The sequence below is a fragment of the Emys orbicularis genome, chromosome 16 (assembly GCF_028017835.1).
Source record: "Emys orbicularis isolate rEmyOrb1 chromosome 16, rEmyOrb1.hap1, whole genome shotgun sequence".
Taxonomy (NCBI): Eukaryota; Metazoa; Chordata; order Testudines; family Emydidae; genus Emys; species Emys orbicularis.
The window spans coordinates 29,842,700-29,980,549 of record NC_088698.1 but is presented as its reverse complement, the minus strand read 5'-3'; the positions used below and the strand labels follow the sequence as shown (position 1 = coordinate 29,980,549).

The 137,850-nt window shown below is 45.0% G+C and overlaps 4 protein-coding genes across 5 annotated transcripts; 2 read left to right on the top strand and 2 right to left on the bottom strand.

The window, feature by feature from the left end:
- The first annotated feature begins 1,048 nt into the window (after positions 1-1,048).
- Positions 1,049-7,680, top strand: MMAB (metabolism of cobalamin associated B). Its single transcript, XM_065417988.1, has 9 exons — positions 1,049-1,057; positions 1,192-1,270; positions 2,036-2,129; positions 2,904-2,961; positions 3,693-3,765; positions 4,030-4,127; positions 4,515-4,579; positions 5,436-5,495; positions 5,838-7,680. Exons 1-9 carry the CDS (start codon positions 1,049-1,051, stop codon positions 5,923-5,925), a joined length of 624 nt encoding a protein of 207 aa, XP_065274060.1. The 3' UTR covers positions 5,926-7,680.
- An 8,982-nt stretch (positions 7,681-16,662) lies between these two features.
- UBE3B (ubiquitin protein ligase E3B) lies at positions 16,663-52,089 on the bottom strand. Its single transcript, XM_065417638.1, has 28 exons — positions 51,999-52,089; positions 51,810-51,905; positions 50,626-50,795; positions 50,396-50,516; positions 49,205-49,264; positions 48,733-48,837; positions 48,544-48,640; positions 48,213-48,298; positions 41,261-41,343; positions 40,122-40,227; positions 38,304-38,424; positions 36,600-36,777; positions 36,180-36,349; positions 34,875-35,042; positions 33,057-33,228; positions 31,918-32,036; positions 31,156-31,270; positions 30,416-30,515; positions 28,790-28,909; positions 26,313-26,489; positions 26,083-26,193; positions 24,192-24,329; positions 23,315-23,380; positions 20,789-20,847; positions 18,850-19,032; positions 18,278-18,389; positions 17,456-17,548; positions 16,663-16,854 (listed from the first exon to the last, which is right to left on the bottom strand). The coding sequence occupies exons 2-28, from the start codon at positions 51,846-51,848 to the stop codon at positions 16,663-16,665; spliced, it is 3,261 nt and encodes a 1,086-aa protein (XP_065273710.1). The 5' UTR covers positions 51,849-51,905; positions 51,999-52,089.
- Positions 52,090-54,045: 1,956 nt separating this feature from the next.
- On the top strand, positions 54,046-68,056 carry KCTD10 (potassium channel tetramerization domain containing 10). Of its 2 annotated transcripts, none has more exons than XM_065417715.1 (7): positions 54,046-54,107; positions 56,730-56,943; positions 62,758-62,927; positions 64,112-64,198; positions 65,824-65,876; positions 66,629-66,824; positions 67,629-68,056. In XM_065417715.1, the coding sequence occupies exons 1-7, from the start codon at positions 54,105-54,107 to the stop codon at positions 67,845-67,847; spliced, it is 942 nt and encodes a 313-aa protein (XP_065273787.1). In that variant the 5' UTR covers positions 54,046-54,104; the 3' UTR covers positions 67,848-68,056. The 2 variants fall into 2 exon arrangements, with proteins under 2 accessions (XP_065273787.1, XP_065273786.1); XM_065417714.1 differs by having other exon boundaries at positions 64,109-64,198.
- A 5,954-nt stretch (positions 68,057-74,010) lies between these two features.
- MYO1H (myosin IH) lies at positions 74,011-110,456 on the bottom strand. Its single transcript, XM_065417633.1, has 31 exons — positions 110,328-110,456; positions 108,515-108,630; positions 106,730-106,928; positions 105,582-105,662; positions 104,875-105,054; positions 103,348-103,446; positions 102,518-102,631; positions 100,910-100,981; positions 99,633-99,752; positions 98,332-98,399; positions 97,213-97,318; positions 95,932-96,012; positions 93,776-93,867; positions 92,248-92,342; positions 89,823-89,869; positions 89,530-89,610; positions 88,909-89,014; positions 85,739-85,856; positions 85,185-85,298; positions 84,991-85,067; positions 83,527-83,595; positions 82,632-82,716; positions 81,726-81,885; positions 80,556-80,639; positions 79,908-80,001; positions 79,176-79,231; positions 78,141-78,276; positions 76,785-76,852; positions 76,350-76,447; positions 75,076-75,175; positions 74,011-74,034 (listed from the first exon to the last, which is right to left on the bottom strand). The coding sequence occupies exons 1-31, from the start codon at positions 110,451-110,453 to the stop codon at positions 74,011-74,013; spliced, it is 3,066 nt and encodes a 1,021-aa protein (XP_065273705.1). The 5' UTR covers positions 110,454-110,456.
- Positions 110,457-137,850: the final 27,394 nt, after the last annotated feature.

The window sequence follows — 137,850 nt, the reverse complement described above, 5'->3', positions numbered from 1 at the left end:
CCCGAGCCTGGGCCGCCCCCTGGGCCTGCGCCGAGCTCCCCCCCCCCCCAGCCTGGGCCGCCCCCTGGGGCTGCGCCGAGCTCCCCCCCCCCCCAGCCTGGGCCGCCCCTCCCGGGGCTGCGCCGAGCTTCTCCCCCCCCCCCCCCCCCCCGAGCCTGGGCCTCCCCCCGGTGCTGCGCCGAGCTTCTCCCCCACCCAGCCTGGGCCTCCCCCTGGGGCTGCGCCGAGCTCCCCCCCCCCCCGAGCCTGGACCTCCCCCTGGGGCTGCGCCGAGCTCCCCCCCCCACCCAGCCTGGGCCGCCCCCTGGGGCTGCGCCGAGCTCCCCCCCACCCAGCCTGGGCCTCCCCCCGGGGCTGCGCCGAGCTTCTCCCCCCACCCAGCCTGGGCCGCCCCTCCCGGGGCTGCGCCGAGCTTCTTCCCCCCCCCCCCGAGCCTGGGCCGCCCCCCGGGGCTGCGCCGAGCTCCCCCCCCCCCGAGCCTGGGCCGCCCCCTGGGGCTGCGCCGAGCTCCCCCCCCCCCCGAGCCTGGGCCTCCCCCCGGGGCTGCGCCGAGCTCCCCCCCCCCCACCCAGCCTGGGCCTCCCCCCGGGGCTGCGCTGAGCTCCCCCCCCCCGAGCCTGGACCTCCCCCTGGGGCTGCGCCGAGCTCCCCCTCTCCCCCCCCCCCCGAGCCTGGGCCTCCCCCTGGGGCTGCGCCGAGCTCCCCCTCTCCCCCCCCCCCGAGCCTGGGCCTCCCCCTGGGGCTGCGCCGAGCTCCCCCTCTCCCCCCCCCCGAGCCTGGGCCTCCCCCCGGGGCTGCGCCGAGCTCCCCCCCCCAAGCCTGGGTCTCCCCCCCGGGGCTGCGCCGAGCTCCCCCCACCCCAGATGTAAAGTCGCTCCTGTGTCTGACACAATATTTCATCTGAAAGGAAAATGCGACACTTCTTAGGATCGCCCCGAACCGGCCCGTGGCAGCGTGAACCGGGCTGTGCCCACGAGCAGGCCAGAGCAAAACTCGCCCTTTGGCCCCAGTTGCCTTCTCAAGCTCTCTGCTAAGAGGAAAGGGGGAGATGGGGGCAGTAACCAGGGCACTGCTTGGAGAGTCTGGCGTTAACAGCAGTGACCAGCGGTGTCCGGCCATCTCTATAAATCAGAGTCATCAGCTTGCCAACAACTGCATGTTAAAGTGTCATTTCTGCTGAACTCATAACAGTTTCATTTTGTGTCTAGCCTGGAAATCAAACCCAAGACAACCCACGTTCCAAAGATTTACACAAAAACAGGAGACAAAGGTAGTGTCTGGGCTGCACTTAAAACCTAGAGGCTACAATATCCTCATAGCCGGGTAAAAATATAATAAACCACAAAGGCCCTTATATGGCATTTTATAGTCCCAAAACATAGTTCTGAATTAATTTTAATGTATTGCCAATTTAATTCATGGCAGGTTCTAATGAATGCTTATCTAATACAGCAGATAAGCCAAGGGGTGCTCTGACATGCTATTTATTGTATTTAGAATTGTCAGGTGACTTTCTAGCAATCACCAAGGGGAAAGCTTCTTGGACTGTAGTCCCTACAGAAATTAAATGGTTGTTTTCCTGTTCCATGTGCCCTCTTAGTGCCTAACACTATTTGTGTTTAAAAAATCTTGACTCTACAGCTTCAGTGAATCGTTGACTGTCCTGTGCATGCTGGGCTGTTCCTACATTTGGAAGGAAAGGGGGGAGGTTACGGTGTCTTACTTAAAGTAACACATAGGCCCATGGGTTAGTTGGAAAAAGTCTTTGGCATGTTGCTTTGTTGGTCTGTGACACCATCGCCCAGACAGGAAGAAACTGATGTTGGGTGGGGGTCCATCACTTGTGTCACAGAAGCAATCAGCTGACACCTGTTCAGTGGTGGAGGCCCTTGAGATTTAGGGTCTTATAAATCTAAAGCTGCTGCTACCTGGGTGTCAACCTAGCATAGACTGCAGTGAGTTTTCATATTTTAAAATTTGCACCTTTGTCTGTTCCAATCCCTCTTCCTCTTGTTGCTACTGCTTGTTTTTAAAGGGTTTTCCAGCACATACACTGGGGAGAGGCGATCTAAAGATGATCAGGTCTTTGAAGCTTTGGGAACAACAGATGAACTGAGTTCTGCTATTGGGTAACAAAACTTGTGAATTCTTTCATCTTTGATTTTTGTTTACTGTGGTATTGCTAAAGCTCTTATATGAAGACACAGTGCCAAAAAGCTTGTCGTCTTTATTTACCTTGATAAGCTGATACGTGACAGTCATGAGCACTGCAGACATAGAACAAGGCCTACAAGCCCATCTAGTGATGTAAAGATGCAGCAAAGCTTGAGAAGTATGTTCTGATGGGAGTGTGCACGCTGTTTATTCTTGGTGTTATTTGGAGTTGTTTTCTTTTCAAAGAAAGGGTGAAGGTGGAAATATTGTCAGCCTGTGGGGGGAGTTGTAAATACATCCTGAGCTACATTGGCAACTGAACTAGCCAAGAGCATTTAATGTCCATTTAATTGTTTTGTAAGAAAAAAAAGTGTGCCCAACCATAATATTCATTGTTTGATCTCTCTCTTTGAAGAAGAGAATTTGCTTCTTGATCAATAAAAACTTGCTAGTGGATCAGCTGTGTCCGCCCTCTGCCGTTCCTGAATACAGGAAGAAATGTACTGCATTTGTACCTCTGATTTATATGGACACAATTCAGAAAGCAGCGGATGGTCTTGCAGATATGCCTTTGAATTGGTGTTTTCTTTTTAGGTGTTGGGAGTCCTACTTTGTTCCATGTTGCAAGGCAATGCTCCTTGTGAACCTGTGCATGTAATACTGAGTGTACAATGAGCCATAAATATAAGATATGTGCCAAACAAGTCTCCTCTGTCCTAGCGCTAACTCTCTGCTTCATCTTAATCTAGGGTTGCTAGTGAATTAAGCCAGGAAAGTGGCCACACATTTGTCGAACAACTTCACAAAGTGAGTAGTAACTACATGCTCTATGTCTAACATGACCATTACATCTGTATTATTAGAATGCTGAGATCTTAAACTCTTGGTTTAAAATTTTAAAGCCACCTAGGAGATTTAGGCTTGTCGGTCCCATTGCAGTCAGTGGGAATTCTGCATAAATCCTTTAGGCAGACTTGAAAATCTCTTGGTTACCTGAAGAAACAAGATGCTTCTTTCTCTCTATACTGAAAAGGAAATCAGTTGAATGTGTGTGTGCGTGTCATTGAGATGGTTCATATTCATTATTATGCACAATCTTGGGCACAGACTAAGCCTTGTTATGCATTCTCAAATTGAAACCAAGAGAACATAAATACTAAGCCAAGCTGCCTGAGGTAAACAGGACTGTGTATCACAGTGGAAAACAGCTCACACTGAGGGTACATTTGGCATTTACTAATTAGCTTCACACTGCAGAAGTGGTCAATATCACCTGATTAAAGGCTCTGAGAATAGGGTGACCAGCTGTCCTGATTTTTTGGGTCTTTTTCTTATATAGACTTCTACTCCCCCCCCCCCCCCCCCCATCCCGATTTTTCACACTTGCTGTCTGGTCACCGTATCTGAGAATCCCTACCACACTGCCTCTAGAATGTCTTATTGGTGTGTCAGATGTCATCTTTGCAAGTGTAATTTCATTGTCTATGCTTTGAGTGTAATGCATACTTTCATTTTTCTCTACCTTTTACTGCCCCTAGGTCCAGTGTATGCTGCAGGACATGGGCTCCAACATTGCAACTCCTCTCTCCTCAGCCAGGGAGGCTCACTTAAGTAATCCTCAAATCATTTTACCTAAGATAATAGCTCTGTGTTTTTTTAAAATGCCCTCGTTGTAGGTCAGGTTGTTTATTTAGCGATACTACTTGTGTACTTCTGTTAGCGTTTGCTGTAGAAGATGGAATCTGTGGGAGACAAGTGTAAATTTTTTACACTTCTCTAAGGAGTACTTAGTATGACAAATGTCAAATGCAAGATCCATCTGGTGGATTGATTTATTTTTGTATTATTTTAGTTGTTTCCTCTTTCCCTCTATAGAACGGACATCATTTAGTGAAAAGCCAGTGCTGGAGCTGGAGCAGTGGATTGATAAATATTCAGACCAACTTCCACCTCTCACTGCTTTCATTTTGCCTGTAGGTATCGGCTCATACTTTTTACTGAACCTCTTTGCTAGGTATTTGATTGAAGACTTAATCAGAAACCCACTCTCAGTTAATTGATATTAAACATTGAGTAGTTCTTGAGGTTGGTCCACCACCTGCTGTTCTCTTCTAGTGTTTGTACAAATACAGGAAGGCTGTAGAGGTGGAAGAGATTGAGCTAACCCTCTTCTGTCTCCATCTGCAATTGTATTTAAATATCCAGTAGAAATGTGGCATTCAGATGGATATTATAGCTTCTGTAAGTGTCTAATAGGGCTTTATTTTGTGTAAAATGTCATACGTTTAAGTTCTATGCAGCTGGGTGGCTGTATGTGGCTTCTGGTACAAGGCACTTACGCATTTTTAATGTTGTTTCAGTCTGGAGGTAAAAGTAGTGCTGCTCTTCATTTCTCCAGAGCGGTCTGCCGAAGAGCAGAGAGGTGGTAAGTATAAGAATAAGGCTAAGGGAAAAGGCTATCTGAGCCCAGGTAGTTGCTGCAGCTTCCAAGCCATTTAAAACTGTATCTGATGCAATTGATCTTAAGGCAAATGCTGTTAGAATTGCAGCAAAACTTGAGATAAAGATCTGTTTAATTAAAGAGCTCTCCTGTAGCTTTTTTGATGCAATCACAGCAAAAAAGCTGGCTTCAGCCTTCGGAATCAGCTGTACTGAATCCTGTGGGAGCAACAGGCAAGGTTGTGCCAAGGAGTAAAAGTGCATCCTTGTAGTTGCTTAACTTTAGAATTTATTTTGTAAACTAGCATATACAAACTTTTATAACTGAACGGCATTATCTCGGCAGCAAAAATACAAATATCTTATGGCCTCTTGTTAAAAAGCAATTAGTATAAAACATGCATATCAACATAAGAGCTGTAGAAAGCCAAAAGAGTGAGTCCAGTACTGTAGGGGATAATGAGCTTAGTGGTGTATAGTCACTGGTAATAATTATTCTTATAAGCCGCTGCCATCAATACTGATGCTTTTTCACATAACAGGTTCTCTCTCTCTCTCTCTCTCTTCTACATTCTATACAGAAGCAGAATCTGTGCTTAAGCACTGTTTTTCATTGATTGGTTAAAGCATGTAGCAATCCCTGGATTTTATGGTCAGAGTTAATTTTTAAACTATAATCCCTTCTGTACTGGAATTAAACTGGAAATTAATACTGAGGCTGTACTGTGACCACTCAAGGTTTTGAGCATCTGCAAACCTCAAAGACACATCTATTATTAAGGTGTGTATTCAGAGTAATAGATTAAACATAACATGAAATTGTTTTTCACTCTCCTTTTTAGTGTTGTTCCTTTAGTACAAGGAGGAGAGGCAGATGCAAACGTGGCCAAATACTTGAACAGGTAAAACAGATTCTATCATTCTTGGTTGCCATAAAGGCTTCAGCGACTGTACATTGTGATTTCCTTTAGTATTCAAGGGGAGAACAGCAGGGGTACCCAAGAGAAGCTCTCACTTCAGGTTCAGATTTTAGCTTGTCTACGTTTTAACTGGGCTCCTGCAGGACCAATGCCATTTTGGGGAGCATTTCTGTTTTCTCTGTCTCCTGTTGCTTTGTTTTACTTGCAGCTCCCAGCGCTGTAATTCAGTACACTCTGGTTTTTATAGATATATGTAGCACTCGATACAAACATAGCTGATGATAAATGTACATTTCTTAACTACTTTCTCTCCTTGCTTTCCAGACTTAGTGATTTTCTCTTCATTTTGGCACGTTATGCTGCAATGAAGGAAGGGAAGGAAGAGAAAATATATACAAAATGTGAACCATAAATTGGAGATGGGACTATACTTTCTAGATCATGAAAAGCTAAATCCAGCCCAGTTTTCGTTCTGCAGGCAAGGTGGAGAGGAGAGAATGAGCATGAATTCAAAATGTGAATTGCCACCAATTCCCCACAATAAAATCATTCAGGAACTTGTTTATAACACTGTAGAAAACATGCAGCCCTTCTGTAAAACTCACCACCTTTGAGCTAGTGTCCAGATCAAAGTGTCAGATTCTGAATTGTTTTCAAAACTGCTTCACATTGTGTTTGACTCAGGCTGGGGTGTGAGCTAGGAGGCTTCAAAAGCTTCAGAAAAACAATACCATCTTTACAAACACAGTTTAATGCTCAGAGCGGTGGCAGCTGTGATTGAAAGCGCTCTGATGAAAGGAAGAGAGAAAAAGCATTTAGCTGCTTGTAAAGGTTTAGAGTACTTAACACAACCAGGAAGTGTGCACAGATTAAGGAGCCCAATCCCGAAGCTCTGAAAAATAAATTTGATTTATTTACACCAAAGGGCTTTAAACTGTCTCACTTTACTACCAAACCCTGCCTGCTTTTCCCTTTTAAGTTGCCTTCAATCCATCAGTTCTGGCTGGAGCTGGAGGAAGCACTTTGTAGATTTACAGGAAAGTGCTAAGAACTGTCTGGGCACTCTTTGCCTGCCCTAATACATCTGTGACGAATCACTTGCTTCTGACAACTCCAGTACATCCACAATCATGAATGGGTTTGGGCAAAGAAAAGGGATTAAACAGAACTAAGTTTGAAGACTAGCTTTGTAGTCAGGCTGAGTCTTACCTTACCAAAGATGGCAGGATGACATCCAACAACAGACAGCTTATTCCCAACTAAGGCCCCACTCCCACAAACATATGTGCACATACTTAACTTCCTACCATGAGCAGCCCCACTGATTCCAGTGGGGCTGTTCACAGTAGTAAAGTTAAGCACATGCTAAGTATTTTCAGGACGGAGACCTAAAAGCTTTGGTAGTGTGAACTAAAGAGCACACTGCTTACACATAAAGGCAGTAGTTCCTTGGAAAAGGAGCCTGCTCAGGGTATTTAAATAGATTTTTTTTACCTCTCATCTGAAAGACGTATCCTAGTCTGCTATGGCATTTTTAACTGACCATTCCTTTACCTGGAAACATTCTCAAAGACTGTCGCATAATTTCCCTTTTACCTGAGTTTGGTGAGATGTTTAAAAATGAAATGAGAAAAGGAATCACCTAAGCCCCTGATAAAAAAGCCTGAAGCATCTTCGGGTGAACTAAAGAAGCTGGCTAACTGAAATGCCAGGTTCTCAGAATAGCTGTGTCAGAAATCTTTTCCAGCTGGGATGGTGCCTTGAAGATTAGGAAAACAGCCTGTTGACCGAACACAGCACAATACAGCTAATTAATGGGTAAACACCTTGATAAACATGTTTTATGAAACTGGGTGTCCATTCAGGGTTATACATGCAATTCCAACCCTCCTACTGCATGGATATGATTTGGAAGAGCATTTCTTGAAAGGCGCAAACATCCAAGGTTGATACCAAGTTACAAACAAACAAAAGACTTCAAAACTCTACATCCATAAAGAAAACATCTACTCTCTGTAGGATGATTGTGCTATACAAAAAGCTCAAGGAACTGAATAGTTATAATTGCCCCAGCTCTGTGGGAGGGGATTTGTCCTTAAGTCAGACCACTTTTACAGTTCAGTATTTAATTGGAAACAACCTTAAACTGTTTAAAAAAAAAAAAAAACCTGTCTTGCTTTTGTGTTAACTTTTTAATCAGAGCAGGGTCAAGATGAAGAATACCCATCAACTAACGTAGTGCTGGGTCATTATTCAACTTTTTCTTCTTCAACTGATATTTCATAGCTATTGTTAATGCACATTTTTCACAGAGTAATTTTCTAAACCTTAGCCTGTAACACATCCTGATGACAAACGCTCTTGCCTTAGACCGTACGTTCAGCTGCAATGTCACATCAGGCATTTTCTCAATGCCTACTTCAGGCAGGCCATTGAGTTTTATGATAGCTCTGTCTCAGTTATCACTGGTGAACCTTTAAGAATCCAGAGGCTTTTCAAGTTTAATTGAATAAAATTCTTTGAATCATAAATTCTTCATGAATGCTACATAAATCAGCTCCAGGGTGGATTTATGGCATTTCCCCCCGCAGCTGAGGGAAGAGTCTTTCTCCAACATTTCTAGACCAAAGCTAGCATTTTGATTGCAGAGAGAAATGACTATAGCTTTTACAGTGTAACAAGAGGTGCAGAGTACTTGTATTAGTGCCAAGTCAAGTAACTTCTACATGTTTTCACCTCTTAACATATTCCGCATGAGTTGTTTTTATATAGGTGGAGCAGAGGGACCCTTCTGTCTGGGCCAAGCCCTATTATTTAAATATAAGTGCCCCTGATTAGCCTATACCTGAATTTAGTGCTGAATGCACAAGTCAGACTCCTTGGGGAAGGACCAGCTGAGAGACACACTAGCTTCCAAATCTTTACAGCAGCTGAGTGAAGGCCACAGTCAGTCCCTTGTAGCATACGTGGGAAGGTGTATTATTCCCCCAACCCCCAAAGGCATTTGGCTGATTAAGGGCTCTGGTCAGTGCCCCATGGCTGAAGTAGTAATTATAATTGCTGGAAGCCACTGCTATTTATCTAAAAGATCCAACAGCCCAAGGACCTGATCCAGTGCCCACTGAAAGCAGTGGAAGGATTGATGGGCTTTTGATCAAGCCCTCTGAATGGATTTAGCCATGCACAATGCTCCCCCTGCCCCGCCCCCACTGCAGGGCTGGACCCACTCTGCCATGCATGTTATCATCAGTAGGGGTGAGCCGAGATCATTAACTGCCAGCAGTGTGAGTTGATAGGAGGGTCTTTGCACTTATCTCAGGCAGGGACAATCTCCAGCTTGGGTGAGTTGGCATCTGCTAAGCAGTCATGGAGGAGCTGACACTAAAAGAATGGAGGCTAAACAAGGGCTAGTTCTGTGGATTTAGCTCATTAAAAAGGAAATGGAAGGGTTTTTAAGCCACTACTCCATGACTTAGGTTAAGACTGTTTTCAAAGCCCTCTGTCCCCACCCAGCCCATACCCAGATAGGAGGCAGGCTCATTCCTACACCTCATTAGCGTGATAGGAGTAAGGGGGAGGATAGCAGATGCTTGGCCCACACTGACCGTCTGCAGAGCCCAGATACACTTTTGCCTAGCAGGGTTTCTTTATTTATGATTACCTTGGAACAGTCAGCGTAGACATATGTTGCTAAGAATCGTTTATTCTTGTTTGTAAAATTTACGGCTTCTTTGCACTGCCATACTGACAAAACTGGAAGGCTTGCCCCCAAAATCTCTTGCTGCATGATTGGATCAGACGCTTGTACATCTGTTAACACTGTAGGAGCTGTACAATTAAATAAGTTTAACTATAACTCAACTGCTTCTATTACCTCCACAGGGTGTAAGCAGCAAAGCCGACTGCTGCTCTTGCAGAAATAACACAAAACATTCATTTTGCCAAGTCAGATGTAAGTTTATCCAAGTCACTGTTCCCTCGGAGACGTGCAGAGCAGGAAGAGAAGTGTGCTACCACAGATCTGAGCCCCACTTGCATCCAAAACAAGCCTCTCAAGTCTCACCGTAACAGGGTGTGCTCTGGACAAGCAGCGTGAGTTACTTACCTGGAATCGGCCTTTGCTACTGGGATCCCGTGTACATCCCTGCTCCAGGGGCATGAGTCTTGGCCGGTGCCTGGCACCAACAGTGCTCCAAAGACGGGGTAGTCTTGCCATTGGGAGCAACACCCCACTCAGCCAAATGAAAGTAAAACTAAATGCACCTTCATCCCAACATGCTTCCAGCAAAGGAACACACACTACCAGCAGGTCATCCACCTATATGCATAGCACCTCACATGGCCTGGCTTAGCATAGGCTCCCAGAGCAGCAGCTAGAGTTGCAAGACTAGCACTGAGGCCAGTGAGCAAGGGCTCAGGCCACCCACCTACGCAATGTTTTATTGTTCAGGCAAAGAAAAGCCACAACCTAGCATGGAAGGACACACAACCCCGTTTGGAGTCTTTGTTCCTCGACCTTGGGAGCAGGAAGCCATGAAATGCCTGGAACAGAGCAGTAGCAGCTGGGGATTTTAGCTTAAGCATATGACAGCTGTTGTAAAGGTTCTCTGCTGGACGGAATAATTGTCGTGATGACCAGAAGGAAGAGCGAACATCCTTTGCTGCTTGGCTTCTCCTGCACTAGCACAGTCAACCAGGAAGGAAACCAGTGTTCTGACCTCTCTTCCTGGACCTCATCATTTGAGGTGATGGCCCAGACCAAATCATTCATGCAAAACTAGCTCAAAGCGAACACACCTTGTGTCCGTCCGTAACAGGCATCTGGCAGCTGCTGCAGGCAATAGCTGAATGTGCGCAGACATTCAATGGTAGCGGAGCTAACCTAAGTACAAATCGCTCATAGCTTTATAAATCCCCTGCAGTAAAAACTTGACCTTAGCAATAAGATTTTTTACAGCCAATTTGAGGTGCCACTTACCCAAGCAGGGCCATATATCATTATGAACCAAGCGCCTTATAAATCTGACTAATTAATTACTCCGTGCAAGCTGCTAATGTAATTCAAAAGTCATAATTACATTCCTGGACAAAGTGAGCAAAGCTAAAATTAAGTTGCAGGGGATTACATGGCTAGGCTTCAACTCTTCAATGCAGCAAGGAACTGGCCGCAAAGAGCCATGGGGAAGCTGAGAGACACATAACGGGGCCACATAGGACGGAATAACCAAGCTCCAGGCTGGATACTACAGAGTCACCTTAACTTTAAATGCCTCCTAACCAACTTCATATTTTGAGTGCACGTTTGGTTGTCATTAGTGCCACAGGCTGAGCACTATAGGCAACAAGGAAAATACATTGCAGGTGAAACGCAACAGAGTAAGTCAATCCCATGAGATCCACCAGCATACAGAAAAACTAGGCTAAGCAAAATGGCATGGGGATTACTGATCTATGGGCTAAGCAGGAGCAGCAGACTAGTCCACAGGAGGTTCAGGTCAGAAGAGACAAGCAATGTATGGGGAGAGGAAAGCGGCATCACCCTGGATCCACTTTCACTTGACATTGCACAGGTGCTAATCTGGATAGCTCTTTGCAATTTACCTTCCCTCCCTGCCCCCACGGCAGGAACGCCCTAATGCGGCAACTGGAACTACAGCTGGTTGAATATTTTCCAGCTGAACGGTATGCTGATTCCATAAAATGGAAATATTTCATGGCAATATATAGCTTGTCCCTTTTGTCGACAAAATACCATTGAAACATTCCTTTAGACTAGGTCCAAGCACTGTGTTTTGATTTGATAAGGCAGATAATATACAGATAAAAGTCGAAACAATAAAACAAAGCACTGCAACAAGGTCCTTTCGATATTTCCAAAACTCAACTTCTGTTGAAATTTAGTTTCATGGGAAATTTCAAAGTTCTGATTTTTTGTCCCAGTGTGGGACGAAATAACGTTACAAAGTGTTGGAATTTCACAGCATGGAAATTGTGCTTTTTGACCCACGCTAGCTGGAATACAGTCATGGCAGCAACTCATACACCCAGGGCTACCAGCTCCGGGAGCAGCTCGCTGGGACAAGCCTCGGGCATCTGCTTCCCCAGCAAAGCTCAGCTCCGAGAGCACATCCCTGAGCCAACAATTGGTGCCCCAATGCCGAGCAGCAGGGAGCCTGCCAGGGAGTGGGGGAAGCAACAGGAAGGGAACAGAAAGCAAAAATGGGGGGAAAGAATGGAGATGAAAAACAAGAAAGAGAGGGAAAGGTAGTCACAGCATGAGGGCCCCCGGACACTGGCCAAAGTCCAAGCCCCCCTGCTCCGCGCTCCCCCCAAGAAAAGGTTGGGACTCACAGGAATAGATCGATGGAGGCCACATCATGGGGTCTTTTCGTCACTGCACCCCCCCACTTGTACAGCGATGGAGGATGTGCCCATTTCAGCTTGGATGTGTTTGGGTGCTAGAATAGGGATGTGTGGCTTCTACCCTTTTGAGTGACAGGGACCATTTTACAAAACGGTCTGTCCATAGATTTTTAAGGCCAGAAGGGACCACTGTGATCGAGTCCGACTTCCTGCATAATTCAGGGAAGTCCTCCGGCCTCCCTGCTTGAAGTCCAATAGCTGGGATTGAACTAGAGCGTATCGTCTAGGAAAAACATCCAATCTTAATTTATAAATATCCAGTGATGGAAATTCCACCACAGCCCTCGAGAAGTTGTTCCAGTGGTTAGCCTGGTTTCCCGTCCAAATTTGTCTAAACGACCAGGCACGGTGGAGGCTGTGCTGCTGATTTTTCCTTTACCAGTTGTGATCATTAAAAATCCAATGGTCTTATTTGTAACAGTCCAGGCATTAACCCCACTGTCTTGGCCAGTATCCAAGGTGGATATTCATTTCATTGACAGCTGTCCCGCTGGATGTTTCAATTAGTTACAGGATTCCTCATTGCCTGTACTAACCTGTGCTGAAGTGCTGCTGGGCAGTGTTAGCCAGTTGCTGTTTCAGTGGAGGGTCGTGAGTTTATAAAGCGGTTGGGGATCTTTTAAAGAGAGGAAGGATGGTTGTACACATTGGAGTCAGGGCACTGGGGTCAGTTCAGTTCCTGGCACTGCCAGAGACTCACTGTGTAACCATAGGCAAGTCACTTCGCCGCGCCTCTGTTTCCCGGTTACATGGGGTTCAATTGTGAAGTGCCCAGCTATTGGAGTGATGAGGGCCAGAGCAGAGTCAAAGGTAAGTGAGTCAAATAAGGGACACTATCAACACGTGGTATTGTGGCCGACGAGGCATGAAACGCAACATGGGTTGGTGCTGGTGCTCGCAGGCCTGCAGATCTCTGGCCTGCGCGGCAATGACAGACGAGCAATAGTTTTGCTCCAGGCATGGCTGTTTCTTGCCAGCTCTCTGCCTTTGAAGCTACTGGAGCATCTGCTGTGGGTGTCCTTTTTGCAATTTCTTACTGTGCCATATGCCATAATGTCAAAACAATACCATTTGCACACAGACTCAGCCCTCTTTCCAATTTCTGCCCTGCCTCACCCCCAAACGGAGCAAGTGTTCCCGGGCGCCAGGTTAGCTCAGTGCTTAGGACTGACTGCAGTGCAGTTAGCAATAGCCAAGGGGTTTGTTTGTGGTGTATCATACTATGGCAGTGAAGAGCAAAGGAAAAGGAGCCTTAGAACAGCTCTTGGGGACTCTTGGTAAGGCACATAAATGAAAAGCTGTGTAGCTTTCACACACTGCCACCTAGTGGGCCAAAAATTATACATCAAACTACTAATATTTTTAAATATATGGTATGAAACGCGGAGCAGCTGTTCTCTCTCTCGAACCAAGGCTGTTCAGAGCCAGGCAAGAGGAATTAGGCAGTGTAAAATAGGGTGACCAGACAACAAGTGTGAAAAATCAGGACGGGGTGGGGGGGGGGGGGGTAATAGGAGACTATATAAGAAAAAGACCCAAAAATCAGGACTGTCCCTATAAAATCGGGACATCTGGTCACCCTAGCGTAAAAGCAATTGGTACCTTTCAAGTATTCCCTGTTGTTCACTGCACCGTGAAGCCTCTTGAAGGCTGTAGGCAACTCCCCATGATCACTAGTCTGTTGGGGGAACAATTATATACCTTGAAGCCCTCTGAAAACACTCTGGTTCCATTTGTTTTTAACAGCACATGATCTGACTGGGTCACCTGCCCCAGCAACCACAGACTCCCTGTGTGAACATGGGCATTCATCTGCCTCTGACCCAGTCTTAAAAATGGAATCAGTGCCTTGATTCTGCTTTCTCTCTCTTGCCCCCACAACCTCCACCAGCATCAGATCTCATGGCAAGTGTGCCCGTGTCTATAAAACATCTGCCTTTGCCCCAAGCAGAGAAGGATATTTGCTGGAGCACTGCTCTGACATAAGAGAGGTCTGCCCCCAAAGAAAGAAAAGTCCCCAACGGTCTTATTCAGCACGTCAGGTTTATTTAATATCTTTCTGCATTTTTGACACATAGGATGTGCCAGGATCTCAGGACCATCAAATCTTATCTATAGAAAAAATAAACTCATTAATCTCCTATAGCAAAAAACTTTCCCCTCCCCACACAGAACATACATGCAAAGTACAGACATCCAGGGCAGGACTTGTCACATATTCATAGCCTTCTACTCAATACAAATATAACAGAGCCTCTCAAAGTCATACAGAAATCAGTTACTTATGAGAAATGCTGTTATCCATATAGCCATCAGGGTGTGTGTAGTTTATCACACAATCACAATTGATACACTAGCTACAAAATTATAGATTTAGTGTCTCGTATAGTGCAATATTTCCAAACTTTTAAAGGAAACTTAAAGGGGAGCAGAAATTTGTTGTTTAATAAACAATTTCAGGCTTGTGATCTAACTGGACGCTGCGTTTATCTAAGAAAAAAGATATTATGTCATATCTTAAGCTACAATAAACTGTTACAGGTCAGTGTCATGGCCTTTCAGTCTATACGATGGTTAACAAGTGTTAAGTGATCACTTACACAAAATCAAAAACGGTGTTTACTGCTCTCTATAAATTCTCCCTATTCACTCAACTTAGCAGACACTTCTTCCTTCATTAATAGATCAGTTCATTCCTACAGAATAGAGTTCACACAGAAAAGGTCCCTAACATAGGAGAATTTGAGATGCATTTTCCAGCAACAGTTCTCAAGTAGAGAAGGCTTATTTCCTTGAAATTCCGTCGATTAAAATGAGAGAACAGAAAACATGACGGGCATTCGGATGCTCTTGTTTGAGTGGTTCCGGCTGAGAGCATTTTCTGGTCTGCTTTCTACTTCCTGTCTCTCACCAAGGATTCAGAAGGCCTGCCCAACACCCTGGGGACCATTCCGGTGCTGAGACTTGTGCTATGCAAAACACGCCTGGGTTTGGAATCCCTACCATTCATACCTATTGAAAAGATCCTGAAGATGAGGTAGCCTTGCATTGTAGCATCTGCTGCTGGGTGACTCGCACAGCGATGCTTTCGTTGGATCCGCCTAGGTATTGCAGAGAGTAGGATCTGTTAAAACCACAAACACACACCCCCCTCAAATGCTAAGAGGAGGAAAGGAAGGCGAGGGGGGCAGCCTCGGCACGAGCTCCTTTTATTAGCTGGGTCGCAATAGGCAGAGTGAAGAAGTTAAATAAAAATCATGATGTTCCTGAACATTAGAGCATACTGTGCTTTCCAGAACTCCACGCAGCACAAGGGAACACCTGAGAGAAAGCAGTGTCCTTTCTCGATGGAACATGGAGAACTGCTGGGCTGAGACAGGATCCACTCTGGCTGTAAAATGTCAGAGGTGCAAAGCAGCAGGCCTAAAAGAGGTTTGACAGGACAGTCCCTACATTTCGTCATTAGAAAAGAAGTAGAAATGGCCAGCATGTGGGAATCTCTCTCTCTCTCTCACACACACACACACACACACACACACTTCCCCCCCCCCCCCCCCGAAAAAGACTCTTCATAACCACCAGCTAAAATGCTGAATGCAGCAGGTGAGCATAAGCTAATAAAATAAGGCCAAAAATATTACAAATAAATAGTTTGGCAAGCAAACATCACAGGGCTTTGGAGAGGCCAAGTCTGGGTTGCAAATGGGCTAAAGCAGAGACCTCCATAAAGGAGAGAGAAGGTAAACTTAAATATGAAATTTACATCTCTGAGCAAGAGGCGAACTTCCCAGCTGAGGCGTTTTAAAACAGGCTGTTGGCAGCTTGATGCATTCAAAGCATTAAAGATGACTATAGAAGATGCATTTAATGACACTGACAGAGTCGAACGCTATATAAGTGCCACTGTGCTTCCCCGTCACTTGTAAGATGAAAGTAAAATAAAGTTAAACCTTGTTCTAATTTGCTTAAAAGCAGAAAGTGGTCCCTCTCCTCCAACATGCAGAACTGGCAAGGAGCCAGCAGAGGTGCGACTGACTCTGCATTCCAGCCTCTGTGTCGGTTCTTTGAGCTCCTATTCTACAGCACTTTGAAAGCGGAGGGTTGATTTTTCTGCCAGTGTTGGCTGTTGCTCCTACACTCGGGCAAGCTGTTTGTTTTCACGGGAGATGAGCACGCCGGCCTTGCCTGGTGCACGGGACCCCAGAACGTCATCACTGCAAAGCTTTACCAGAGCCAAGGGACTAAGGAAACACGCACAGTCAATGCAGCTGACTGCCGGCTAGCCTCCTAGTACTTCAGTAACATTTCCACCATCGCCTTACTTCGAATGGCCTCCACCCAAAGAAAGAGCTGGGCCATCTCCTAGGAAAGGAAAAAAACCCTCCCGCACGACAGCAGCTAACTTGGATTCCACATCATGGCCCAGGCCCGCTGGCTGCCGGATCCAGACTGGAGTTTTCAATGCTACTTTAATGCTCTCCCCGGGTTTGATTTTAAATAACAGTTTACATGACGACAAGTGTATTGGATCCGACTCAGCACTTCCCTAGTGCTGCAGGAGAGCTTAGGCAGATCCCACAGCTGCCTAACCCAGGAGCTCTCCCTGTGAACCTCTAATACCATTTGCATATATTTGTCTTGGAGCTGACCCACCCGCTTTGCACGAAGGGCCGTGTGTCCAGCACCAGCCAGTGGCCCTTGGAGCCGACCCCAGGTGCCAAAGCAGCTACGAGAGCTCAAAGCCTGTGTTCATGCTGATGGCATAGCGCAGCTTCTCTCGCAAGATGCTCTTCTTGCTGTAGTTGGGAAGCTTGAGCAGGTTAAAACAAGTAGAAGAGGTGGGGAGCCGGCCGCCTGGCTCTTTCTTGCGTATGGTGAAGAAGCCCCTTAGCACGCTGCCCAGTGTATCGCCAGTGTCCTGGGAACAGAGGGAGAGGCACGTTACCTCGCACTGCTCTAGCGCACTCTGGCAGAGCACCGTGCAGCAAGTCACAGCATTAAGGAGGGAGGCATTGTCCTGACACCAAGGCAGGGAGACTAATACACAGTAAGCCCGTGGCGGAAGCAGGGGGAATCAGAACCCAGTAGTCCTGTCTCTCAGGGCCCCATCTAGCACTAAGGGGTAACTTCTCCTTGGTGAAAATTCAACCATGTTTGACCCTGCAGAGGACACAAAACCCAACAGTAGCAAAGACTCAGGAGGTGAGCACCAAAGTCAAGCGACCCAGAGCGGCTGCAGACCACAAGGGGAGGTACTAACCTGCAGGCAGGCAACAGGGGCACAGGCACGAAAGGGCATGGGGGGAGCTGAGTGCACCACATTAAAGTGAGTATGTTTTCATCTTGTCTCCTGAACGCTGTCTGAAGGACACTTTCTATGCACTAGAGCTTTCTAGTTGCTGCAGGGAAGGGGTGGAAGCTGGGCAGGGATGGGAGGAGCTCTGTAAAAGGCCTCAGGAGGGGATCTCAAATGCATAAAGGTTGGAGAAGCGCTGTTCAGATCCATTCTGGCTGCGTACCTGATCGTCTGAGACTTCTACGCAGCGGATGGAGAAAGGAGGCTTGAGGTAGGCAAAGCCCAGAAGCGGAGGCCGGGAGCAGCTGGTAACAAACTAAAACAGACATGGTTAAAGACTGACAATCGTTGATCGTTAGAGCAACACGGCTTGGAAACTAAAACCAAACGTGTCTTCTAAAGGAACTGTTCGCTCATTGCCCTGCACCATTCGACTGACTGTTCTAATGATAAATCGCATTGAAGCTACTCTGGGAGTTGATGTCTGCAGCACTCATTCCCCACCACAGGTTACAGCGGCTCCTCATCAGTCGTTCCTCCCGAGACAAGTGGCGATACCTAAGCAGGAATATTCTCCGCAATACAAAATCATTTAAAGGATCCCTCCTTCCATTGTGTGTGTGTGTGTGGGGTGGGGTGGGGGAAGAGGAGGGTGTCAGAACTCCAGGGCTCAGGCCTTTCATTGTTCTCTCTGTCACTCAGGCCACGTCTACACTTACCGGTAGATGGCCTGCAATCGATGCAGCGGGAGTCGATAGAGCAGGTCTAATGAAGACCTGCTCTATCGACGGCAGAGCGCTCTCCGGCTGACTCCGATACTCCACCCGAACGAGAAGAGTAAGGGAGCGTCTCTATTCACGTAACTGGAGTAGCGTAACTTGAGTCAACTTACCGCAGTAGTGTAGACAAGGCCTCAGGGAAGGGGTTTATGAGCACAAAGAGCAGTTTTGCTTGTCTGGATGATAATGGAAAGATGACCAGCGCCCCCCCTCCAAGGCGACAGGTCGGGTGCACTCTATCAGGAGTGGAGCTAGGAGACATTTACCTTTAGAAACATCGCTCTCTCCTCAGGGCTGAAGTCATTGGCTAGGATGTCCCAGAGCCAGATAATGACCCTGTGACTCCCATGGAAGCCGCCATAGTACACGGTGTGTTTCCTGAGGAAGGACAGAATGCAATATGCTTACGCTTCACTGCGCCAAACAAATCACAGCTTCCTGCTTAATGAATGGCTGCATCTCGCTCTAGACAGAGCTTAAATCCACAGCTTAATCACAAAGGGGGCTTGAATTGCTAGTGTTCCCTGAAGCCTACATCCACCATTTACTGCAAACTTCTTCAAAAGCATTGGAGAGGGTAAAATGAAAGTCCCTCTTTAATCCTACAGTCCTGTACTGGCTCCTGGGAAAGACTCTTCCCTTGCTCTATTTGCTAGTACTTCCTCCAGCCTTGTTTGAAATGACATCCAGTTTGTCCCTTGCCTTTTAATTTGAAGAAGTTAATAAAAGGCTGGACTGGAGTTAATTTCCATGCACCAAACCGCAGAATAACATTGTTATCTAACAGCATAAGTGGCCTGTTGGATAGCAGAACCAGGTGACTGAATCGCTCACTTACTTTAAGTCCTCTAGGTCAATTTCAGCATTGTCACCGGATATGAGCCGCTGTAACTCAGGTGCGGAAAACATCCGAATCCATTCGGGCTTTATTATCGACCTGAAGCCACTAATGAGCGCTGCCGTCTGACTTTTTATCTGCGTGTGCATCCGAAAATGAGCCATGAGATGGATGTAGCTGATTCTGTCCAAGGTAAGGAGGGGAAATCAGAGGCACCAAGCAGCTGAGAACACCCAGCACACTAGCACTGGCCTGGCACTTTTCTATTTTACAATGCGCTGCTTAAAAGGAACGCGGGACCTGATCCGGGGCTCACTGAAGTCGATGGAAAGACTCACGACCATTGACTTCAATGGGTGGTCGGTCAGGTTCCTAGAGCACATTTCACTCCTACGGGTGAGCAGGCACGCAAAGACGGAGACGTCTTCCAACTCAGCTTTTGTACAGAACTCTCCACAATTCTTTCAGCCAAACGACTGACACCCAAAATCGTTTCATCCGGGTGTCTGTGCAAACCCTGCAGAAGCAGGGTATTTGTAAGGTCTGACAGCAGCTGTTTTCCCCATCCTGTCGGGGTCTGACAGCCCTTCTCAACACTGACACAGGGCTTCCAATAATGCTGAGTGCTTACAATATGCATGCTGTTAAATAGCTCCTTAGAACTACTAGGTTTATTTTTCATAAAAATAATTTTCCTACAAGCATTGTAGATTCCACAAGAGACTCATAGGACAAATATAGCCTGCTTTGGAGAGCCCTCATCTGGAATCCAAGGGATCCGGATTTAGCAATATCTTGAAACAGGAGTTTTCCGAGATGCAGTAGTTAGTGAAAGGGGGGGGGTCTGTCAGAACCCCGAGAAATACAATCTCTGCAGATATCCATCCATCCATCCAGCTATTTTACTTACATTCCCTCACCCGCCCACATTAGACACCAACCCTCCTAACCTGGCTACGTTTCTAACCCAAGCTAACTCGAAGTCTATAACAAGAACAGTTCTGGATTGCCTCCATTATTGCCTTTTTTTTTTTTTTCCTCAGTTTTCTTTCCTCAGCTGCCTCAGTGTGTTTGTTCAAAATTACGTGTGTAGTGAGCAGAGTGACACATGGGACTTTCGACTTTCTTCCTGACCAGCCTTCTGACAAGCAAAAAGATATTCCTTTCAAATGGAACCTCACTGATTTGATCTCAAAGGAAGACAAAGATTGGGGACACGCAATTGTAAAGTGCAGCCGAGGCAGATGAGTCTTCAGGTTGGACACAGCCCTGACTTGCTGTTAAAGAGAGCACGCTGCAGATTAAGAGTTTAGACACGCATCTGCATAATAGAGATCTAATCGGTGAAGGGGGATGGGGATTGGGGAACAAAAGAGGTGGGGGGGCTTAGTTTTTAGGCTTTCACAGCTGACATTTATGACAACTATCTAAAGCTGGTTATCTGTGAAAATAGCTCCAGGGCTCAGCATCTCCTCTGATTTCCTGTGTCTAAGCACCACTGTCTACTGCATTTGAATTCATCACCGTGTCTTCTGAAGAACAGCGTTTTATACAACTGCCACATGCTATCATTCTGAGAGAATCGGTCTGCTCCAAGGTGTCTTTGAACAGCTGTGCCCTCTGTGCTCAAGATCGTGTGCCTGAATTGCTTTGAATCCATCTGTCTGTATCTATAACCATCATTAAATCCCTACGAATATCACGGACTGTGTGTCTTTGACCTCAGAAGTGCTGTTTCAAAAAGTAAATTGTCAATTCTTATTTTGCAAATCAAATTGAATACAATTTCTGCCGATGAAGTGTAACCAGTAAATTCTATTAAGATATTTATGGGCTCTTTCTACTCCAATCCATCTCAATCTATTCCAGATGCAAGCCCAAGGAACCAGAATGAAGTATTTTACAGTGGTGACCTTACAAATCTAATTGCCATACTTACTTATTTTCATTGGTAACAGGAATGGTCTTCCCTCCAGGAATAAGTTCATGGCAAACAAGCTGAGGGAAGAAATCATTATGTTGCTAATTACTGCCTGAAAACTTCACTGGATGGAGAAGCCTTTCAGAAGCTGGGACTTACCATCAAATAATTACTTACTTTTACAATAAAACATTAGGATTTAAATGTTAAACAATAATCCCGTTTCTACTCCCAATCAGTGTTTCCGTTCAATACGAGCACAGCAACTGAACAGTAGGGAATTGGCCGATGGAGCCGGCTTGTCACCTTTCCTCCATTACCATCTACCATGCGCATTCCATACAAAACACATTCAAAGAACCTTAAGGTGAAAAGCGAAGCCATCAAAAGCCAGGAAATGGGCCACCTTAATTCTGGCTCCTCCCAGTCCAGTCTGTAATTATGATCACAAATTCTTCTGCAGGTCCCTCCTCTCATTCAGGCCCTGATCCAAAACCCAGGGAAGTTAATAAAAAGACTCCTATTGAGTTTGATGGGCTTTAGATTGGGCCCTCAAGGCACAGGATGGAAAGGGTTCCATGAACAAGGCTGCCGATCAGCATTTTTTACCTTCCATAGTCACTGCATGGTCCTATGCCTGGTTTACTGCACACCGGGCAGAGGACAAAAGAGGGACATTCCTCTCTCTTTACGCTCATCACCGTAGCATCTGGGCGCTTCACATACACTAAAGAATTTATCCTGGTCACACCCCTGGGAGGTAGGGAAATATTATTCCCATATTACAGATGGGGAATGGAGGCAGAGAGTGAATAAGAGACTTGCCCAATGTCACACTGGGAGTGTGGCAAAAGGAAAGAACCAGATCCTCCTGGCTCCCAGTCCAGGGCTTTAACTTCAAGAACATCATCCCTCTTCCAGCAGACACCAGTCTCATTCACAACACATCACACAACGGCAGAGAATGAGGCAAAGATCTCAGGACCCCAGATGGATTCATGAAACACCCTGCCTTGTTCTCTGTCCAACGTGCAAAATGAATGAGGCCTGGGTCCGGTGGAAAAAAACATGGTAAAAGATCATGTAATAAAACTTTACTATAATGCATTCAAACAAGGGGGCTTTAGATTGGGCCTTAACTTTGTTGTTTCTGACTTCCAAATACTTTACTTTGCAACCTTAGGTTCATTTAATGTAGGGATTTTGTATGGCATTTCCTACTTTTTAAAATAAGAAAAAACAAATTAAAAAATTCAATCATGTTCAAACATTTGCTAGGCAGCAGCAGAGCACTCTGTACTATACAACAGGCACACCAGGCCTCCTGCCATGCACACCTTTCCATAGTAGGCTGAAGGAACAGCGCCCACCTCCTTCTGCATGCGCCCATCTACCTTCTCTCACAGCAAAGGAGCAAGCCTGCTTTGCAGTCCTGCTTCCTCTCCATTCCCCTTCACTAATCATAGGGAAAGGCAAAGTATTGTCAATGAATGTTACTAAGCTAAACATGGTGGGCAGCATCACTGCACCACTGGCAGTCCAGTAAGAAGCCGCATTACAAAATCCAGTGCACATGTTCAAAGTGATTAAAAAAAACCCAAAAACGTGTAACAACTGATATTATAACCAGTTTTCAACAAACCACCCAAAGGCATAGGTGCAACCTAGTGACCACCATCTCCCTGCCAAATTTCAACTTTCCACCAAAAACTTGCTAAATAAAAAGTAGACGAAGGAAAAAGTCTCTTTTTCCACTCGCTTGTTTCTTCAAACTGGGGGAATCCTTCTGGATCACACTTCCCAAAACAATTCACTTTCAGACCGGGAACAAGCCTGCCATATTTCAGCCATAAAAGTACAAGGCTAACAAATTTAGAAGCAACTGAACGCGACTCCTTTGGAGTATCTGCATTACAGATCTGAAACGGCCTGTAAGAATCCAAAGGAGAAGTATAACAGAATAAAGAGCACCTCATGTCATCAAGCAGCTATGCAAACAAAACTTGGAAAAAGTGGTTGATTCTAGACAATCACAAACACCTCTTGGGAAAACACTGAGAATGTTCCATGTAGAGTGTATTCTGCCAGCAGGTCAGCTTGTACGTGGGTTTCTTTCCTCTGTCTTGCACAAGACACTATAGGAAAATAAGAACATAATTCCTCAGGAGCCAGTCTGACCCACACTGAGGAATGCCTGAATTCATAATCCTCTATTTGGGGCACCAGAGGCTTTTCCACAGTAATGGACAGTGATGTGTTTGGATCACCAGATCTGGTTCCAATCGAAACCTCTCCCTGGAAACATCGGACAGGCAGGCAGAACACACCAGGTGAGCTGGAGTCACTCACTCAGGAGAGCTGCTAGAAATTTACAACAAAAGGCTTAAAATCTCCTATCCCGATCTCCAAGGAAACAGGCTGCCTGGGCACGGAAACCTGCTTGTAACTCTGAGCAGGTCTGAGGAAATTAATAGAAAGAAAGAGAGGAGCAGAAAGGAGGCTAAATATGAAGGGGAAACTAGCACAAAGACGTGCATGGCCTACCTGACCCATCACATCTTCGTCATAGGAGAGCGTTAAGCCCAAGTCGCTGATATCTCCGTCGTAGCGCTAATGGAATGACAGAGGAGATGAACGGGGGTCAATGCACAACCACTGAGAACACCAGCTTAGCACTTACAGACCACTCACCCTGTAAGGGATCCTCGCAGGTGTCTACACTGAGGCAGAGAGGATATGTGACTGTCTCAAGGTAACAGAGGGCGTCAGCGTATGAGCTGGGACTAGAAGGCAGGAATTCCTGGCTCCCAATCCTGTGTTTAGATCACTAGAGCACCTTCCCCTCCCTGCTTTACATGGAGCAAGAAATCCCAAACCCTCCACTGCCACCTACTTTTAGACTCAACGTTCACTCCTACAAGCGCAAGTATTTTCATAGCTAACATGAGCATTGGCTCACAGGAAGGGGGCTTTTACTAGACACAGCAAGCCTAATATTTCTAACAGCAGCCAGACAGAGAAATCCCTCTCCTCAATACAGGAGGAACCAAGTGTTTTAGTGTCTGGAGACATTATTAATACCCAGCTCCTATACAGATGCTCATTCACAGATCTCAATACGCTTTACAAAGGAAGTCACTCATTATCCCCAGTTTACTGACGGGGAAACTGAGGCACAGAGCAGGGCTGTGACTTGCCCAAGGTCACCCAGCAGGCTGTGGCAGAACCGGGAACAGAATGCAACTCTCCCAAATCCCAGTCCAGGGCTCTAGCCATTAGGACACACTACCTCATTTAAAAGGGCTTTTGGAATTAACCTGGCAGGCAAAAAGTTTTCATCCACCCTTGCTGGCATCATCATTTAGACCTCTGAGCAGCACGTTACAGTGAAGTGGGGACGTGGGAAACATATTGGTCAAACCTTAATCGAGGTGAGGTTTTTGTAGAACTCGGAGTCCAGAGAGGGAAGTTCATCCACAGAGCTGTAGAAGCTACTGTGACGGTGCCCAAGCAGCTGACTCAAGAAGAAGGAAGCAAAGGGAACATCCACAACTATCCCCTGCAATTAACAGGAGAGAGAACATGTGAGCACCCCACTTGCACTAGCTTTGTGCAACGTCTCTAGTCGCCAGTCCTACAGGACAAACTGCGAGCTTCTGGCTTGGACAGAGGCACAAAGTACAGCTTGGCCACCCAAACAGCTCCCATCCTCTTAAGAGACCCATCACTTTGCTGCCCCTTCTCTAAGGGGTATCTCTGGGATTTGGAAGCATCATCTCAGGGTGGGAAGGTCATGTTCTGCCTTTCTATAAGCTCCTGGCATGGGAAGTTCTCAAAGCACTTTACAAATATTAATGAACCCTCAACAACAACCCCTTGTGATAAGCAGCAGATACTGCCCTACTTTAAAGATCAGGAAGTGAGCGGGGAAGTAACATGCTGATGGTGACCCAGTGAGTCACTGGTGTAGAAGGGAAGGGAACCCAGGAATCCTGACTCCCACTGCCTTGCTCTGAACACTGGCCTGGATCTACTACTCCAAGCATGGATACAGATTCAGAGAGGATCTGCTCACACCAAAGCCGCTTCTCAAGCAGGTTATGGGGACTTCTCTATGAGCAGAGCGGATACAGACTACCAGCCCCCTGGGACGTACCTATTCCTATTCCTCCCCACACCCATGAGCTCCTGGAGAACGTGAATCCATCCTGTTCAAAGAGATGGCACTGTGGGTATGGAGATAACGGATGGCTACAATGAATGCGTTGGCATTAATGCAGCAGCTTGAGCACAGAAATGAAGAGCGTCAGAGCAGTGCGTGTGCAGAGGGGCGAGAGACAGGGACATGGCTAAGCGTTCTTCTAGAACTGCAGACATTAGAAGTGGCTTGCACCCGTCATCTAACCCTTCCCTCAGTGCCCAGCGATTACCTCCCATCTAGTCCCATGTCATTTAGGTGCTTCCACCACTTCTTTTGGGAGATGATTCATTCTCCTTATATTTAGCTCAAGTTGTCCCTTTAATTCCACCTCTTGGCTTTCACTTTAACTATGAAACACACTCGCTTTTGGAAGTTAGAAAGCAAAATTTGTTTCCCTCGTGGCTCCATCCTTTTCCAGCTGGCAAACTCCGTGGTCTGGCCTATCTTTGGAAAGCAGTGCCACATTCCTACTACTCAGCAGTGGATCCACCAGCAGCAGCAACGGTGGCAGCAGAGGGAGCCCACGTACTCTGACTCTAGCAATTTCTTTTATGTTTTGTAGCTACAAGTGAATTTTTCAGTTGGATATTTAGGCATATTTGACCTACTCACTCCCTTGCCATTGCAGGGGCCTCGGGCACTGGTGGCACCTGTCTCCCCTGATCTCTGCCTGTGGCACACAACAGTTCAGCGTCCCTTGAAGACTAAAATGCCTTGGTTTAACTAAAGTCATTGGGCTCAATCTAGGGGTACCTGGGTGAAATCCAATGGCCTGAGACATATGGGAGGTCAGATCTCCTGGTCTCCTCTGGCTCTAACCTGCACGAAGCAAGGCCATCAAAGCTGGCATTTTCAAAGGAGGTCAAGGGAGCTGAATGTCAGTAGGATTCCCTTTGAGAGTCCCAGCCCAACAGGTCTATTGCAAGACGGCATTACTCTTATACATCATTCCTCTAGGCCATTCTGCCCCCCTCACCCTGTTGGAGCACACCAACAGAATGCAATGCCCTCCTACAGTTTGCCTGCACATCCCCAGGGCTGTGACAAGGTGTGTGCAGGCAACGCTACCCCAAAGCGGGAGACGTCCACGTGCTGGCCTCCTTTGGCTTACCTCATACACAGCCTTCCCAAGCATTTTGCCCACAAACTCAAAGAGCTGGAGATAGTTCTCGTGGATGTAGGATGTCGGGGATGGATACAGCCTCTCGTCGCCACTGGTCGTCTACACAAACAAAATGATGAGACAAGACATCAGTATTGTGAACAACCACAGCCAGTTTTCACTGGTCATTTCAGACTGGGAGGTGGTCAGAGCCTATTTCTGCAGCTCAGCATCAGTACCTTAAAGAGGTTGAGTGCAGGGTCAAACACCTTCTTTATGATCTCCTCCAAGAACTCTTTGAAAACACCATCTTGATCAATACCAGCCTCATCGACACCCAGGTCATTCACAAACTTCACTCGGATAACTCCCTTCATGAGGTTGTGGGTCAGCAGCCTTAGTTGTTCGTATCCATCCTGCTCAGGTGAGAATTGCCACACATTAGCCATGCAGAAGGACACACACGTCTTCACAAACGTGCAACACTGACAGGTGTGTGCACTGGGATATAAATGGTATACCGGCATGGTATGTGGGAGTTCACATCCACAAAGACAGTGGCAAACTCTTTGTTCTGACCCCCAAATCCGTGGCATTAACACGATATAGCAACGTGCTAAGTTTCCTAAACATATTGTTTCATACAAAGACTGGAAGTCACCACATCCAGGATTCCTGGGAAGAAATCTGCCTCCTCTTTGAAGCAGCACTTCAGAGATGGGAAAACTCATTGTGCTGTTGTGTGGAAAGGGAAACCACCACAGCTAGTGTATTATGGTGTATATATGCACAATTACAGCTTTACACACCACACACTACAGTTACCTATAGAGCATTTACCTATAGAGGCAACAAGAGGGTCAAGGGACAAAGGAATAAAGCAGGAGACAGGAGAACTGAAATGATTATTCAGCAGCTATGCTAAAACTCTTGTTTGACAAATGCAGAGAGTTTTTTTAGTGTAGCACAGCATCAATTATACGTTATCTTATTGTCCATGTGCTCACTAACAGACAAATAAGAGACTTGTGCCTTAGAGAAGACAGCAAATCCTACAGTTAGTGAGATTCTAGCACAAATGTGAATTCAAGGGAGCATGAAGTAAAGAACCAAAGCAACCGAGTGGTCTGGGTCTGCACGCCCTAGGCCCGTCCCTCCAGGCCTCTGCTCCAGTACATGAGAACATGGCACATTTGAACAGACCCTGACTCAGGTGAGAGAAATGTGGGGACGCAGCTAAGTCAGTAATAAATATGTGAGAAAATCGCAACTGAAATTGGTAAAAAAAAATAATAATAATCTGTTGGCTGAGGAGATCCTGAGCGGAGTGCTCCGTCCGTTACTGCAGGTGAAGGCAAGAGATACCACCCGCCCCAGAATCGAGCAGGTTTCTGCTGACCCCCATGCTCCAAAGGGGGTATATTCTGCTGCATGACTACGCAGGCATGTTTTCTCTCTCATAGCGATCAGAGTTTGACATCTAGCTGCAAACCCGTCAATATGCACTGGATCACTCAGCAAAGGAGCAGTGCGTGTATAGAACACAGACGGATGTCAAGTCCCAGGGTCTGATCAAGGCATAAAAGGGAAACTTTCACAGTTTGTTACAGTTTAATGGAAAAAACGGGCAGCACTACCAGAGTCTCCACTAGGGAAGGAAGAGTTTTTGGTGCCTGAAGGAGCTTTCTAAATAAGATGCAGACATGACAGCAAAGAGAATGAGCCCTAATCTATTGAAAATGGAAATGAGCATAAACAATGCTGACTCCACCTTTCAATCCTTTCGGCTTCCGGGAGTTGTACAAAGCACGTGTCTGGGACGCAGCGCAGCCTGGGCCTGAGCTCACCATTTCACCCAGGGTTGGATCTTCTGAGGCACTTATTAGTTAACCTTCAGCCCGGTAAGGAACAGGACACCCCGCGCTAGCGTCCATCCTATCCAACACACACAGCACCATTTCCCAGCCAGCCCAGAGCCTAGCCTCATCAGCACCTAGACGAAGAGCAGCTGGCTAAGCGAACCCACGCAAGTCTGAGGTGCTGCGGAGAGGACAAAGGAAGCACTTTGAAGAACTTGCCTCCTCCCCCCAGCATCTGTTCTCAGATTGCTACGTCAGCCCGCGGCGCTGGGACTCCCCACTACTACTGGATGCCCAAACACCCAGGGTGGCAAAATATGTCCACTCCCATCGGCAACTGGCCAGAAAGTGGTGCTCTCCCAGGCCCAGACCCGGGCAAGGTGATCCACGCATTCAGGAATCTCCACACTCAGTTACTGCAGTTCTTCATATCTAGAGTGATCTCCACGCTCACGCCCTTCCCCGACCGTTACAGTAGGAGGCTCATGAGTGCACGAAACAGAACTTCCCAGGAGCGGGGCCTAGGCAGTGGAACTCACAGCCACAAGAATGATCAGGAACCTGGCTGCGTTCAGAACTGGACACCAACTCATTCCTTGGCCTTAGCCGTCCCTTCAAACGCAGGCAGACACAAAACAAACACACACTCAGAATGCTCCTGCGGGCTGGCAAAGAACCAAAAGAAAGACACTGTTGCTATTTCTATTGTTAAACATGCCCAGATACTATGGCAAGGGCCCCACAGAGGTACCTAGATCAAGACCCGGGCAAGCACTGAACCACTCATTCACAGCACAGTCACCAACAAAACCAGGTTCCTGGCTGGTAGATTTGCTTCCGAGGGCCGAGCCACTCACCTCCAGCATGCGTGAGCGGCGGATAGTTATGTGTGTGACGTGAGGTGATGCAGAGCTGGTTTCAACCAGCCCAAGCTTCTCCTTCTCCTTTGTCACCATGTTTCGGAAAAGAAGAACCCTCTAAAAAAGAAATCCAGGAGAGACCAACAGCATCAGGGTAATAAATCTCTGCACTGCACCTCGTGAAAGGTACACATGCTGCTCACCCACCTGGATGGATATCCAGTACTAGACATAGACAAATGGAGCAGATAAATACTGCTGCTTTCACAACCATCTGCAGTGTAAAGGGGAAAATTTAGCTAAAGAAAATTATACCCAGGCCTAAATCCTACTTGCTCTACTCACGTGAGCAGACCCATTGAAGTTATCAACACCTACCCACATAAGGCAAGTGGGATCTAGCCCATGATACCTTTTTTGACATTATGGCCCACATAATTAAGAGACAACCTTCTGCGTTTTATTCAGGAAGGTTCCCACTTAGTGTACATAATGGCTGCGCAGAGGAAAGGCCTCCCTTGAATGCCGGATCCAGCGTGATGCAGTCTAGAAAGGGACAGCTTGGTAGGTCTGCATATACCCTGCCCATTGGGCTGAGACCTGCCACCAAATGGGGCGTTGCTGCCCGCTTGAATCAGCAGGGATGAAGGACCTTCCTTCACAAACAAGACCTCTCTAATGGTAAAGAAGAGACGTTTAACACAATGGAGCTACAGTGGATGCTGGTTATTAGCGATCCTGATATTGACAAATTTTAGTTATTAGCAACATTTTGCTGAGAACTGATCCCATTCCACTGACTTTAATGTTAATGAGATTTGGATATTAGCAACTGTCAGGCCTCTTGCTGACACCTTCTTTTTTCTTGCCATGCAGCCTGGCGGGCCCCCTGCTCCCCCAGTCGCGGTGAAAAGCCCCAGCTGCAGGCATGTTTGCAGGGCTGCAACTAGGGAAAGCAGCACCTGGATATGCAGAGCTTGGCCCCTGAGCTGCAGCTGGGGCTTTGCTGGGGGCCCACACAGCACCTCTCCCTGTGCTCTCTGGGCTGCACCCTACCCTGGCACATCCGAGAGCCCCCACTCACATGGAGAGCCCCGTCCTTGGGCAGGCTTGTGTGGGTGCAGCCAGGGAAGGAAGCACTGGGATGTGCCAAGCCTGGGCTCCCGGTGCCAGGGCAGGGAGCAGCACAGAGAGTGCAGGGAGAAATACCGTACAGCCCTGTGGGCCCCCCGGCACCTTCACTCCCCGAGCAGAGCCCCAGCATCCAGGCTGCAGCCCTGCCCTCCCCGCAGCCTCCCCTCCCACTCTGCAGCACTGGCACTCCTGCATTACCTCCTGTCGGGCAGCCAGTCCCTGGCCACGGGCTGCCCCACACTGCTGTCTCAGGCATGGGCCTTTCGCCTATGGCCAACCTTTGGTTATTAGCAACTTTTTGCTGGGAAATGAGAGATTGCTAATAAGCTGCATCCCCTGTATTTTTAAATGGGCTTTTGGGGTGTGAATTCAGCACTGGAAAACCTTGGAGACTCAAGTCCCTTTCATTCACCCACAGGATGGGCAGTAGCAAGGCAGCCACTCTCCTGGCATACAGCACTCAAAGCCCTCCTGCCAGGTCTCACTCACGTTCTTATGGGGGATGACATGAGGGATGTACTGCAAGAGCAGCTGAGCTCGCTTCTTGTCTTTGTCCAGCTCTTGGAAGAGCACACTGGGTTTGAGGTCCCTGAAAAAGCAAGACACATATTCAGAGTTCCCTGAGAAACACACAGAGAAAACAGGGCTTGGCAAAATCAGTGAGGATAACATTTTTAAAAGCACCTAAGAGATTTCGGAGCTTAAATCTCTTCTGAAAATGGGACCTGGGTGCTTTTGAAATTTGTACCCTGTACAAGTGATACTGAGAATAATCGCTCTACAGAAGAGAGGGAAGCGCCATCACCAGGGACTTTAAATTAAACAAGGCAAATAGAGCGTAGGGAACAACCCTGGCCTGGGGCTGGCAGAGAACAACAATAAGGAAGTTCCATGTCTAACAAAGCGACAGCGTCCAAAATGGTCAAGACAAGAGCCGCTGTGCTGAGAAAGCCATACAATCGTACATGCACCTGTCTAGTAAATAGGAGATCCTGGGTTCAACTCCCCGTGTTGCCTTATAAGGGGGGAGGGATAGCTCAGTGGTTTGAGCATTGGCCTGCTAAACCCAGGGTTGTGAGTTCAATCCTTGAGAGGGCCACTTAAGGTTCTGGGGTAAAAATCTGTCTGGGGATTGGTTCTGCTTTGAGCAGGGAGTTGGACTAGATGACCTCCTGAGGTCCCTTCCAACCCTGATATTCTATGACCCAGCACGAGGATCCAGCACTCACTTTCGCAACCAGTGGTCCTCAGGAGCAAAGCGCCGGCGGCAGTCTCTTTCATACAAGATCATCAGCCAGCCATGAACAGAATGGAACAACTCCAGCGTCTCTCCTTTGGCATTCTCTACAAGACAAACACGGAAGTAGCATTCAGGGCCTCCTACACACCAGTGACTGACATGAAGCAGAGAGCCACTCCTTTCCCCAGCACAAACAAAGGGGGCTAAGTGTTCTCCACTTCCACTGGCTTTAGGGGAATTGAAGGATCTCAGCCTCTCTCACAAGAAGTGCCCAACATCTGCCAGGATCCAGGCTTGAATCCCTTGGCCTTGTTACTAGCTACTGCAACCAGCACCAGCAAAAGGTAAACACACTTAGATTGACACACTCCAGGTATGGGTATCCAACACTCTTCTGATTCGGCACAGATTTACCCCAAAGCTGGAGTATATTCTTCTCTGAAACCTCACAGAGCTGAAGTAGCAGGTTTTTGAAGAGATGCAAGGTTTTGAAAATGATGCCCCATAAATTCATACTTTAATAAAACACTGACTGGCTGGTTTTTATATGGTACCCCAACATGGCATAGGTATCTGAACAGCTGAATGGGGGATAGTTTCATTTCAAACATCCTAAGAATTTGTAACACTTTCTGTGCACAGCATTCAAGTTATACTAGCAAACTGGCTGAAGCCTCTGGATTAATCGATTCACGACTACTTTTTAAAATAATTATCATGATCCCCTCAATCAAGCTGCTGACACACTTACCCACAATTCCATCCCAGATCATCTTAAACACAAAGGAATTGAGGAAAGAGGAGATGGTAACTAGCTCTTCCACTTTGAATGAGATCTGTTCTTCATAGACTTCAATTTCGTCGAGAATTCTGGAGGAGGAAAACAAATGTTGGTTTATTTCCCTTTTGAGAGGGCTTGCAGAGAGTGCACTTTGTCTGGCACGTTTAGTGGGAGTTCTCATTTCCTGTGATGACTAAAACAGGAGCTAAACCCCTAAACCAATAGTATGTATTTACTGATTTTGATCAATATCTGAGTTTAACATAAGGCAGCACAAAAAGTCTGAGAAATAAACTACACCCAATACAATATCACATTTAGAACATAAGAACGGCCGTACTGGGTCAGAACAAAGGCCCATCCAGCCCAGTATCCTGTCTGCTGACAGTGATCAATGCCAGGTGCCCCAGTAGGGTGACCAGATGTCCCGATTTTATAGGGACAGTCCCAATTTTGGGGTCTTTTTCTTATATAGGCTCCTATTACCCCTCACCCCTGTCCCGATTTTTCACATTTGCTGTCTGGTCACCCTATGCCCCAGAGGGAGTGAACCTAACAGGTAATGATCAAGTGATCTCTCTCCTGCCATCCATCTCCTCCCTCTGACAATTTAGAGGGCTTTTTACTCGTAGATTGCAAAGCACTTGAACAAGGTGGGTAAGTAGAATTATCTTCATTTTACAGATGGGAAGACTTTCTACATAGGCAAGGAGGTGGCACAGGGTCACACAGCGAGTGGGCAGTGGAGCTGGGAATAGACCCAGGTACACAGGCTCCCAGTGGAGTGTCCTGCCAGTCAGACAATGCCTCTTCTTATAGCATGATGTGTGCCTTTGAAGAATTTGCCCTGTGTTAAGATGCAGCTGTTGCACACAAGCATTGAGAAAAAGTATTCCTAGGGCACCCAGTGCTGTAGTACCTAGTTACCTCTCCTGCCACACGCCCATCCCTTACACAACACACTCTTTGCAAAGCATGCAGTTTTGTTCTTGCATTTTAGTTATCTATATGTAATTACAGCAGCGTTTTGGCTCTCCACCCTGGCACTCAAAGAACATTTAATCTGTATATTCGAATTCCGTAGAAAGAGCCATCTGCTAGTAACCTACGTGATAAGGTGTCGAGAACAGTCACAAAACAGCATCAGCATAGCCAGCAGTCTCTTGGATTCCTCTGTGTCATTGTTCAGGCATTCCAAGAAGAGTTTTAATCCACCCTGGGGTCCCAGCTCACAGATAAATGCCCACAATTTGGGCAACAGGTCATCAAGATAAGTGAGGCCTACAGGAGGGAAAACGAAAGAAAGAAAGCCTTAACACAGCTCTTTTCCCTGCATGCAGGGGAAGATGAATATGACCTGTTGCAGATAACAGTTTATTTTGCAAAACTATCTACTGGTGAAGAGGAAAGTCACACAGTGGTCATGGGTGCGATTCACGTGAACAAGTATTCTACAATCACAATGAGACCAGAAGGAAGCCTCTTAACTAGCTAATAATACTTTGCACACCTACAGCACCTTTCAGTTAAAGATTTCACAGCACTGGACAAGCATCAGTTAACGAAGCCTCTTGTGACGCAGTCATTATGATCCCCATTGTACAGATCGGGAACCAAGGCACAAAGGGCAAGGTCATGCAAGTTGCTCAAGGTCGCACAGAGTCAAGGGCAGAGCCAGGAACAGAACCCAGGAGTCTGGACTCCCAGTTTCCTGTTCTAGCCACTAGACCAGTGATGGCTTACTAGAAAGGAGGGAGGAGGTGGTAAGAGAAATAATTTGTTCTTAATATAACCTAAGTTCCCTGTAAACTGCGTGGCTGGGTGGCCGCCCAGCAGGCTATCAAGTGCCACGCAGTTCAGCTGTCCCGCCTCCCACTGCTGTGTGCTGCCCCTGCCCTCTGCCTTAGAGCTGCTCCCAGGAGCCTCCTGCTTGCTGTGCAGAGCGGGGAGAGGGGGGAGGGGCGAAGAGAGGAGGAGGAGAGGGGTGTTGATGTCAAGGTGTTCCCCTCCCTCCACCCCATCTCCACAGAGCAGGGGGGACAACACACGACAGGGCTTAGGACACAGGGAGCTTGCTGGCAGCTGCTGCTGCGTCTGAACTTGCTGATCTACTTAAAAGGGCAACATACTTAAAGTGGGGTCAGGGTACTGAAAGGGACAACACGCGTCTGTCTCTATCATACACACACGGTGTGTCTCTCTGTCTCACACACACACACACACAAGTCTTTCACACTCACCTCCCAACACATACTTGTATTGTTGTTACTTCTTGATACTTCTTTCTAAGTGTGTTATTTTAGTTGTTTGACTGGTCTGTGCATTTCATAATTTTTATTTCTCTCTTACACTTAAATTTAATTCTTTGAGCAGTGAGTTCTAAAATGCCTAACCTGTCCTGCCTGGAGTAATGATCCCTATGGTAACTTTTTAAAAATATACATTATATCTCGGTTTTTGGTTTCTACTGGTGGTGCACATCCGCACATTACCTCGATATGATGCACAAAATTCATTCCACACATGGATGGAAAAAATTAGAGGGAACACTGAATATAACGGAAGCACTCAACGGGATCACCACATAAAGACTGGTATTACTGGGTATTATTCAAAGACATTGAGCCAGATTCAGTCAATAAGAAGTGAGCAGGTTTCAGTGGAGCAGAACTTGCTTTCATTTGTATTCTAGAGAGCGAACGTTTGATACAGCAGCGATGAATGCTGTTGATCACACATATGATCCAGGATAGAACAAGCTTTGCATCCAGCTAGTCAATAAACAGCCCTGTGTAATACAACTACCAGCAGAGTCAAAAGAATCAGTGAGAGGCACAAGTTTAGATCTTTAGAAGATCCCACCCCCCTCGATTTTAAAAGGTATTTTGAAGAAAAGACAAAAACCCACATCCCCGCACCCCACTGACCTGTGAGTATCTGCAGCCGGATCTGCGTCAGAGTCGTCAGCGTGGTTTGGTACAGCACACAGATGCTGCAAACCTTCTGCACCTCTGCTGAATCCACCCGCTTGCCTCCAACTGGCTTGAGGATGTTGCGGACAGAGGCGGACTTCTGGAAGGCTCGCTTGAAAAGATCTGGCGGGAGATAAGGGGAGACACATGCACTCGGGTCTTGGAGACGGAGACATTCATCACCAGGTGAAGTCTTATCCTGGGTCACCGTGCAGCCCCATAACAATGGGGGTTTTAGTAAGGACAGCAACAGAGGGTCCTGTGGCACCTTTAAGACTAACAGAAGTATTGGGAGCATAAGCTTTCGTTAGTCTTAAAGGTGCATCTGAAGAAGTGAGGTCCTTACCCACGAAAGCTTATGCTCCCAATACTTCTGTTAGTCTTAAAGGTGCCACAGGACCCTCTGTTGCTTTTTACAGATTCAGACTAACACGGCTACCCCTCTGATACTTAGTAAGGACAGTAACTGATTGAGTGGCTCATGCCACTCAAGGGAAAATGGGTGGGTCAGCTTTTGTGGCCTGCATCATGCGGGAGGTCAGACTAGATGACCATATTGGTCCCTTCTGACCTTAAAGTCTATGAGTCTATGCCACAGAACTGCAGATTTCTGTGAATTCCCCATGGCAGAATGCTTTATAGGAACATTCTCCATTCCATAAACACCAAGACGTTCTCTGGTGACACGGGGATCATTCACAAGTCATTCTCTAGTTTCAAACGTTACCCAAATGTAATAGGAATCACTAGTTGTTCTATAATATCTAGCACATATCTACAGTAGACTGAGTCAGCACAGTTATAGGGGGTTAGAGTAAGAGACTGTGACCTAGAAATTCCAGAGCTATAATCCAGGCTCTGCCAATGATTCTCTGTGAGATCATGGGAAAGTCACTTAACCTCGCGGTGCCACAGTTTCCACCTGTGAAGCTGGGATACTATCCAACCACTGTAAGGTACGGAGACCCCCCAGTAACAGTGGTAAGGATTACCTCGTGCTTTTCATCTTCAGACCACTTGAGAAACAATTCAAACCCTGCTTGGAAACAGGCAAGTGTCCCCAAGAAGATAAGTGACTTGCCAACGTCACAGTGTAATCAGAACAGGGATCAGACCCCAGGAAGAACTTGCCTCTAGCTAGGTAATAGCAGGTGCTGCAAAAAACTACTCAAAGCCTTTGACTAAAGGGAAGAAAGTCAAACTTCTGCCAGCAAGAGAGAGAAGACACAGAGCCCAGGCCCTGGCCCGTACTGAACTGACTTTTCATGGGAAGGCTGTTCTGTGGGGAAGCAGTTTGCCCTGACAGATAAGTCAGCTCCTGAGTCTCCACCAGCTTCTTGCTGAGAACATCACTGAAGAGGATGCGAATTAGGTGGACTCCCCAGAGATGCTGCAACTGCTTTGTGAGCAGAGGCATGGACTCATTTAACCTAGAAGAAAAGTCAGGGGCAAGGGAGAGAAAGAGATAAAGCCATTGTTACAACCTGTCTATCACATCTAACAAGCTGCATATGAATGCAGTGTTAAGGTTGCACAATTAAAATACAACTCAGGACATGCAAGGCATTACGGTGGCCACACTGTCCATCCTGACAGTGACAGAAGGTACTGCATATGTAACCTGGCCAAGTTATGAATTAAATCTCAGAGTTACTTGTCTCAGAGATCCTGCTCGCTTACCCATAATCCACAGTCTGGGAGAACCAGCCAAGGACAGGGTGCCAGTGCGTGAGGTTGGATTTCTTTTGCGACACATACTTCTGGCAGTAAGAGAGCATGTGGATAAGCACGCTCACAAAGTGAGCAGTCTCGTCCTCTAGCACTTGGTCATTCAAGGAGCCCAGATAAATGAGGTTACCTGAAAAAGAACCAGCCAGCAGCCCTTTGAAGAGGAGCGACATTTGTATGAGACCTTTACTGGAGACAGAAGGGGGTTGAGATCAGTCTCTCTCCACCACCTCTTCACTCCTCCCACTGCAGGGCCGTATCCCACCCGTCTGCTCCCAATGCTCCGGCCAGTCTGTTCATAATCCCCTCCTTGTTTATTTGTTAACGCAACACTGACCCAGGGCCTTCAGGAGTTACAGCAGGAAAGGGTAATTGTAAAAACCATCAGGATGGGCTGCATCCTGCTCCCACTGAATTCAGGGGCAAAATTCCCCATTGACTTTGATGTTAACTTTGGAGAATCACTGAGGTCCTATGTCTTAAAACGAATTGGGGGACTGAATGGGTTAGAGAAACCAGGCTAAATTCAGGTCTGGAATAAGCAGGTGCAAGTAACAGTGAGAGTAATTAACCATTGGAACAACTTTCCAAAGGTTGTGATGGATTCTCCATAACTGACCCTTTTTAAATCAAGACTGGATGGTTTTCTAAATGATCTGCTCTAGGAATTCTTTTGGGGAAGCTCTATGGCCGTACGTAAGAGATCCATCTAGACAACCACAATGGACCCTTCTGGCCTTGGAATCCATAAAAATCTACAAAGTCAATGACGCTCAGTGAATACAGTGTTTTCACTGACAATGCCCTCACTCACACAGGGTTTGGATTAAGCCTCAAGAACCATTCCTTAAAGAGATTCAGATCCAATTCAGTTGTCCAGTGACCAAAATTTGTCTCTTGTTCTCTGATGGTTGTTCATTGACTCTTTTCAGAGCAGTCCCTGGTTTCAGCCCAGTTTCCAGCACACACTTCCCACACCAAGGTGATGCTCTGTGCTAGCGCAGGATATCCTCCCATAGCCATCTCATTTGCTTCCCGCCAACACTTCATGTGCAGCATTATATGAAATAGAGAGCTCCTAACAGTAGCCAGGATAGAGAATCTAGAGGCCATTCATGAATTACAACAGCTCCTCTGACTATTTCCACAGAGCTGATGTGAACTCAGCAAGTTTCAGTAGTATATCAATGTAGGCAGGTCATTTCGTGTTTGCTGTATCAGTGTCTAAATGGAAAGCAAGCTGAGGTTATGATTTCCTGTTAGATCAAAATGACACATCTATAGGAAGGGGTCTCTTTCTGAACCGCCCTCTTCTGTTTCCTGGGTCTCTTAGCATGACCCTCTACGTTCACTTAGTCCTGCCTCAGCACAGGGGGCTGGACTGGTTGACCTCTTGATGTCCCTCCCAGCCCTACATTTCTATACCTTACATTAAACCTGAAGTTAAGCATCCTTCCAAACACACATGACGCAAGCTATTTTAGAAACCACCCAAATGGTTGTTTCAGAAAATGTTGGATTTTAAAATCCAGAGTCCTTGACCCCAAGAGAGGAATTCAGATTTCACTCCCACGGGGCCCTCTCCTCAAAGCAAAGAAAGACTCTTAAATTTCTCCTCTGATGTGGAACATGCTCAGACTCCGGACACATGCTTACCCAGTAAACAAAGAGTATGGCTTCCTTCTAAACACACGCAGACATCTCGGCACTGAGCCTCACGACTTAAAAATAAGATGAATTTGCGGAAAAGGTCATGGGATTCTAGCACTGCCAGACGCTGAAAAACAGAATTGTTTTTAAATGATTGAGAAGTTGCAAGTTAAATTAACAGAGTGTCACACAAAAGCCGCCAGACCTGACACCTCATCAGCGATTCAGGGTGTCCGTTCATTCCTGTGAGCAATCACTGCGTTCAGGGGCTGCACAGGCTTCATGCCAAAGAATCACGCTAAAGAAGAGATCTCACAAGAAGATCACAGGCATGTGCGGGAGCCTGCCTCAAGGGAGATCTGCAGGTGAACTGGGCATATTCTAACCAGTCACAAGGATAACCTTCACCTGTCCTGAGTCTATGGCAGTTAAAAACACCTGAATTCCCTGGAATTCACCGGCAATCGGCCCACGCTGTGAAAGGGAGCAGACAAACCACATGGTATTAGTGGGCAGTGTATCACTGCTCAGCGAAGATCCCGCTGTATGTGATAGATGATTTTGCATCTCTTTGTTCATTCGCTCCCCTGTCAGAAATCACCATGGGGATGGAAGGACAAGGACACAAAAAATAAAATGTCCAGCCTAAAAACAAAGAGAAGCAGAGTAGCCTCAGGTCACACACACACAGCTGAATACGTTAAGTAATAATTTACTCCCAAAACTGTGCCACTTGCAGTTTCTCTAAACCATAGAGATGTCCAGAGTTGAGCGGATAAATCTCCATAACAATGTCCTATTCATCTGCATGCCCAGCTGAGCTGGGAGGAGGCTCTGCATTTATCAGTTGTTGCCACAGTATCTTATCTGGTAAGAAATGTGCACAGCACTCTAAATACCAACACAAAGCAAACCACTCTAACGGCTACTAAAACAAAGACTCAAACCAGTTTTGAAAAACCAGTACAAATAACGTTCTGGCTTGCTGTTATTTAATATTTGTATTATGGGAGCACCTAGCAGTACCATGAGGCGTGGTGGCTGAGTGGCTAAGGTGCATAACTACAATCAGGAAGGTCGTGGGGTCAAGTCTTGTTCGATCTCACACCAAAAGGCCACCTCCAGTTTACCCAGCTGCAGAATGGGTACCTGATCCATCCGGTTAGGGCTGTCAAGGTGGTTGGATGTGATGCTGGCCATGTCACACCCTTGTGTACCACAGGCTATGAAACTGATGTGCCTTAAGAGCATCAGCCCAATTAGCCATTGGCATGGTGGGAAGATTGATGAGCGGCTCCAATAGAAATCAGGGCTTGGGTGTGCTAGGCACTCTGTAAGAGTCTCTGTCCCAAAGAGTACATGATATACACACAAAAAGACATTTTACAAAGGGGGAAACTGAGGCATGGAACAATTAAGTCATGCAAGGAGCCAGTGGCTGAGCCAGAAAAAGAGGCCAGATCTCCAGGGTCCTAATCCAAAGCATTAACTACAAGAGCCTCCTTCCTGTCTGTTCTAGGGCTCCCCACGCCACCACAGCTCAAGCTGTGCACAATTCTACAGAGCTCACTGAGGATCCCGTTGCACACAGAATACTCAAGAGAGCTAGATCAGCTTCCGCAGCATTCGAAGGCCAGGCTATGAAGGATGGGGGAGGAACATGTGTTTCCATTAGAAAAGAATTACATTTTACTGTCAACTTTTAAGAGGCTGATCCAACTCTTTACTCGCCATTATTTGTAACTGTAGAGTCGCGGATGACTAATTCCAGCATATTTGATATGCCAAAGGGCTCAGGATGCTGTGATGGAGCAGCCCACGTACCTCAGGTGTTAGTGTAGCAAGGTGAGTCACAATAGCAGGCACTGACATGATATGGATCAGGAATGATCTCAAGAGATTGTCAGAAAACTGAGCAGCAATCACAGGGCTGAAGAGAGAAAAAAAAAATGTGTCAAACCTCACACTTTGTGTTTCCTAAGAAATGCAGCCTTTCTATCAGAACTGGCTGCTGCTTCTGTTCTCATTACAGAGGACAGTTCGAAAAGAATCAGCCCCCTATGGCTTCTGCTATCATGGCGATTTAGCAACATCCATCAGGACCCCAGGGAATCAAAGAAAGCCAGAGGCAGGAGGCAACGTGGAGTCTTATTCCATAATACACAGCACCTCCCATGTCTCTAAAGAGCTCCATAAACGCTAACTAGATTAAACCTCACAACACTCCTGTGAAGTAGATAAATAAGTAGTTCCCATTTACTCAGGCAAAGCTTAAGTGACTGATTCAAGACCAGTTTGAGTCTGGGGCAGGGTGAGAAATCACTCTACTCTTACTGGAATGATCATCAGAAAATCAGACTTGAGCCTGTCCCATGATCCCAGAAATGACACTTATGGAAGGAAACCGGTTCAGAGTTAGCTTGTGAAAGTCTTTAGGGATGCTCCTTGGGCACCGTGGTCTGACACCAAGTGAACTTCCCGTGAAAACTTTATTTTGAAACGCAGGGGGGTGTTTCTAGCTAGTCCCTCTTTGGGGACACAATTTACACATGCAAATTGAACTACGAGCACAGATCTGATCATCTGCACCTCTACCTGACATGCACCCATAATTATGTAGTTAGAGGCGCACTGGCAGTTCATTGTGAAATGCGAATCACACTTGCAGAAAGAAGCCCCGTTCCTTCAGACTATTTACCCAACACACAGAAATACAGCATTCCAAGTTTAACGCCACAACTGATCTTTACAACTGATTTATAAACACTTGATTTTAGGGGTACAGAGTAGAAAAAAAAAATCAAGCTCTCCACCTAAATTAGCATCATGCACTAATACGACAAGCTCACAGACAGATACAAAGAGAGAAACACAATGAGAAACTGGCAGGGCAAGAGGTCTTCAGACAGACACTGAAAGCAGCTTTGGCTACATATCACCCCAAGCGGCTTTTGCTGCCTTACCGCAATGCAAGAGAAAAGATTGCAGTTAAAGTGCCTTTGGACAGGGATGGTCTGGATCTTGCCAAGCCATTCGTTAGCAAAATCTGAAAAGAAAATTGCAACTCTTGTTAGAGAAAGAATCCAACTGTGTTCTTGAAGGACATGGTCACTTTCAAAAGATATAAAAAGAAATTAGAGAGAGTGTTGCTTTAATGTGGTTGTTACAAGTCACTGGCCTGGATCAGAGTGTTTCTGTTCCAGGTACTGGCAGCACAGAGAAACTGCATTCAGAGAGGTATACTATGATCACACTTGCTATTTTTATAGGGCTTTTCTTCAGAGGGTCTCATGGCGCTTTATAATCCATAAACAAGCCTCGCAACAACCCTGTGAAAGATGGACACCCCCATTTTACAGATGGAAAAAAGTGAGGCACAGAACGGTGAAGAAACCTGCCTAAAAATCACACACAAATTCAATGGCAGGGCTGGGAACAGAATTCAAGACTCCTGACTCCTAATTCTGTATTTTAACCAGCTGCACTGCACTGCTGCCTTCCATCTCCTAATGAGATGATGAAATGGTAGTTAGATTAAATATTGCTCACGGAAAGGAGGGGAGGGTGAGTTTTTTGGTTTACCAACTGTGACGTTCTGTACCTCGGCGGAACACCCAGCACCCTCATGTTCATCCTTGTAAAATGATTGTGTGGCATCCAATGCAAAGTTTGTTGTGTCAGCTGTTTTCAGAAGGCTCATGATGCACTGAGCATTGTTGTTACAGTAAGGTTAGAGGTTATAATTTCATGTATGTAGTTATGAGGCTGAAAATGTATCCTCGTGGCTTAAAATAAGCCCAGGCAAAAACTTTGCAAGAGCAGAGGCAATTCACACCTCATCAGGGCAGGTATGGGACAAACCCAGCCCAGCCTCACAGGAACAAAGGACGCTGGCCTAGGCAGCAACAAAATAATCTGTTAGACTCTCAAGGGAGTTACCCCCCCTTCCTTTGGTCAGTTTGGAACTGCGATGAGGTACTGCTCACCTGACTCTGAGGGTGGGGGAAGGCAAAGCCACAAGGGAAGAAAGGACATGATAAAAGGGAGAGACATTTGCCATGCTCTTCCTCTCTCTTCCACCTACATCTACAGACACCACACCAAGCAACTTAAGCGCTGATCAAAGGGAGAGCCTGGCTGAAGAGCAACCAGCCAGCCTGTGGTGAGAAGCATCTAAGGCCTGGTCTACACTACGAGTTTAGGTCGACTTTAGCCGCGTTAAATCGAATTAAGCCTGGACACGTTCACACGACGAAGCCCTTTCTTTCGACTTAAAGGGCCCTTTAAACCGGTTTCTTTACTCCACCTCCGACGAGGGGATTAGCGATAAAATCGGCCTTAGGGGGTCGGAATTGGGGTAGTGTGGATGGAATTCGACGTTATTGGCCTCCGGGAGCTATCCCACAGTGCTTCATTGTGACCGCTCTGGACAGCACTCTCAACTCAGATGCACTGGCCAGGTAGACAGGAAAAGCCCCGCGAACGTTTGAATTTCATTTCCTGTTTGCTCAGCGTGGAGAGCACAGGTGACCACGCAGAGCTCATCAGCACAGGTAACCGTGATGGAGTCCCAGGATCGCAAAAGAGCTCCAGCATGGACAGAACGGGAGGTACGGGATCTGCTCGCCATATGGGGAGATGAATCAGTGCTGGCCGAACTCCGAAGCAGTAAATGGAATGGCAAAATATTAGAAAAGGTCTCCAAGGCCATGAAGGAAAGAGGCCATAACAGGAACGCACAGCAGTGCCGCGTGAAAATTAAGGAGCTAAGGCAAGCCTACCACAAAGCCAGAGAAGCAAACGGAAGGTCCGGGGCTGAGCCTCAAACATGCCGCTTCTACGCGGAGCTGCATGCCATTCTAGGGGGTGCAGCCACCACTACCCCAACCGTGTGCTATGACTCCCTCACTGGAGAAACACACAGGGAAGAGGGTTCGGAAGAGGAGGATGGAGAAAATGTAGATAGCTCACAGCCGCAAGGAAGCGGAGAAACCGGTTTCCCCAACAGCCAGGATATGTTTGTCACCCTGGACCTGGAACCAGTAACCCCCAAACTCACCAAAGACCCTGAGGGCACACAGGGGACCTCTGGTGAGTGTACCTTTGTGAATATTACACATGGTTTAAAAGCAAGCGTGTTTAATGATTAATTTGCCCTGGCAATCGCGGCCAGTACAGCTACTGGAAAAGTCTGTTAACGTGTATGGGGATGGAGCGGAAATCCTCCAGGGACATCTCCAGAAAGCTCTCCTTCATGTACTCCCAAAGCCTTTTCAAAAGGTTTCTGGGGAGGGCTGCCTTATCCCGTCCGCCATGGTAGGACACTTTACCACGCCAGGCCAGTAGCACGTAGTCTGGAATCATTGCATAACAAAGCATGGCAGCGTATGGTCCCGGTGTTTGCTGGCATGCAGACAACATCCATTCCTTATCGCTCTTTGTTATCCTCAGGAGAGTGATATCATTCACGGTCACCTGGTTGAAATGGGGCAATTTTATTAAGGGGAAGGGACTTTCAGAGGTGCCCGTTCCTGCTCTGCTGAACAGAAATATTCCCCGCTGTTAGCCACGCGGTGGGGGGGAGGGGTGAAGTGATCATCCCAGAGAATTGGGTGTGTGGGGGAGGGGAGTAAGTTGTGTTTGTGCTGCATGTTAACACTGAAACCGCAGCCCCTCCTTTTACATTGCAAACCCATTTTAAATGGCCAACCCAACGGGTGCTTGGTATGGGAAATGAGAGCACTACTGTTTGAAACCATTCCCACATGTTAAGAAGGTTAAAAAAGCCAAAAGACTGTGTCTTACCATGGCTGCCTGCAAGCTGAAATCTGTGGCCTGGCACTGTGTGAGTGATCTCTCACACCAAACCGGCAGGCCCTCAATATAAGAGGAAAAATGCGACCTTGTAACGAAAGCACATGTGCTGTGTAATGTGAACAGCAAAATTTAACGTGAAAGAGTGTACCCATTGTTCTCTAAAATGTGTCTTTTTTAACCACCTCTCCCTTCTCCTCCACCAGCTGCAAATGTTTCTCCTTCACAGAGGCTAGTGAAGATTAGAAAGAGAAAGCGTAGGACATGTTTACAGAACTACAGATGTCCTCCCACGCTGACAGAGCACAGCAGAATGCGTGGAGGCAGTCAATGACTGATTTCAGAAAAGCACAATATGAACGAGAGGAGAGGTGGCGTGCTGAATCGCGGGATGAACAGAGCAAGTTGCGGGCTGAAGATGATAGGTGGCGTCAGCTTGCACACAGAAGGCAAGAGTCGATGCTCCGGCTGCTGGAGCATCAAACTGATATGCTCCAGCGTATGGTTGAGCTGCAGGAAAGGCAGCAGGAGCAGAGACCGCCGCTACAGCCCCTGTGTAACCAACAGCCCTCCTCCCCAAGTTCCATAGCCTCCTCACCCAGACGCCCAAGAACACGGTGGGGGGGACTCCGGCCACCCAGTCACTCCACCCCAGATGACTGCCCTAGCATCAGAAGGCTGGCCTTCAATAAGAGTTAAAGTTTTAAACTGCAGTGTGTCCTTTTCCTTCCCTCCTCCCCCACCCATCCCGGGCTACTTTTGCAATTATCCCCCTAGTTGTGTGATGAATTAATAAAGAATGCATGAATGTGAAGTAACAATGACTTTATTGCCTCTGCAAGTGGTGCTCGAAGGGGGGAGGGGAGGGGAGGGTGGGGTGGTTGGTTTACAGGGAAGTAGAATTAACTGGGGGGGGGGGGTGGAGGGTTCATCAAGGAGAAACAAACAGAAGTTTCACACCGTAGCCTGGCCAGTCACAAAACTCGTTTTCAAAGCTTCTCTGATGCGCACCGCGCCCTGCTGTGCTCCTCTAACCGCCCTGGTGTCTGGCTGCGCGTAATCAGCGGCCAGGCGATTTGCCTCAACCTCCCACCCCGCCATAAATGTCTCCCCCTTACTCTCACAGATATTGTGGAGCGCACAGCAAGCAGCAATAACAATGGGGATATTCTTTTCGCTAAGGTCTGAGCGAGTCAGTAAGCTGCGCCAGCGCGCTTTTAAACATCCAAATGCACATTCCACCACCATTCGGCACTTGCTCAGCCTGTAGTTGAACAGGTCCTGACTCCTGTCCAGGCTGCCTGTGTAGGGCTTCATGAGCCATGGCATTAAGGGGTAGGCTGGGTCCCCAAGGATCACGATAGGCATTTCAACATCCCCAACGGTTATTTTCTGGTCCGGGAAGAAAGTCCCTTCCTCCAGCTTTCGAAACAGAGCAGAGTGCCTGAAGACGCGAGCATCATGTACCTTTCCCGGCCATCCCACGTTGATGTTGGTGAAACGTCCCTTGTGATCCACCAGGGCTTGCAGCAGCATTGAAAAGTACCCCTTGCGGTTTATGTACTCGGTGGCTTGGTGCTCCGGTGACAAGATAGGGATATGGGTTCCGTCTATCGCCCCACCAGTTTGGGAATCCCATTGCAGCAAAGCCATCCACTATGGCCTGCACGTTTCCTAGAGTCACTACCCTTGATATCACCAGGTCTTTCATTGCCCTGGCAACTTGGATCACAGCAGCCCCCACAGTAGATTTGCCCACTCCAAATTGATTCCCGACTGACCGGTAGCTGTCTGGCGTTGCAAGCTTCCACAGGGCTATCGCCACTCGCTTCTCAACTGTGAGGGCTGCTCTCATCCTGGTATTCTGGCGCTTCAGGGCAGGGGAAAGCAAGTCACAAAGTTCCATGAAAGTGCCCTTACGCATGCGAAAGTTTCGCAGCCACTGGGAATCGTCCCACACCTGCAGCACGATGCGGTCCCACCAGTCTGTGCTTGTTTCCCGGGCCCAGAATCGGCGTTCCACGGCATGAACCTGCCCCAGGAACACCATGATTTCCACATTGCTGGGGCCTATGCCTTGTGAGAGGTCTATGTCCATGTCAATTTCCTCATCACTCTCGTGGCCGTGCTGCAATCGCCTCCTCGGCTGGTCCTGGTTTTGCTTTGGCATGTCCTGGCTCTGCATATACTCCAGGACAATGCGCGTGGTGTTCATAGTGCTCATAATTGCCGCGGTGATCTGAGCGGGCTCCATGATCCCAGTGCTAGCTATGGCGTCTGGTCTGAAAAAAGGCGCGAAACTAGTATCTGACGGACCAGGGGAAGGAGGGAGGGAGGGAGGGGCGAGTGACGACATGGCGTACAGGTACAGGGAATTAAAATCAACAAAGGTGGCTGTGCATCAGGGAGAAACACAAACAACTGTCACACAGAATGGCCCCCCCCAAAAGATTGAACTCAAAAGCCTGGGTTTAGCAGGCCGTTGATTTGACGGAGGGAGGGGGAAGCAAATGAATACAGAACAAATCTATTTTTTACATCTTAAGACGATGGTGCAGCATGACTGATAGCCCTCGGCATCTTCTGGGTGCTTGGCAGCAAATACTGGGCGCTTGGCAGTTATAGCCACATTTTTCCTGTATGATGACGATGGCCTTCAGGCCTATTGCACGATCTGCTGCTCAGGGAAGACTCTGCTAACGTGCAATGATCCAACAGGGCGCTTGGCAGAAAATGGCATACTACGACTGATAGCCATCATCGTCATTGTGAAGGCAGCAGAATATGACTGGGGGGATGGGGGACTGGGGGACATACGGAGTTCCAGCCACTGCTGTACGACGATGACGGTTACCAGTCGTAATAAACCATCTACTGCCAAAAGGCAAAAGGCAAGGGCTGGTGCAATGCAGCCCTACGGCTGCCAGCCCCACGGCTGCCAGCACCCAGATCGCCGATGAAGGCTACCAGTCATGCTGCACCGTCTACCGCCAAAAGGCAGTTAGCTGCTGCTGCTGTGTAGCAATGCAGTCCCACGTCTGCCGGCACCCAGATGACATATGGTGATGGTGAGCTGAGCTGAGCGGGCTCCATGCTTGCCGTGGTATGTTGTCTGCACAGGTAACCCAGGTAAAAAGGCGCGAATCTATTGTCTGCCGTTGCTCTGACGGAGGGGGAGGGGCCTGACGACATGTACCCAGAACCCCCTGCGACACTGTTTTGCATCATTCGGGCATTGGGATCTCAACCCAGAATTCCAATGGGCGGCGGAGACTGCGGGAACTCTGGGATAGCTACCCATAGTGCAATGCTCCGGAAGTCGACGCTAGCCTCGGTACTGTGGACGCGGTCCGCCGACTAGAGCACTTAGAGCATTTTATGTGGGGACACACACAATCGGCTGTATACAACCGATTTCTATAAAACCGGCTTCTATTAATTCGACCTAATTTCGTAGTGTAGACATACCCTAAGTTTGTAAGGACATTGAAAGTGTTAAGATCAGCTTAGAATGCATCTTGCTTTTATTTCATTTGACCAAATCTGACTTTAAAAAATCGATCTTTATAGTTAATAAATCTGTTTGTTTATTCTACCTGAAGCAGTGCGTTTGGTTTGAAGCATGTCAGAGGCTCCCCTTTGGATAACAAGCCTGGTACATATCAATTTCTTTCTTAAATTGACTCAGACAAGCTTGCAGCATCCAGCGGGCATAACTGGACACTACAAGACGGAGGTTCCAAGGGTTGTGTCTGGGACCGGAGATATTGGCTAGTGTCATTTGGTTGCAAGTAGCTGGGAGCAGCTTATATGCCAGAGGCTGTGCGTGAACAGCCCAGGAGTGGGGGTTCTCACAGCAGAGCGGGGTAAGGCTAGCTCCCAGAGTCAAGTATTGGAGTGACCTAGCAGATCACCGGCCCAGATAACACCAGAGGGGAACGTCACACCGACCATAAGCAAAGTATTCTCAGAGAGAGTCACTGCCAATACATACCCAACCCAAACATGAAACAACACGTCTGGAGAAACTTAGAACTTAGTTAAGGCAGAAAACACTGCAGGGTTTGCAAAGCACATCAACTATTCTAATCACTAACAAACCTGCAGCACAGAATAAAATCCCTTCTGATTGAGATGTCCCATGATATTTGCACAGATGTGGTTCATGGCAGGTCGCAGGGTTTCTCCTACGAGGACAAAATAATGACATTTCTGAGAATTATTTGTGTGTCATATAATCTATATGAACTGCGGTCAGACATTGTAAATTATGACAAACTTCTATTATCATAATCATACAGCTTGGCAGTGCATACAAGAGAAGAAAAATATCCCCTTTCTGCAGCCCAAGCCGGAAGACTTTGAAACAAAGAGAGAGGAGAAAGGTCTGGATGGGTGGCTACAACAGGGTTTTGGAAAGAGCCACACAGACCTTTTCCCCGAAGTATTTTCCACTTGGACGTGTCTGTGAAGGTAACAAGCATCGTGAGGTGCAAATTGACCAGTTTAGAGTCTTGTAGGATGTCAGGCTGGAATAACAAGAACATCAACATTAATAAACCAAGTCTACACGTGTGAAACCACAAGACACACAGAGCTAAAACCAAGGAAAGGTTTTTACCTTAAGCTGTTTGAGAAACTCACAGCAAAACCACAAGATGTCCTTGATCTGTTTGATCCACAAGAGTGTAAGATCCTTAGAAAGTGCTAATGACACATACCACACCTACAGGTAAAGAACAGGAGAAATTTGTGGTAACTTTTTCTGCTCTGTTGCTTATCCAGCATACAAGCCCAGAAGCGGTGTAATAAAACTACTTCCACAGGCCATGCAGATCCCAGCACTGGACAAGAATTACCCCACCCCCGTAATAACTAGGTCAGTTGTAAATCGTACCAAGCGGGAAATGCCCTTTTGACCCTTATGGGTCCATGTAGCTATCCTGAGTTTTTCTATGGGGTTTATCAACATATCAAAACAATCCACCATGGAATATAAGTGACACCTGAGTGTCTCTCACTCTTGATATTTCAGATTAGTGAACTTTTAAAAAAATAAACCTAAATCCCCCTAACGAAGTTGACTTGCTAACCTTGGGCTCATTCTCAACATCCATACTATTCAGGATACAGTGACACAACTTTTCAAACCTCTGTAAAGAAAGAGACACACATTAGTGTACTTCCCCACAAGTACAGTCAGTTACTTGGGGAAAACTGTTAAAAACGGCAGATTACGGGAAGCAAAGGCCTTGCACACTAGAAGCAACTGAAGCTCCACTGAGACAAGCATCTTGTCTTTGGCAGTGGCTAATACCGGTGTCCTAAGAGGAAGGAAAAACCCATTGATATATATCATTGCTCCCTTTTAGATTACAGATTGATTTTGATTACATTTGCCTTGCTTGCAAGTTACACAGTGAGACTTCCAACCACTCTAGGCTCTATGACATCACTCCCAGGATTCTCAGGAAGCAGAATGGAAAAGAATCCAGATTACTCCTAGGGGTGACACTTCAATGAGGTAATTAGTTACTGTAACACAGGGGCCAACCAACATTGTGACACCAAGGACTGACAGGGGAGGAGAGAGAACATGGCTGGAGCTCAGGGAACTGTATGTCACACTAAGTATACATTTAAAATCAGATAGAAGTACTACAACAACATTTGATGTACTTGTATTTCTCCTGACATAACAGAAATTGCTTGGGAAAGAGGCAACTGGGAACAACAACATACAGCTGAACCGATTGAATACAACTTAATATGGCCACTCATCCTCAGATTGCTTTCTCCCCTGACTGCCCTTCACAACTCCCCTGGGAGGCATGTATTAATATTATCTCAATTTTACAGATAGAAAAACTGAGGCTGGGCTATTAGGGCTTTGTCTTCACTGCAAAGTTAACTCAGGTTCTTATTTGAGTGTTGCCCCTAACCAGAGACCCAGGAACACACAAAACCCTCTTGCTTGAGTGTGGTGGTGCTTTACACCGGAGCTACCTGGCCCAGTGGGTGTATTAGTAAATGGCTTGCTCAAATTAACTGAGTGTCAGAGCCAGGATTAGAACTCAGGAGTTCTCAGCAGTCCGTCCTGCTGCCTCCCCACTGTCCTCACCATGGCATTACAAGACAAAAGGAGCTGCAGGTCACTCTCTGAACCCTCCGTGTTGTAACAACCCATTTGACAAGCCAAGTAACAGCTCATACATATTAAACATATAGAATACATTACACATTTTTAATCTGAGGGGGGAAATGCGTCAGAGCAGCAGCTTTACCTCTTTGTCCTCTTTAATTCTGAAAATGAACAGCAGTTTCCTGGAAATTTTGAAGATGGAAAGTGCACTTCTTTTACTGGAAGCAGATTCATTTATTTCAAAGAAATCCTCCACTTCTCTCCTGGGAAGGAGGAGGAATCAAATGTTGAGCATTTTAAAAAGCCAGTAGTCTACAGAAAGAGCTCAGTTCGCAACAAGCAACAAAGCCCGTGGGGTGGAATTTCACACACCTGATCTCCCTCTGCAGCCAGCATCGACAAAGAAACCTCCTGATCAGGGCTTGGATCTGAATGGCGGCTCTCTCTCTCTCTTTCAGCTCTCTCCGCTCCTCACGGGCCTGACGTGCTTTATCGAGGAACTGGGCTTTGGATGACTGTGCTGTACCGAACATTTTTGCAACCTTCCACAAAGATGAGATCGGGGGAGGGAAAGGAAGGAGTTACCTGGATGTTAGACTACATGCAGCAAGTGAGTTTAGGGAGCCGGGAGTGATATGGACACAACATATAGCCCCAGGGCAGGTGTGCATGGAAGGGCAATTCCCTGCATCGCTCCAAGAGACCTGCTTTGGTTTGGACAGGCTGTGCCCACCTTCAGACAGAGGAAATGAGGTGTCCACAGAATACAGAGCATGAGATGGGCGCCAAAGTACAACGCACACAGGGACGCCAAAAGCGCAATGTGTCAGCAGCAGAGTTAAGGGGAAAACAAGAACAGGTCTGGTACCAGAACCCCCATCAGCCAGCACATTTGCCTCTCCTACTTCCAAACCTCCGCCTCACCCCCACCAGCTCATCATGTTCCCACATCAGCTTTAATTAGCGTCTATAGAGAGTTCTGAAGAGCAGAGGAACAAGGGTGGATAAAAACAGAACTGTCTGAAATAAAGGAGGTGATGGAAGGACCCAGTTTATCCAAGTGGAATCACCCCAGTTTAGACCATGAAACAGCTGTCATGCATGTTGGGAACCTCCCAGTGTCCCCTTTGGTAAATGGGGACTATATAGCATCTTTCTTTGTAGGAAACTTCCCCATTACCTCCCCACTTCATCTCCCTGTAGTTGGTTGACCTGTCCCTCTAGTGAGGGAAGGCTGGAGGCTAATCCTTCCAGAAAGCCACTTTTGGTGGGGATGAGGTCACCATGCTCCCAGCCAGGGAAGAAATAGGCTGAAACTAGTCTTGAACTCAGCTTCCCCAATATGATAGCACGTTGCTCTGCCCCTAAACCATCTAGACTGGCCCACTCTATTGCATCTGTAACAGGTGAACTGCTCGGTAAATATTTAGAGACGGTTTCAATATTTATGGAGCAACAATCACAGCCCCAGAGCCTTCAAAGCTCAGATGCATACATTTCTACAGTGTGAATATTAAAGGCAAAGAATTTTTATAAAAACTTTACACAAAACTCACCTGAGGATTTGCTTCTGCAGAAGAAATACTGATACTCATCCATACACAAACATGATCCACATCTGCTCTGACTTCAAATAGAGTCTCCCTTCGTCTCTGTAGAGATAAACCAATCAATTCTAGATGCTGGAGGGGGGGGGGTGTCTATTAATTTCATTTGTTGTTCTAGATGGCTTTGGCTGTACTCACCTACCCAAATCACCCAGCAGCCACACAGAGAGAAATGTTGGACAAACCTCAAAACACAGAAAGGTGCATCATGGTTTTGGTCCACCTGCTGCAAGTGGTATGTCTCAAACCTGCTTCGGGGAAGTAAAAAAAAAAGTTTATTTCTCATGTAAAACTCTTCTACCAGAATTTCCACGTCATTACATTTCATAGCAAAGCCTGACAAATAAGATAACAAGAACTAAACACCAGGATTAAGATTATTATGAATATTAACTAATTTCTTTCACTAAATCTCCCTGTATACATCTAATCCACCTGTCACCATATCTGGCTACCAGGCGACCTCAGAGTTTAACAAGCCCTTTAACAGAGTTTCCAGCTAAGAGAATGGGTCACACAGAATCAAGCACCCCTCCTCCCAAACATATCAGCTTTTGACCCCTCATGTTCTGCTCACCCCTTAGCATCAAGTACCCCCAGATTCTCTACTCACATATGCTCCAACAAACAAGGTACCTCCCTGTCCCCAAACATCGCTTCCACCCTAATGTTACAACTCTACCCCCGGACGCCTCCTTCGCCCAGCACCAGGTCACCCTGCCCCCCAGATCCCCCAGCACCAGGTCACCCAACAGAACTCCCCAGACCAGGTCAACCCTCCCTCCGCCCCACCATTCCCCGGCACACTCCCTTCCCTCCCAGGATCCTGCAGCACACACCCGTCCCAGCACTAGGTCACACCCCAGGATCGCCCAGCACACCGCCTCCCCCGCCCATCCCCAGGATCGCCCAGCAACCCCCCCCAACCCCTGGGATCCCCCAGCACACTGCCTCCACCCCCCCCCCCAGCACACCCCTTTCCCCCCCCCCAGGATCCTCCAGCACACACCACCTCCCCCCACCCCCAGGATCCCCCAGCACACCCCTTTCCACCACCGCCCCAGGATCGCCCAGCACACGCCGCCTCTGCCCCCCCCGCCCCCAGAATCTCCCAGAACAGCACACCCCTTTCCCCCCTCCCCGGGATCCCCCAGCACACACCGCCTCCCACCCCACTCCCCCAGGATCCCCCAGCCCACCCCTTCCCCCCCGCCCCCAGGATCCCCCAGCACAGCGCCCCCACCCACCATGCCCGGGATCCCCCAGCACACCGTCTTCCCCCCCCGGATCCCCCAGCACACACCCCCTCCGCCCCAGCACACCACCTCGCCCCCCGCCAGGATCCCCCAGCACACCCCTTTCCACCACCACCCCAGGATCCCCCAGCACACACCGCCTCCCCCCCCTGCCCCCGGGATCCCCCAGCACAGCACACCCCTTTCCCCCCGCCCCTGGGATCCCCCAGCATACCGTCTTCCCCCCCCCCCCCGCCCCCGGGATCCCCCAGCACACACCGCCTCCCCTCCCCCCCACCCCCGGGATCCCCCAGCACACCGCCTCCCACCCCCCTGAGATCCTCCAGCACACCCCTTTCCCCCGCCCGCGGGATCCCCCAGCGCAGCGCCTCCCACCCCCACCCCCCCGGGATCCCCCAGCGCATACCGCCTCCCCTCCCCTTCGGTCACCCCTCAGGATCCCACAGGACACCCCCCCCGCACTGTCCGACACCCGCTGCACCCTGGCCCAGGGCCCCCCAGACCCCTCCCCACCCCGGTGAGCAGCAGCCTCACATGCCCGCCCCTCAGCGCAGCCGGGGCCGCCTCCGCGAACGCCCGGGGGGGGCAGCACCACCCCTGCCGAGTCCCAGGCCGGGGCAGCAGTCGAACGCCGCCTGTGCGCCGCGCTTAGCCCCCCGCCCGGGAACGCAGGCCCGGCTCAGCCAGGGGCCCCGCTAACCGCTCCCGGGGGCGCCGGGACCCCGCCAGCCATTTGCACACGGGCACGCCGCCTCCCGTGCCCCAGCGGGAGGGCCGAGGGGAACGGGCGAGCCCGCGGGGCCCGCGCTTTGCGAGGGCCGAGGGGACATCGGACGGGTTTGGGTGGAGCGCTCTGCGGGGCGGAAGTGAGGTGATCCTGGGACGGAAAATAGGCCGTGAGCGAGGGGCGGAAGTTCCCCTGTCCCGCCCCGCCCAGGGTGCTTCCGGTTTCTCCGCGGAACTGCCTGGGGACTCGCTTGGGCTTTTCATGGTGAGCGCCGGGGCCCGGGGCCGTGGCGGGACGGGAGGGGTCTCCGCGTAGGGATCGGACACCGGTCAGCCCAGCACCTGGGGCGGGAGGGGGCTCCCAGGCGGGCTGCGACTTGCGCTGGGCTGTGGGCGGGGCTAAGGGGGGGTCGGGCTGAGGAGGGGTCTGGGGGGGCGAGGACAAGGGGGAAGGTCAGGGGCTGGGGAGGGCCGAAGCCCGGAGGCCGGGCCGGGCTGGGCTGGGCTGGGGGCGGGGGCCGGGCTGCTGTGGGAGGGGGGGAGGTCAGGGGCGATGCCCGGGGGCTGGGCTGGGGGGAAGGTCGGGCTGAGGGGGGCGAGGCCCGAGGGGAGGTCGGGGGTTGGGCTGGGGGGAGGTCGGGCTGAGGAGGGAGGTCGAGGCACGGGCTGCGGTGGGGGGCGGGCGAGGACAAGGGGGGAGGTAAGGGGCGAGGCCCGGGGGCGAGGGGGAGGTCAGGGCCTGGACTGGGGGCGGCCGAGGCCCCGGGGGCTGGGCGGGGAATAGGCGGGGGCTGGTGCTGCTGGGTAGTCTAGGGCCAGTCGCTATCTCAGCCCCGCAGGGTGGGGTGCTGCTCCTGCCCCCTGCAGGCCGGAGCGGACGGGGGCAGTGCAGTACAGGGGCTGGGTCTATTGTTACTGTCACTCTAGCGGGGGGGGGTGTCTCTGCCGGCCCTGCCTCTCTCCTCTGCTAACAGTAGCAAGGAGACACCTTGCTCTGAACAGTGGTCTCCTAGTGCCCTTCTGAACTGCCTGATAGCCTCTGTCCAGGCTCTGCCTACCAAATGCAGCCAGCTCATGTACCTGCATTGCCAGCTGCATTAAAGGTCTCTGAACGGCAGTGGAACATGGCTGATTTAAGAGGTGGCTTCTAGCCATATGTGCAGAAGACTGTTTGCCCCAAAGGCTGTAGGACCTCGATGGGTCTGAGGTGGCTGTCCTTTAGTCATCCCATCCTGGTGCATTGTAGGAGCCTGAGGCTAACCACAAAGTGGTGATTTGACAGAGGCCTGGTCATGAGTGAGTCAGAGAGCAAGATATCTATTATGTGGCTAACTTATCTCCCTTTCAGTCTTTTGATATACAAAAACGCAACTGTGTTCAGTTGCCTGGAGCAGCTGTCGTTTAGCGTGAGTCCTTCTGCTCTAGAGCTCACAGTCTGATTCTTATTAGATGACCGGTGGGGAATGAATTGGTGGGGAAGCTTTTTATCTTAGTTTTCACATGTCCACATTTTTAAATGATCTCACACTATTGCCTCTGCTCAGGAGGGTTCATGATACAGCCTGGATGCTACAGGTTAGGAGGGAGGTAGTTCAATGGAACAGTGTGTGGAAAATCTCAAGGCAAGAATAGTAGGAGATTACACTCTGTCCTAAATGCATTGAAAGCACTGTGAGTGTATGGAGATGGGAAGTCTACGGTCAGAAACGCGCGCACACACCCTCAATTTCAGGAGCACTAAATTCACTTACTGAAGAGTTTTTGCTTACTGAAATCACAGCCAGTGAGATTTGTAATAGTTTCATGGATCATCCAGTCTGACTCCCTATACGGGTGTGAATGTACTCAAATGCCAGATGATGCCAGAACTAAGCCACTTCCCAGAAGAATTTAAATCGTGAGAGTTTTGAGGTGGAGAGATGTATGCACTTTTTCATCCTTCTACTCAGTTTAGCCACAGTAGATAACTTACAGTTGTAAAATGCTGCCCAGAGTTCACAAAACTCTGCACTGGTTTAGTTTATTTACATTCTTTAGTTGGCTTGTCTAACCCTCAGGAGATTGTATGCAGGGTTTCTTTGTGACTTTAAGTAAATTATTTAAAGGTAGCAAAGAGGAACTGAGACTGAAATAACACCCACTATGGAAAGTTAAACAGTGGAACCCATGTATAGTGAATTCAGATCAGCTGAAATTGTCTATAGTGAAATAGCATGAAAGTCCAGAATCTTCCGTGCACAAGATTTTGTCTGTGGTGCTGTGAATTGAGAGTAGCTGTTTAGTGTGGAAAAAATGTTGGCTTTAAATGCTTCCATTGGGTACAAAGCCGTTGTAAACTTGAAGTTAGTTCAGAAAGGGGAAGTAACCTGCTACGTTTAAAACAAAAACCATTAAGCAGTCAGCATGAATGCTAATAGGCAGTGCTCTGGATTTCAGTTTAGCTTAACTTTGCTCTGTTTGCCATAGCTGCAGGAAACCGGTCAACATGGCATTAAACTACTTACAGGGCAGGTCTCTAGTAAAAAGGCCTGAAACCGTTCCCTAGAGTTTTCCATATTTTATTACAGAGACAGGCCTAGGAGAAGCAGTTTTCATTCAATGGGAGGGTGTAGGACAGGGGAGTGGGAGCCAGAACTCCTGGCTTTATTTCCAGCTCTGCCCCTCTCATGTTGTGAGCTTGGGCAAAACATTTCACCTAGGTTCCTCCAGCTTCAAAATGGAGATAAGCCTGACAGGATATCGTGAGGCACTGTGAGTTTCCCAGCTGGGGCTATAGAACAGCAGGGGATTAGTATTCCCTACATAAAATGTTACGAGGGAGCAAGCAGTAAATTGTGTGGTACGCAGTGCAAAAGCAGGCCTAATTGGCAACCTCCTTTGTTTTCAGGAAGAGATGTCAGGAGAAAGCGTGGTGAGCTCAGCAGTGCCGGCAGCTGCGACTCGCACCACCTCCTTCAAAGGGACCAGCCCGAGCTCCAAATATGTCAAACTGAATATTGGTGGCGCCCTCTACTACACCACAATGCAGACCCTGACCAAGCAGGACACCATGCTTAAGGCCATGTTCAGCGGCCGCATGGAGGTTCTCACCGACAGTGAAGGTAAAGAGACACTGTTCACATCACTTATTTTTTCCCTGCCATGAGTCTCTAACCCTTCAGTCAAGATTGATCAGCACATTAGAAAACGGACAATTGTAGTGAACAAGCTTATTCTAGCCCCAGGCTTCTCGAAGGCATTTGTTGTTGTTTTGTTACTATGGATAGCAAACTATACAGCTGAGAAAAGCCATGAAACCGGAAAGATTTGAATCTTATTTCTCTGAAGCCTTGACCCTCCTCTCGTTTAGATTACGGTAAAGTCAAAGGCTCTGATCAGACCCAGTTGAATAAACTTTTGCTTCCTTCTGAAACATTGAGATGAAAAGTACTTGTTAGAGGGATTGGGCGACATGAGTCAGGCCAGGCTTAGGAGTCAGAACCTGCTTTTTGACCTTGAGGCTGAAAGGTTAATTGACTGTTTGATTTCTCTGTCTGTAATATAGAGCAAAAACTTACCTTCTGAGGGTTGTGAGCCTTAGTGTATTAAGTGCTTTGGGGATCCTTGGATGAAAGGGGCTGTAACTTCATTTTTCATGTGAGGTTACAGATTGTTGAATTCTAGAAAACAAACCAGTTATGAAATGTAAAGAAGCCACCTGTACTGAGGTTACTGACACCTAATTATGAATTTCTTGCATCTGAATAATTGTGATGTTAGTAATTTACTAGGGCATATATGAGACAAGCAAAAAACTACAAATGGATCTCTTTAGTCAAGTCCATCTGCAAAGGAATAATTCAGAATGTGATGGGAGAATTTTTACATGTACTAATTGTGTTAAGATGCAAAAGAAGTTTCATCATCTGAGGGCTGTTCAAAACTTTTAGCCCAGTTTAATGTCAACTTTCCTGCAGTGTGGGAGTACCACTGACTTTAATTCCAGGCACAGCTTTCTATTTGTGTTTTGGCATTTTGCCCATTATCTGACCGCTCCCATGTTTGCAGATTTATACACACATTGTCTTTTACAATAGTTCATTAGTAGACTGATCTTAGAGGTTGAAAACTCTTTTCTGTTGATTAGCTTGTTGGTGTATTGAATGTTTGAACTTGTCTTGAGGATGGATTACGTATTGCTCCTCAACTGGAGCAACTGAACTTGGTTTTCAGTGCCATAGTACGTCTAGTATGTGTCTAGAGCTGGGGAGAAATAAGTTATGGTTTAAATAAGGCCCTCCTGACAGCTTTCTTGTGAGAGCAGGAAGTGGATTCGCAGCCAACCTGTGAGAAATACAGCACAATTCAATATTTAAGTATTACCATTTTAGCTAGAGTCCCATCTCTAAACAATTGGGGAAATATTCGAGTTTGTTTCAGTTTTTGTAGTGGCGTTTGCAAGTATCCAAGTACTATACAGAATTCTAAACTCTTAAGGGATTAGTCTCCTCACCACAAAAAAGTCAGGGATCTCTGCAGTCGGACATTACAGCTATTTAACACAGTGCACAACTACGCTACCTAACAGTTTAGGGTAGGAAGCAGAGTCCCTCTTGCATGGAAAATGCAGGGGGAATTGTAGGTAGGTAAGCAAGAATATAATTATCCAACGTGGCCATGATTACTTTTGAAAAATGTCTCATGGGATCATTACTAACCATAGGGCTGTTCTGTGACATTTCATCTAATACGCTGTACATCCAGCAGCACAGCCCATAATGCCAGTGGAACATTGGTTTAGTGCTGATCGAGAGGGAAACGAGCCAGCTACTCAATCATCATTTACTTCCCGTTTAATGAAGGCACTAGAATGCAACCTACTGAACGTAATTCATCACCCTAGTTCTTTTGCAGCGGTTTCAGAATTTCAGCCGTGGCACTGAATCAAAAGAATGCTTATAGTGTTAGACAATCATTATTCTTCCCACTAACCATAGGAGTAGGGAGAGCCCCTTAACTTCTCTGTGTTTCCTCATCTGTAACATAGGTGAGTTATTTATCCAAGGCCACACAGCAAGTGAGTTAGAACTGTGATTAAAACTATGCCCTTGCACTGTCCACTCACTACTAAACAAATGCTGTCTAATGCACGGTCTCAGAGCTTCACCCAGAATGCTCTGGATGGATACAGTACAAGTGCTATTACAATGTGTCCTTAAAATAGGAAATCCACTTTTCTATGTGTGGACAGATTCTCTCTCTGCAGGGAGGGGAAAGTTGAAGGTACCTACTGCTAAGGGTAAAGGTCATCTGGATCTGACCCTGTTAGAACACCATGTTTGCTTTGCTGTGACTGTCACAGTTCGTGGTGTAGGAATGCCTCATTTGCCGGTTTGTGCTGGTGTTTCAGGGGGATTTTAGCACTTCTTGCACATTGAAATGAGATCCTCCTGCTGCAGTAGCTAATGTTTTAGCTTCCACTGCCTGGTTTTAATTGGAAGTGTTAATGGAAACCGGGACAATAGCATCATGGTGTTTAAAGGAAACTACCCTTATCTGAAAGCCTTCAAATACTGTGTTCTTCAGTCACACCCAAAATCTGGCACAAAATAGGAAGTGTTTTTCAGGAAAAGCAACTAGATTCTTTGAGAAAATTACAGAGTAAAGTTTTTAAACTTGTGGAGCATTTCACACTGAGAATCCTGTTCTATCTAAATAAGTGATCATATGGCTCCTGTCGCCATAGTATGACACCCCCTCCCCCAATTTACAATAGAAATAATATACATCTTCTCATCCTGGAGGAGAAATGGCTAGTTATCTGGCTATGCATGTAGATTCTTTTCAGTTTACAGATTTAATCTGGAAGCTAAAGCAACCTGTACATTTCAAAATCTACATCTTACTGGAGTAGCAGGATAGAGGTTGGGGAAAGACACTAGTCTCCCACAAAGGCCGCCGGAATTCTCTGTGCAACATGAATTCCTAGTCTCCCCAGCTGTTCTAAAATATGCATTTTTAGATTTTAAAGAGAGACCAGATTTCATTAGTCTGCTTTAAACAAGAGCCTCATGAAGACCCCCAAGTAATCTAATGCCAAGATAGGATGTTATTTGTTAAGACTTGGCTAGAAGGTACTGCTTGCTTTAGTATCAGTGTTTGGGAGCCCTCACTTCAGTTCTTTGTGTAACAAAAGTTAAACTCCCATGTTTCCCATTGTGTCTATTTATGGCTCCTGGGGATATTTATTCCTGCCTGATTAGTGGATCCCAAAACATTTTGTAAAACCATGATTATTAAAATACAGCTTTATAAGACTGCAAACTACAGATGAAACCTGCTTTCTTAGCTCTTTAGCAGCCAGGCAGTGGGGTTCACTTTCCTGTTAAATCTCTCCTTTTTGCAGTACATTTCGGCTGACTAGTAAGAACAAAAGCACCTATGAAGGCACAGTGATGGAGTTGTTAAATGTGATGTTTAGCAACCCAGCACCATTTTGCACTTTAAAACATTTTCTCATCCTTGCTACAGCTGCCTGGGACATTAGGAAGTTAACATTCCTACAGGTTTATGGATAGGGAAACCAAAGCAGAAGTTAACTTTTCCAAGTCCAGAGAGGGAGTCACAGCTGGGATTAGAACTGAGGACTTATTGACTCTATTCTCCCTATACCATCCCCCCTACGCAACTCCAGTAAATCAATCACTGGCTCCATTTGGTCTGTGATAGCTCTCGGGTTTTGGGAGGATGGTGTTTTCTGTGCCCTCTCCCCCTTACAGTGGAGTGGCATTGTCTTGGGAACTTCTGAAGTGGCCAGTGGTCCTCATTTCTGCTGTGGCCCCTATATATGTTGTGCTATGCCCAGTAATTTGGGACAATCGGTAGTTTGATTCCTTTGTCAATTTGCAACAAGCATCTGTAAATCAGGCCTAGCTTCCTAGTACATTCCTCCACTCCCTCTGAAGCTGCAGTTGTAACCACACAGCACCCTAGTGTAAGGGGGAAAACATAGAAAAGTGCAGAGTAGAATGCTAGTGAATCTCTTGCTAATTAGGCCATCAGTAGGAAAGGCCTACATTCAACTCAGGGGCTGGAGAATTAACCAAGTAATCAGAGTTTTAGTAGTAATTTCATTAATTCAAGCCACGTGGTACATGCTTTACCCTACTTTTCCCTTATTTGTCTAAAATATGAGTCCTTCCCCACAAGCGTTTCCTGAGTACATTCTTGAGTCAAAGCCCATAAAAATGGCCGCCTGTTTATGGAAACTTGAGCTGGACATTGCATAATGCCTTTCTGGGCCTTTTGGTCTGCTTCAGGAGATGGACTGCTGTTGCGTGGAGATGAAATATGAACTTATTCAGATTAAGGGTGCCGTATATTCTATTCTAAGCTCTGCTGAAGCTTTGTTTCCCTTTCTCTCTGGTATCCCTACCCAGTACTGGTGAGTAATGTGCCTTTTAGCAGGTGGTTTCGTAAAGGAAATGCTACAGTGTGTAGGACGATCTCGCGTGTCACTTGTACTGCTCACATACTCGCGTTACATCTTCAAAGCACTTTAAAAACATCCATCTGCTAATCAATTTGCTGTTCCCGTTCCATGCCGGTTGGGAATAAGGAAGATGAAATGGGACTTGCAAGGATTCTGCAGAACTCCATAGTATCCATGTCTTACTCACCTCTTAGCTTCCTTCTCACCCTTCCTGCATGAATGCTGCTTGGGGACAGCAGGGTTATTTTCAACACAAATGTGCCATTGTTTTTAAAAAATAAAGCATCTGGAGCAGCAGGCACTCCCAAGGCCCCCTTTCATACCAGTGTGCGGGATGCGGGGGGGGAAAGCATTTCATCAGGGCCCTGCAGGGGATGGGAGAAAATAAATGTTCTTTAAAACAACAACAGTCTTTCCTGCATGCCGGGGAGGAGTGGTCTGTCCCAGAACAAACACTAAATACCGGCTGGATGGGGATTTTGCTTAGATTCACCAGTCTCTTGTTTGTGGACAGTAAGGGCTCTAAGGCATGTGAGAGCCAGCTGTAACAGGTAGGACTCCTGGGTTCGGTCCCTGGCTCTGCCCTTGACTGGTTGTAGGTCCCTCAGGGTACGTCTACATTGCAGTAAAACGCTCAGGGCTGGCCTGGGTCAGCTGACTTAGGCCGGGACTGTGGGGCTATAAAACTGCTTGTGTAGATGTTTGGGCTAAGGGATCCTCCCTGCAGGATCTCAGAGCCTGGGCCCCAGCCGAAACCCAAACATCTCCACTGCAATGTTAGAGCCTCACACTCTGAGCCCCACTGGCCCGACTCCGCTGACCTGGGCCAGCTGCCAGTGGCTTAGTGCAGTGGGAATCCTCGGATTTGCCCTATTTGTCTGTCTCTTAGCTGCAGTTCTAGAAAATCTGCCCCAGTGGTTGTGTGTGTGTTTGAGGGGCGGCGGGGGCAGTCAAGGGTTGAAGTATGCTAGCAAGTCCAAAAGAGCAGACAGGATTCCAGGAAAAGGGGGGGGGGGGGGAGAGAAAACAGAAGTTTAATTTGATGGTGGGAATTTTGTTTTGCTACCACTTCAGCTAACTGATGGTCAGTGGCTTGGGAGTTGAAAGATGCAGTGAGCTTCCTCCCTCCGCCTCCCACCACACGCCCTTGAAGAAATGTTGGGGGAGATACAGACACACAGAGAATTCCCTGTAGAAGTACAGCCTGCTGCTGTTCCACCTGCCAACTCAAGCAGCGAGATGGGGGATTTTGGAGCCTCTCGGCAGGATGTGCTCAGTGCACCAGCGTGAGGCAATGTTCTGGGGAGAGGCTCCTCTGCGCGGAGCTGCAGCGTGTTACACCACGTTCTGGCCAGCTGGGGTTGGGAAGAGGGAGGGTGGTGGACTCTTTGCCTAAGTCTTTCCCTTCCCGCTGTTCAGCTGTACCCTGCTTTCTCCCTCCCAGGCTGGATTCTGATCGACCGCTGTGGCAAACACTTCGGGACCATATTAAATTACCTGCGTGATGGGGCCGTGCCTCTTCCTGAGAGCCGGAGAGAGATTGAAGAGCTGCTGGCTGAGGCAAAGTATTACCTGGTTCAGGGTCTGGTGGATGAGTGCCAGGCAGCTCTACAGGTAGGTGTGCAGTCTTTAGCATGGAGCTAGTGAGACGCCTGGTCACCAGCCAGTGCCAGTGGCTTGAGCTTGTTCCATCAGCCAGCCTTTTCTTACGCCCCCCGAGTAGTTCCTCTGATTAATCCCACTTCCTGCCCTGTCCGCAGGAAGCAGTGAGAAAGGAGTCCCTGCCCCTTTGCTTGATGTGGATAGTTAAGGCTGTAAGGGGTTAGGAAAGATCAAGTATTTTTCTGGACAAGTAGTTCTTTTCTCTGTGTCTAATGAACTTTAAACATGGCATCATGGGGTTCCAGGTGTATGTACGTGTCAGAGATCAGATCTGCTTAGCTTACAAATAAAGATTGTTAAAACTGCCAGCACCACAACCACCCTTGGGATCCCACTGTCAAGCTGGGCTCTTTCTGGCTTGCACATCACCAGTATAAGATTCTACAGGCCTGTTCTGTGACCTTAACACCCTCGTGGAGTGCTGATGGCCGAGAAGTGTAGTCAAAGGCATAAGGTGCTTTTCTCCCCCAGGAGCAGGAGCAGCAGCAGCTGGGGGGACCCCAGCAGCCATTGCATGATTGTTTAGGCTCTTCTGCACTTATCTCTTCCTGCCCAAAGTCTTCGGCAGGGGTGGAGTAGGCCTGTCAAAGCAGTAGGTCTTGGAGTTAACCTGTTGAGATGCATGGGACAGTTAACTCCTCTGAGCCATTGTTTGTTTCAGGCTCTCTGCAGACTCAGGCAGGCTCATTACATCATTTATGCTCAGATCACATTTTTCCATAAATTAGTTTAAATGAAAAAGTTGGGCATCTAGAGTCACATAACCCCAGAAGGCAGGGCCTTAGGCACAGGTCTATGGTGCATTAATGCAGTCTTGGGGATGGAGCCCAGGCTCCCCAAAGCACCTCAGCAGCTGTTCTTGTACCTCTTCCCTCACTGGGGAGTAAGATGGGGAAGTATGTAATGCCCCTGTACACTAGCATGCCTACACAAAGGAACATAGCTGTCTCATGGGGTCAGCTCACTGCTCTATCAAGTCCTCTTGGTTCAGACAATGGTGTGTCACCACTCCATCTGCATCGCTGTAGCTAACCCCAGGCGTCAATATGAGAGATGGTCCCCTGCATTTTGTTCAAAGGCCCTACTGTAGATTTCCATTCACCTGCTGCATTTGACGGGCTGTTTTGTTTCAGCAGAACAAAGATGCATATGAGCCATTCTGCAAAGTACCAGTCATCACTTCTTCTAAGGAAGAGCAAAAACTTATAGCAACATCCAATAAGGTAAGAGGGAGCAGGCTGTGCTTGGTCCCTGGGGGAAGTTTGCACACACACCCTGATTACAGCTAGGCAGAGCTCACCACCCAGAGTGACAGAGATCTTGGAGTCATCGTGGATAGTTCTCTGAAGACGACCATGCAGTGTGCAGCGTCAGTCAAAAAAGCAAACAAGATGTTAGGAATCATTAAAAACGGGATAGAAAATAAGATGGAGAATATCTTATTGCCCTTATATAAATCCATGGTATGCCCACATCTTGAATACTGTGTACAGATGTGGTCTCCTCATCTCAAACAAGATATACTGGCATTGGAAAAGGTTCAGAGAAGGGCAACTAAAATGATTAGGGGGTTGGAATGGGTCCCATATGAGGAGAGATTAAAGAGGGTTGGACTTTTCAGCTTGGAAAAGGAGAGACTAAGGGGGATATGATAGTGGTATATAAAATCATGAGTGGTGTGGAGAAAGTTAATAAGGAAAAGTTATTTATTTGTTCCCATAATATAAGGACTAGGGGCCACCAAATGATATTAATGGGCAGCAGGCTTAAAACAAATAAGAGGAAGTTCTTCACACAGCGCACAGTCAACTTGTGGAACTCCTAGCCTGAGGAGGTTGTGAAGGCTAGGGCTATAACAAGGTTTAAAAGAGAACTAGATAAATTCATGGAGGTTAAGTCCGTTAATGGCTATTAGCCAGGATGGGTAAGGAATGGTGTCCCTAACCTCTGTTTGTCAGAGGGTGGAGATGGATGGCAAGGGAGAGATCACTTGATCATTACGTGTTAGGTTCACTCCCTCTGGGGCACCTGGCATTGGCCACTGTCAGAAGACAGGATACTGGGCTGGATGGACCTTTGGTCTGACCCAGTCTGGCCGTTCTTATGACAGCTGACTCTTTGGAATGTGGCCCACTAGTTTTCAGAATTGTGCATGCTCAGGAACCCATCTGTTAACTTGCGAGTCTGAAAACTGGTACTTGGTCTCTCTGCAGCCTAGTTATTCCATCTGAATTAGACGTTAAACAGCTTTTCAGCTAGGTCTTTAAATGGGTCTACATTAAAAAAAAAAAAAATGCATCTTACAGTGGGGGCCTTCTCTGCCTTACGTATTCAGATAAAGTCGGTAGGGAGGACAGGTTGACTTAGGGCATCAATAGTGGGCTATAGAGCCTTTCACCTGTCTTACCAGCCCAATAGTGACTGATATTTGCCTGCCATGAAATGTTAGTGGCTCCTGTTCCTATTAGACAGGTATGCACTCTCCTGCCTGCTATCCCTCCCCCCCACAAAATGCCACCACAGCAGGCATTAATTGGGGGTCTCATCCGAGGCATAAAGGACTGGAATGGCCATGGAGAGCCAACTATGATCTGGTCACCACAGCCCAGGGACATCAGGGTTAAGGCACGCTGTGGGGGAAGCTTGTGCTGTACCTGTCCTGGGGACACAGGGCTGCCACGCTAGCACCAGGCAGCAGCCTCAGCGTCATTTCCACAAACGGGGGGTGTACGCACAGTACTATCACTTCATATGACCCCTTCTCTGCTACCGGGGCGTGCCTGGAACTAAGGTTGCAGCTGTACTATAGCCAGTAAATTGTGCTTCCTGTATGTTTGTTTTCTTCCAGCCAGCAGTAAAGTTGCTGTATAACAGAAGTAATAACAAATATTCCTACACCAGGTAAAACAACTTCCGTTATCAGTTATTAAATGTACAGTTTCAACTGGAAATTAACAGTCTGAAACCAGATTCCAGGAGAATGGGCTTTTCCCTTTACTGAGGGTGTGTTGTTGACATACGCAGTAAGCACTTTTCCTGCAGTTTGTGGAGTCCCTGGGGGTTAGCTTTCCATGGGAGAAGTTTCCATTTCTAAGTGCACACTTGCAGCAATAAAGAGCTTTCTCTTTAATACCCGGCTGTGACCTGCAGGGGCTCCATGGCAAGATGATGCCCTGTCTTCTGCATGGCCTGCAGCGTTCTTACCTACAGAGTTGGCAGTTGGCCTGGAGCCCGAGGGCTGTGCCTATGTGGCGCTCAGTTGGGCAGGCGTGGTGGCTGGGCTCCTGTGCTCATATGTGACAGTATATAACTCATGACGGCACTGGCCCAATCCAGCTAATGCTAAACTTTAGTAGATGGACTAGGTTAGTTGAGGGATGGATCCTGAAGCGGTTACTCCCAGCACTGACTCTGCACCTTCTCCGCTGAAGGCCAGTCACACTTCAGCTGCAAGCTCTCTCCCCTAATGCAGTGAGTGATTCTTAGTGGGATGAAGCAGCCCTAGAGCTGAAGTCTAAACAGCCTTGAAGGCTAGTACAGTAAATAAAGGGAGGCAGGACATGTAGACCTCCAGCTGCCTGAATCTCCATAGTTCTTGACATTTCCTCTGCATGGCATTAACTCTGTTTGACTGATGCCCTGTTCTCTTGCAGTAATTCTGACGACAACATGCTGAAGAACATCGAGCTGTTTGATAAGCTGTCACTGCGGTTTAACGGGAGAGTCCTCTTTATTAAGGATGTGATAGGAGATGAGATTTGCTGCTGGTCTTTCTATGGACAGGGGCGTAAGATTGCTGAGGTCTGCTGCACCTCCATTGTCTATGCTACTGAGAAGAAACAGACAAAGGTAGGGATAAAACTCATTCATGCTACCTGGTAGCTGCTGTAAGAGTAATGTCCTGACTTCTGTTTTGAAACCTCCCTTTAATAGCTCTCCCCTAGAGCATCCACTATACCTTCTAAAGAGGAGAGGGCAGAGAACAATCAAACTAAACACCTCTACCCCAATATAACGGGACCCGATATAACACGAATTCAGATATAACGCGGTAAAGCAGCACTCCGGGGGGGAGGGGCTGCGCGCTCTGGCAGATCAAAGCAAGTTCGATAGAACGCGGTTTCACCTATAACGCGGTAAGATTTTTTGTCTCCCGAGGACAGCATTGTATTGGGGTAGGTGTATAAGTTCCGTGGGGCAGGGATAATCTTGTGCATTGCCTAGCACAATAGGGTACTAACTTCCAGATGCTATCACATACAAATAAATACAAGCTCTGATCTTTAAACCACTCATGCACTCACCCAGGTTCACATATTTAACTGTATAAAGATACTTCATGAAAACCAGTAGTATTCTGTTCACATACAATCTTACCTTGGCCAGAAAGAATCTGGCTGTTGGACAGCTGAGGCTGAAAGCCAGCAGGTGGAGCACAGAAACCTAGATCTTGAAGAGTTCCTCTTAATAGCTTGTAACTTGTTGGCAAGATTTCACACTTCCTGCAGAGTCCCACCACCCAAGAATAATGGAGAGGATTCCTTAAATACCAAAGGGTACATAAAAACCGGAGGGCTGGACTGAAGTTTAAGTCAGCCTGGAATGAGTAAGATTGATTTTGCTTCTCCTAAACTAGCTGTTTTGGGCCCCCAGGTGGAGTTCCCAGAAGCCCGAATTTATGAAGAGACACTGAACATTTTGCTCTACGAGGCTCAGGATGGACGAGGACCCGACAACGCGCTTCTGGAGGCTACAGGAGGGGCAGCGGGCCGCTCTCATCACCTGGATGAGGATGAGGAGCGGGAGCGCATTGAACGTGTGCGAAGGATTCATATTAAGCGTCCAGATGACAGGGCACATCTTCATCAGTGAGGAGTGACCGCTGCAGACTGCACAGCCCTCTTGGGAAAGCTGGGACCTGACCTGCTCCATTATTTACAGTTGATAACTAGTCAACTTATTTATGTTCAGTGAAGTCTATAAAATTATATTTTATACCAGACTAGAATATTTTGGGGTATTTAACATGAAGTAGAGGTATTAGAGGAATAAAGAAGGTATCAAGGGTCAGATCAATGCATTTGGTGTAATGTCTCTGAATTTTCAGCACTCCTCTTCCTGCTGTTTTGTGTTTAGAGAGGAGAAGTGTCCCCTTCCTTCTGCCTTTTAGTATTTATTCTGCACTTTCTCTAGGATTTTCAAAGAGCTGTCCACCTTCCCTACAGACCCACGTTTACTCCATCCCACCTGAACCTACTGTACATGAGAAATGCTATTCTGTGCCACGGGCGATGCTCAAGAAACTAACCTCATCTGCTTCAGCACGTTCTCCACTCTCCTCCCATCTGGACCTTTAAGGGGGAAGGCACCTTAGATAGAAATGCTTCAGCCTCGCTTTCAGAAGATAAAGTTCTATGGATGCTGGCTTCCCTCCAGAATAGAGTTGCTTTGCATGGTTTGAAATAGACAGCAGTGATCCTGTTTCAGAACCAGACCTGCTCTGGGGCTAGGTCTTGCTGGTTGGCAGCGACTATTTTTTGTTGTTTAGTGCTGGCAGCTACTCAGGCTCAAGTTCAAAATTCAGGAAGTATGTTAAAGTGAGCTGGTTATGGCATCCCCTGCTTGAGCTTCGTGGTGATGGTTCAGTGAAAGTGGTATGCTAGGGAATAGTGGAGAACCCTCAGCTTCTTTATGGCAGGGTTCAAGAGTGGGAGATATTTATGCCTTATGTAAATGGAGGGCTAGGAATAAGCTAGACTTGCATAACATTTTCCCTAAGGTGTCCAGGATTTCTACTGTAGTCAGTCACCATTTAACATTTCCTCTCAAACCCAGAATGTAATTTGAAGGTTCATGCTAGATGACTGTTTTTCCACTTTCTCCTGACTCAACAGGAATGCCTTTTCTTTAGAGCTGCCCGAGATAACTCCAGCATGGGCTACTCCTAACACCATGTAATCCTAGTCTAAATACGGAGCTAATTAAACATTTACTCATAGTTTGAGTTCCATAAGGGATACCAGGAGCTTTACCTCTAGTGCTGTTATACTGGTGACTACTGGGGAGAAATGGGTGGACATCCCTTTAAGTGTCAATATCTCCAGCTATTCTCCACTGTCTCTATCACAGCATATTCTAGGCTGCCTGGAAGAAAATGACTATAATAATCTATAGAATACTACATAGACCTCTACACTTTCTAAGATTGCTCTTTGTTGCAAATAATGTGTTTTATCTACCTCCTAGTCTCTTGTTGCATAGTAGAGAGTCAAGTACAAGTGATGGTGGAGGTTCATATATTATTCAGAGGGAGTGGATGCTATTAAAAATAATAGCCAGAGTTCGTTCGTTCTAAGTTTTGGAAGGAATATAAAGCCTCATGCTTCAAGGATTTGAATGAGACCTTCACACGGGGCAGATTGTCCCTCATCTTCTGTTGTAGAGTTTCTTGCAGCTTCTGCTGATGCAGAATGGTATTGGCCTCTCTTGGAGTTTGGATGATGGACTAGCTGGACCACCTGTCTGGTGATTCTGGTTTTCCAGTAATGTGGCTAGCAGGAAGTCTGACAAAAGTAATGGTTATACCGTAAAATTAGTATAGACCTGATATCACTTAGCAGTTGTCAGAGGAATATTAGTTTTAAAGGTATTACTATCTTGGTTAGTGTCACTAGCTGTTGCTCCTCTAAAGTAATGTTTTGTAGGAATGGTATAAAGCCATACATACACCTGCTTGCAGGGATTACTGGACAATCAATATTTTGACTTGTTTATTCAATGGTACATCACTCTTGTGTAGCTTAAATGCATCAAGCCTTGGAGACTGCTTGTCAGAGGCAATGGTCTGTCAGCCAAAGATTATTTTCATGGTACAGTTCTGTCTATAGTACTTGTCTTCTAGACCCTCAAATGTTAACTTTCTAGTAGTAAAGTTTTCTGTAACGAGGTCACTGTGGTAAAGCTAGTTTCAAACCAAACAGTCAGTTTAGCATCTTGAACTATCAGTGTGTAACTGACAGATGTGGGCTTAAAGTGCAATCATATCAATGTTTTGTATGTAGATACTGTAATAACTCCCCACTTGTCTGATATTAGAGAAGCCCTTCCAGGGTCCAGTGTTTAAGCTAGGCTATTCATTTTAATCTCAAGTCTGTACTGACCCAGAAAATGGCTTGTCTGTCATAGGTACATGTGATTTTTGATTTCTAAAACTCTTGTCACAGTGAAGGAAGTTGTTTTGTTCCCCCCCCCCCACTTTATTGTTCAGTTGGGGGGCTTAGTTATTTACAAGCCTAGCTTGGTTGGGGGGGGTGGGGGGTGAGAGAAGAGCAAAGCCTCCACTCTAGTGAACTGCACACTTCTATATTTCCAATACTTTGTACTCTGAGATTTTAGCTCTTCCTTGTTTACTAAAGCACAACCCACCACGGTTACAGGGCTGACTGGTCAGTTGTGTAGGAGTGAGCGACATGAAATCTACATTTTCTGTCAAGTGGTCCAATCTCTCCCACTGTCTTTGCTATGGCACTAAGTGAGCTGTGTTTCCAGGGTAGAGGTAGCTTCCTTTTCATTCAGGAATGTATAGTGCTAACAGCATTTCCATTTCTATTGTGATGAGCCTACAGAAGAAGGAAATACACAGGACTGTCTATTACACCTTGAGCTTAGTACAAATACAGTGGCTTAGATTTCTACCCCTTGGTGGTACAATTTAACAAACAAACAAACAAGCTTTCTATAAACACCACCTTTCCCCAGCCCTTTTTAATCAGTCTAAAAGGTGGCATTTCCCCCTCCTAAAGAGCTGTTCAGTTATATTAACACAGCTCAAGCAAAGGAGCAGGGTTTTTTAAAAGCTATGTTAGTCAGAAGGAAGGATTGAGTTACTGTGACAGCAGTTCAGTACATTCTTGGTTTAGCTCTCTAATTGCCTTAGTTATGCAATACAAGTCTACCATTGTCTTGTCTGGTAGAAAATAATGTGCAGTGTGTGATCTGATCTGACTGTAGTTATGGATGGGACCACAACTCATTGCCTGTATGGAGGCCATGACCTCAGAGGGCCTCCCTCATGCAGCAACAGGGAACAAAGCATCCTCTATAGTACAAAGCTTATTAAATAGGGTAGAAGTTTCAACAACGCCTTAATTATGCTGCAGAATATTAAAACCACCAGCCAGGGCCTGAAGACCAGCAGAAAGGTGGCCTTTAGATTGTATTGGAAGCCTTGAATACAACCCCTTAGCTGTTAGCACACCGCTTTCATCTGCATACTTTACAGACACTGACAAGTCAATCTTAGTGCAAGCCTCACTGTGCTTTAAAATAGATCTCCCCTGACAAAACAGCTGACTTGGGATAGTTTCACTAACTTACAGGCTTTTAATACCATCCTAAGAGTACAATTTTCTTTTCAAGGATGAGCTGTTCTTTGAGCAGCAGCATCAAGGCCAAGGGATCATATAGAAAGCCTTTGCCTCTACAACATTCATGAGATGCAGTTTTTATGCAACTAAGGTCACCCCCAGTTGGTAACAAGCAATATCTTATCAACCAGCAGCTGTGAGAGATCAAGTCAAAGTGCATAACTGTTTCAGGCTCTTGCCCATGTGTCATGGTTTCCAGCATGCACTACAAGCAGTAATACTGACACCGCAGAGTGCAGCTGATCAAGTTATTCATGGAAATATCTTGTCCTCTAAGCAGCAAAGCTCAAAGCTGCACCTTGTTTAAGGCTTGGTTCACTGAGTGTTCTCCATGCCTGGGTTACACTGAACGTACGGCACTAGTAAGCTCATCTGCTTTGTACAATCAGCAACTTTGTCTAGCTATGCACAAAAAGCTTAAGCTGGATTCCTATGTATGGTTGTGTATGCAGTATGTACTATATTTTGGTTTGATTATATGCAAAATAAATTAGAAATGTTTCATATTTACATCCCTATTGATTGTTGTCTCTTTTTGAAACCATCCCTTGTCTTATCTGGCTGGCTCCCAGAGCAAGTGGCTTTTTTAGGGGAAGCTAAAAGTCACATTCTAGTCTCCCCCTAGGTTGATTGTTTTACCTTCCGAGATGGATTGTAGTTGAACAGCTGGTTCATCCAGACTCTTCCCCCTTCATCAGTACAGCAGCAGGATTTAGAGGCAGCAAGTCCAGGATATGCAGTCTGTGGCTGCAGCCCATCCCAAGCCAATCTTGGCATTCTCTGCTTTGATGGAGCCAGAGGAGTACCACCTGCCTCATACTTTGCAGCACAGGGCGCGCTGAGCTAGCAAGAACCATCTTTAATACATTTGCAGAGCCTGGGGAAGAGGGAAAGGAAGAAAAATACTTTGCCCCCACCCCGATCGCTGCCACCACCACCATAGCTGAGCTAGAAGAGGGGCCAATCAGCATCTGCATTCATTCCCTCTAGAACAGTGTTCAACTTGTTTTCATTTATGGACCCCTAAACATTTTTCAAATTGAGGTATAGACCCCTTTGGAAATCTTAGTCTGCTGTGCCCCCCACCCCCCAGGAGTCTGCAGACGACTGGCTGCAAACCACTGCTCTACCAGATTCACTTTAAGCAGCTAGAGAAGGTAGTTTTGTCTCAGTGAGAGGAGACAGTTGAAGACTCTGCAAGTCAAGAGATTGTGCTTTGTTCAGAAACCAATTGGAATTGGAAAAGGTTCAGGAAAGGGCAACAGAACTGATTAGGGGCATGGAACGGCTTCTGTATGAGGAGAGATTAATAAGACTGGGACTTTTCAGCCTAGAAAAGAGATGACTAAGGGGTGGGGGGGGGATATGATAGAGGTCTATAAAAACATCACTGGTGTGGAGAAAGTAAATAAAGTGTTATTTACTCTCTCATAACAAGAGCTAGGGATCACCAAATAAAATTAAGAGGCAGCAGGTTTAAAACAAAAGGAAGTATTTTTTCCCCACACATCACACAGTCAATCTGTGGAACTCCTTGCCCGAGGATGTTGTGAAGACTAACAGGGTTAAAAAAAAAAAAAAACAGATAAGTTCATGGAGGATAGGTCCATCAATGGCTATTAGCCAGGATGGGCAGGGATGGTGTCCCTAGCCTCTGTTTGCCAGAAGTTGGGAATGGGCAACAGAAGATGGATCACTGATTCCCTGTTCTGTTCATTCCCTCTGGGGCACCTGGCATTGGCCACTGTGGGAAGACCGGATACTGGGCTAGATGGACCTTTGGTCTGACCCAGTATGGCCATTCTTACATTCTATTGTTTCAGCTCAATTAAATTTAAAGTCAAAGAATGTTTCCCCCCCCCCCATCTTTTATTTTCATTTCATTACTATTTTCAGTGCCTTGTACTCATACAGTGCACTGTGTATAGCCATCAATATACCAAACATGAAGAATGACTCGAAGACTTCTGTCTACTATAGACACTAACTGGCCAGAAAGAAAGCTGGGTGAATGAGGTTTCCAGCTAAGCAACCTCATCTAGTACTATGTTGAGTCAAGTAAAGAGAATGTGTTCAGAGCACACACCCACTCTGCCCACTTAGTCTCTGGTGCATCAGGGTGAAGTCTAGGCTGTCTCTCATGGGGGCAGAGATGGTTCCAGATCATACTGCCACATTTGCCTGCAGTTTGTGCATTACTCCTGGTTAGTGCCATGAATTGCTCATTGATCCCTACTAAACCCCTTTTGTTTTTGCTCAAAGTCTTTCCTGGATGGGTCAAGATCTTAACTTTACTTACCCAGTAAGTTAAGACAGCTATTTTGCATGTTAGAGAATTTCATCGTTTGGGTTAAACAGATTTATGAAATTTAGTAACTAGAATCTACATCAATTGGAATGTTACAGCAACATAATGGAATCTAGAATATTAACTTTAGTTTAAAAAAACCCCCAAAGAGCTGAAATGATGCAGGTGAACTCAAATCACAACAGTCTTATGGCAGCAGAAAGCTTTCAGCTGGAAGATGTCAGTGCTGATCTCATCCAGTGGGTTCCTTTCTGTTATGAGCAAAGATAGCGATAAGCAAAGCAGGAATTCCTGTTCACCATCAGGACTTTGTTCTGGTTGACACCTGTGATAAAAGGAAGGCGTTATTAGCTATTTTAGTCCAGTGCAGACATTCCAGCCTTGGGGAGAACAGTGTGGAAGAAGAACTCCAGTGCCAGGAAGCACATTATGCTACATGCACCTCTGGGGATCAGCAAGGAAAGCAAAGTGATGCACCCAGGTGCTTTAGTTATGGCTAAAAACCCATTGGTACCCAGAGACAGTGGAGAAAAGACATGGACATTTCAACTTAATTTAAAACTGAAAGATGGCAGTTGGTGTGTTCCTTAACATGCTGGCATCGTTGCCTGTGAAACAGCTTCTGAGAGAGACTCCTACCTTTCACTATATAGTGTTAATTTGTTACCTGGTGCCCATGAGACATTTGGGCTGGTGGAGGAAGAGTTCCCTTTACTCTGGCTTGTTAGTCAGTCTTCCTGCTCTTCTCTACCCAAATGCTAGCAAGAGGGTAGAAGCAAGTCCCTAGTACCAGACAGAGTGAGGCAGGATTTATCCACCGGTCTCTAGAGACTTGATAGTGCCTTAAAGACATGGTTGTGCTCTGGAAAGTAACTGCCAAGGGAACTGTGAGGTTCTTGCTTTCTCAGGGAAAGCATGTAAAGTTTGCTTATTTCTTCCTAACCACCAAACTCTGCCTGGGACCTGAAAGTCCAGCTGTGTTTGTAGGCTCACACATTGCCACCATAGAGGAAGATTCTGCAGTCAAGTCTGATGAACAAGTCTGTTGCTGCAGAAGCCAGAAGAGAATCTAGCTCCCCCTCCATTGCCAGGCTGGCTCTGCAGGGCTAACAGGAGGAAGCAACCGTAAGAATGTGTAACTAAGGTGAGTAGGCAGGACTCAGGATACACAGAATGGAGATCTATTGAGTAAGATGAAGCATAGTCATTTATCTGACCCCAACACTGTAATGCACAGACAACGAGAGGAAGTGATCGGTCCCGTTTTCTAAATGAACAGAGCAGTCTCTGCTCACTTACGTCACCCACGTGAAGAGCGTTTGTGTCAGATGTAACTTCGAATTCTAGTTCTTAAATCAGGTCTTACCACTGTTAGGCGTCCATTTTTGGCTTTATAGATCTGAGGCTCCTGCCCAGTTGTGAAAGCTATCATCCCTTCTTTCCCAGAACTGATGTGAAACTGGAGGCTGCAAGTACACAAATGTATATTACTTGTTACGTGCTTTCCTTACAATAGGCTTTACTCTAAGATCCTCTTTGGTTCTGTTCCCCAGGCAGATCTCATTAAGTTAAAGTTCAAAACTCCTCAGACAGATAAATTCTCTAAACAATTGCACACGTGCAACCAAGCCAGAACAGCAGTTTGATTACTAGAACACACTAATGAAGGGGGGGAAAAAAAATAAGCATGCTAAATTAGGCAGCATGCCTGGCCGGACTGAACAAGCGTAAATGCTGTATTACAGTAACCGAATCAGAAGGAAGATAAAGAGCAGGAAAACGTATCTTTTGCAGTCCATGTGTATTGATCCTAGACTGAAACCAATCACCTCCCTGTCTCCTGAAAGCCCACAAGGCCTAAATACATACTGCGCTGGTAGCGTTAGTCAGATGTTATCTGGAAGAAACTGCCTCTTCTCAGTGTTTAGTGTCTCCAGACCCTGCTCCTCTCTAGTTGAGAGCAGCATTTTTCTGGAGTGATCTGGCTGGCATACGGTCTATCCATTGGGTCAGCACAGCTCAGTTTAAAGAAAACCCAGCCATTAAGCTGCCGGCAGTTTAAGGCTCCTCCATGATCTTGTCTTTGCAGTACGTTCGATCAGAACGAACAGGGTATCACCCAGATGACTACACGACAGTCAAATAATTCAGACTTGTTCCCATGGCAGGAAGCAGTTGTTTGAAAAATATGGCATTTAAAAAGTTATGAAATTAAAAGCTCTTTTATAAGTAAAAACTGACACAGCTGATTATCCAGCTACACAGACATGCTGGAACCCATATTTACTACGGAGCCATATCATTCACACTAGCACTAATACACTCTAGTCCACTTGTTGAACAGATGCAGCACTATACCTGTTTCACCTACATTAACTAAGCCTGCAAAGAAGTCACTACCACAGCTACTGCTAGGGAAATGTTCTGTGAAACAATTACCTGAAAACTACCTCCAAGCTCCGGATTACTCTCCTAATGAGCTTAAGGGCCAAATCCTGCCCTTTGACCATGTAAGGACATTGCATTATTAGGTAGGTGTGGACTGCTGGGTCAAAAGATTTTTGGCTGACTAAATGGGAGAGCTTAGTGCCACATAATCCCTTTATAAGATGTAGCATGAATAGCAACATAGGTGCTTACCTTCCCTGAACAACTTGGACAGTGTTTTGTTTATTGGCCAGCACGCTGAGCTTTGTGACGGTCTCAAAGATGTTCTCGCACTGAAGGATCACGTCTCCCTAAAAGCAGAAATGGGGATGAAATAATTCAACATTCTTAGGCACAAGGGCAAAGAGCTTTTCATCTCAGACCAGCAGTTAAGCTACACAACGTTTGTAAATGTAGGGAAATACTTTCACAATGGCCTAGCAGTGGCATCAGAGAAATGTCCGACACATTTTCTAATGATCGGTAACAGTTTATGGTTATTTTTTCCCCCTCTCAAACCAGTGATCCTGTATAAGGAGGTTTGTAAAATGCTGCTCCTAGTGCATTTGGTATTTACAGTAACTTGGTTGTTTCATGTGAAGATGTTCCACATTCGTCTGGCTCACTAGGAGCTTTCTGGTAGTTTACCTTCTGTTTGTTGTCCTCAGGAACATGGATGACCAAGAGCCCATCACTCAGATTGCTGGTAGAAATACCTTAAAAAAGAACCCAAAAATTAGAGCAAGCGAAACAGCCACTTTCAGAGATAACCGTAAAACACAATCCTCATCCTGGGTGAAGGTTGGTGGTTTTGTTTACAATATCAGGGCCCTCAAGCTGTGGCTTGTGTGGAGAAAAGGATAGTACACTGAATTTGTACCTTTTCAAGTATGAGGAAAAGGTTCTCTCCCGCTTACCAGCTCCCAGAAACCTTTGCTCCAACAGCAGCTGAGAAATAAGCATCAATGCCAATTCCTGGGCATTATTCTTACATTGCTTCCTATTTTTTCCCCCTATTTTAAATTCCTAACATATTGAAACAGCTAATTTTGAAAATATTCTGTTATCTAGCGATAATCAAGGATTTTTTGATGTGTAACCCTCATCCCCTCCAACAAATTCTACTATCTTGCCAGAATGGGGTATTTAAAAAAAAAAAAGCGCACACACTTTGAATGTGCAGCCATGCCTTTCCAAATTATGCCAGTTTCATGGACATGTGCATAAACTGCTCTTTAGTGATGTTTGGAAATTCTTATTTCCTCTGAAGAATCTAGTACACTAATCCCTTTTGCCTTGTGTACTGTTTGCTGTAACAAACAGAGATATAGTTCCCCAACCTTGAATAAAAATGTGCATGCAGCACATATATGGGTACAGACTACTACTCGACTACAGAGATTAGTGGTTTTTATAAATAGAAAGGATCTGTGCAATCAGTGGAGTGACCTGACATTTGTTCCCCAGATGAGGTCTGGTTTCTCAGGTCATTTAATAAGATTCCTCTCCAAAAGATGCTTGTTAGTTACAGTAATGGAGAATCAAGTGTGTTCTCTCAAACAAGAGTAGCGATATATAGTTACTAACCCCCCTGAGTAATTCAGCCCAGAACTGAATGAACCCTTTAGACAATAAGTAAGACTTAAAGGAAAAATACCTGTAGAGTAGGGTTGTTTAGAAAAGTGTCTAGTTTCTGATACTCAGGCACAAGGTCACATGAGATCACACTGCATTAGCTGATGAATTGTGGTCATCCTTCAGCGAGTCAGCAGGAAACAAGTGAAGCAATAACCCTCCGTGCTTGAGAACATCTTTTTACAAACCACCAAGAAGTGTAAAGGATTTAATCACTAAGCTAAATAGCAGGTGAGGGGGTTGGAAACCTGGAGGGGAGGAGGAATTAGCAAGGGGGTAAGCCCTCTTTTCTCTTCACATTCTGCCCCTTTGCCAAGACCTTGATGACCTCGCAAGAGAAGAAGAACTAGCACTGACTTACACTGTTACCTTTCAGAGTCGCATAGTCTATTTTCTGTTTGATCTTGGCCATTTCCACCACATAAGCTGCGGACTGGGTCAGAAGAAGTTGCCGTTCTCGTGCTTTAAACCCGTTCCTGTCGTATTTTACAACTGGCGTCACATACTGAAACAACATGTGAATGTTAGCAGTTCCCACTGAGGTTAGGTTCCGATGGAGACAACTCAGGAAGCAGGCAACATTGGCCTGAAATTCTGGGAACTATAGCATAAGACAAGATTTAGGGTGTTATTGCCTTCTCCTTCTTAGAATTCACTTGAAATAGATAGTACTGGTTTTGTTAAGCTATGAAATTTGGGGTGGGAGGTTTTGCTGTGAGTGGGGGCAGATCATGAGATTTGGGAAACAGTTTATTCTGTACCTTTTGTATGGCCCTCCAGCTTTATGGGATAACATAATGGGCACTATATGCATCTGCAGTTTAACTGTCAGTTATGTGCTGGCAGAGGCACAACAATAATGGGTCATTAAGTTGTTGGGTTTCCATCATTCAGCCGTCCCAGAAAAGGAAAGCAGCACTGAATTCCCTACCAACCACTCACTCCATCTACAGGATTCTCAAAACAGAATCAATCTGAGCCTGAAGATGCTGTTAATGTGTTAGGTCAATAAGCCCCATAAGAACTCCCCACACACATGATCAGATCAATGAACTATCTCTTCCCCCCCCCCCCCCCCAATGAAGGCTTAAAAAGAACCTTTACACTATAAATAATTACGTGTTTCATCAGCTTCCTAGGTACATACTTACTCAAAAGCAGCACAAGGATGGGCTTTAAAGTTAAACTCATATAACCCAGAGATAGGTCTGGCCAGTGTGAAAATATTTGGCTACATTTGTTATTTGATTGCATGTACCATCCTTTAGAACTGGCTGTGATTTTGAAGTCACAAGGTTAACCTTGGCACATTTACAAGTCTTGGCAGTGACCTGGTTAAGAGGGAGGGTGACGACAGTGAGATGTTGCTGATAAGATGTTCAATCGCAGATTTCTCCTCCTTACCTTGACCTTCTCACCACGAATTAGTTGCAGTACTTTGGGGTTTATGTCTTTCTCACCTAAGGAGCAAACCAGAAACACATACCACACGGTATGTAAGTGTATGCAGTGCCACCATGTCCATCAGAATTGATCTAGCCTCTGCATTCACTGTTTTAATCTCATTAAGCTTCATCCACATTCTAACTCTGAACATTCCATGATTTTATGGCCTCACTTAGAGGGACTCCTGAAACTGTTCCTGTGAAATATTTGTCCCACAATGTTAAGATTCATTTACTGAGTAAGGACATTTTATACTAATCTATCTGTCTCTTGCCCCATTGATCTCATAGGGGTACATCCTCAGCTTGGATTGGACTAGCTCCCATGGATACTTCTTCAGTCCAGCTCTCCTTTCTCTACAGAGATCTAGGTGGGCTCCTTCTCAGAAAGCATCCCATCATTAATCAAAACCTTCATCTCCCAACGCAACCGAAACACACTAAATCTGTGTGTATTTGAAAGGTCTCCTCTAACAGATGGTCTTTAGGCGTCAGTCCATAATAAGCAACAGGACGCTGCAATCCAGAGCTGAGTCAGCAGAAAACACCACCACCACTTCCTACAGGAAGTAACTGGATAGTCCTCACTCAGGCAAAACTTCCACAGACCTCAGGATCTGTTGCCCAGTATATTAAATGGGACCATATTGAGTAAGGCGCACAGGAGTGAAGTTGTTTGTTGTATACTCACTTAGCCTGGTGTCTGCAAAGGGCTGGCTTATGCTCTGCAGGTAGCCATCCTTCTTCCCTCTGAAAATGGCACTCGCTACTACTTTTTGCTGCAACTATTAAAAAGAAACAAAAAACAAACAAACAACCTGTTTATATTCCCAGTCGAGTTTCCCACTAGCCAGACTAGAGCCTGAGCGAAGGACATCACTCTTAGTGCAGGGTTCCTGCGATTTGCTGCATTTCTCCCACCAGGTTTACTTTATTCCTGTGCTGCTACTGCAAGGATTTAGTAAACAACCAGCCTGACTTTTTTATTAAAAAAAAAAAACAAAAAAACCACCACCACACTGTTCCTCTGAAAAGTGATGGGAAATAGTCCCATTCGTATTACACAGGTCTCCGCTCAGGCAATGGGGAAGAACAGTACTGTGTATTTAAAATACCCCACAACAGAAGGTCAGGGCCATCACCCTCAAAGAAAAGCATGAATATTTATTTTCCTACTGCAAAGGGGAGAAGGAATCATTGGTTGGGCTAGCATAAAATGTAAAGTTAATTACCTTTTAAAGCTTTTGCTTTGTACCACTCACTAAAGAAAAGGACTCTTATCTGATGGAATGTCCTCTACCACGTCCCTTCATGAGCACACACATACTCCATATATTACCTGGGCCGCCTTCTCAGCTGTAATCCCTTGACAATATTGTCGCACGAGGTTCCTCATGCAGATTTTCTTCAGCATCTCAGAGGTCTGCCGAAAACAATAGAATGTATTTCCAATGTAAACATGCACCAGGTGTCCAGACGTAACTGGTGTGGAGCTAAACAGGCAGCATGGACTGAATTTGTGAAATTTAGTCTCAGCTCGGACACCAATTCCATGTCTGACTTTGGTACAAGTCAACCTGTCCCTCCCCTTCCCCCCCTCCCGCCCAATAAAATGGGTTTAACTCTCGGGAGAGATGGTTTGTGTTTGTGCAGTGCTTGGAAGATGCAGTACATTAGGTGAATGCAGAGTAGTGTTTCTGAAGCTGAAGTGATCAAGGAAATGGGAGTTTCACACAAAAACAGATGCTGTTTCTGTAAAAATGACAGTTCAGAATCTCAGACAGATGGTTCAAGAATCTGATGTATTCTGACAACCCTGTACCAAGGATTAGAAGGCCAATAAAAAGGTAAACAACGGTTTTAAATTTAGTATTCTCTTGGGGATCATCTGAACTGTTCATCCAGTTCTTACACCAAGCGAGGCAATACCTCTCAGCCTGCCAAGCCCCAGCTGTGGGATATAATGTGTGACAGAGATCCAAGAGCACACACAAATTATTCATGCTGCAAGTTTAAAATGCTGTGGGGTTCGTTCTTCTACTGCAACATAGGGTTGCCAACAGTCCCTTATTACAAGGGGGGGGGGCGTCCCTTATTTTTTCCATCTCTCTACAACAAGATCAGAGTTGCTGAGTGCTGCAAAAAAGAAATATCCCTGGCAAATGTAGGTGTATAGTGCTTAGTATTAATAATGTCAGGAGGGGGTGGATGCGGGTCCTAAGAAATGTCCCTTATTTTTGTAATACATCGTTGGCAACCCTAAGTAAGTAACTGATCTCAGTGTAATGAGTGTGCATTTCTGATGTTAACAATTTTCCACAATAAAATTAGTGGGGACGGCGGCAACACTGGAAGCGAAGTGAGCAGCTTCTCTCGGGACACTTGAGCGCGATTCGCTGCAGGCTGAGCGCAGAGCTGGAGGGAGTCACTTCACTGGGTTATAAGGGAAGTTTACACAAACAAGCAGTGCCTTGAAACTGTATCACTATCTCGCAAACCCTGTCCTCACCTCTTCCAAGATAGCAGGAGGCTTGAGCCAGTTCTTGTCCAAGACATTTTTGGGAACGTGGTCTCTGAGCTTCGTGAGATAGGTGTACTGCACAAAGCTTATAAACTCATCGTTTTCTGGGCAAAGAGGATTTTTTCGATTGATGAAGCCTTTTATAAACCTACAGGAAAAATCCTAATCAGAACTCTTGCTTACAAATGGAATTCAGAAAGTAATGGGAGCAGAAGATAAGTCAGGTTAGAAAATTCATGCCAACCATTGCTTAGTACAATTCAGAGAAAGCATTGCAACCAATCTCCTTAGCAGAGAACCTCAAGTTTACAATATGCTAAACACAAAGTACTATTCCACTCAATACCCAAACCCCATTTTATGGAAGCCATTAATTTTTAATGCACTAATAAATTGTGCTTGCAAGTTTAAGAGAAGATCTATTTCTATTACCTTCTGCTCTTAGATTCCAAAGCACTATTTTAAAAGGTCAGGCAAGAGTCAGGTTTAAAGACATGGAGAGTGGGCAACTTCTAGAGATTTGGTTTGAGGATCACCCATGAAGTCTGGACACTCATTCAAAACACAAGAATCTACCTGGGCTGTGAAAGCGGACCACAAAGTTCATGAGAAGGGGCTTGAGATTTCTGGTCAAGCCAGAAATAACCATTTGAAGATGGTCCAGGTAAGAGCAACATTTGCAAAGGGGTAACGAGTGGCAGATGAGAAACGGACATGAAGTAGGTATTCTGCCATAGGCACCTACAGGCTGGACAAGCGTAGACTTATACTTGCTAGGTACCACTCTGGGATCACCCCACCTGTGCCCCAGTACGTACACTCTCACACACTCCCCCTTCCTCTCTCTCTTCCCCCCCTCCCCCTCACCTTTTACCTTCCCATGGTTAAACCTACCTTTTGATGGTCTCAACAGCCCAAATTCTTCTCTTGGCCTCTTTGCGTGCCAGTGCCCCTCGCCAGCAGGCCTCGAGCTTAATAGCTGCAAGAGTCAGCCATACGGATAGGTTACACTTAGAAATATTTATAGTCCCTTTGCTGTCGAATCCTGCTAATCCCCTGCTGATTTGGAAGCCAGGAAGAGTTTCCTTAGTAAAGGGCATGAATGCTTCAGGCCTCTCCTAGAGTACCATACATCTCCCTGGATCCAGCACTGTGTGTTACAGTGGCTCTGTTGAAGGGGATGTGGGGATATTGGGGTCCTAAACTTCAGAGCAACACCAGGCCCAATGTCCTCAATGACAATAAGGCCAGCATGATGCTTGATGTATGCAGTTAAACAAATGTTTAGACCTGCTCTTATTGTTAGTGTCCTTTGGAGAGTACAGCTGTCCTTTTAACATACTTGGATAGAAACAGGACAAGCCAGCGAGCTAGTTAGAACAGAGCTGCTTGGTTTGACTAACAAACCAAGCAAAAACTTCTCTCCTGAAGCATTCAGATATTCCCAGTGCTGTAGCATCCAGTTATGTTCCATCCATAGAGCAGAGGGTACTACGCTTACACAGCATTGATCACCTCTCCGGTCCTGGGATGGGACGCGCGCGCGCGCACACACACACACACAGTAGGAAACAGGGTCACACAAGCTAGTGGAGTAATAAAGAAACTGGCTGACTATCTCTAATGCTGCTGTCAGCCATGGTTATTTGGCAGCTAAAGACAAGTCACACATCCCTAGATGGGGTGAGTATAGTGCAGATGCAGTTGCTTGCAGGGAAGTGGTATCCTCAACCTCCAGACTTATAAACTCATGTTGGAAAACTCAGCACTAAGGAATGATCAAACTTACCTGCTTCCTTCTGTTTCTTGTATTCTCTCTTCCCTAAGCAGCCTTTGTATCTGGCCTGTATTCTTGTAACTGAAAATAAAACACATTTCTTGGTACTATGGAGTCTCAGCAGTTTGAGAGATGCCCTTCCAATTTCACAAGGAAAAGGCATCCAATTCAATCAGCCTTAAAATATCCTGTGATAGGGTCACTCTAAGAAGGAATGGGTGGGGAGTTTATTTGAGAACAATTAAAGCATGCAGGTTCTGCATAGGGCACAATGTCATTGGCAAAAAGAGGAACACAAGAACAGCCATATTGGAAGAAGTGGGGTCCACCTACTCCATTAACCGGTCTCCAACAGCAGCTAGTACCAGATGTCTCACAGGCAGGTGCAAGAAACCCTATAACTGCCAATTAAGAGATTACCTACCTAGAAGGGAAGTTGTTTCTTGCCCTCAGGCAGATAGTGCTTGGCACAGAAGGATGTCTCCCCAGCATCCCCATGGGGTGCAACTCCTCCAGGAGAGGGGGTGAAGCATCCACAGGTGCTCTGAGTGAATACCACAGGGCTGATGTAACAGAATGCATGTAATGTGAATTTTGTTCTGACCCTGCACAGTCTGCTTATTTCTATTCCTCTTCAGCAATCTCGTCAACCCCCACAGGGCCCTGCAGACTACGAATCTCACCTCACATCTTGGACTATAGCTTCAGGTAACAGATGCACCAATACCTGTTCCTAACTATGCAGGCTTGGTCTGCTCTTTGTTCGGTCCATCTCCGAATGCTTTGTTATACGCCATTGCTGTGCATGGTAAGCTTCCTTTAAATGACTGGTTCTTGTAGGTGGCACTATTCAGAAGTGTTAGTGTGTGCTTGTGAACGGTTGCATTTCAGTGCCGGCAAAGCAATTCCCATTATGCATTTAAGATCTTCCTGGATGAACATTCCATGTAAATGACATTAGACTGGGTCCTTTTTATACGTGTATTAGAGCACTGCACTAATCATGACAAATCTTCGTTTTGTGGCACTCTCCAGAAGTTGGAAGTAGTAAGCCATGTTTAAGCAGCAGAGGTTTCCCAGCACATGCATTTTAGCATCTACATTTACATAGACAGTTAACCCAGCTGTTAGTCACAGTTGTGGTGCTGCACCCACAGAAGCTAAAGAGGTGCCCAACTAGCTATTTGTGTGTGCAAACTCAGTATTGTATGTGCAATCATGGTACCTGCACACACAAATACCAAAGACCTCAAGCTTCCCTAGAATCAGTCAGACCTGAAATCCTTACCCCGTTCCTGTAACTTCCATCTCCTGAAAGCCCGGTAATTGCCTCCAGGGATGTTGTGTTTCTGGCATCTATTATTTTCTCACAAATGACTGAAGAATGCTCATAAAGGACAGACATTTTTCTTTTCATTATTCAGATGAAAAAGGGTTATTAGGCTCTGCATGATAAAAAGGCAATTGGAACTGTACCTAGCAGGTGTTTGCTGTATTCAAATGCATCTTCTGTGGCAAACAGAGTCCTTGGGAAACGAATGAATATTTTCGTTCTAAGAGAGAACACAGCCTATTAATCAAGATCCTCCATTGCAACAGTTTTAAAAGGAGCAGTATCCTGACCTGATTATCTGGTGTAACACACTGTGGCAAGAGAAAAGAGCATTTACCTTCCTAGTTTGTATTCTTCAGGTTTGTACCCAATGTGCTTTATGAGCCTCTCCACACCATCAGCTGCTGGTCCATGCCAATGAGGCCAAGTAGCCGGGCACAGGGACTTGTACCTAGAAAGCACATCAACAAGACTAGACTTAGTTTGAAAGAAAGAGCAAAGAGGCCAATAAGTAGATTAAAGTGGATGCAGATGATTACAGCAGATGAAGATTAGATATGTTCAGCACAACAGCAGTGGCTAAGACAGCTTCCTTCTTGCATTGATACCGCCTTAAATTCTGTAAATCCAAGACATTGAGCTAAAGTTTTTAGGTCTAATCACCTAAATCCATACTGAGGGTCCCAAGAAGAATAGCCTAATTCTGAGGTGCTGAGCACAGCAGCATCTGAAAGCCCTTACACACAGAAAATGACCAGCAATCTGCTGGCACCTGGGCATCCCTGCACACAGGAGACCTGAGCTTTGTGTGACATTGGACTCCAAGAAACCTGACCTCACTGAGCCTTCACATTGTTAGGAGTAGCAACCTTTCGAGGGAACTCTGTTTACCTTTGCAAGAAGAGTTCATACTTTCGCCGGTATGCAAAGCCAGCTCGCCTCACCCGCAAGTGCTCCATCAACCCCAAGTATTTCACCTGGTGTCTTATCAGGACGTCATCAAACTTTCCTGCAGTGAATGGATTACAGAGTGAACAGGAATCACTTGTAAGTTCTCTCAGTGGCGCCACTCACTCACTATTCCATATACCACGAAAGGCAGCACTTCAGCAGGGCATACCATGGCAGGCAGGTGAAGTGTGATCACAGCATGGTAAGCTCCACTGAGTGTCTGCTAAACAAGTCAGTCTGTGTTTTACAGCCCCCATTACTATTTACTCTGAGCGGCTCGCAATCTTTCACTGTAGTTCTGCTCACAACCCCCTTGTGTGACAGGCTGAGACTCCCCCACTTTGCAGATTGTGAGCTGAAGCAGAGAGGCCAAGAGTAAAATTTTCATCGGTGCTTAAGTCACACTTTCAAAGGTGATTTGGAATAAAATATTAAAATGCACCTAAGTGAGCTGTCCAAGATCACACAGGAAGTCTGTGGAGAATGAAGGAAGTGAACCCTGCCCTTGGCTACCACCCTAACCACTGAACAATCCTCTCTCTGATCCTTGCACTCTGGCACCAGCCTGGTCCTGTGTGCTCCCTCCTTTGTTCTGGGCCCCACTACCATTGCTACCCACCTTTCATTCAGCTGCATGCACTTGGCAGCCCATGCTCCATGGTAGGCTAGTGACACGCTTCTCAGGGTACCCAGGACTGGGAATCACCTTGTTACCCCTCACCCCGCCTCCAGCAATAAGGAGACTTGCTTGGGCTTACCTGGGTGTCAGCTCCCTGATACCACCAGCCTGTTAGCCACCCAAACCATTTCCTCTGGCCCCCTTTAACCCTGCAGGTTAATAGGTGCACCCCACTCCTTGAGCCCCTTTGAAGCATTCCCCAGTAATATTTAGCTCCTTGTCCACTGACCACTCACAGAAATACCAGGTTTGCTATCCCCAAGGGGACAGTGCACACACCAACCCATAGGATCAAATTCAGGATCAGCTCCTGGTAGAATACTACAGCACCGAGTTATATTAATAGTGAAAACAACTGTCAGTTTGTCAACACAAAATTAAGATTTAAGAGACAGCAAATAAGGAGAACAGAAACAGCAAGGTGACGTACAAAACAAAATCAGAAGTTGATGCTCTAGAAAGCATGTTAAGACAGGAGGTTGGTCTCCGAGGAAGCCTGACTAACTCGGACGTCCCTTACAGTGCCTCCAACCACAGTAGGTAGGGATCCTGTTTTCATGAATGGAAATCGCACTGCCCAATTACTTCCTCAGGTGCAGGAGAACCTACTCCTTATATTCCCCAAAGTTCACCGTCTGCCCCCAGAGACAGGGCAACCCGCTGTAGCTCATTCTCCAGTGTGCCCCTTTCTGGCTGACTCAGGATGTAAATGGGGCTTCCATTATGTTGCCTTACAACGCTTAAATTTACATTTCGACAGATGCCCATCTTACCTCCCGCCTTCTTTGATTGGAATGGACTTTAAAAAACATATTTTTGGTACATATACACAACTCCTTAAATATTGTCTGTACACACATTTCAAATGGATATTAATAACCAGCATGACTCACATGGATTTTAATAACCAGCATGACTCTGGCTTTCATTTAAGCCCTCACTTGATAGTCTTTATGGATAAAGACCATGAAAGCGGTGTGCTAGGTGTAAGGAGCTTGTCAGGAGCTGCTGTTACAGAGAAGTCGACCCTTTGGCAGCTGGCACCAATGGGCCTCTGTGTCAACTAGTCATTAGACCAGGGCTTGAAACAAGGACACACAGTTGAACATGGAGGTGGTGGATGGGCCCTGGCTTGTACAGGCAAGGTCTTAGTCTGGTAAACTGGTACAGCTGCCCGAAGAGTTTGAGAAGCACCAGATGTGCTACAGTCTATTACTTCAAGTGAAGGTGCTTCAGCAGGGAGTGCTGGCTTTTTGAAACATTAAGTGGATAATGAATGGTCTTCCCCTCACACAACTTCAAGAATATTTGCTTTCTCTTGCCGTGTAAGAGTTACATGCTGTAGCTCTTTGCACTTCTCCAAAGTGCCTAAATGTTAATTAAGCCTCACTATACTAGTGTGAGATAAGCGTGTCCATTTTGTAGGTCAGGAAGCAGGCACACAAAGTGACTTAGCTCAAAGCTACGTCATGGAGGGTGGGACCAAGACTAGAAGCAGAAATCATGACTCCCATTGCCCCATCACCACACTACCTCCCCTCCAAAAGCTAGAGCCTGACTCCAGGTCTCCCGCTCTAACCAGTGGCGCCCCCCCGCCCCCTCCTGCTCGCTGCTGGTTAGAAATTAGGCAGATTGATAAATGTACCATGTCAAGGCATTAAGCAGACCAGGAAGCAGCTATGGCCTGAAAGCGTTGAGGAGAATGGGTCTATTCGGAGAGGTGCAGTATATGGGTGATGGGGTTTTCTGCTAGTAAGAAGCACAAATGTTCTCCTGCATTCCCTGTCACCAGGAAAGAGGGTTCTTGCAGTATGCTGGGGGTACTTAAACCATGTTTGAAGATTAGTCTACAAAGTGCTGGCTGCATAGGGGTGACTGCCCGGCAACCCGCATGGCATGCCTTGAGGAATTCTAAGGGCTGTCTAGCACAGTGGTCTCCAAAGTGGGGTGTGCACACCCCAGGGAGTGTGCAAGAGGATCCTTGGGGGCGTGCGGCAGGAGGAGCGGTTTGGGGGGGGGGCGCGCTTCGACAGTTTGGGCGGGAGTCTGAGCGGGTTTGGGGTTTTTTGGCGCGCTTTGGCGCGGCAGGGGGTGCATGCTCAAAAAGTTTTTACTGATGGGGTGCATGATCAAAAAAGTTTGGAGATCACTGCTCTAGCAGAAGAAAAAGCACAGACTAAGTAGCAGCTGTATGTGATATAGGAAGTACGTGTAGCTGGGTAGTGTATAAGCAGCGATAAAGTTCAGCGACCAGACCCAGGGGGACCCACTTTCATTGAAGTTTGGCCTTTCATTGTGAAGTGTTCCAGGGCTGCTCCCTTACTGCATCTGGCCAGGTGTTGGACTTTGTGGGTTTTTTAAGGAGTTACACCATAGCTGAGGGTCTGCCTCTTCACCCCACTAATACCATGATAACAAAGACATCCCTTACCAGGCTCTTTGCCCTCGTTGGGTTTAATACACCGGATGTAAGAAGGCTCCTTGGACATCAGGATTTCGATTAGGCTAGCCAGGCTGTTTTTGAACTGGGTTGCAACCTGTACCGACAACGAAGATCTCTATTAATGATAGAGCTAAGACAGTGCAGTTACTGAAGTCAACAGTAAAGCCCTACTCCAGTCCTTGAGTTGTAGGTTGAATTAAAACACGTGTTTCCAAAATCCTTCAGTGAGGTGGGAAAACATTTGAATATGAAAATTCTGGAGGGTTTTGCTTAAACCAACCACCCTCGGAATCTGCCAAGCAGAGAGATGTGTCAGGCAACCCTTAGGAATTGAACAATCTTTATTTACCATGGAAAGCATCCAGCACAGTTTCAGGTGCTGAATAATCAGTACCACTGAGGAGATGCATCACACTCCTTACTGAGATCTAAGCAGCAGTATTGGATTTTTTCCTTCCCCTTCAAGACTGCCTCAGTGTTGCTCTATTGAGGAATTCCACTGAAGTCAAGAATAAGCTCAGGAAGAGGGATTAGGCCTCTGGAAGCCAAGCTATTTTGGAAGTTAGTTTGCTCCTCCTTATAGGTTTATATGTAAGGGATGAAACTCACAGTCTCAGGCCGTCTCCTGTTGTCTAGCTCAGATGGAAGAAAACATTCTTTAATTATGCCATTTTTAGACTTGCACAGTACCTGAAACAGAGGAGTGCAAGGGTAAAGTAAATGGGCACAATACTCCTACAGGCTGCTGCTGAAGACAAGAGCTTTCCAGAACACCACGACCTGTAATGGCCATTGAAATGCTTGAAACTGTGTAAAAGCCTCTCAGATACTTAACCAAACTAAAGATCGATCACAAAAAATCCTTCTGAAAAGCCAATTCCGGTGATTCAATAGCATCTTACCTCTTTTAGGTTTCTGTACAGGAGATCGTTATTCTTCTCTAGGAATCCTGAAAAGAAAGTTTTAAGAAACAATGTTGTTTTAAAGAAAATTAAAGGAGAATGATAGGAGGTTCTTCATGAATTTGCTGCTTTTGCCACTGACACATTACATCTTAAGAGAGCTGCTCAGAACATTTTCAGCAAAATTTCATTTCAAAGCCAAAGACGGAGGCACACTCTATAGCCTGCTGGTTGGGGTACCTGCCTGCGATGCGGAAGACCCAAAATTCAAGTCCCAGCTCTGCCTGATCCAGAGTGATCTGGGATGAAAAACTCTGCTCTGAATCAACCAGAGCAAGGCCTTGGACCTACATGTCCCACCTCCCAGACCACTGCCCTAACCAGCAGGTTGTAAAGTGAAAGTCTCTCACCCACCACATCCCCACGCTCAGGTATGGATCCAAAGTGAACCAATGTGTGCTAAAATGTCCAAAGGGTTTTGTTTTAGTGAAGAACGAAAAATGTTGACGCTTCGGAAGTTGCCACAAAATAGAACGGTCATCCTCCAGATGCTCTAAATCCAAATGGTCACGACCCAAATCAGCCATGAGCAGGGAAGTCTCCATCTTGCAAGGACAGTTCAACTTATTAGGCATTATCAAGGCAGACCAGCCAAGCTAAGTGGCTATTTGACGAGATATGATCTTTGCCCGCAACTGTTACGCAGCTGTGTGCTGCATGTAAATCTGAAATAAAGTATTCATTCTTTGATCTGACCCTTCTGTGTGAAAGTCTCACTGCTCATTGTAACCAGGAGCAGAAAAAGACCACCACCTTTAAGAACTGGTCTTTAGAACAGACATTTGATCCATAGATTGTAACACTCACTGCGCATGGGAACCAACATATGGAAGTGCCACTGCAACCATTAGTGATGCAAGATTCTACATGAGCAACAAGCATTGTGCTCAAGTTAAAGAAACCCAGAGTGCACACAGAGGCCAGTGAAAGCTATTTGTATTGTTTAGAAGATGCAATTGTCTGAAGCAGCTTAGTGACTGAAGCTCTAGAACTATAATTTCGCTGTACTCAGACCTTGCAGCTGAACCAGAAGATAGGACAGATTCTCAGCTGTTATGATTGGTTTCAAGAGCTGTCTCATTTACATCAGCTAAGAATCTGGCCCAGAGTATTCACCCACCAATTTCCTATTAGCAACTAGCAATCAAGGCCCTGATCTTACGAATACCTATGCAGACAGCTTTGTTTGCATGAGTAATCCTATTGGCTTATGTGTGAGTGAAGTTACTCATGCGTGAAAGCGAAATTACTCACACAGCTTGACCCAAAGCGTTCAATTTAGCCTCTCCCTGGATATGCCCTTCCAGGCCCTGCGCTTTGGGGGGCCCCGCGCTCGGACATCACAGGGTCAGATGCAATACTTCGCATGCACCCATCACAGCACGCGTGTGTTGCTCCGGAGGGTTCAGGGATCCCGGGAGCTGATCAGGGCTGGGGGATCCCAGTGGCGATCTGTGGGAGGATCCTGGCAGCGGTTCTTGGGTATGCCCCGCCGTGCTGGAGGCAGCAACAATTATCCCTGTGCAGGTCCCGTGCAGGCATTCCACAGGCCGGGACCTCCCAGCCCCATCTAGCAGGGGTCAGTGCTGCCCTCCCGGGGACCCCAGCCCAGCCTGCCGGCAGCAGGGTCATGGGAAGGCCCTGGGAGCCTGTGAGAGGCCCCTTCGCGGCTGGTTATTTCTGTGCAGGGCAGGTCCAGCTTGCCAGGCCCTGGCCCATGAGCTCCCTGTGGTGGGTGCAGAGCGGCTTGGAGACTGGCCCCCAGCTAGAGGGTCCATGCACAGGTCAGTTCTGGGGCAGGGCTGCCTCACGGTGAGTTTTTTTTTTTTTTAATTATATGAACTTCATTATAATTGTACACAAAAATGACAATATAATAACTACCTTTTAATTATACAGCTGGGCGCTATCAATATTTAACATGCAGCTGCCCTTGAAGTTCACTGTAACCACATTTCACCTGTATATAAAAAAAAAAATGCTACGGGGGGGGGGGGGGGGGGGCGGCGCATACAGGCTGATTTGTCCCCGGCCCCACGCCTCCCTAGGGACAGCCCTGCATGTCAGTTTTGACCATATCTATATAGATTTTCCCATATTTTTGAAAAGTGAGTTGCATGAATTAAGTCTTCAAACAACTGAATTTTTCTATCAAAAATTTAGACTTGGGGATTTGAGATTGCCTTTCCTCCTTTGGACTGAGTGCCCCTGAAGGGCAAGTCTATTTTAGAATCGTTTTCTAATCAGGTGCTGGAGGTGGAGGATTTGCCACCACCCGCTTAAGTGCTGCAAGTTAAAGCACATGTCACAGGGAGAACCGTTAGAATGTCCTTCAAGAATGCAGGCTTGTCTAGTCCACACTCACCTACTACGCAGTAAGTGACCTCCCCTGCATAGTGAAGGAGACGGAAATCCACCCAGTCAATTGATTTTCGTGTCTTTTGATCTGCAAGCTTGCGGCTACAGAAAGAAAGAAACCCGAGAGAAAAGCAAGAAGCCAAATAGTTTCTTCAGCTCATGGGAATGGTGGAATCAACCATACTAAGAACAGTTTGTTGCAAAAATCAGAAACTGACATGAAGTTAGGCTCTTATTAGCATGAATCGGATTGTAGGGTTGGGGCCCATATAGACATTTCTTTGATAAGTTCCTGCTGAAAGAGATTTTGCAAATTGGTCAGAAGCCATCTAATAACGAAGAGCCTATTTCAACAGAAATGGTTCATGTACTGTCCTGGTAGTTCCCATAATCTTATGTGGCCTGCTATATGCTAGTTAGAAAAAGCCATTCATTCAGGATACACTTTACACCTTGCAGAAGACATTTAAATGTTCAGACATTTTTATTAGCTTTGTCTATGTGGCCAGGATAAGGATGGCAGCTGGCTTCTGCCTGATTTCAGTTTGAAAAGACACCCCAAAATTTTACACTAAACAGGCAAAAAACACAGTTAATGGTGTTTCATGAATAGCAGATACCTAATGCAAAGAGGACACCACTGAAACTTTGAAACAGTGAATGCTTAGTATTTCTGGGAACTACTGTAACAAACATTTACTAATGGCAAGATTCCATTTGTGACTGAACTGCGTTCACACTGATGTTGCCCTCCAACATGTATTGCCTTTTTTTTAAAAATGGAGTAGTTCTAGCAATTATCTCTGAAGATCTTTTTCTGAAAGAGAGTAGGCTATTAAGGAGCAGATAGGTAGCGGGCAGATTGGTTACGGACTCTCCACAAGGAATTGTCCGGAGCGTCACACAGCCAGAAGTAACATTTCAGAAACTTGATTCTGTGAACTGCTGGCTACTCGTTGGTTTTTAGTTAGCCTTCTCTTACGGACACCCAGGTAGGGACCCTGTCTTCACCTGCATTTGTACAGCACCTGCCACACAGAGCCCTGGCACTAGGCACTGCAGCGGTACTTGTTGGGAAGAATCTAGCAGGGGCACACACATCTCATGGAGATGGCCTCTTTGGAGAAGTTTGTATCTGGCTCCAAAGCCAAGCTCTGCAGGCTGGGCTCATCACCAGGGCTCAGTTCTGCCTAGTGCCGAGTACCTTCAACTCTCACGGACTTCAATGCAAGTTGAAGCTATTTGTCACCTCACAGGATTGGTCCCTGATTTGGATATAAAATACACATAGAAGGATGGATAAACTGGGGCCTGACTTAAATATTGGCAAGCTAATGATACAGGGAAGACAGGAATTCCCCCCCTCTCACATACCACAGATTATATTCTAACAACGTCGTTTATCATAGTGGTAGATTGCAGGCAGCCTGCTAGAATGGAACTTTTCTTTGGTATAAAACAGGACCTCGGAACAGAACACTAGAAACCCTAGGGAAAGTTTCCTCTACAGTAGGTTACAGAGCGTAAGTGCATACGTCAGGAAGTGGGCATGATCTCCTACTTTCTCTTCCAACTTTTCCAGGAAGCTTAAATCAGTTGCTTCACCAGGCCGTAAACATTCTTCATCCTTAAAGAAGAAACATTGCAGCATCTTAATCTGACCTTACTCCCTGCTGATGGCAGATTTGAACATGATTTACTGACCCAAGATTTGCCAAAATCATTTTCTGTAATCTGTATAAAGTGTATAAATCCCCTCAGAGACCCCAATACTGTTTAGAGAGTGGTCATTTGGGATTTGGGGTTACCTACTGATTTTAGGGTTTTCTAATAGCATCCATCACTGTAGTTACCTGAGTGCTGATGCATAGAGAAGCTGGCCTAGTTTTCAGAAGTTTTATGAACCCACAATCCCATTAATTTCAACGAAAGTGGCAGATTCTCAGCCCCTAGGAGCATTCTCAGCATATAATATCAAAGTATAGAGAAACATTTGCAACAAAATGCTTTGTTTCAGCAAGGTAAGTCTAGGGAGGCGGGGTGTATTAAAAATGTATTTCTCTCTATCATGAGATAATTAAATGTGCATTAATATGGTACATTTAACTTTGAATGCCACTAAAATCTGGGCAGTGGACACACCTACCCTTGTTCAAATAAGAGTGCAGCTGTTAAAGAAATGCCAAGTAACTTTTTTCAGAACACAAACTGTCATCTCATGACTGTAACTTAGTACAGTCTGGTTACAAGATAACATGTCATAGTAATTACTTGCAACTTATCAACTACAGCATTACCATGAGAAACTATAATTAAGGTTTTCAGTTTATAAACTATTCAGTTTCATACAAAACACCTATATGCTTCCTTGTAAAATTCATAACTCAGTTTTACAAGACTATTGTTATGCAGAGAATTTTACATTCTCTGCAAGTGTATGCCTCTCTCCTGGTCTGTCTCAGTGCTTATAGTCAGTTTCACATGAAGATGGCAGGGTGGAAGAAGTTGATATCACTAGGCACGGAGACCCAGGAATACATAGATAAAGGCTAGAGATTCTTGGTCAACACTGATTACAGTTTCTAAGGGTAGGTCTACACTTACCCGGTAGTTCGGCGGCGAGCGATCGAACTTCTGGGTTCGACTTATCGTGTCTTGTCTGGACGCGATAAGTCGAACCAGGAAGTGCTCGCCGTCGACTGCGGTACTCCTGCTCGGCGAGAGGAGTACCGCGGAGTCGACGGGGGAGCCTGCCTGCCGCGTGTGGACCGAGGTAAGTTTGAACTAAGGTACTTCGAACTTCAGCTACGTTATTCACGTAGCTGAAGTTGTGTACCTTAGTTTGACTTGGGGGCTTAGTGTAGACCTTCCCTAAGAGTCCAAAAGCCTCCAAACCTACTGGATTCTCATCTTTTCTACCCGAGAACCACCCCCCGACCCACACAATTATGATATGTATAGAAGAGTTCTCCTTGCACATGTACTTAATTAGAATAGGAATACTAGCATTAAGCTTCAATAATCATGATACTCCTGCCCTGGGTTTCAGTGCATTAGTCACCCGGCTTCTGTATCCATGTGATAAACTCTCCACTCCTCAGTCTACAAGTCAGCAAGCCATGGGGGTCAAAGCACAATGCATCACTGTTGAATTATATGCATCTTTACAGAAAGAATCTCTATAAATCTTACCTTTCTTGTTTTTTGCATTTAAGAACGGATTGCCATACAGTAATTGTATTACCAAGTTTAAAGCAATTTGATTTTCTCGTAGGGCTCCCACCCCATTTATCCCAAAGGAGGAGGAGGAGAAGGCTGCGCTGCACTCTAGGAGTCCTCTTGCAGACAGTGCCCTGTCAACATCACTAAGGCTAGAAAGCTTCATTCAAGCAGCCCCTGCATCCAATGCAGGATGGGGACGGCTGTAATTTGGGGCTTTTGAGGATAGAGATAAGTAAACAGGAGAAAATCTCAGAGCACAGCTCAGAAAAAAGTACAAGTTGCTCAAACTTTACTTGGGTGTTTTGTGGTGTCTTCAGACTCTGTAACCTAGTATTCAACCCAACCCTTTTAATAGCAGAACTTGAGCATCCATATATTTACATCCTGGGTACTGTCAAGTTCTTAATATATTGAGAGAGTAAAAATAGTATGGGATCACTGCACAATAAGGCACAAATTTTGTTCTTACCAGTATGGAGATTATTCCTTTGTGTTTCTCTTCAACCAAGTCACAGATGATCTTGTTGTTGAAATATGGAATTGGCTCCCACTGGGATTAGAAAGGAAAAAAGTGATTTTAAAGATTTCAGAGAACTTTACCTACTCCAACCTGAAATAATTCCAAGTTAGGATTTAAGGTTTTATTGGAGAGGTTATTGACCCAGCCACTCCTCAATATCTTCCCCCTTTAAGCAGTATGGGCAGAATTATCTTAATCTCTACATTACTACACTGCAATCCTTCAGTCTCTTCCATTGAAAGACACTCAGCTGCATCTTTTGTTGTTAGTATGTCTTTATCCAATGCACAGTTAACCTGTGGAATTTGTTGCCAGAGGATGTTGTGAAGGCCAAAAGTATAACTGGGCTAAAAAAAAAAAAAAAAAAAAGTAGTTTTTAGAGGATAGGTCCTTCAATGGCTATTAGCCAACATGGTCAGGGATGCAACCCATGCCCCACGCGTCCCTAAACCTCTGACTACCAGAAGCTGGGACTGGGTGACAGGGAACAGATCACTTGATAATTGTTCTGTTCATTCCCTCTGAAGCATCTGGTGCCTGACACTGTTGGAATACAGTACACCGGACTAGATGGACCAATGGTTGGACCCTGCATGGCCATTCTTATCTTACAAGGATCTTCTTGATTTCTACAAAGGCATTTCATTGCAGAGTCTGTGTTTCTAGCCAAGAGTCCTAATTCTGCCACATTCTCCTTCAAAGCATACAAATTAACTCAACCAGAATGATTGAACGCGATAGAAAGGGTACAACTAGGAGTAGTGGGATCAAAGTAGGGAAAGGGAAAAGTTAGGCCAAGTATAGCAAGAGCTTCCTGTGAGTTCTATTACATAGCACAGGGGTTCTCAACTGGAAGCTGGGGGTTAGACAGGCATTCGGGGGTCATGACTATCCCACACATCCCATGTTACCAAATGGGAGGAGGGTCTGTGGGAGAGAGCCCCCAGAACAAAAAGAGGTTGGAGACTGTGCTCTCTATAGCTCTCAAAGGGAAGCATTATTTAAAAAAAGATGACAATATGAAAATATACCATCGATGATAATCCTGCACTAACTGAAGGGAACGGAATGGGTGGGACCACTACGCCTTTTCCATCTCAAATGTCAATGGTATTCCAACTGTAATTGAAAGTTTTAAAAAGCACTATTAATGCCTTGGTGAATAAGAGTAAGTTTGCTGTGCAGTGATGTTCCCAAGAGAACAAGACAGGGAAAAGCAATGAGAGTTACCTCTATGCCTTCCATCTCATATTCCTCCTGCTCTGCCTTCAGAGTCATTTCGATTAACAGCTGCTGGAGCTTTTCGTTGCAGTAATTAATGCAGAACTGTTCAAAACTTTTGAAAAATAAAATAAGCAAGAATAATGATATGCATTAAAGGAAAACTTTCTAGCTGCCTTCTTGGTTTGTAGGGAAACAAGTGTAAAAAGAGAATTCCTATTATAACCCTTCTCCCCATGACAGAAGATGAGCCCATGAAATAGCTGAGACAGCTGTAGTTTTGTTTTCCCACTAGGACTATATTTGAATAGAAAAAGCCCATATCCCATTTCAAGAGTGGCTACCTACCAGTGTAGATGTTTAATAAGAACTGGAGAATCAGTCCGGATAAAATACGCCACTCCTCCCTCCCCACCCACCGCCCCTAAAACTTCTGCTTGAAATTCAAACCAAATTAGAGAGCTTTGACAAAGTTCAGCTAACTCCACCCTCTACCTTCCCCAAACACATATGCACACTGTCATCGGAGCTGCAATTCCAGAAGGAAGTACCAACATTCTTCCCAGAAGGGCTGTTTTTGAGAGACTCCCGGCCCATTTTTGCTGACACAGCAAGCTCAGAGCAGCAGACTAACAGTTGAATGTTTCGGAACTAAACTGCCACATTGTCACCCATCACTAACTTCCTTCCCAACAGCCTTATAATTGAACATATGATGACAGAATAAGTGTTACAGGGCAATGAGTTTTGTTTGGCTAGAAGAAGGTAGTGGTCACATCCTTCTGTCTCTCTACAGGCTTTGAAAGCTGCCCCACACAAGAAGATGGCCCACTCCAATATTACATGCACAAGTTCTTCCATATGATTCTGGATTTTTAACGCAATCAGCCAACTAGAGCAAAGAAATGAGTCGAGACCTTCACTGTGCTTCACTTAGCCAGTTACGCCTACATACTGCAACACATGTCACAGATTAGGTACAGCTCAAAGCTGATGAAGGGAGCTGGGACTCAACTTCCTTGCCTTTCTGGGGTAAGCCAAAGCCTGAGCCCTAATGGCCATGCATTGCTTTGGAAGCAGACCCACATTAGTGCACGCACAGTTTGAGCCCGCTTCAGTGGCACTTACCTGTTTGTATCAAACACTTCAAACCCATAGATGTCAAGCAGCCCAATCACCGTTTTCCTGGTGAGGTCCTGCCAAAGATACCATTAAATGCTCCATGAGGAAAAGATGATTTCTGTAACTGATGCGATTGCTCTGTATCATTCATGTGGTTCCCTTCACCTAGATTTTAATCTCTCTCATTTGTTCCCACTCTGCCACTGACCAGGGAGACTCATTACAGGGACAGTGTCATTACCGCATGGGTCCCTCTAGCAGGCAATTCTGCAGCTGAACTGACCAGATATTTTGGTGAGCAAGCCAAGATAGGTCTAAATATTCTTTGTGGAAGTTGGGCGTAGAGGTAGGAGAGACTGTGGAATAAATCCCCTTTATCTTCCAATGGCTTCACCCTCTTATAGACACTAGCAGGATGGCCATCACATATATTTGTTCCAGACAACCATTGCCTTCTATATTTGGGTATGACACAGGATCCCAAGCTGGGGACTCCTGGTTGTTCCTAGCTCTGTGAAGGTTTGTAGTCTCTCCAACTCAAAGCCTAATGTTAACTCTCAGACCTGGGTTTCTTAGCTGATAGTACAACACACATCCCGGTGCACAGCTATTAAATCATTAACGGGGGAAATCTAGCCAACTCCCATTTTCCATCTTTCAAAACTACGTCTCTGGGATAATAAAAACGGCTCCATGCATGGCTGCCTGGTGGCTTACCAAACCAAAAGAAAAGACCTCCTTCAACTAGTCTGGAAGGTCACTTCTCTCTCCTAAGCACAGATCTCAAGGCTACTTTCCATACAAGTTTTGTCACCATTTGGAAAACATTTTTCTGGTCTTCTAGAAAGCTTAGTTTTATGCTAAACTCCCCTTGTTTTTGCACCAGCATTACAGACCAGCAAATAGCATGTTAGTTTGCTGCCACATGTCCAACAGGAGAAGCACATACCATAGTTTGGATGGGTCCTACAAAAGCAGTGATTTTTTTTTTATCATCAGCTATAAAGTGATCATGTATAGATCTGTATTTACTTCCAATCAGGATGGACAATTTTAAAGCAGGTCATGCATTAGCCAAACTACTTGACAATGTATCTTTAGTATTCGATACCAAAACAAAACAAAAAACCATCAAGCAGAACATGAATCTCCAGCTCACAGTGGTTTGAATCCCTGAACTCAACTAGCAGACTTGAGACGTCTGGTGGAAAACACCACATTACTGACTCATTCTGGAAGTGCTGTCCATTCACTGAATGAGACAGTACTTGTCTGTAGAGCACAGTATTAGCTAGAAGGGAACCAACCTTGTTGGCTAAAGATCCATTAATTTTGTTGACTAGCCAAGTAAAAGTCCGTCCATAAATCGCCTTAGCTGCTGCATCCCGAGCACAGAATGCCAAGTCTATGTTCAGGGGACTTAGGACCTGAAAGAAGAAAAAAAAAAAAAAAAAAAAAAAGGCAGGTAAAAATACTCAAGTATAGTAACTAAGATAACTCAAAGTCAGTAATTTCTAACTCATTTCATGCTCATGGATTAGAGAGCAGGCTACCATCTGACAGTCTCCATTTCACACTGAAGCATGAGCAAGCATTCTGCCTTCAGATCAAAACTGAAGCCAACCACAGCTCCAGGTACCAGTCCATAGCTAGCACCTCAGGCTGGTGACTACTGCTCTAGCGCCCCAGCTAGGAGACCGCATGTTGGGTCCTAGTGCCCTACTTCCACACATCTCCCACCCAGCTGCACACATTCTAACCTGTAGCAGAGTTTAGACTGGTCCAGTCTCACAATGATGAGATGGATTTGAAGTCAAAGAGGTTTTGGATCACGGTTTTGAAATAAAGTGAGATATTCCATATATCATCTTTCTGGTCAGAAGGTGCAAGACAATAGCTACGAATCTCCTAGCATTAACATTCAGGCTACAGGAGAGGAGTCACTGACAGCGAAGTGGATGAATAAAAATAAGGATTGAACCCCATTTTACCCCCTAATTTGGGGGCAAACATTCATCTATATACGAGCTAAATGATGTACACCAGATAAAAGGGGGAAATGGGTATACACTATCAGTATTGATTAGGAGGCTGCATTTTGGGACTCTGCCAAATTTCAAGGGATTCTGCAATTCTGATGGCTTTCAAACACCACAAAATGTTACAAGCAGACATTTTATACAAATACTCCCATCTGCATATGAAGCCAAATTTCTCAAGAAGCACTTTACAGACTACACAAAGTAAGATAATTTGGCTCAGACGTGTGGCTGCATGTAAACCTTCATCGCTCCTGGCTTTTTTCAATCACTTGTGTCACTCAGCAGGAAGGCAGCCTCACACCAACACTTCTCAGCTTAATATCTCAGAAATTTACAAAGGAAGGTAACTATTCTTACCACAATTATTTTACAGGTGGGAAAAGAGTCAGAGATTCAGTAAACTTGGTGAAGTTTCCTTAGAGAATCTGTGAGTGTGTCAAGAACAAAACACAGGGTATCCTGGCTCCTTATCCCAGGGTTTTACCACTAGACTGCATTGACTTAATAGACTATGAGGAATCGGACACTGGCTTAATTTATACCTCTTCTGATCTGGCTTCTATCTTTCTGTGCGTAAGAGCTTCCTGTAGAATGGATAAGTGAACGCCCAATAACTGCCAAAGAAGAGAGCCACAGTTAGAGTACAAAGGGGAATTTCATGAATACAGTCAATTTGGAGTGAAATGTCCAGGCTGCTGCCTTTTACTGTTAATTACTCTTGAAAACCCAAAATGTAACGGGGTAATCAACATTTGCATTTCTCTGCGCCCACAGATAAGTAGTGGAATCCATGATATTAAGATTTAAAGGAAAAGGAACCAGACACCTTTGCTATCTCAGTTATCTCTGGTCATATTGGGATTTTAACTACAGCATTTTTCTTACTTGCAGTGGTTTAACATGATTGCCATGATTAGAGGTCGGTCAAGAATTTTCTCCCATAGTGTATTGGCAGACTGCACAGGCACCTTGTAGGGGTTTGCTCCCTTGTGGAGTACTGAGCTGCTGCTTCTCTATTAGGGTGTAGCCCACACAACCCATTTCTGGTTGTTAGGGGGTGGCAGTATTGGCAGATTAAGTTACTCAGCTCTCCTTTGTTATATTTAAAACAACGTTAAGCAGTTGATTTCTACTGACAACAGGAAATTCCAAATGGATGCTGCTGCCACTCCAGTCTGAACATGCAGCTTAACCCTTTTGTGCATTGGATTGAAGGAGCCACATAAGCCAAAACATTACGTGCCACCATAGTGACAACTGTGCCCCCCTGTCAGCAGCCACCCTGCAAGCAATGCAAAGTCACTTATGCAGGTCTGGGAAGTGACCGTGTGTGTCTTTATGCCAACTGGGGACAAAAACACTTAAAAACAATGAGAGGGGATATTCTAGTAATGCCTTAATACACCACACCCATAATGAAAAGCATGGATCAGTTACACAGGAAGCATAATGTAATGTAAATACCCTTGATGGCTAAAGTTGAATTAAAATGCTAAGGAGCCTGTTGCATATTCTACATTACAGATTTCCACTTTCCCATCTTTATGCTGACAGCAAGAGTTGTTTAAAACTTTTAAACTTCAGGATTCTGCATCTGGCAGCTCAGTACAGAGTTCATAGGGGTGCTATAAAGAGGACAGTGGAGAATAATTGATCTAGTCCACTGAATGCAGGACAAGAAGTAATGGGCTTAATCTGCAGCAAGGGAAATTTAGGTTAGATATTAGGAAAAACTAAGGGTAGTTAAGCTCTGGAATAGGCTCCTGAGGGAGGTTGTGGAGTTCCCATCACTGGAGGTTTTTAAAAACAGGTTGGACAAACCTCTGGAAGGGATGGGCTAGATTTTTTGGTCCTGCCTCAGTGCACGGGGCTTGACTAGTTGACTTCTCAAAGTCCCTTCCAGTCCTACATTTCTAGGATCCCGATTAGCGCAGGGACGGTTTGAGCCAGACTCGACGCACAGAGCCAAGGTGAGCCCCTCAGAGCAGAGGCTGTCCTTCTAGAGAATTTGGACGCTTCCTAGGACAGTACGTGCTACCATCCACAAGTCAAAAACATAGCAAGAAAGGGAAGCAACCCCTCAAACCTAGTGCCTTGGGCCCCTGCTTCCAAATCTGTATGGAAGCTTCCTGTCTCCCCGTAGATGATACCTTTGAGATCCATTTGATCTGGCTGCCGTTGGTGATGATGGCATGACCGTTACTATCTTCTTCATACTGAATATTCCCCAGGTGCAGGACACTGGCAATGACCCCAAAGAGATGCTGAGGCCAAAGTGACAAAGACTGTTAAAAGCCAAGTTCATATGGTTACATGGTCATTACTCTTAAGCAGAATATGCTCTTGTTTGGCTCAGTGGTAGTGCAATCTGTTGATCTGAAAATCAACTACTGCTGAGAAAGACAGAGAGATTATCAGCTACTTCTCTAGACCTGGTACAGAAGGACACTCCAACCCGGCCACCTCCTTCCAGTCTGACTCCCTGGGATATGCACATCATCGGACACTTCAAAATTAAGCCAGCTGCTCAACCTTAGAAGTAGATGGATGGTGGGAATCACCAAAGTCCACGGGAGAGGCAAAGACGAGGTCACCAGGCATATAACGGGGCCTGTATCTCAGGCCATCTTGGTGCTGGGACCATCACTTTTATAGACCCTTCTTCCCAGGGCCGGTGCAAGGAAGTTTCGCGCCCTAGGCGAAACTTCCACCTTGCGCCCTCCCCCCCAGCCCTGCGGCAGCTCCCCGCCCCCCCTCCGCCCTGAGGCGCCCCCCCCGCGGCAACTTCCTCCCCCCGGGAGCCGTGCAGCAGCTCCCCACCCCAGCTCACCTCTGCTCCGCCTCCTCCCCGAGCACGCCACCCCCGCTCTAGTTCTCCTCCCCTCCCAGCCTTGCAGCGCCAAACAGGTGATCCTGAACCAGGATGGAATCAGCAGTTACCCCCTTTCATAAATGCACATCACTTCTCTTGCCTCTATACCTCAATATCTGTTTCAGTGAAGTCAATGACAGAGAAGGCTTTGCGGACTGTTTTCCAGTCACTCTTGTCATTAATGGAAGACACTTTGGCACATCGACCCTATTGAGGAGAAGAAAGAGCATGAAAACTTTGCATCCATCACTACAGTTCTATGATCAGGTGATCTGTGTACCACTAGCCAATCACACCTTGGCTTGGCATTTTTGATTCCCAGTTCTCTCAGCTCTTTACCACCTTGTTTGTAGATATACACACACACACACACACACACAGAGAGGGTTATTCCACTCTTGCCCATTCAGCCCATGGCTCTACTGGTCAGTCCTTTCTGTAACTGTTACTTAAGAGCATGATGTGTGTTGAGTTTGGGTACTAGGTACTTAGCGCATTTATGGTGAAGTTTGGGCTCTAGCCATCTATTATGTTTATAGTAACGTAGCCTTTGTTACTCAATGGTGTCTATACCGGGAGAAGGGCAAATTGTCCTCCATCAAAAACAGCGGTTTGCGCACATGATTCTGCATTTTATGAACAAGGGTAGGGAACACTTTTCTTCATATTATATATAACAGCTGCTTAAGTCCTCAAGCTTACTTATTTTACGCCAAATTAATAAAGAAAGCCTTAAAGAGAGACCTTTACACCAAGTGTAACTGGCAGATAATAATCATTTTACTAGTTAATAGTTTAGGCCATGCTTTCCAGGGAACCAAAGGGGTATTTTTATACACCACCAGCCAGCTCTTCCGCCTAGTGACATCTGCCATTAAGTCACAATGCTTCCTCTAGGATATAGCACTCATTTGCCTGGCAACAGTTTAATGTTTATCACAGTCTATCACAGACAGATTAAGAACTTCACTGCCGTGGACTGGGCAAAAGCTCTGAAGTGGAATAAGCTGTTACCCATGCACAAATATCCTCACTAAGAGCACGGAGAATACAAAGTGATTGTATTGTTAAATTCCTTATGGAATAAGATTTCTCGTTTCAGTTTGCTTCATTGTGAAATTCCTCTCTAAATTAATGGAGGAGAGGCAAGGATAGGTTGGACTCATACCTAGAGGGCAGAAACTAATTCAGGACCAAGTTTTAGTCTGGTACTCTCATGCAGCTTCTAGGGATTTCACAGCCTAAGAGCAGAATTTGGGCAAGCCATAGTGTTGTCTCATTCTAATGTGCTTTATCCATTAATACTGCAGAAGTTAGTGTCTCAACTTCCTTTATTTCTCATATTGCTGCAGCTCTGGACCCAGGGCAAATCAGTGTCAAAAGGTGAAACAAGGGTAGAAAACCATACACCAACAGCTGTTCTACAGTATTCTAATCACTTAGAAAATCATTAGCTATAGTCATGACTTCTACCATAATGGAGTACATGAATGGTGAAGAAAACCCATCAAGTCATAGGTGATCATAATACATAACCTTTACAGAACAAGTAACAGGTACTGCAGATCTATGCTGCCAAATGCAGCCTATGGAACCCCACAGGTCGTTCCATGCTGGGGGCCTAGTTATCCCAACCTGTATAAGATACATGTACTTCTGCGGGTTGCGCTCCAGTCCTAGCCAGCGAAGCAGGTCATCTTCCCCGCCCTCCAGCAACTGGTAGAAGATATGGAAATTCCGTTCCCCATTGTTTTGATGAACGACTCGGGATTTCTCAATCAGGTAACTGAGGATATGCCCTCCTACTGGAGCTCCCTGGGGAGGAGTGGGAGGGGAACAAAACAAAACAAAAAGCCACATGAGCTTAAACTGCTAAGCCTTCAATACCCAACAGCCCAAGTGACAGGAAGCCAGCAGAAGTGTTGTGACTGCTGTATTCTTATTAACACACACATACTGTGACAAGTAACGATGACACCAGAAGCCTATCTGCTCTTCTTACACTTCATTAGTTTCTCTATTAAAATATCACTTACAAGTAGACACGTACTGTCTGAGGAGTAACGGTCTTTTCAACTAGCTCCTGCTCTGTAGTGAAATATTGCCTTTTCCACTGGGCAGTTGGCTGTGTTGCCAATAATGCTGGAAACTTCCAAGATACAAGACTTCAGACACCTCAGTCAAAAAACGCAAGAGCTATAAAAATGAGGTCAGAAGGTAGCCTGCAAGGTAAATAATTTTGCAGGGCAGTATAAGGTTTACTGACTAAGTATTCCATGCTGGTGCCAGATAGGTACATAGTTATGCTTGTTTTGGGAATGCTCCAACACATTTGTTTTTACCTTAAAATCAAATTGGATATCCATGTATTTTCCAAATCTACTTGAGTTGTCATTACGTAGAGTTTTTGCGTTTCCAAAAGCCTGCAGAGAAACAAGCAAAACCAAGTCACTTCTCTTGCTGCTGAGAGCTCTGCGTCTAGAACTGGGGTCATGAGGAACTGAGGGAGAAACATCAGCATGTACAGCTTTAGATAGCCTATGCACTTTCCCCTCTCTTTTCACGCTTGGTAAGTCAATGGGCAGCTAAAATCCCATGAAACTCTGAAAAATTAGGTTTGTATGTACCTGAGACTGGACATATTTGCTTCCCTCCTTCCCCACCCCCTGCTGACACAGAGCATTCCATAAGAGTAGAATCCATCTGCCCAGACACACCATTAGTTACACTCAACATACATTCAGTTCTCTGATTCTCTTCAGTTGGTTCTTCATGTAGGGTTAAGTATCAATGGCTCACATTTACTTACTGCCATTGTTTAGTCATGAAGACTTAGACAAGCTCATATCAGAAATTTTAGGAAAGCATGTGTCATCTAAAGTTCACGGAATGTGTGCTCCCACCACATGAATCTATATCCAGCTCTCCGCTCATCTCATTTTCGGGAGAGCTCTGAAAACCTGCCCTGAATAGTAGTATCCACAGTTACCTTCCTGCACATTAGGCAACTAGAGGGATAGGGGACATGCTCTGAGAGGCTTGTTCATTCATTGATATGGTTCAGCATTTATTAAATGGTCTCCAAATATTTTCTCCTTTCCTTATGGAGCACTACTGACAAAAATCCCCTCGTCGCACAGCATTTATATCGAGCGGGAGACTAGGTGTTTTGATTATAGATGAAGAAATACTGTAAGCTGAAAACTACAAGTGGAAAAAAATTTAAATCCCTGGACAACAAATTGGCCTACATCAATTCCTTCACATTTTCCAAGTCAGAAAGGACGTGCTTGCAAAGGGGCTGAAATTACTTTCATTATAATGCAACCAGAGATCAAGTATCCCTGCAAACGGGAGGCCATTCTCCTGATTAGATCTCCTCTCCTTCCATACATTCAAAACATTTCAGTTCTATATACAGAGAAATCTTGCAGCCAATCTCCTCTGCATGGTACACCTTTAGGGGTTTTTTATTATTTTTTTGTTTTACCTCCAGAACTGGATTGGAGAGCAGCAAGCGATCACGGACTATTTGCAGCTGTTCCGTAGTGGGGCAGGTCACTGCAAAGTACTGCAATATCTTCTTGGAGGATTCTGTTTTCCCAGCGCCACTCTCCCCAGAGATGAGGATGAAATGGTTATTGTATTCAGCACACATTACCCGGTAGGCATTGTCAGCTATGGCATATCTGAATAAGAGTCACACACACACACAAAAAATCAGCTTTAAGAATTACTCAGTATGAAACAGCCATACAAAATGATGGCAGAAAGCTCTGACAGGAGTAAATGTTCCATGGGCTCCTTAACACTGGAGACAGCTAAAATTTACAGACCTTGAACTGGACAGGCAAGCAATGTTCCCAGCAGAAAATTTGCAGATTCACAACTTCAGAGTGGAAACATTAATTCAAATTGAGAGGTAGGCACATGGAGGAAAAGAGCTTTATCAACAGAACCCATTTGGACTGTGCACGCTGCTATGGACACAGGTTAGCACACTGCAGGTCCGTGACCCAAAGGCAGAGACTGACCAACCTCAAATTTTCATTTATTTTTTTAAAAAAGCAGCCTGCTGGTGAGCCCCAACTTCTGCCCATGAAGATATTTTAAAAGGTAACAATTAGTGCAACCACTTCCCCCTCCCCCCCATTTGGGAAGAAAATCCAAAAATCAATGTCCAGCTTTGAAATTTGACCTCAACCCACTTCCTGCCCCCAGAACTTGCTGGGGGCAGAATTATGAGCACTGAGAATAAGTGGAGCCCACGGAGCCAGGAGGAAGGGCAGAGACTGTGAAAGGGAATGTTTCAGAAACTGACGAAAGGATATACTCAGTCCTGGAATTATGCAAGGGCACATCCTGGCTGAACCCTGATGGTCTGACATCCCATCATCAGGTAAGGCATCATGAGGAAGGCATGCGCTGAGCTCTGACTTGCTAGAAAAATTCCTTAATTCTAGCCCTGTCTGACACACATTCTTCCCTGTGGCCAGGGGTGGCTCTATGTATTTTGCCACCCCAAGCACGGCAGTCAGGAGGCTTTCAGCGGCGCACCTGCGGGAGGTCCAGCTGGTAACGCAGATTCGGTGGCAGGCCTGCAGGAGGTCCGCTGGTCCCACGGCTTCGGCGGCGGGACTGGCGGACCTCCCGCAGGCATGCCACCGAAGGCTCCCTGACTGCCACCCCCAGAGCGACCGGCAGGCTGCCCCCCGCGGCTTGCCGCCCCAGGGACGTGCTTGGTGCACTGGTGCCTGGAGCCGCCCCTGCCTGTAGCTTTCAACAAATTGGCCCCTCAATTTCGCCCTCTTTAAAATGGAGATAAATACTCCATTTAAATACATGCCCTCACAGGGAAGTTGTGAAGAGTGATTAACATTCACAAAACATTTGAATTTTCAAAGCTGTGTCAATATTAAGTTGAAATTACCCTCCTTCCAAGTTCTGACATCCAAATGCCAACTCTGCAGAGACATATACTAGACTAGATAATACTTAGTCCTGCCATGAGGCAGGGGACTGGACTAGATGACCTCTCAAGGTCCCTTCCAGTCCTATGATATTGTCTAATTGAAGTTATTTGATAAATAACCCCGCAAGTGTATCAAGTTACCTGCTAAGATTGCTATTATGAAAAGTTCCCCCTCTCCCACCAATTACGTTTGAAAGTGTTTGTAATATTAAAAACCACAACAGAAACAGTGCTAGACCTGACCTTATGAAAGTCAAAAAGTGTTTATGTGAACTGAAAGCAGGGGAATTTAGTGCTACTTACATATGTGGTGGCAGTTCAAAAAAGTTGACCCCTTGATAAATCTCCATCTGTTTAACTGAGTAGAAATCCAACTCTTTGTAGGGATTCACAGATACTAGAAGGGTACCAATATATGTCTACAGGGAAGAACAGAGCGTAGACAAACGGAATGACTTCTCTTGAAGGGCAACCTCAAGCATACCATGTGAAAACTGACAAAATAGAAAATGTGGAACTTTTCTGTAACAAAGATTTCAAAGACTTCAGTATTTCTGTGTTCCATTTCTAACACCCCATACACTTAAACCCTTATTTAAAGGTTGGCTGGTAAAGTAATTACATTGGTTTAGTCCTTTAATTGTCTTAATAATTGAGACTTTTGATACCTCTGTCCCTTGATGCTTCTGGGATTTGGTTCATATTTATATCCCAGTTAACATAGGAACATATTTGCCCATAACTAACACTGTTTTGTTAAATCATTGAAAGTCTGTTATTCTCCAGATGTGATGCTGATGCTTCATAGGAAAGCTAAATTCATAAGCCATCTGGTGGTTACTTAAAACTGTGCATGTCTGCAGTGTAGTAGCTGTGTTGGTCCCAGGATATGAAAGCGCCAAGGTGGGTGAGGTAATATCTTTTGTTGGACCAACTTCTGTTGGTGGAAGGTACAAGCTTGCAGGCTACACAGAGCTCTTCTTTCTACTCTGCTTCCTTCCCCAGACCCGAAGAAGAGCTCTATGTAGCTCAAAAGCCTGTACCTTTCCCCAACCAAAGTTGGTCCAATTCTTTCAGAAGACTGTATATGGAAAGAAATAATTCCTTCCTGAGCCCTGCAGATGAAGGAATCTCAGGTTTCAAGATGCAAGTCTAATTGCCTTAATTTTAAGTATCAGGGGGTAGCCGTGTTAGTCTGTATCTACAAAAACAACAAGGAGTCTGGTGGCACCTTAAAGACTAACAGATTTATTTGGGCATAAGCTTTCGTGGGTAAAAACCTCACTTCTCTATGCATCTGAAGAAGTGAGGTTTTTACCCACGAAAGCTTATGCCCAAATAAATCTGTTAGTCTTTAAGGTGCCACCAGACTCCTTGTTGCCTTAATTTTAGAATATTTCAGTGAGCCAAAGTTACACAACACTTTAGAACCTAGTAACAACTGACACTCCACATTCCACCAAGTCCTTTCATTTTTCCCCCCACTTGCCTCATCAAAATATTGAGCTTCATCTAACAGAAGAGAAGTTTGGTAAGATTCTCTACCATTTAAGTTCCGCACAGCAAAAACATTGCATTATGGGTGCTCAGCCCCTTTGAAAAAACAAGGCCATTAAGAACTAGCAAATTTTCATCCTGCAGTTCAGAGCATTCTTTGTGCTGGCTTGGCTTTTCGTGTTCCTTTGTTATTTATTCCACACCACTCGGACACCTTGAACATAAACCATACCATCCACAGAAGTTACACGTTTTGGTTTTTTTATCTAAAGGGCAAATGGGGCAGTCAGCCTGCCAGATACTGCAAACATCTTTCAACCCCTCCCTGTATAGCAGACCACAAGCATTAGAAAGCCATATTCTTGGGGAGATAATTCACTCTGTACCAACAAGTCAACACTGCAGTGACAAGAGAAATTAAGTCCACCTGGAACTCTGATCATCCCAATACAATGGTTCCACAGAGATGCCCCGTTTGGCCTTATTCTTAGATCTGACTTGTAAGCAGGTTGTGGGAAGGTGACATGCCTCAGACTACAATTACATGTTCACACTATCTTCTAGACACAAGTACCAGCATTGCCATGAAAGATGAAGTCATAAAAGCATGCAGATTTACGTAGATGAGGTTCTCTCTGTATCGCTTGCGAAGGTTGTCCAAGAAAGCAGCCTCACTGGTGTGGGAATCCAAAAGAACGAAGTCCTGTACCCCAACTCTGTCCCGGGCGATCAGAGCCCCTTCCATGTTCAGCTGGCTGTGGTTATCACCCACCTCTTCTTTCTACAATGCAAAGAAAGTAGCTCAGTTATACATGTGTGATCCTTTCCTTTTTCTGAAGGGGGAGCTTTCACATTGGAACAAAGAAACAAAATCCACCTCTATTGAAAGCTCTGGACCCTTTTGTTATTTCAGCAATTAATGACTTAATAAAGACTTCCTTCCTTCCCAGCTGAATAGCCTGCTTGGTGCTGTGGTGGTGTCAGAACCCTGTGTTTTGACATCCCACTCTGTAGCCATGGTCCAGTGGCTAAGGCATTAGCCTGGGATGCAAGAGATCTGAGTTCAAGTCTCCCGATGTGACCTTGGGCAAATCTCCCACTATGTGTGCCGCAGTTCTCCATCTGCACAATGGAGCTAACAGCACTGTCCTGTCTCAGCATTATTGTGAAGAGAATTTCAATAAAGACTGAGGTGCTCAGGTAGGATAGTGTAATGGGAGCCAAAAGTACCCAAGATAGATACAGATGGCAGCAATGCTGCCAATTCAGCATTAAAATTTGCTAACCGATCCTACAGTGAAGCAGACGGAAGCAGCCTTAATTTCAGCACAAACCCAGCTTTGGTAATTAGCAAGAGAAGAATAATGACAATCATGTAAAAGGTAAAGGATGCATATTTATATCTGATTGACAGACAGTCCCCAGGTATGAAATATTCTCCTAGGTTGTTTGTACCTGAATAGGCTGCAGTAAGGCAAGCTGCCCTACAGAACGAGAGCTCAGTTGGAACAGTCATCAAACTAGAATAGTAGGAAGATCCTTAAACTGGAGTTTAAAAACACTGCATTTTTCTAACCAGTGGGAAATTCAATCCTGACATGGGCTTATCAGCACAGTGACAATTAGCTTCCCATTACTGTGAACTCAGAGCCTACTCACGATTTGACAGTTAGAATGAAGATCTGAGCTTCAATAATGGATTAATTTTTCTGGACAACAAAGATCAGATAGAAAGGGGGGGGAAAAAAAGCGCTCAGTTTGCCACATAGGGTTCTCTAGAACTTAACACAATTGCCTAGAAGCTAGACAAACCTGGTTCCTAAACCCAGATGAGCCACTAAAGATTAATTTAAACAAGCCACTATCACCCTGCCTGAGTCAGCTTAACTGTTTCCAGTTGAGTTGGTTTCGTTTACATACAAGGAGATCAGGTGAGCTGCTCAAGCTACAACAGCTGGGACTACTTTAAAAAAAAAAAAAAAAAAAAAAAAGGATCTTCCTAAAAACGGGTGCTGCACCTGACCTTAGTTTTTCCAAGGAAATAAAAATTAACTTGCATCTGCTGCATTGAGTAAGATGACATTTTTTAAGCCTCGTACAAGCAGATGAGGAACAACCTTTTTAAATCTGGACAGCAGATGTCTCCACACACCAAGGAAAGCGTTCTGGATGTAATGATGCAAAGATTATTAGATACAACGGAGTTGTCTTGCTGGAGACACTGCACTTTTGGAATGATATGGAGATAACAATGCTGTCTTGGCTAGCGTTCTCCTCTCAAAACAGACTGAGACCGTGCCAGGGCTACTGCTGAGCAAAAGGCCTCTCCATTTCCCTGCACTATTCATTTTTGACTTATTACCTTGGAAAATACTTTTAGAATAAAAGGTATTTCCCATGACTGGGATACAGATATTCTGTTCTGATTTACAGATTGCATTAGGTTTCTTACCCTTCAATTTTTAATGATGTGCCCAGTGAACATATTGAACACTAGCAAGTCGACAAGTAGGATATTCTTTATAATTTCTATAGCACTTACATTTCAAAAGTCCTGAACAAATATTACACATTTCCAAGAACTCATTTCTCACTCTGTGCATGATTTATTTTCTTTATATTGGGCCAAAATATTTAAAAAAAATAAAGTTAAGGTGAGATCAAAATGTTTTAAGCAGTTCTGGAACTTGAATTAGACTAGAGAAATAAATTTGGCTGAAGATCACTAAACTTATGTAAAGGTTTATCAGATATGGGAATTGTAATGCAAATCTCATGTTTGGTATTATTGTGTTGGCCTTTATGATGGGTTCTTGATATTTTTCTACTCTGTCTCAAAAAAAATGATGCACAAAAGAATTGGAACTGGCATTGAAAGGATGTTGAGAGAGGCTATTTATATAGCTGTTGTGATGCTATTTTAGTTTTTAAACCAGAAACTGTGCAGGAAAAAAAAAATCAGAATAAAATTCTATTTCTGCTTTTGTTTCCAGTTTCTACTGATTTTTGGCAAACCTTGACTCTGGACTTGAGCTTTGGAGAAGGTCTGGATAACATGAGTGGAAGAAAGCAAGTCTTGCTGTCAGAAGTGCAGTTATCATGCAAGAAGAATTTCACCAAAAGGCATATCAAAGCACTGAACTCAAGTTCACATCTTGTTGTATGACTGGGATAAGGAGATTTAGTTGAGCTCAGAGAATAGTCATCCTTTCACAAGACATGCAGTATATTAGCCCTGTCTACAAAACACACCAAGTGCATTTACTTGTTTCATAAAAAAAAAAAAAAAAAAAAAACCACCATCTCAGCTTCACCCCCCCCCCCCCCCATTTCAGAGGTAATCTTGCCACACGTTTCAGATATGCAAAGAGGTTTTGACCACTTATAAAAAGTACAATGAGTTTTTTTAAAATGAGTAGGAGCATCTGGACCAAAATTTTAACTCAAGTAATTACATTAGATAATTCTCTTTATCTTAAAGTCATTTTAATTTTAAGTGGAAGAAAGAAATACTACATCCTCTGAATTGCTTCATAGTATTGCTGGGCCCTTGTTAAGCAACTTGTGTTCCACTCCAGAGGTAGAAGTGGCGGCTGTATTTTTAGCCATGTGTGAAGTACTTGATCCTTGTGCACGAAACCTGCCCTTACTCAAACATTGTATCAGGAGGATTCACCCTCAAAATTATTTTCAAGTTTTAACAGAATAGATATCTACAGGAAAATACCCGACTCTCTACAGTACATAGAAGACCAGGGTGTACAGGAAGAGAGAAAAATCACCATGAATTCCAGCATGCTTTTAACACACTGTGAACATTGAATTTGACTCTTTACAAAACTCAAGGAAGTATTAGTGCCCGAAACCCCTCTCAGCTTTTGATCTGCATGTCATCATGACTTTCATTACACACATCTGCTTCAGTAAACGGATTCTCAAGTATTATATGTTTAGTGCTGGCATTTTCTAAGCTGCTAGTGACAGGAACAGTTAGGACACATTTCTACAGTCTCTCAAGGGGTTACGAATTCACAAAAATTAGTTCATTTTGATCTCTTTCAATACTATATTAAGAATGATCATTCTGACTGGAACAAAGCAGCAACTTGATTCAGTCTGTTTGGAACATCTACAAAACACAGGAGAGCATTCATACCCAGTTTTGTATCACTTGGTTATAGATGTCACAGTAACATCCAAATTCAGTAAAAGCTTGTTCTGCAGGAATTTTCTTGTCAGGAAAGATATGAACTACAAGCTTCAGTATGCCAGAAATAAATAAATAAATAAAAAACCCCAAGACAAATATGTATTTATGATCTAGTCACAAGAACTATCCTCTTGATGTTCCCCTTCCTTTCAAATGCTATTCAACATTATCTGGGAATACAGTTGTCACGGAGTCAGCGGGCCAATGCTCTGGAACTACTCCGTATGAAGCCAGTCAGGACTCTGGGGTAGCATGCCTCCTCTCTCTGAGCATACTGTCACCAGGGCAAGAAGCTTACACAGATCCGACCTTCCTGGATCTGACCTCGGAGCATTCAGCATCCCTTTCCACACCATGTGCTTCCCACAGCAAGTCTGCCCGTGCGGGGCTCTTGGGGAAGCCAGAGGGCCCTGGACCCCAACTCCACAGTCAGCAGTGACTCTCAACCAGCATAAAACAGAAGGTTTATTAGTCGACAGGAACACAGCATAGAACAGAACTTGTTAGCACAGAAATCAGTGACTTTCAGCCAAGTCCATCTTGGGGAAATCCTGGGCCAGATGCCCAGTCAGACTGCCCAGCTTCAAGCAACCCAACCTCAGACATTCCCCGTTGCTCCTCCTCCTGGTCTTTGTCTTGCCTCCCAGGCAAAGTGTCACCTGGTCATCACCTGGTCTCAACCCCATCCCAGGTTATGAAGGGCACCGGCCATAGCCTACGTGCAGGCAGCTGGAGCAGCCTCACCTGCCTCTGAAGGTCTCAGCTAAAGTCACACCCCCTTATTCCCACCGCCTAGACATGGATGCAGCACACAGAGAAACTGAGGCATACACAGTATTCATGCAAAACAGTAAAACTCACATAGGCTCACATCCAACATAAGGGAAAGTCCCCAATTTGTCACAACAGACTAATAATAAGTGACATCTTTCCACCATGAAACAAAGACTACAGTCTTTTTGGAAATACCATCCTACACTGTTTATCCGTATGAGTTGGCCTCTAAAGAGGTGATTAATATTTACATTCTTAAATACACATTCTATATTCATGCCACAGAACATATAGGATAAAGATTTACCTGGTAGGTCTTGTTTTTCCCCCCTGGCTACTTTCCTCACCAATCAACAAAGGAATGCTTTCTAATTTTAATCATCTGGACTTTCTTAAAATCTTGCTGCAATTTCAATTCTGATTGGAATATGGTTCCACCAACAGGAATTCACAAATACAGCCGGGAAGGAGAACAACTTTTGTAAGACGTGACCAAATTATGCAAGAGTTTATCAGAGTTAACAGAGTCGCTGTTAGTAGCACAGGTCATGAACTGATCAGAAGTTACTTGTTCCAGGGTGATGACAATGAGAGGAAATGAATGCATCAAATAAAAAACACATTCATTCCGACTGTAGGATCTCATGAAAAAAGGATTTTGATGGGGGAGGGGGTGAGTGAACCTGAAGTTTAGGGTTTGCATCTAGCCACAAAGCTTAAACCCAAACTCTTCAGGTTGTATTTCCAGCTGAGAAAAAGACTTTGCAAGCCCATCTGTGCAACACTGAACGCGGAGGAATGGCCCAGTCCCACTAGCCATGGGCTAGAAAAAGTCTCTCTTTTGGGAAAAATTTTAATTGATCAGAGCAGTTTCTCTGCCAGGGCGAGAAGGTAAATGGAAACCAGTGAGCAGGCTACGGTGTGGAAGTTAAAGAAGCCTAGTCCTGGATTTCTCCAATCAGAAGCATTCAGCACCTTCTCAATACACACACTTTAATACTGACCTTAACTGGAAGAAAATGGCATTGCACTACTCTTTTCCCTACACACATTCAGCCATGGCTGTGCTGGGATAGGCTGCACTGGTATCTCCCAATAAATAACAAACCACAATATTTTCCATTGAACTATTCCTGAATATCCTAATTCAGCTGTCACTAATTTTGGATTATCTTCAACTCACTTGAGCTGTTCAGTTCTGGGGTTCTAGAGATCTGTCTGGCGCTCAGCATGTATCCCATGTGTCACTGGTATCTGAGCACCAGTCTTTAAAGTCTCATACAGGTGACTATATGTATTACATTGCGATCATTCTTTTTTGATCCTCCACTCAGCAAAGTGCAGCCTGTTCTCTTCACAGAGCCCCACACCCCTTTCATCTTACTGTTTATTGTATGTGCACCAACACCCACCCCTAGCTTCCCTTTCACTGACCAATTCTTGTTACCTGCGTAAGACTTTCTATTTAGGTCTTTCCATTTTTGCTACTTAGGATAAGGAATGATCTCTTGTCTAACATTTCTCCCAGGGTAAAGTGATTCTTAAATGGGGGTTTAAGATGCAAATCATATTTTAGTTGTTTTGCTGCTTGATAAACATTGCATGTGTTTAGCTAACTAAAGAAGTCTCTTACAAGTCTGCTACTGACACCACTCTGCCAAACCAAACAGAACTGAAAACAGATACTGAAGGCCTTAACCCATGGCTGACCTAAGGAAGTTCAGACCCCAAACCATATCACAATATAAGCCATTTCCCCTTATTTTTCGCCCCTGAACTGCTGGTGACATTAATTTTTCATGCTACTTTTGTCAGGCAGCTACTGTACTGTAACCAGGTTAAGAGAGTTTATCATTTAATGAGAATGTTTAAAATGACAAACACAGTCTGTCTGCACTTCCAAGAGGAATTTTGATAGTATTCTAGAACATCCGCTCAGTATGGAATGCAAAGAGCCAGTCTTCACTCCAAGCCCAGGAACACCAACACATGACTAATCTTGAAATCACAGTAGCTGCCTAGCTGATCAGGTTTCCTTAATTTATTTTGTTTACTAGTTAGCATATTGGCAATTGACACTCTGTTCCCCTTTGGACATAGATCCTGCACTCATTTCTGGGCTAGGCTGTGCTGAGATTCATGCAGCATTGGCTCACCACTGTGTTTGGCTCAAATGATGGCAAACTCATTTCTTAATTATCATGTTAGTTAAGGTGGGATTTTTCCAAATCCAATGCTAATTATTCAGATGAAGTCCCACCTTCACCTAGTAAGTGAGGGATACTCACTAACCTGTCATTCTGAAATCTCTCCTCACTGCTTACCTACGAGAATCAAGGATTCTTCCGATTTACTGAAATGTGAGCTCTCTCAGGGAATCTATTCTTACTCATTTAACTGGCTAGTTTAGCCACAAAGCAATTTGTTTTATCCCCCACTGGGATTTATTTTTCAACATTTGAAGATAATGAGAAGCAAAGAGTTCCAAAAAGAACCAAACTCTGGAGAGGCTTAGATTCTTCATCCACCTCCAAGAAGAATAGTTTGATTTTGGTACAAACAAACAGAAAAGTCCACAAGAAGTTTTGCTAAAATATTACCATTTTGTGTTAAAAGTTCATGTATTTTTAATTTCCCAACCGGCTCTAAAGCGAAGTGCTGTGCTTTTTATGGCTGTTTCTTCTCTGTGGCAGTACAGTGTAGAGAGGGATGGTCACGTCTATTTTAGGGGAACACAGTGTTAGATCTGTTATTTTGAAAGCACTGGAAAGTGTGCTGGACATCATTCAGAACTGATGTGAAGAGAAGTTCTCTGCCCTAAACAGTGGGCTACAAGAAAACCCCACACCAAATATCACTAACTTTAACAGGATGCCTTACGGCATTGGGGCCTAGGTGCTATATATGACGGAGTGAGAGTAACAACAAGGATGGTATGGTTGAAGAAGAACAAGGGTTACTATAAGATCAGCTGGTTACTCACTTCAGGTCTGTATTCAGACCAGTATTAAGCTTTATTTTTAATGTATGCAGGAATTAACATTGTTGAGCCATCACAAAAGATTGTTCTACAGATTCACAAATAATTTTAGTGCCCATGAAAGTGAGGGCCTGAGAGCACAGGCTTGAGGCAGGAATAGCAGCACCAAACAACATGCTAGTTCCCACTACACAACGCTCCTAACTCACCTCCGTCTTGCTTTACCTACTTCAGTTTGAGGCTGAGGTTGCTAACAGGCCACTTCACCTTGATGGTCTCTTAGAATGTGTTAACTACTTATGCTAAACAATTCGTTCCACCTCCTATTTAGCTGTGACACGGAGTATCTTTCCCAGACCTGAAGAAGAGCTTTGTGTAGCTTGCTCTTTCACTAGCAGAAGTTGGTCCAATAAAAGATATTACCGCACCCACCTTGTCTCTAATATCTTGGGACCAACATGGCTACTACTTGACTGACTGTTCAGTTAATTTGTAATACTGATGACCTAGCTGATTTCACTACAACATCACAGTCTACATGGATAGCAGTCAGATTTCCTTAAATTACAGATCAATCCTATGAGACTTGATTTTAGGGAGTTTGATCTATGCAGTACAGCTCACACTTCCTGCCACTCCTTGATGAAGTTTTATCTGCTATACCAGCCCCTACCAAATTTACCAAGATAAAGTAGGCTAAAGCCACTGCAGTGCAGTTGACAGGCTGTACAAATTTCTGGCTTGCCAACCAGACCAGATTTAGTAAAGCATGTCACAATGCCACCTGTGGTGCTGCTGTTAATTATGTCCCTTGGGAACTAGCTATCACAATACCTTCTGAGTAAAAGCCAAACGTCAATGGTAGGTGCTGGAGGTGGGGAAAATATTCTCAGTAGTGCCTGGCTTGTCTGGTAAAGAGGAAGACGAGCACCTTCACAATAGGACTGCCACCATAATAACAGGAGTGGATAAAATGTACTTTGCTGCAGGCGGGATTGGGTAGGCAAAACACACTGAGGTAATTTGTGGGGAAACAGTAAACCGCTCATCAGTTTGTCATAAATAGAATTTTAACAATGTAATGCAAGTTTCTTTTTTTTTTTTTTAATAAAAGGTTTTAATACTTAAATTTAAGCAAGGGATAGAAAGATTTGAGGTCTATTGTAAGCAGAGTTCAAGTATTTTTTTTTACATGATTTAAGCAAGATTTGTTTTATTCTTTTAGTGGTAAAAATTGTGTCTGAATTCTTTTATATAAAATGTATCAACTGACACCGTTTGTTCTAGTAGCACGGAGGAATCGGTCTCCTGTGGGATTTGTGGGATCTAAGGTTTTTGCGAGTAACAGTGGGATAAAGCAGCAAGAAACAATGTGGGAGTGGATATTGCGGGGCAGGATTAAATAAGTAGTCCCAAGCAACACACTAAGCACACATGCCCTGAATTTTTCTACCTTCTCCACTCTCTAAGATTTTTGGTGGCTACAAACTAGCTTTTTGTCTCAGCAAAAGGCCTTCTTCTACTTTTGCCAGCTTAAAATAAAATTCACTCACTGGCTGAAACACTTCTTCATGATGGATAGAAGCAAGGTCTCCTGATCTTATAGAAATAGTGGGATTCCCTAGGTCAATAAGATGTGTTAATATCGGAGTAACAAGCTTTACACTGAGCTAGAATGTCCTATTTCAGGTTTGACACACAAATTTGGCAGAGCCCAATTACTGATGGTTTTGCACATCTCCATGACTGGCTGCCATCCTGAGAAACTGGTCATGATACCAAACATTTAAGACCCCTTTCCAGCTCTTTCACCAGTCTACCCTTGAGATGTAAACAAATAGAAAGGCTAGTGGCACAGTGATTTAGTACAGTTAGCCTTCTGGGGCTTCTGGTTTAAATCACAAGTGAAAATAAGGTCAAGCCCCTTGGTTATTGCTCAGGACAGGATCTCACAGCTCCTCTCATTAGCGGTGCTGCTTCCTGACACTAAGTCTGCTTAGTCTTGGACATGAGAAGTATGCATCTTCATTGCAACAGGTGGTGTTGCCATAGATCGCGCTCCTGCTCCCATTGAGCTCAGTGGGTGTTTTCCCATTGACTTTAATGAGAACAGCCTCAGATCCTCAGTTGCATGGATCGCTCCTGTGTTAGAGATGCACCAGGAAAGTTTCCCAGATTATATACCTGCCTCCTTCGCTTAAGCCTCAGGAAAGAGGCTGACTAGGGAGGCAGTGACAGAGCTTAACCAGAGAGTGGAACACTTTTATTCATTATTAATTATTATTATTATTATTATTATTAAAGGTGACAGGAAGAAAAAAAGTCTTGCGAGCACACTAGCCAGTTCTCCCTGGCTGTAGGGCCTGCAGACTCACTAAGGACTGAATAGGCTTTGGCAAGTGTACTCTCCCCTTCACCCCCCCTAGCAGTTAGGTCAGGGCTGAGGCACACTGGAGGGTTAGTCTAGAGAAGCTCACAGTGCGACTGCCTGTGTAGTCCCTGTTCTGGAGATAGATGGGGCCGTCCCCTTCCCTCTCCCCAGGGCTGTAAAAATCTATCCTCTTCCATGAGCATATCCATTGTCATGTGCTTGAAGGGAGCTCTTGAAGCCCCAGGTAAAACTCGAATGCTGAACTGATGGCAAGTGTAGGATGGTTTCCTCCTCTGGTAGAGACACACCCCCTCTGGATACTCTGGACACAGCCTTGTGGCTCAAAAACATATCTGCAGGCTACTTTTCTTTTTAAACAGGTGGAGGGGACCACACTGCACCAAATGGCAGAATTATAAAAATGTTCCTCCTTAAAGATTAACCCCTAAGCTCTTAAATAAGGTCTTCACTATATTGCAAGTGACACACAGTGAATAAATGTGCTATAATATTACTCACACTCTCACCCTTCCTCTGCCAACACATGCATCCCTGGTTCACAAGATTTATCAGAGACTAAGAAGGAGACAGAACTTGGAAGCCCCTTGTTAAATATTGGCAGCGCTCTACTGGTCAATATAAAAACTGCAACAAAGAGCCCCAAAATCTTAGCGATCCCTCTCTCCACAATAAGCACTGAAGGCCTTCTACCCTCCTTCTCAAGATAGTTTCTATGACAAAATTCTTCTAAGGATTATTTAGAAATCCTTATATACCCTTGGCACTATCAGTAATGTTAAAGACTTCTAAAATTTACCCACCAAATCAAAACCTCAACTCTCGTGCCTGTTTGAGACAAGTTAGAATCTTCGCTAGAAGGTAAGACTACACTGAAAATCCTGGGAAAGGGAAATAATTCTTAATACTTTATGTAGCTTTCCTAATGAACTTCTGATTGTGACATGAACAATGCAAACTTTACAAATACAAGCAACAATTGTGCATTTTCAACTTCAATGAGTCTGTGGCCCATACAAGATATCCCCATAACATTTTTCACATTTAAACTACATTTCAGTTTTCTTCTACAACTGCTGAGCAGTTCAACAACACTGCAAGAAGCTTACATCTTAGCCCTGGAACAAGCAACTAGAATATCTGAACTACAGTACACAGTTTTCAAGGAACAGAATTCATAAATACAATTATATTGTGGAAAACATGTACACATTGTAACCTAATTTCTTTTCAAAAGAATACAGAATAAGAAGGTTTTCAGGTTAATCAACAGCCCAGAGAAATGCCAACAATTCTTGAGGCCTCTTGTCTGTATCTAGGGAATAGTCTACTATAGACTTGTTAAAGGGTGACTGTCTGTCCTTCTGAATAGAAGGGAGGTCGAGGTGAACTACTTCACTTTCAAAAATCAAAAGAAAGAAAAAAGTGAGAAAATCTCCAGAGTTCAAACATTTCTTTAAAATCCAAACTTTAAATACTAAATGGGCTTCATGGCTGCCATTTTGAAAAACATTAGTTTGCCAAAGGACCCTTTTGATTTCTATTCGAAATGTAAGAGCTCACAGATAATCCATTGAGAATCAAACCCACACAAAAGGCTTTTTGAAACAATCGTGGTGCTTGTGAAGGACAACATTTTTGTGCGCAAAATAAAACATTTTAATGCCCTACAATCCATTACACATATATTCTTACATTTCCTTTCAGTAATTATTCATTAGAAAACATTTAACGTCACTGCAGATTTCACACTGGGCAGTCTGCACACAAAGGAGAAGAGTTGGCCCATTTATAAGGGACTGAGGCCTTCTTTTCTAATCTGAGAAACTCCAAGGAGGTGGGGCCTACCGGACACAACAGGCAAGCTAAATTGTGCGGTTAACGGTCAAAGCCCCCCTGCCTACTTTGACACTCATTTAAAGATGACAGGGAACAATAGAGATTTGTTCTTAGCAACTCTTTCTTGTTATGCGGTCTACATCAGCTAAGCTGGGCGGTTCAATACATGAAACCAGTACAGATATTCTGTTCCACCTGCCATCTCTCACCCTCACTCAGTCCCGTCTCTCTTCGGCCCCCTTTTCCTTTCCCCACTTTAACACAATGAGACAGGTAAAGAATATCTTTAGAGAGTCCCATTCAACATGTCAGCTTTAATAAAACAATTGCCTGTCAGGTTTATATGAGGAGCTCAAATTTTGGGTTAATGCCAGTAATCCCGCTCCTCAGACACAGGTTAGTAACTCAGCCCTGTCCTATCCCAGTATAATGAAAAAGCATCTCAAGAATGCTTTCAAATATCTAAATGACTTCAGATTGCAATACTGTTAGTATGCAAAAATACATTAAAATTATTGATAAGTTATGAGTAACTGTTTTACACTAAAATTATACAAATTTACCGAGTACAACAATCATTTTGCTGTCCTAGTGCAAGTTATCTGTCCAGACACTGCTGCAGCCTGATGCCCACCTGCTAACTCCTCCACAGGGAGGTAATAGGCTAGCAAACTAAAAGGAGGTTATGCCTCACTTGGGAACTTATAACATGGTACATAGTTCATAAGATTTAAAACTTGAGCATGAAGAATTAGAGTCCTACGTGTCATAAATCGTTGCTTTCTAATGCAGCTACTATCACTTTCTTCAACAGTAACATGCTCAGGTTTACTACCACTAGACCAAAGACAGCTGCTGAATCTTCATTATTTGCAGAACATCATGTCTTGCTAGAAACCATGTAACTGCTGATCAGCTCCATAAAAAAAAACACCACACACACACACCACCACTAGATAATAAGCTGGTATCTTCAACCGGAAAGAAGAAATTCAGGGTTGCAACTTCTGGAAGGCAAGAACTATAGATTTATGCCAGGGGTTTTCAAACTGGGGGTTGTGACCCCTCAGGGGGTCGCAAGGTTATTACATGGGGGGTCATGCTGCTTATCTACCAGCATTTATAATAGAGTTAAATATAAAAAAAGTGTTTTTAATTTATGGGGGGGGGGAACACCGCACTCAGAGGCTTGCTGTGTGAAAGGGGTCACTAATGCAAAAGTTTGAGAACCGCTGATTTATGCAACCCTGCAGCTAGAAACAGAACAGTCCTTGAACTATAATACATGTTATCATTAAGCACTGATAAGTTAACGGAATGGGGTTTCCCCCACCCCGGGTAACAAAATTTATAGCATGACTAGTATCCTTTCCCCTTTGGCTAAAATGTAGGGCTGGACATCCATTTAGCTCTGATGACTAGAGATGAATACACAGGGTAGCAGGGCCATTTACCCCCATTTACTTGAAAAGATGTTTATGTTTAGAAGAAATGTTTATTCAATTTCCAAAACCAAACTACAGGATATTTAGTTTGATCTTATTTACCATAGCCTCCAGTCTTTGCACACACCATATCTTCCTCTCAGGTTATAGTACTATATTATTTTTATTACAGTAATCCAACCAAGATTATGCTCGGTCATGTATGTAAACGTAAGTAAGAGGCAGTCCCTGTCCTGAAAAGTTTACAAACTAAACAAACAAGAGAGAGTAGGAGAAAGGAAGTATTATTCCCATTTTATAGAGGAGGACATAGAGATTAAGTAACTAGCCCAAGGTCACATGGACTCTGGGGTAGACACAGGAACTGAACTCAGATTTCCCAAGTCCCATTCCTCTGCTAGAATGACAAGATCTATGTATTCTACAAAAAAGACAAATGCACTTTTAAAGGATGGAACCTCCCCATTTGGAAAATTCCTCCTTTTTATACAAGTTCAACTCTAAAAAAATGGAACAAGCAAATGCTCTTTGACATTCTTTTCACCTGCTAAGAAACTACAGGAGAAAGGCATGTAATTTGAACTGGTAAACAGAAGAGGTAATCCGGTGAGAAATTTTTATTTTTGCAGATTAAGCAGTAAGTGAACAAAATAAAAAGTAACAGCAAAGTAATATTCTTTAAGTACATCTTGAAGAGACAGTGGGGGAGGGAAGACATATGAAGCATGACAAGAGTCTAAAAAAAAAAAAAAATCACTAGACCAAATTTAAATGTACTGAAACCGGTGACAACAGCTTTTATAGTATCCAAGTTTCGTGCAATGGATATAAGCACAACACTGTATTGCCTGGAGTGTTACAAATATGATGGAATACTTACTGGAGAATTAACTTACATTTATGGTGGTTCTATTATGCTCATGTTTTACTGTATTTACTCGAGTACAACATTAGTTTAACTAGATAAAGATTTGTGTAGCTGCTGGATCAGGCAAAGTATCTTCTGTGGGAATTCTCCCTGCACAGCTGCATTCTCGATCACCAGCAAGTGTCATTGTGGAGAACACCACACAGCATGTAATAACACTGGTGACTATAGATGTAGAGAGTGAATCACCGTCTCAAATTACCCTGGAGTTTGGTCAGCCTCTTGGTAAAAGTTAGCAAATGTACTTCAGTTTTATTAGAAAGGGAAACCACATCTAATCAGTCTCTTATAGATATGGACAAGGTGGCTGTTTTGGGCAGTCTCCTTGCCAGTTCATTACACTGTAATTAAGACTTCTGATATTTGAGTAACAGGATCTTCCATGCATGTTGTATTGCTAGTCAGTAGGCACTTATACACTTGGCCTCGGATAGCGAGGCACAGGGAATGCTCTGCTGGGGCAGAGGTGAATCCCAGACAAAATTTCTGTGCTTATCTGACAACAGTTTCAGCAAATCCAACATCTCATTTATCCCATCTGCCCAAAGCTTCTAGAATGAAATGCCTTTTGTTTTCGAAAAGGTAAATGAACCAGCCCACCCCACCTCGTTTCCCACCTCCAGCAACGGCCATCTTTGATGCTTCAGAGAATGAAGACCAAAAACTAAACAAAAAGCACCTCAAATCTTGAATACATTGGGGTGGGGAAAAAAACAACAACCTTTCTTGAGCCCCTACAGGTGACCAGCTGAAGCCTGAAATTATAGGAACATAAGACACAAACCAGCCCTGCAGATAGCTTAAGATGCAGATATTATACCCAAAGAGTGAACTATATGTGTTTACAAAACTGCCTTAACCAGCCGATAGAGGATGGATTGAAGCTTCACAGCATAATGTAAAGGAGTACCTATCCCCAGCCCTTTTATTGCCCTTCTGATGTTTGGTGTTGGGCAAACCTGTTCTTTCAGTGAAAAGAGAACTGGCCACTGTTTCCACCAGGCACTGTCATCTCCACTGTGGGTAGGGAGCAGTGGATGAAGGAAGAGGGCTCTAGGGGAGAGCATTCTAATTTTCTGAAAGAAGAAAAAAGAAGTGTTTATTGTTCCACTCATGTGTGTCAGGACCCTAAAGTGGGGGGAGGGGCAGGCTTTTCCTCCCTCTAGAGATTTTTTTTTTTTAAATCAATATGGCCTTTTATACATCAGATATATCCCAAAACGCTTTATTTTTAAAAATCTGTTCTTCTCCACTGGCCAGAAAATCTCTCCCCTCTTTTCCTTCTAGGGTCCTCAAACTAACTTACTACTTTCTTTCACATCTCCTATCCTTTGGCATTCTACAGACCATCAATCCAAGCACTAAGGGGCTGGTTGGGCTCTTAATTTTGTAGTGATAAAAGAACTGTTATAATAAAGCACATGTTTGCATAAAAACCTAAAAGATTTGCAGCTTACCATCTCCTCCTCCATGTTGTTACTGAGCAGAACAACTACCCCCACCTAAGCCACAAGCTGCCCTTTATGAGCACTTTATATGTTGATGTTGTACTACCTCATGGAGGTGGTGGTGACTCAGCTGTTTGAGCTTATGGTTAGAAGGCTACTTAATCACCAGAGCTCATATGACACAGGGAAATCCAGTTAACAATTAGGAGAAAGCAGGTGCACATAGCACATCACTTAAGGACATGGTTAAAAAAATAAGGTGGCTGTAAGTGAATGGATGTCATTTGGTGGCAGCAATGAGCTGTTATTAAAGACACTTTAGGCTTAGTAATTATGTAATAAGTAGGGTACTGTAGTATGGTAGTTGTAACTCTCCCCTCCTCTGGAAAAGAGGACTCTGGTTTAATAGCTTATCTACTAAATGGCTTCTGGAGTAGAGAAGAAAATATACTGCTGTCTATGAGGGATAATTTTGTTTGTGTTCTAAGGTAGGGAAAGGGAAGATGTAGGAAAGAATATTTGGCTGTAATATCTTCACAGAAATACAGTAACTAGTCAGCTTTATTATTATCAATAAGTTCTTAAGTCATTAGATGTTGTAATGCCTCTATCTTTTAAAACTTCCCTCTAAACTACATGGATGATTGCTTCAGGAAATTAGATTTTGTAATGTAATTGTAGGCTGACAAATCTTAAAATCAATAGATGAGCTGACCCTTATAAATTTACTATAGTGCCTTTTAGGCTGCTATAAAACTTTTAGAGTTCTAAGCCTATTTGAGTTAGATGATGTCACTATCAAAATGTCTATTTCCAAGGGACTTGAAAACAAAATGCAATTCAAATGAAGTAACTTTATATTGAGATACCACATGATAGGAGGTTATACATTACTTAGCTTTGATAATTACTAATCCTGGAGACGAAGGATGGTCTGGGAGTTAAGGCACTGGCCTACGGCAGGGAGATGAGGGTTCAAGTCCCTACACCAGCACAGGATTCCTGTCTGACTTCGGGCTAATCACTTAACCTCTCGATGCCTCAGTTTCCCATCTGTAAAAGAGGCCTACACTGGAGGAGGTTGGCAGCCTAAGACAAGAAACCAACAGAAGTCAGCCCTATCCAACATTGGTATGGGAAACAGGTGGAGGAGGTGATCATAATTACCCTTAGCTCTGAATGTTCCCTGTGAAGCTAAACCTGCAGTTTGTCTGACTGGCAACTGATGTAGTGGGGAAGTCCTGAGTGTGTAAACAGGGTAAGTGGATTTTTCCAAGGAAAAGGGAAGGCTGTTTAGTCCTTATGAGTCTGTAATTCTTTCTTGCAATGACCCTTCTTGTTACTGAGGGTTATTACTGAATCCAAGTCTTCCTGGAGTTAGAGAAGTTTCATTTTGGGGAGGTAGTGAATTAGGAAAGAAAGTGAAGAGAGAGAACAACAGAACCTGTTCTATCCTGTACACATAGGACGCTTTCTCACAAACGTTGCAGCTACAGTATTCTACCTGAAAGTGCTGTTCTGTTCAAGTGTATTGTCTTATACAGTGTTCAGATATCTCATATTAAGTTGAGACAGTGACAACATTTACTGGTACAATAAATGCACTGAGAATGTTCGCTGAAACCTCCTTTAAAAGGGTAACTAACCAGATAGGCACTCTGAGTAAGAAGAGAAATAAAGACAAAGCTAGGCCTAAGCCACTGTTAGGTGTGCACAGCTCACTCCAGGCATAACATTTTCTTTCTTTTGCCCTAATGTTCTTGTAAAATCTCCCATTTTCATGGCTGGTGGCTACCTTTCGCCTCCCAGGATTAGAGTCCTGCTACCACCACCCACTTCTCAGCTGGCCCTGCCCTGGGCTGTGACTTGCTATTTGCTGAGCCAGGCCCCCCGAGGGCAATGCGCTTGGCCCATGAAATAGAGACAGTAGGGTGAAGCTTGATTTATTTTTGAACACAAGTTTACGAAGTTCTTCCACTCCTTTAGACTCCTTTGCAAATCCCAAACTCAGTGCTTAACAAACAGTAAGAAACGGTTCCTGCATCTAGGAGATTACAATCTAGTTCAGATATTAACAAGACATTTCAGAAACAACTGGTAGGTGGCATGCCATCACGAGCTGGAAGCACTGCAACAATCTTCACAATATTACATCTAGTCTGTGATTCACAGGGTGACTTTGCCTGGAGAACTACTACTTGGTGTCAGCATGATTACTGTGCTAGTTGGACAGTATCTTTAAAGCTGACCATCAAAGGGGAAAAATTAGGTATTTGATGTGGGATTCTGCTCTGTTTTTACCTTAAAAATCGAGGTCTTGTTTACTCTGTTTTTCCTGGAAGGATGAATGGAGAACTAGTTGTTTGCCATATAAGGCACACCTGGTTAACAGACAAGGAGAAGTGATTTTTATTCTGTTTGTTTTTGTTTGACTCTGCTTTAACTCAAATTCCTAACAAACATTTGGAAAGCGGGAAGAAAAGGTCTCATAACAAAGTTACAACACCCCCAGCCTTCAATAACCAAATCCCCGGATCCTTTAAAGAGACCGCCAATAAAACAGGGAGAGACAAGAGTTGAAATGCCTGATATTTCTAACATAAAAGCAAAAAACAAAACAATTTTTTTTCCCAGGGAGGAATGCTTTTCTGGCCTTCTAGATACATCATGAAGAGGAAGAAGGAAAAAAAGACCACAAACAATTCTCCATCTTTAAAGCCCTGATTTAGCAAGGTACTTAAGCATGTCCTATGGACTACCGATGTGCTTAAAGTTAGGCAGGTGTGTAAGTATCTCACAGAACTGGGATGTAAAATGGTGTCAGTTCCTGGCTAACCCAGCATAGGCTGTCCAACACAGAAACTGGATGATAATTGCTTTGAAAGTGTATTACTATATTTCAAATATTCAGACCAACATGTTCTATACGTTTAAATACCCTTGGTGGGTTAAAGTAAGCTCTGTCTCAGAGTAGCAGCTTTGGAAATAACATGCACACTAGAATAAAAATAAAAAAATAGTGTCGCTGGTGCACAGTGGTCCAGCAAACCCCAATAGAATCATCAGAGTCAAACACTCAAATCTTCTCACAATAAGTTTAACTATCAACACTCCAACTGACTAGAAAATGCAAACCTTAGTCATTCTCTCAGATCAAGTGGTGATACGGAAGTTAAAGACCACATTATTTCCTTTAACCTCATCCCCTCATGCAGAGGAATTGAAAGGGGAAAAAAGGAATATAGTTCATTAAAAATTAAATGCAACTGAACTAAAAAAAAATCATCTTTTGACTTGAGTATGGTGACCTTCTTCCAGGGCTCCCTCCATTTGATTCAGAACACTGCAGCTAAAGTAATCTTTCATGCTCTTCCCTTGGCCACTTCTTATTCTGGAATCAATTTGCTTGCTTACTTCTTGGCTTCCACATCAAGTTCTTTTGTCTTGTCTTCACTGTGTGCAAACTGCACAGCTCCAGTCCTGCTTACACTTGTACTATCCCTGTGCCACTCTCCCCAGTGCTTACCTTCTTCTCCTGAGCGTCTCCTCTACACTGGAAAGTACCTCCCTCTTCTTATGTGCCAAACTGATTCCCTCTCTATTTAAATCACTCCTTGAAACACCTCTTCTGCAAAGCCTTTCAACCCTGAGCCCACATTGGACATCTAATTCATGTCATGAATGATCTTCATGATGTGTGTTGTGAGCGCAAACTGTATTGCCTCTAATATACATTATAATTTCCTTTGTAGGTGGAAAGGGGAGATGGGAACAATTTTTTCCACATCTGAATGGGGCTGAGCACACTGATTTTCAATAAATAATAGGCTGGATAAAGAAACTTCTTTTGCTGCAGAAGAAGTGCTTAATGAATAGGAAGGCAATGGCTCTGCCTCAAGGAGATTACAGCCTAGTCCAGACATTAACAAGACAGTTCTGGAATAAGTAATAGGTGGTGTGACAGGATAAGATGCAGATGCTGTAGGAATTTCACATTGATCAGACATTGAAAAGCTTCATGAAAGAAGTTAGTTTTGAGGTAGGATTTGAAGGAAGTTGTGCGGGGCCAGAGGTAAACTATCAAAGCCATTGATGCTTGTCCAAATAGGCCAAATTTCAGAGCTTTCCAAACTCTTCCAAATCAAGTTCAATTCAATTCTAGTTTGTATCCAGAAATCAGTTTGCATTAGTGATACGGCGTGGCTAATACTGCCTTGCACAGATTTTTAATTCCATTGCCTGCTATTAAATTATACCAAGTAAAGAAATTCCTTTGTAAGCTTTTCTGCAGTCTATGGCAAAGCGAAAATCATCAGCAAAAATCTGACAACATGCATCTTGATTACAAGAAGCTGTTACAACCCTCTGCATTTTAATCTGCTGTTGGAAAAGGTAGCTGGCTTGACACTGGAGTTGTATCTGCTGTCTCCATTGTTAATCCCTCATTTGTATAACAGTGAAGTTGTTGGCTCAGCTGTAGCATCTTTAAAAGTTTCTTTATCTAAATCCACTTGAAATTAAATTAAATTACATTTCTGAGTATGCACATATCAAATATAAAAATAGCGCTTACTGCTTAGGAGTATGGTCCAAAAGAATCTTAACAACTACTGACTATGCACCATGACCTTTTTGAAACGAGTCTACAATCAATAGTTACTTATGACTGCATTACATCAATTATGTGCTTTCTAAGAATATTCATTCAAAATCACTACACCATAATCTAATCTATTCTAATGCAATCTCCACACATTCGCTGAAGCACTTAATGTCATCTAGAGCTGCATCTTCATCTACTAACTAATATATCCATGACTACATCCACTAATAATTAACATTACCTGGCTGTCCATCCTGTATGCTGTTAAAGCCAGTTAACAATTATTCCAGCTAAACCATTGGTCCAGTGTAGCACACCACTGTGCAGCTAGGTCTGACAGGCTACTTCCTCACCGGAGTGGAGCACTGTTAATAATTTACAGTGTGAGTCAGTGACTGTGTCCTATGGATACTTGAATACCCATATTGGCTGCAGCTCAAAGATAAGAACTAGAAACCGTAGCTTCTTTGAGATTATATTGCAGCCACTGCTGATCTTTGATTAGTCAGTTACATTACATGCTAATCACTAATTACTGAAATAAGTAAAAGAGCATAAGTGTCTCATATTAAAATTCCCACTGGAGCCAGCTGAACCTAGAATAGTCCAGCATAGCTGACACAATGCTAGGATGTTCAACTGCCTTTTCAGAACCCTAAACTTTAGAAGATGAAGGAACTGAGTCGAGCTGGGAGCTCTAAGGTTAATAATGTATATTCCCTGGGTTACGGGATCTCTTTTCCCAGGCTTGGTCTAGGTGCTGCTTAAAAATTAAAAATGCAGATACCCTGCAAAGGAAGAACTGATGCTAAGCTGGCATGTTAATCTTTAATGTGCTTCCAATTCAAATAATAAATTTTACCAACTTCTTGGACTCATTACAACCCCTGGAAGCTCGTCACCTGAATGCACAAAATGCCTGCTCAGTACAGCAGGCTGCACAGTCTGGGATTCAGATATAAAATGCCAAAATACAGCACAATTATCAAACATCAAAAACGTGCTTTTACCAACTCACACCTTCACGTATTCTGTTCTCCTTCTTTCTTCTACAGGATTCTTACCTGCAGTGACCAGACCTAAGGAGAAGCCATCATACCTCTGCAGACATCCTCATGGAGCATCCTGATGTTTAGTCCATAGCCGCCTATGCTAAAATAGAAGACAAACTACTAGCTAATTCCACAAATTGCTTACATCAAATAAAAGAGAACTCTTATTGGATGTTTACAACTTTACACAGCAGTTCATTCGCTTGTCTTGTTTTATACAATGATACATATGCAGAGATGAAGCGTACGTATGTGTGTGTGTATACACACACACACACAGAATTACCAGCTATTTGCCCCAGCTGTAATTTCTGCATACCTCCAGTATAACTTTGCAATGCTATGCCTACTACATGATGGGTTGGGACAGAGAGGCACATAGGTACTAAAGTGATGGTTGCCAATGTTAGAACCTAGGTAGATAGAAAACATGTATCTTGATATTATCATTACACGTTTCTATAGCTCCCATGACTGCCCTTATCACCACAAAAAGCCCACCATTAATGCAAAACAAAGTTATTTTAGATTTTCAGATCTCAAATACAACCCTGAAGAGGAAGGTGGGAGACTAGATGATCATCTAGTCAGATGATCTGACTAGAGATCATCTAGTGCTTCAGAGGGAATGAACAGAACTGGTAACCATCCAGTGATCCATCCCCTGTCACCCATTCACAGTTTCTGGCAAACAGAAGACTACTAACTTATTTTTAAAAAATCCTACAAAAACAGCTGGATTCTAATGTTGACCTAGAGATGCAAAACTGTATCCAGTTACCAATTCTCTGAGTCAATGGAATCCTCCAGCTTTTGCTTTGCGAAAAGTAGATCCATATTAATTTCTTATCTCATCATCTCCTAACCTGAATTTTATAGCTAACAGGCATTTTTTTTCAGAGTAATTTTGCTCTTTTGGGTAACTGCTTTGGTAAAGTGCATTGCAAAGACCTATTTACTGTGGCACATGCAGCCAAATTCAATCCTAGTTTACATCTAGGCAACCCCAGTGTCCTCAAGAGAGAGAACACAGCCATGGTTTTATGTCAGTGAGGTTGCACATGCAGAGCTCTATGGTGGGAAGTTTATAGTGTGTCTGGGATCAGTGGCCAGGGCCGGCTCTAACTTTTTTGCTGCCCCAAGCAGCAAAAAAAAGCGCCGCCCCCCGAACCCCCCCCTGCCGAGCGCCGCGCCGCCGGAGCGCCCCCCCCCCCCACGGAATGCCGCGCCGCGCTCCCCCCGCCGCCCCTTACCAGGTGCCGCCCCAAGCATGTGCTTGGGTGCCTGGTGCCTGGAGCCGGCCCTGTCAGTGGCTGGAGAGAGGTCTGGTTTTGCCTTTTTTTGGTTGACTTTGTCAAGTTATTTTAAACCTTTTATAGATACCAAAGGACATTGACCTACTGGAAAGGTGCTTTTTAAATATTGTCCTGCTATTTTAGTGAGAAAGCCACGTGTGTCTCACTTAAACGATCCAGAAAATCATTACTCCAACAGCAAGTACCATATTGGCTTTCATCTTATACAGGGAAGGAAGAGGGAGTAGGTAGCTTTCAGAAGGAAGTAAAAGAATCAGGACCGTAAAGCAAATGAAAATGTTGTTCCCTGTGTGTCATGTTTCATGCCATGTATGACAAATATTTTTCATATGTATTTAACAAAGCTGGTCAGCTCTCATGAGAAGGACATGTGGTCTTAGCACTTTTAGTATTTCATATTGTAAGAGATATTTAACCTGCAAGTGGATATGCCAACAAGAGTGTAAATGGTGTATGTATAATTATGATAGTACAGAATCCTGCAAGGATTTCTAAGTTAAGGTTACCCCACAATCCCATCACTAATTCAAACAATGGTACTTTTTGTCAGCTGAAGACAGAATGTTAGCCTTCATTTGTTGGTTACATTGGTTTATGTCACAATTGTAACATTATTTAAATATACTGAATTTCTCTGGGGAGGAGAATGGTGAATTTCTGGGCATTGGTAGGATATTCCAAGTAGTAATACATTAAACCTTTTTGGTGCCCTGGATGGAGAATAAAAAAGGCGGCTGTCCAGCCCACCATATTTTAAAACAGAAAGTTTAAAAGAAAAGAAGAAAAGACAAGCACTCTTTCTCAAGGTTCCTCCCCCATCAGGGAATGATGAATCAGGTTCAGGATCAAAACAGATTAAAATCCTGCTCCCCAGCAACCTTCTATAGTAGCGCAACATGCCGTAACATGACTGGAGCCTGCTCTCCTTTTAAAATATATTTAGTGACTCAACTTAATGAGTATGATTCACTCCCTAACTTGCTGTTAGAGCAAGAAATCAGGGTTGAAATGCAAAGAGAAAATATTTATGGGGATAAATCCTTAACAGAAGAGGAGAGCCCTACTTTTGGCTTGTAATATTTAGCATTAATGAATGCATGGTTGAATAATTGATGATCATTTTAACACAAGCAAGAATTCAATTAAATTTGAACAAGAGAAGCCCAGGCATGCGATAAAGAATTCCTCTTTCTGTTTCAACTGCAAATAATCCCTTCAGAATTGGTCACTGAAGACAATTGGCAATGAAATGGGTGTGTGAAGGAGTAGGAAACCAGATATTATGTTACTTAAAAGTCATTCATCATGTCGCAGGAATCTGACCTCCTGAAATAGATAATCACTGAAGGCTGTCTCTCCACACAAAGGTACTATAGCATGAAGCTGGTTCCAGACTGTAAAATATTACTTGACTAATTAGGCCAGTCACCAAGAAAATTTTGTGCATGCAAAAAAACCCCAGCCAGTTAAAATGGTAGGATACTTTATACGTCTCCATGAATAAAGTGATAAGTCCCTTTTATTTGTGTTACTGAAAAGGGAAACACAACTCTTTAATACTGCTTTGCATTTTTTGTCTCAGTTCCCAAGGTAAATTGCACCTCTGACCTCTTTCTGGCCTCCTCGAGAGCACCAAACTTAAGTCTTGGGCCCCTAGCTGTCACCTTTCTCAGGGCAGGATCCACAATCCACTCCCTCCAGACGGGATATTAGGCTACCGACTCCTGCAGTTCACTATGATTACTTCAGCAGGTCTGAGTTTAGTTCAGCACCTGCAGTCCTGTTCTTTTAGAGGCAATGACAGTGTTAGCCAGTGACAGTGTTAGCCAGCCCTGATTAGCAAAGTGCTACTTATTCAGAACCAGAAACATATAATAAAAACAGTAAGCAGCTTGTACATATGCCTGCCTCATAAAGTTGATACAACAGTCTCTGAATAGTCCATGAATCCATAGCATCTGTCATGTTTCTGTTCAAGAATTGTAAATTGTTTTATGAGTATTCACGCACAAAGCCTCGCAGTACCCCAGTGAGATAAGTCAGCATTATCTCCATTTTACAGATGTGGAAACTGAGGCACAGAAAGGGGAAGTCATAAGGAATCTGGAGTAGAGCTAGGAACAGAAGTAAGTTATCCTGATGATTCCCAGGCCTGTGCTCAAAATACAAGACCATGTTTCTCCTCTTTATGCTATCTGCCCTCCAGTGAGCTATTAGATATTTCGAATGTGCTCCTCATCATGGTATCTAGGTTCATAATGAAGGTTCACTTTAAATTTGTCAGCATAGAATATTACTTTCCACTACTCCTTGATTCCACCTCTATTTCTTCTCCTCCTTCTCAGTCCAGGGGTCATTCTTCAGCCTTCCTTACTGTGAAATGGTCAGTTTTGTATCAGACATATCGGGGACTTCAAAATTCTAACCATCTGAAAGAGGTACAATCCTTCTAGTGGTTCAGGGGAATCTCGTCAGAGCCTCTTCAAATAATTCTAGTATAGAGCAATTTACTGAGCCAAAAGAATGGCTTTGATTTAAAGTCTCATTGAGTCAGGAGATCTGGGTTCTGTTCCGGCCTCTTCTGCAGATTTCCTCTGTGACTTGCCCAGGGTTCCTTTACCTCCATTTCCTCCTTGATAATTCAGGATGATAATAGCAACCTCCCAGCTGTAGGCAGGCTTTAATATTTGTAAAGCCCTTTGAGATTCTTGAATGGGAGGTTTTAGAGAGCTGTACCATGTGTGATCATCTCAAGGATCTGTTACAAATAGAATAGCTTGAGATACTGACTCTGAACTCCTTAAAATGATCATTTTAGTTGACTCCCAAATCGCATGGCGAAAAATCAGAGATGGGGCTGAATGCAGCCCTGAGAATTTGACAGCACACAAGTATGGAACTCTCAGTGCCTCGGGAACTGTCTGCAGTTAGTTCTGTAGTTTTTTCCTGATATGAAGAGGACTCTAAGGGTGAAGTCTGGGCGCCACTGAAGTCACAGGCAAAACTCCCATTGACTTCAGTGGAGCTGGGATTTCACCCTAAATGCTTGGGTGCCTATGTGTGAATGAGCAACACAGAGCAGATAATCAGAGAGCTTTGGAATCCATGTGCTGTGTCTGTGCAAAGATACTGACTTTGATTTGAGGTTTATTTCTTTTCAGATGATACAATGACCCTACTGAACAAAATAGGTGGGTGATGGAGATGAATACTTACTGGACTCTAACCTCTGAGTGTTTCGGGTGATTTTTAAGTAGACCACTAAAAAGTATCATCCCCCCTCGCCATACAGTATTTAATTAATTTAGCCAACTCTTCTTTTGTTTTGATGGATTGGGGAATGATACTCAGGGCTTTTTCTGGTTAGCATTAATTTGATGTAAGTTTCCTGCTTACAGAGACCTGACTCCCATACCTTCCAGTTTCCTCCGTAGCAAGTGAAGTTTCTTTTGGAAGGTTGTATTATATCTTGGAACTACAAACTTCCCCTGTCGTCATCTGTGGGTGAACAGAATTAATAACTTGCACATGGACGAATAATAAAAGATATGTAAAGATACATCTATAGTGCCCCTGTATGGCTAATACTTTGGATTAAACACTTAAAATTAGATTAATAGATTTTAAAGCCAGAAAGCACCATTATGATCATCTAGTCTGACTTATGGAAGACAGGATACTGGGGTAGATGGACCTTTGGTCTGACCCAGTATGGTCATTCTTATGTCTCTGTCCCGTGGTTTCCGAACAAGAGTCCACTTTTCAGCTGGCAGTCCCCACAGAAGGGCCAAGGACTGAAGGAGGTTGAACTCTCATCTCGCCCTAAAGTAAATTTGGGCACACAGGCAGGGAGCAATGTGGGGGAAGTTTGCTTTGCCACTGCCTTGCCTGTAGGTGTTCTGTGTTTAGTTTTGACGGCTGTCAATGCAACACCTTTCCCCAGCATTAATGCCTCTTACTAAAAAGTGATAGTAGTGATCCAAGAACAATAGAACAGCATTGTACAACAGCCCTCCCATTCTGCCTCAGTTACATTTATGTTTTCTCACTGTCCGAGTGTCTTGATTAGCTAAATCAAAATCCTGGATGTGCTTCATTTGTAAACCAGACGCTTACTCCTGTCAGTTGAAGAGGATACCCAAAAAATTCGGAAATGTGAGAGAATCTGATCCTGATAAGATATGACAAAGCTGAAATCCTATCCTTTGCTAAAGGCCTTAGAGCGGTACTACAGCCCATTCTGAAAGTAATACTATGATTACACAAGATCAAATATTTCAAGAGGTCAAAACACTTCATTTATCATGGTAACTGGAACTAAGGAAAGAACACATGATCTACTCATCATATCTAGGTCCAGAATAGTAAATTTGACAGTGTTGCACAGGGGAAGTATCATCAATATACATTACTATTTGATGTTGCTCTGTACAGGCACTTACTAATACTGAGTACTTTAACCTTTAAAAGTCCACCAAAAGGTGCTTTTTAAAAATCTAGATATTAGAAATGGGATTGTGATAACCACATAGACGCTACACTGTAAAAAGTGGTGAAGGAGGCATGTAATGGGTCCACTTCCTGTTTTTTTAAAGTCTTTCATTCATATTCACAAGTGGTAAAGCAGAGATTGTGGTTGAACGATGGTGCATAGAATTCAACATGGGAATGGAGAAATGCTCCCAATGTCCCCAATTTGGCATGCTGTCCTGGGATATTCTAGGAGTCTAGATTCTTGTGTTCTGTTTCCAACTCAGCAGATGAGTCACTATCTGATCTTCAGCAATTCACTGAATCTCTCTGTCCCTCTGTTTTACTGTGTAAAATGAAATTAATTCTACCCTTCAGTTGCCTCCCCTATTGCCAGTGTTTAGAGCAGCTTTTGTGATCTTTGACGCAAGACAAGTCTTGACCACTGAATCTCCACAACAAGGGACCTTTGACAGCAAAAGGCATGAAATGTCCCCAAAATAATTCCAACAGCAGATCCTTTAGAAAAACACCCAGTCTTGATTTAATAATTGCCTGTGATGGAGAATCCACCACAACCCTTGTAAACTGTTCCAATGGTTAATTACCCTCACTGTTAAACATTTTTGCCTTATTTCCATCCTGAATTTGTCTAGCTTCAATTTCCAGCCATTGGATCATGTTATAC

Coding starts and splice junctions, on each gene's coding strand:
- KCTD10 (XM_065417714.1), top strand. Junction 64,199..65,823: donor TTATAGCAACATCCAATAAG/GTAAGAGGGAGC, acceptor GTTTTCTTCCAG/CCAGCAGTAAAGTTGCTGTA. Junction 65,877..66,628: donor AACAAATATTCCTACACCAG/GTAAAACAACTT, acceptor GTTCTCTTGCAG/TAATTCTGACGACAACATGC.
- UBE3B (XM_065417638.1), bottom strand. CDS start 51,848: ATGAGTATCAGTATTTCTTCTGCAGAAGCAAATCCTCAG. Junction 50,517..50,625: donor TGGCTGCAGAGGGAGATCAG/GTGTGTGAAATT, acceptor CCTCCTTCCCAG/GAGAGAAGTGGAGGATTTCT. Junction 33,229..34,874: donor CCGGCTGCAGATACTCACAG/GTCAGTGGGGTG, acceptor TCCCTCCTGTAG/GCCTCACTTATCTTGATGAC.
- MYO1H (XM_065417633.1), bottom strand. CDS start 110,453: ATGGAAGGGGCTCTGATCGCCCGGGACAGAGTTGGGGTACAGGACTTC. Junction 106,929..108,514: donor TTTGAACTGCCACCACATAT/GTAAGTAGCACT, acceptor ACTCTTATTCAG/ATATGCCATAGCTGACAATG. Junction 83,596..84,990: donor ATACAGCAAACACCTGCTAG/GTACAGTTCCAA, acceptor TTTTATTTTCAG/TTACAAGAATACAGGCCAGA.
- MMAB (XM_065417988.1), top strand. Junction 1,271..2,035: donor CACAAAAACAGGAGACAAAG/GTAGTGTCTGGG, acceptor TTGTTTTTAAAG/GGTTTTCCAGCACATACACT. Junction 4,128..4,514: donor TCACTGCTTTCATTTTGCCT/GTAGGTATCGGC, acceptor ATGTTGTTTCAG/TCTGGAGGTAAAAGTAGTGC.